A 139595-nucleotide genomic window follows, 5' to 3' on the forward strand; every position below is an offset into this window, starting at 1 on the left:
CAGCCAGGAGATAGCGTAACCCACACCCTTATTGCTCTCAGCCTTTGCTCAGTCTGGGCTCTCCTCTGGTGCCTGGATTAGCCCTAGAGAGTGTTTTCTTTTGCCTCAAAGGCGCTTAGGAAATACATGCATACAGAGTCCCCCTGGGGAAAGCCAGAGCTGCAAGCACTGACCATGATGCAAAACATTCTTGCTAATCAGCCTCAGGTAACTTTTTCCCTATGCAGCTGTGACTCCCTGGGCACCAGCGGGGCTGGACATGAGCCATCCTACACTGGTATGCTGCTGGGACAGTGGAGGTACCTTAGTAATTTGAGCGTGAGTTAGACTCAGTGTGTGTCCAGCTTCACCTTAGCCCAGTGATCCAGAGTTGAAACTCCTTCACCCCCCCATGTCAGTAAACAGATGCACACTCACACTGTTGCATGCACGCACGTGCAAACAGACACAGAGACACACTGACCAGATTGCACGTGCACAGGGCATTGTGATGCTTGTTTAGGACTCTATTACAGCGAGAGCCAAGACAGTGCAACATTCTGGCTTTATTCCTTCCTCCATGTGTATTGTCCTCTCCCATCAAGCACTCCCTGAAAATGGAGTTACCCTCCAGACAAACGTTCGATCAGACTGTAGCGCCCCCAACTGGGAAGTTATCTATCATAACAAGTGCTATTTGCAGTCACTTGTTTTATCACATGCATCGCCAGCTGAACAGACTTCCTGGCTGCTCACTGGGGATACAGAGCCCAGGATTCTTCTGCTTCAAAAGTACAGACCTCTCCCATTTTGAGGTAAAGAATCTCCCTGGGCTGCAATGGTATTACAGTTCATCGCACCTGTAGTCTACAGCACTAGAGGGCAACATGGTCAGACACTGTTGAACAGATGTGACTTTATCCAGTAGGGGGCAGTGTGGCCTGTGTGCACACATGCACGCACACACACACACACACACACGTTCTCTGAGCACAAACAAGCACAATCCAGAGAGTGCTGCGGCTCCCATGCCATGCCTTCCTTTCCAGGGGCAACTGGATAGGAGAAGCTCCTTACAAGGTGGGGAGACCGTGCTCGGCCTGCCCACCCAGTTACGGTGGCGTCTGCAGCAACAACATGTGCTTCACAGGACTCAAATCCAACAAAGTGAGCTGGTTCTGAGGCTCCGCGAGCTCTTCCCGGCGGCTGGAGAAGCGGAGCTGCAGCTGGCGACAGAAGAGCGTGGGAAATGCCGTGTACAATGTTGTGTAAACTAGGAGAATTATTTATAACGGTGACATTCCAGGCTGCTTCCCCTGAACCCCTCAGCTGCATTTAGGAAGCTTTAGTCAGTAACGGCTCTGAAGAGCTGGCAGTGTCTTTCCCTATGGTTATTCTATTCTATCCCGGCTGTAGCCCATTCCCCTAATGCTGTGTAGGGAATGGCTGAGCTGTCACTTTGTCTCTGTGCTACACAGCTCCCGAGGGAGCGCGTGGGGTGGTGTTCCTCTGAGGGCAGTAGGTGCGGGTAGGTTCCCAGGGTAGCAGTGGTAGTGGGATGTCTGTCCTTTTCCCAGCTCTGTGGCGCCCCCTCCCCCCAGCTCACGAGTAAGGCAGATGATTGTTGTAAATAATGCTCAGGCTTTCCTCTGAGCGTCCCCCATCACTGAGGGTCCAGGGAAGAGCTGGGACTCGGGGCTGAGCAAGCAGTGGGGAGGACACTGCGCACCCACGGCCTCCCTTGTCAGTGGCTCCACATTCATTCCCCCCGCCAACAATCAGCCTCTTTGTCAGAACTTTACAATAAAAGTCTTGGGCCCGTCACCAGAAAACGAGCCCTTGCAACACAGAGCAAACCCCCTAGGCTTCGTTGTCCTCTTTGGAGCGAGATGCCATTTATCGTAGCCCAGATGGTGCTGGCAGCCCTGGCAGAGATACAGCTGTTCTTCCATGAGGGGAGGGCTGGGGGGGCCAGGGGCAGAGTATCTCCAGCCACACACATGCGGGGAAGCAAGCCACAAACCTGCAGCTGGGGCATTTCCTTTTGCTAACCCCCACCAGCCCTATTGCCAAAGGTGGCTGTTGCAGCTCCCATGTGGAAATGCTTGCGTAATTTGCTCCACCTTGTGGGGGAAGGAGGGTATTGCAGTGAGGTCAAATCACCCCTGAGTCAAAAGTGAGATTCTTTCCTGAAGTCTCTCATTGGGCTACTACAGCTAGATGGGGGAGAGGATAAGGGGCTGCTTTGCTGGGAAGAGAGCCCAGGAAGTCCACACAGAGTAGGCATAGTTTCTTGCTGGCTGGCATACCCCCCTCTGCCCTGCCCATGAATTTATCTGACCCAATGGCCCAAATGCGTGAAATTGGCCAATTTGCCCATTTGGTTGGGTCAGGGAGGCATAGGCACCAACGCTGTGGGTTCTCCGGGGCTGGAGCACCCACGGGGAAAAAATTAGTGGGTGCTCTGCACCCACTGACATCCAAGCTCCTTTTACCCCTGTCCCACCTCCTCCTCCTCCTCCTCCTCCCCCTCCCCTGAGCACACCATGTCCCCTGCTCCTCCGCCTACCACCCAGCATTTCCTGCCTCGCCGCCACCAAACATCTGTTTGGCAGCGTTAGCATGCTCCGGGAGGGAGGAGGAGGAGCAGAAACGTGGCACACTCGGGGAAGAGGTGGGACTGGGGCGCAGATTTGGGGAAGGAATTGGAATGGAGTGGGGGTGGGAAGGGGCGGAGCCTCATGGAAGGGGTGGAGTGGGGGGCGGGAGCAGGGGGGGGTCAAGCACCCATGGGAAAGAGGGGAAGTCGGCACCTAGGGAGGTATCCTTGGTCTTCAGGTGGGACTCAAGCACAGCAGCAGGGGGTGCTGGGAGGGGCTGCAAGCACTTTGGGGGACAGGATTGGAATTCAAAACGACCTTGACAAATCGGAGCATTGGTCTGAAATCAACAAGATGAAATTTAATAAAGACAAGTGCAAAGTGCTGCAATTAGGAAGGAAACATCAACTGCACAACTACAAACTGAGGGACAACTGGCCAGGTGGCAGCACTGCTGAGAAGGAGCTGGGGGTTACAGTGGATCACATACTGAATATGAGCCAACTCTGTGCTGCTGTAGCTGAAAAGGCAAATACCATTCTGGGGGTGTATTAATAGGCGTGCCGTATGTAAGACCTGGGAGGTAATTGTCCCTCTCTACTCGGCAGTGGTGAGATCTCAGCTGGAGTGCTGTGCCCAGTTCTGAGTGCCGCACTTTAGGAAAGGTACGGACAAATTGGAGAGAGTCCATAGGAGAGCAACGAAAGTGATAAAAAGGTTTAAAAAACCTGACCTTTGAGGAAAGGTTAAAAAAACTGGGTATGTTTAGTCTTGAGGGCGTACTTAGACTGTGTGGGGACTTGATAACAATCTTCAGATATGTTAAGGGCTGTTTTAAAGAGGACAGTGATCAATTGTTCTCTGTGGCTGCTGAAGGTAGGACAAGAAGTAATCTGCAGCAAGGGAGGTTTAGGTTAGGTATTAGGAAAAACTTTCTAACTATTCAGGTTATTTAAGCTCTGGAACAGGCTTCCAAAGGAGGTTGTTGAATCCCCATCCCTGGAGGTTTTTAAGAACAGGGTGGACAAACTCCTATCAGGGATGGTCTAGGTTTACTTGGTCCTGCCTCAGCACAGGAGGCTGGACTTGCTGATTTCTCAAGGTCCCTTCCAGCCCTGCATTTCTGTGATTCTATGGGTGGGGATGAGGTTAGCTGGAATAGCTCCCTTGACCCGGGAGCAAGAATGGGCTCAAACATCTGAGATCTGGACACACGAAGGTGTGCTGTGCAGCATGGAGGACACGGCAGGACAATGATAGGAGGGAATCCAGTGGCACATTGCATGAACTCCCTGGCTTATCCACCTGGCAATGTGAGGGCAAATCCTAGGTCATCGGTGACATGAGTGTGGTGGGTCTCAGCCAGCTCAGATCAAGACCTCTCCTCTGCGAAGACACACCGCTGGTGGTGAGTGACTCTCCTCGAGTTGCTGCACAACTACTTCAGGCCTAAGGAAAAGTGTCTGGGCAGTGGCCACTGAAGGGCAGATAACGCTGATTCCCCCTGCTAAGCAGCAAACAAAGGGCAGTGCCTCTCTTATCTGCACTGACAATGGGAGGGTTCAGCCCAGCATTCAGTCTGGCTTACTCAGGAGGCTGTGGGGAAACCCTCTTATCTCAGCTCTCTGGTGAAAGACAGACAAGCCAGAAAGGAGCAGAGCGTCTGGTTTTCCCCTCTCTCCACTGGACTGGGGAAGCCCAGCAGGAGCATTTTGGGCCACCAGCCCCCACTCCCGTCCCCCTCCCCATGCTGCCATTCTGAAGAAAGGGAAGGGGGACAATAATGCAAAGCAAAGAAGGTAAAAGAACTCGGAGTCGTTGTATAGACCCCGTCCCCCTAAACTGCAGCCCCACATCCTCCATATCACACCCCTAACCCCATATTGTGGGGGCCTGCACATCACACAGCTCAGCCCCAAGCTGCTGGAGATGCTCTATCCCAGCCCAGCCCAGAGGGTCTGGGTAGAACCCTCTCTCCCAATAGATGGAGCCACTTCACATCACCCACCCCTGCCTGCACCGGCCTCCACATGACACACATCCCTGCCCCAAACAGGGCCCATCAGTATCAGACACTCCTGCCCCAAACTCAGAGGCCCCTCTATCCTGCCCCCACCTCAGACACACCATTCCCCAAACTGGCGGTGTCTGCCCGTCTCCCACACCTTGCCCTAGGCTGCTCGGCCCCTTCTGTCATTCCCCTCCCAGTGAGCTGACGCTGGATGTGACTATGCTCAGAAAGTGAACAGCCTGAGTTTCCCCTCTCTGGCCCCTCCTCGTCTTGTGGCCCCCTGCAGAACTCTCCAGGTCATCACCATCGGCCAGCTCAGAGGTGTGGCTACCATAGCCTAGGAGCAGGAAATGAATCCTGTGGTGACTCTTGGTGCCTGGCTCCTGGCACGGGGCGGCTGTGGGGCTGTAGCACACTGGACTGAAGGGGACGCACAGATGAGCAGAAAGATGCTGGCGGTAGGTACAGATCAGAGATCATGCTGTTGATTTCTGCGGGGCAAGCACTTGTTATTCTGGCCTGCCATTTGACCCTTGGAGACTTGGGTGGTTATGGACTCAACCCTTTACTTGCAAGCTGATTGCTTTCTTAACCCAAGCCTGACTTCCCTATCTCCCCATCATCTCACCACTGCCACCAGCATCTACTATGCAGCAGCACCAAGCCTGGGTGTATTTGTGCAGCGAACACAGCCCTGCCAGGGTGATGCATCCATGCAAGATAACTTGGGTGCAGAACACTCAACTGCACCTTCCGAGGTGCAAAGTGAGGCGCTCCTGTGTGGAATGTATCCCAACAAGTCTGCTAGGAACCCACAGATACTGCACACAAGCCAGGTGACACAAGGTGCCCAGCAACTGGACACAAGGTGCCCAGCAACTGGTTACAAGGTGTAGCCCAAGGTCCAGTGTGCTTCAGCAGCAGCAGTGAGAACTACAAACTGCTGCAAGCTGGGTGAACTTCCTGGTCCCTGCAGGAATATACCCACTGCCCGCCCAGCAGAAAGTCTGAGCCTTGAAGCTGGGAGCAGGAGGCAAGGAAAGGGAAGGTGGCTCGTCTGGGGGGAAGGGACGGAGGTGAATACCCACGGGCGCCAACACAGAGCCCATGGAGGAACCCCCAAACTTTTACACAACCCCCAAAGTTGTGTAAAAGCCACAAGGCGGGCTTACCTTATCTTATACCATACCGGGATGGTGATCAGTAGAGAGTGTCCCTCTGTCACACTGAGCGCACAGTCTCTCCTCTCTGGGGTTGAACTGGGATTTTTACCTTCAGTTTCCACCTCTAATTGGTGGTCACTGATTCTGTATTTGGGGAGAGTCTGACTTAGAGTTGTACATTTCCCTGCCCTGAGGTAACCGGCTAATGGGATAGTTCTGTGGTAGATGTGATTTGATTTGCACACACCTGCCTATAAACACAGCCATGTTTAAACACACCCTCATACACAGGACACACATAGGACACACGTCTTGCACCCCCTCCCATAAATGCACTTATGTGCATATGCACATTCACCCCGGCACAAATGCAAACACACATTTACACACACATTGCATATGCACCCCCTGCCCCCACACACACATGCCTAGGGATGTGTCCCTGGGCACACATGCGTGTGGCATGCACCAGTCTCACCCATGTACACAGACACAGAGCCTTTGTTTTCTCTCTTTGTTTGGCAATGGCAATAAAAAGGGCTGTATCTCAGAGGCTGGGTTGGTTCTCCCCTCCCTTCCTCTTTCAGCGCTCCCAGCCAGCAGGGCTCTGCCATCAGCCCACTTTTCCACCACTGCCGGAGAGAGTAATGAGAGAACCCCCTGGCCCTGGACTCAGCCTGGCGTGAGTGGGAGCCCCAAAAGTGAGCAATAAAAGCCATGTTTGAGTTTCTAGCTTGGCTGCAGTTACTATAGCTACAACAGCAGCACCTTGCAGATTGGTTTCCATAAGAGCTTGGTTACTATTTAACATCTCCACCCACATTAGCCCTGATTAAGTGAATCAATAAGATAACAGGAGAGGCAGGTTTCCTCGCCCTCCCTCTCCACAACCCCTCCTGCCTTCACCTCGCTCCTTGTACATATATTTATTATTTTACGCATTCTGTTTTCTGGCCCGTGGTTCCTATAGAATTAGTCGACGAGACATGGTCAATGTAATCACCCAGCTAAGCGCTAAGATGGAGGCTTTGTACGGTGAGTATGTGGGTTATCATCTTCCTTGCTGCGACTCTTGGCTCCAGGCAGTCATTGCTCGTGGGAACAAATGTCAGGGAAGGTAGGAGGCTATGGGCTGGCAGTGTGTGTGGCAGTTACACTTCTGGGGCCCAATCCTTAGGGCCCTGCTCAGGCAAACTCCCACTGACTTGAAGAGGAGTTTTGCCTGAGTGAGGACCCCCAGGATTTGGGCCTTTATGGACAAGGATTTAGGGGGTAGGAGGAAGGTCTCCGAGCCTGGAAACTGGCATGGAGAAGAGAAGCAGGGTTCTTTCTGGAAGTCTCTTCCCTCTGCTTTGCGTGAGGCAGGAGGAATCTGTGTTATTGTCGTGCTCGGAGCAGCGCAGTCCAGCCGGAGGTGTCCCCTCCCTCACAAAACGTCAGCGTGCTCGGAACAGGGCCTGGGTTTCTGTCTGTGAGCCCCATTGATGTGACATGTTCATTGCACCAGTGGGAGAACAAATCAAAATGAAAGCCAGGCCCCGCTGTGCGTTGGGCAGCGCTTGGGTGGCGTGAGGCAGGTCAGTAACAATGCAGGCTTTCGTCACAACAAGGCCTGGTTTCCCCAATAACAGGCAGAGACGGCTGACCATTGAGAGGGGCTGGTTTGTTAGTATTGCCTAGTGAGAGGATTATAGGCTGCGGGCTTAGCCCACAAGGAGAAAATGGCATGAACGAGGCATACACCAGGAGGTGTGTTATTGGTTAGGAACACCTGGGTTCCATAGGAGAAGCCAAGAAGGCCCCATACTGTCCCTGCATGGCCGGGAGGGTGTGAGCCTACTTGTGCACACAAAACAGTTAGGAATGAGCAATTCCACATTATCCCCAGCACCAGGAAACTGTTTTGCTTTGCCAGATGCTAAATGCCAGGAGCTTCACTGTAAATAGAGGATGATGGTCACTTTCCTCCTTTGGATGCTGGTATCATTATTATTATTACTACCCCTTTTTGACCCAAGCGGTGTAGCTAAAATTCAGAGTCCTGTGGATTGTTTCCATTAGGAGAAGAAATTGATGACAGAGTCAGGTATTTCTTTAGTGCAGACCTGTTTATTTACAAAGAATGTACAACATTCTGTTACCCTGAGCACAGCAGGAGCCAAACAACAGAGGACAGTTTCTTTACTCACAGTTCCAAGCCTCAGGTCGAAGCCCGCACTCTGCCCAAAAGCTCTTCTCTCTCTTCGCTGTTTCTCAGGATCCCGCTCCCAGGGCTTCTGTGGCTGATTGGCTGTGGTTTTGGCTTTCAGCTCCTTCTCTCAGCTTCCCTGGTTTTTCTTGCTGCTTCTCTCACACATAGAGACACTCATAGCACTACCAATCAATACCCTGTGTTTGCTAAATTTTCTTTTCTGAGGCAACCCCTTGGGCCACATGGTTCAGCTTTTACTCAAGCCTTGTTTTGGGTGGAAGATTCTATTAGTTCAGCTCTCTACAAAGGAGGTCAATTGCTTTTTGACATTTATCCTGAATAAAAGACAGCTGTTACACCCACCAGCTTCCACGAGGTTTAACATTATTCATTCTGCAGCAGGGCCTAAGGGACCCAGTGTTTCTTTGTCAAAGCTGCCCAGGCCAAGGAAGGTGAAACAACCAGTTTGACTGCCAGTTGAGCCTGCCCATCCAGCCATCCTGCTTATTCCTTGTGGTTGCATGCGTACACAAGGAGCGTGGCACTAATAGCTGGTCTCTGGCCTGGCACTGGCTGGACACTGGCTCTGTCACTCTCCGGTTTGTCCCTGTTCTGTGGAAAAACAGAAGCCTCCAGAACTGTTCAGTCTGACATCTTGTGCCTGCCCTATAGTCACTATTAGGAACAAAGAGCCAGTGCACTCTGGCATGGGGTTGTTTTAAGATGCCCATATGCCAACAAACACCTGGAAGCTATTTATCAGGGTGGGATTTTGTCACACTCTTTTGACCAGCCTGGAACTGGATGCAAAGATGATCACTTAAATAGTCTCCAGATAGGTTTTCTCTAGACATGCACAGACCTCTCTCCAGGACCTTCTTATTGGACCCGGTCCTGAGTCGGTGCAAATCCATGTCACTCCGTTCGCTTCATGGAGCTATGGCAGTTTACGCCAGCTGAGGATCTGGCCTATTGTTACACTGCTGCTAGGATAAGTTAAATACCCTCAGTGAGATTGGTGGAGCAGGAGAACTGAAGACAACTCATAAAGTACGTTTAGGGGGTCTGGTCTGCTTGTCCGACTGTGAGTATCCTGTCCGGGCCTTGGTCTGTGTGGCTGCAGTTTTCAATTGGTAAAAAGCCCAGCTGATTTCACAGAGCCGTAGAAGTCAGAGGACGGAAAGGATCTCTTGGGTAAAAGTGAGCTCTAAATTGGGTGATAAGTTTTGCATGAACAGTATTTTGTTGGTCAGCCATGCTTTTGAATGCCCAGTCCCGCTGCATAGGCAGATAGGGTCGTGGGATGTTCAGTGACCCAGTCTGTTCTGTGAGCAGCTCAAACAAATGCTTGGCACCTCCAGAAACAATGTGCACAAAGGGGCTGATCCTGCAAGGATTCTATCGATCTCAAGAGGGGAAAAGGGCACTGAGCACCCTGCAGGATCAGGCCCGAGCTCATGATGATTCTTGCTGGGCACACAGAACACTCAGTGCCCTCCAAACACCTCCGGAGACATGGCCCCTTCTCCCGAGGAGCTTTCACCCTGGCTCAGACACATGCAGAAGAGCTGGCCCCATACAGGGATGGCACAAGCCAGGGCCTGGGCTGGAATCTCAGAGGGGTTATCATCAAAACGCTTGACATGGCCGGTATGTTTGAGGAGGCAGGAGAGAGAGGTGCCCGGGGAGAAGCAGGGAGTTCCAGGCACAGGGGCAGCATGGGGGAAAGGTGCAAAGATGAGAGCAGCTGAAGGAAGCAAAAGGAATAGTTAGGAGTTGAGGGTGGATGGCACAAAGGAAACAAGGTGATAACGGATCCTTGGTCTGTCTTGTCTCTTTAAACCCTTTGGGCAGGGGCAGGTCTGTTACTATGCGCCCACCTCTAGGTCCTACTGCAACAACAATTCGTAACGTATGGCCATCTCGTTGCCCACCCTCACCCTCCCAGCTAATGCAGGATCATTCTCCTGGTGCATCTGCCAATACAGCTTTATCCAGGCTAGTTTTCAATGATTCAGGCAATTTTCTCCCGCCACCTGCTCCTCATGAATGAATCCCCCCATCTGTTTTATCCAGCAGGGATCAAGCTGTGTGTTTCTAGCTGCAGAACAGGAAGGATTAGAGTGATTCTCTCATGGGGCCCTGGCTAGGAAGCTTGGAGGTGCAAGACACCCCCTTTTTGGGTCTCCCTGCACTCAAAATGTTTATGACACACATTTGACTTGGGGTTCAGAGCTCTCTCCCATCCCGTAATGAGCAGGTCTTTGCCTTCATCCCTGCTTGGCTGATAGTATTGCAAACGGCTGAATGAGCTGTTAAATCACTTATTGATAAAGTCACTGTGTCCCCTTGCATCTGGCTTTAACATGGGCAGCAGTTTGCCAGCCTCAACTTATAGAAGATTTACTGGAAACTTTTAATCAAGCTGAGTCAAATATTGCTGCAGCTAATTTTCTCCTAGAATCCAGCCCCGATCAAAAGCAAATGAGAGGCCGAGAAGAGCTGGCAGGTTGCATGCAGGACACATGTGGGAGGAGAACGCTGCCATATCAGCTAGACTTAGGAAGAATTGCTCCACATCCCACCTGCAGGGTTGGTCTTCCCATCTGTTTCATGGATAAACAAAGGAGATCTCACAACAGACACTCGCTGTTTGAAAGTCTGTCACGGGAAAGACCTGCCAAGTCTAGCTGAGTCCGAGGCTTTTGAAAAAACAACAAAAAAGGAGCCTCCGAGACCACAGCAAGAGGAGCCAATGAATGCTGGCAGAAGAAGGGGAGCCCTCGTACACCGTTAGGTTAAAAAGTTATCCAAATACAAGCAGAGGAAGGTTTGGCTGAGAGCAGGGACCCAGGGAGTGTCTGGCATGAAATGGAGTTTGGGAAAAGGATTCTTTAGACGAAAGCTGGAATCTCAGTCCTGCATGGACACACTTCAAATGGAGCTTCAGGCTAGCCTTTATGATAGATAGATAGATAGATCGATAGCTAGATAGATAATGTTCAAGTGGTGCAAAGTGCACAGGAACTGGCCAGAAATAGCCACTGAAGAATTGCCCCTGGGCAGGGGAACTCCTTCCCACTATAAAGCTGGTGAAGGTGGCATAGGTGCCTCCTGGAACAGCCACCTCTTCTTGTCCCCAGCACTGGGGGTTGGGTGAGGAAATGGGCGTGTTGGAGGGGGTGCAGCAGAACGGAGTGCACAACACTGAGTCTGTGCTGGTGCAACTTGGCCAGTGGCGTAAGTTGTGGCTGTTCCTTATCAGGGTGGCGCAGGATCTGGGAGCCCCAGCCAGCTTTCCGGCAGCCCACCCTCCGTGTTGTCCTAGGGGAGTTTGCATGCAGTGGAGATCTGGAGATCTTTTGGGTGACATTTTCAGGCTGTTGAAAGGTGCCTCACCCACAGCCTTGATCCCGTTTGTCCCCCAAACAGGGGCAGCACCGACAGCAGCCACGTGCACCAATATGCGCCGAATTGCTCCCCACGTCTTGAAGCAACGTCCTGCAGGATGAGAGGTGGGGTCAGCCTCCATGTCAGTCCCTGTGCTCCCTTTCTTTTGTCAATTGCAGTGGAATTGAGGAAAAATCCCACAGCAAAGTGTTCCGATAACATCAAAACATCTGGTTCAATCTTCTCGAAATGGAGCGTTTTGATTTTTCATTTCAAAACCACTTGTCAGACCAAAATTCAGTTTTTTATATAAACCTTTTTTTAAAATGTTTTAAAAGGCCAAAACTGGAGCAAAATGTTTTCGTTTTACGTAAACTAAATGTTTCAATCAACCCCAAATTATTTTTCCCCCCAGAATTTCATTTCGTAGGAGAATTCAAAGGTTTGTTTGTTTGTTTCCTTTCCATTTTGCAATGGCAAAAAATTCGAAATCAGAAAATTTCCCAAAATTCAAAATTTCCCCAAAAAACAAAATGGAAAATCTAGTTTCTGCCCAGCTGTATTTAAAAGACCCCAGTGATGCCTTGGCACCTCTGTTTGGGGGCTGTTTGGTGGGGGGGCTGGCAAGGCATCCCCTGACTTTTCACAGAGTAGGGCACACTAGTTTTCCACATTCCAACTCTTCCATTTTATAGGCCATTCCTCAGAAATGGGTAATGCAGAGTTGGAAGGATTTGTCCAGCAGGGCTGATGAGAGAGGGGAGGGCAGAACAATTGTACCAGGGACCTGAGCTCAATGGGCCCCCCCAGAATATCTGTATTGTCTGTGTAATAAAGAGACATGGCAGGGGATTGGGCCCCAGGGAACATGATGTACCAGGGCCCCATATTTCTCTCGATGGGCCTGTCTGCACCTTCCTAACTGTAACTCAGGGGAAAGGGGTATGTGTTGAAAATACCTCTCCAGCCAGCATGGTGTCATCCTGCTGGTGCTGCTGGAGGTTTGTGGTAACAAGGAGGAATTGGAGGCTGTTGAGAGGGTAAGCAATGGAGAGATAGACTAAGAAGAGCGCTGGCTACCCTTATAGACAACGTATAGGTCAGGGATAGGGCAGAAGGCCCATCATTCTCTGGACAATGAAAAGGAGCCGGGGTCCTTACCGGGGTCCTTACCGGTGCTCCATTGCTAGGAGACGAGGGAGGAGCCAGACTAGTCCAGCCAAGGCCATTTCTTTGCATTTTTCCTCACAGGGCAGTAACTATTATCACAGCATCTCTCTGTCCTGAGAGTCAGCGTGGGCTAGTGGTTAGAGCAGGGATCTGCAACAGAAGTCAGGAGGCCTGGAGTCTGTTACTGATATCGCCACTGCTGAACTTGGCCATATCCATCTGTAATCTGGGTGTAATGCTAAGTGAAAGGCTGGGAGACCCTTATGTGAGAGGTGCTAGAGACTGCTAAGTATTATTAGGTTTGATAGTTGTGTCAAGGGTTTTCTTTTTCTTGTATCACCGGGGAGAGAGGAAGAACAAAGTGCTAATGATGTTGGCAATTACCCCTTTTGCAGTTGCTGGCTCAATAACTGTGCACAAGATTAGGCAAACAATTGCACGTGAATTTGAACACCTACATTTTAAAAAATATGGCTACTCTGATTATGATTGATTGTTGAGTGCATGAGCGACATTATGGTAGTGCCCTGAGGTCATGATGAAGATGTGGACCATCAGGTGCTATACAAATATAGGGGTGGATATGCTTCCTGCCCCAGATTGCTTATGATCCATTTCTTTTTTCATTCCAAAGAGTCAGCTGTCAAACTGGGAATGAGCACCCCAAGGTTTACATCTGTGACTGTCTGGGGCAGGATTTACCTGCCAGAAAACAGCTGAGTAAGGTGTCTTGCTACGTCAAGGAATAAGCAAAGCTACTTAAACACTAAACAAAGGGTAGTCCTTTACTTTAGCTGCCCTGGACATAGCTACCATGCTGTCCCTTGGAGCTCAGAGGCTCTTTATTCATGAAAACATCCACACCGTATAAGGAAATACCTGGGCGATGGAGCTGAGAACATGCAGCGCCTCTGTACAGGGACACAAGGAGAACTCATTAACTGCATTTGTAGGGTGCGTGGAGACCTTGAGATGAAAGGTGGGTTGTGTGCAGTTGACAATAGTGATACTGCCATGTTCTGAGCTAGTTCTACACAACTCCATGCCATTTTTATAAGGGGGTGAGAGAGCAAAGTATCCTGAGTCATAGACTGTGACATTTACCCCTGTGCTGAGGGCCAGCCTGAGGCCTGTGCAGCATTTAAAGTCCCATTTCAGGCCTACTTTGCGGTCTTCTTGTCTACACTTACCAGGGGTTCGACTTGCGGCCATCAATGCAGCAGTGGTCGATTTAGCAAGTCGAGTGAAGACCCACTAAATCAACCGCAAATCACTCTCCCGTCGACTCCGGTACTCCACCAGAAGGAGAAGAGTAAGGGGAGTTGACAGGAGAGCATCTCCCATTGATCTCCCATTGACATCACGTAGTGTTGACCCCGCAGTAAGTAGATCTAAGCTACGTTGACTTAAGTTATGCTACTAACGTAACTCAAATTGCGTCGCTTCGATCAACTTTCCCACGTAGTGTAGACAAAAGAGGATATCACCCTGAATCAGAAGAAATATCTTTTACTCCAGCAATGTCTGTTTTTAAGGGCAGGGCTGCACTACAGGGTTAAGTCGACCTAAGTTACACAACTCCAGCTATGTGAATAATGTCGCTGGAGTTGACGTAGCTTAGGTCGACTTATTGTGGTGTCTACACCATGCTAGGTCGACGGGAGAAACTCTCCCATCAACTTACCCTTGTGCTTCTCATTCCGGTGGAGTACTGGAGTTGACGGGAGAGTGATCTGCGGTCGATTTAGCAGGTCTTCACTAGACCCACTAGAGCAACCCTTGTTAGATTGATCGCCGCAGCATCAATCCACGGTAAGTGTAGACAAGCCCTAAGTCTCAGTGAGTTTCATTTGGAAGCAACAGCACTAAGTGGGTGGACAACGTGGCACGCTGATGGAAGTCCTAGTCAAATAGCTCTTTAAATATAAACTTAATAGCACTCAGCGTCTTCCCGAATGGTGGTCCCTCGGTGCACTTTACAATCTATACACAGAAATGCAGCCCACCTCCGGGACACAAGACAGCATAAGGCACAACAGCAGAGCAGAAATTTGTATTGCAAATATTTTTGCCTCCTAACAATAGCATTTCCCTATCCCCTTGGTGACTGTCTGGCTCCCGCTGATAGGCCTTGCTTGTACTGTAAGGCCCTGTCTACACTAGGGAATTTCTCTGCAAATGCTCCACCACTGGGGACACTGGCTTAGCACCATTCATGTTAGCAATGCTGGGACCTCTAGTGCAGCTGGATCCCCAGTTGCCAGTTTCATGTAACCCTGTTCAGAGCAGGCCTTATCAACATGGTGCTAAATGCTGGCAGTAGCCAGCAGGTCATCTATTTTGGGACTCTCATCATTGCTGGCACTGGTGGGTGGGTGGATGGAACCCATCTATCCTGTTTCCCTCTGCCTTTAAATGATGGGTCTCTAGTCTGCACTCGTATCCAGTACGCAGGAAAGTTCCTTCAGCCTCCATGTGTCCTGGCACTAATGGGGAACAGAATCACACTCTGTAAGCAAAAGTTACCCCTAAGTTATTAGGGAGTTTGGGTAGTTTGGGATATTGGGAATTGGGTACAAAGCTCTCCCCCATAGGTCAGCAATGTCAGCCAAGGCTGACAGTGATTGAAAGTCAGTTCAGTAGCATGTTTGAGATCAGCTGTCACCTGGAGCTCAAGTCCTGCCTCTAGTGGGCATGTGGCTGAAAAAAACCAACAATGCCAGTGACGGCACTTGTGGCCCTATTTGTCACACTAGCTGGCAGCTAGTCTGCTGCAAGGCCAAGGACTGAATGGTCAGGGAGACAAAACTCTCCTCTGGTGGTCCCAGTGGGTCCTGGAAGGGGGCACATTCTCAGGGTGGCACAAAGGAAGCTCACATTGCTGCTGCTTAGCCCTGCTTATTTTGTGGCTAGACAGAGGACTTCAGGCTGCATTACTGGCAGCCCAGCTGTGGTCTCAGGTCTGTAAATAAAGCTCACCAGCTGGACCAGGATGTGCTGCTTCGTGCCCTGCCACATCTCTGCTGTCTTTGTGTTGGTGCCGTGAATACCCCAATAGGCACCTCTCAGTGTATGTCTCTGTCAACTGTTGCCACACTCAGAACTGGGCAAATACTAGGGAAAAAATAGTGAATATTTTTGTTCAGGCTCCTTTTGTGTTTGCTTTCCTCAGATATTCTAGCAAACAAGTTTCCTGGCAGGAATGTCTGTGGAAACAGTGAATGTTGCAGAATATTCATGGAAGGCAAATTTCAGGTTTATGATTGCACCAGAAACTTGATTCGAAACAATACCCTGTCACCTACACATCCAACCAAACCAGCTGAGATTTTGAGTATCAACTCTTCTCGGGAACTGCTTATGCACAAGCTTCAGCTCAAGAATTAGCCATAGAAAGTATTCAGCAAACCACTTCAGTAATAAAGAAATTTTAAAAACCTGTGATCTACTTTTAGATAATTTGCAAAGATTAAGAGAAGTGACTCCATGCAAAATGATTGACTTAGTGCTAGTTGAGAGGTTTCAGAGTAACAGCCGTGTTAGTCTGTATTCGCAAAAAGAAAAGGAGTACTTGTGGCACCTTAGAGACTAACCAATTTATTTGAGCATAAGCTTTCATGAGTTACAGCTCACTTCATCGGCTGCATACTGTGGAAAGTATAGAAGATCTTTTATACACACAAAGCATGAAAAAATGGGTGTTTACCACTACAAAAGGTTTTCTCTCCCCCCACCCCCCATCATGTGCCAGCAATGCCCCTCTGCCATGTACATTGGTCAAACTGGACAGTCTCTACGTAAAAGAATAAATGGACACAAATCAGATGTCAAGAATTATAACATTCATAAACCAGTCGGAGAACACTTCAATCTCTCTGGTCACGCGATTACAGACATGAAAGGTGCGATATTACAACAAAAAAACTTCAAAACCAGACTCCGGCGAGAGACTGTTGAATTGGAATTCATTTGCAAATTGGATACAATTAACTTAGGCTTGAATAGAGACTGGGAGTGGCTAAGTCATTATGCAAAGTAACCTATTTCCCCTTGTTTTTTCCTACCCCCCCCCCCCCCGACGTTCTTGTTAAACCCTGGATTTGTGCTGGAAATGGCCCACCTTGATTATCATACACATTGTAAGGAGAGTGATCACTTTAGACAAGCTGGAGAGTGGGGTGGGGGGAGAGAAAACCTTTTGTAGTGGTAAACACCCATTTTTTCATGCTTTGTGTGTATAAAAGATCTTCTATACTTTCCACAGTATGCATCCGATGAAGTGAGCTGTAGCTCACGAAAGCTTATGCTCAAATAAATTTGTTAGTCTCTAAGGTGCCACAAATACTCCTTTTCTTTTAGTGCTAGTTGCTATGTAAAGGGCCATCTGCGGGGAATGGCCCCAGCAGCTCTGTATCTAAAATCATGAGCCTCTGATGGATTAGTAAACCTCTATGATTGGTGTAGCCATTCGAGGGGTACAAAGAGCCATGCTGTGCTAGGGTGGGTCAGGTTACATCTAGAAGTAGAAAACAATCCCAGAGAGACAGGGAGGAGAGAGGCTCCATTCTGACACACAACGCCCCCACAGCCACAGCAGCCAGACCTCCCAGAAGGACCCACTGTGCTCTTGGGGCAGTTATGAACAGCATCTCCTCCCAACATCACAAAGGGATGGGGATTAGAAATGTCCTTCTCCCCTCCCACCTGAGCATTGTGTAAGTGATGTTTTCCTGTGGCAGCTGTAAATAATGTTACATAGTACCTGCTTCAGGTTAATCCATAAATACATACACAAATGGCACAGGAAGGACTTACACTTTATAGCACTTGGTAATCCAGTGATTTTAACACAGTGTCAACAGCAGTGCAAAGGAGCAGGAGGTGACTCTCTTCTGGTGGGGGGGGGGAAAGGAGGAAAATGACCAAGAGGCCCGTGAGGCCCAAATGTTCAGAATCATGCATGTGTCGGGGCGCACCTGGCATGTCTGTAAAAATACCCTGACGTCTTGAGCAGCTACACTAAAGCCTCACCCCAAAGGCTAGCTACCCAGCCCATCAGTTTGGGTAGTGTCTACACTGAAGAGCTACAGCAGCGCAGCTGTGCCCCTGTAGCGGTTGAAGTGTAGATATACCCTAACTATCAGAGGGTGAGGTTTGCCAAAAGTTGTGGGGGCAAACAACTTAAATAGATTTCAGAGACAGCTGGACAAATCTACAAGTGCGATTCCATGACGAGGTTGCTTGGGATGGGAAAAGGAAAGGAAAGGGCAGGGCTCAGCAGCCCTGGGGCTCACTTCCAGTTTATGTCTTATGTTCCTAAAAGCTCATGCTTCAGCATTTCAGCTGGCTACCTACAAGGGTCAGGAAGGGATTCCCCTCCCCACCCCCCAAGTGTATTCTGGGAAGGATTTTTTTAAAAAAATCTCCTTCCTCTGAAGCATCAAGGACAGAGGTCCTGGAACAATTTTGATAGTAGGGGGGTGCTGAAAGCCATTGAACCAAACTGTAAACCCTGTATACAATGGAAACCACTTTAAGCCAGGGGGTACGACCCTGTATATAATGGAGACCACTTTAAGCCAGGGGGTGTGGCAGCACCCCCAGCTCCCCTAGTTCCAGCACCTCTGATCAGGGATGGCCACAGCTGGAGATGCACCATTGGCCAGGTGGGCCAGGACTCTGAGGTGGCACCAAGCATTTCCTGTCTGCAGTGCTTGGCTGGCTGGTTCGTGCTCACATGCTGAGGGTCTAACTGATCGCTGTATAAGGAAAGGAATTTTCCCCCAGGTCAGATGGGCAGTGACCTTAGGGGTTTTCACCTTCCTCTGCAGTGTGCAGGTGGAGGTCACTTGCCAGGATTATCTGGGTGGATCTTTTCATTTCCCTGCCATTGTGGGGGCCTCGGACACTGGGGCACCGTTCAGCCCCACCTATTCTCTGCCTCTGGCACATAACAGTCGAATTTCCTGAGGGCTGTAATGCTTTGGTCTCATTTCCGTTGTTGGGGTAAGTGTGAGGGTGCTGGGTGTTGGTGCTGGCTTGTAATATTCGGAGACTAGACTAGACGAGACAGATCTGCTGGTCCCTTCTAGCCTTAACTCTCTGACACTGCATGCTTGCAGGTGACAGGTACCTTTCACCTGCCTTCTGCACAGAAAACCTCCTGTGGCTGAAAATGGGCGTGTCACAGATTTTATAGCCTCGAGGCAAGGGGGAGGTGTTGGGAGAGCCATACATTCAGCTTCCTGGGATGGCATTGACACTCTGCTCAGCAGAGCCAGTGTCAACAGAAGGCCTGGAGGAAGAAGGCAAAAACCAAACACACGGGCACTTCTCAGAACAAGAGCTGTAAAACCTGTGCAAACCTGAACAAGTGGCACGACACTGTTTTTATATGTTCAGAATCAATAGTTGGGCCCACTAAGAGTATTTGCTGACACATAAACTACATCCACCACCCGGGGTTTCCCAAGGTTTATGACTCAAGGCCTGGAGTCTTCAGTGGAGTTTGTAGGGCTCAGGTACCTACCTCTACATCTTGCTTTACTGTGGCTCTCAAATCACCAGCTTGCAGCCTCTCCACCATATGCTCTTTAAATCTTTTTTAAAGGGTGTTTGTTCCACTGCAACCTGAGTACACTGATAAGCAGCCTGTGCTGCCCCCCACTCCCACCCCCAGTCATGGGAGGTATGGTCAGAGCATAGCATGTGAAATTGGGTGTGCCAATGCTTGTTACCAACAGCAAGCGTCATGGCCCTGCTTTCCGGCTCGCTGAGTGAGTTCTGCCCCCAGATCAGTAACATCCCTGGGGATGCATCCCAGCCACTCCTGAAATAAATGCCCCAGCCCAGAAAGTGGATTCCATTCAGGTTAACTTCACTTACCCACACTCAGCTAGTGGGGGCAAGGAGTGTTAATACTGGAGATCTGGGTCGGCTGCTGGCAACAGTCACCACTCAGATAGGCTGTGGACACTGAAAAAGCAGCTGCCCAGAGTAAAATCACCCAGCTTGATGCTGGGCCCACAGTGCTGATGGGGAACAGGAGCAAACCCACCAGCGGGGCCCTGGATCTCGGGGTTCTGTGCAGCTGGGTGTGCTGTAAAGAAGAAGCCACCAGAGCAGTAGAAAGGCCACCCCAAGGGGATGATCCAAGTCTGTCCACAGCAGGCAAGAGATTGTGGAGGAGGCCTCAGCTGGAGCTTTCTGTGATGGTTGGGTAGAATCATAGAATATCAGGGTTGGAAGGGACCTCAGGAGGTCATCTAGTCCAACCCCCTGCTCAAAGCAGGACCAATCCCCAATTTTTACCCCAGATCCCTAAGTGGCCCCCTCAAGGATTGAACTCGCAACCCTGGGTTTAGCAGGCCAATGCTGAAACCACTGAGCTATCCCTCCCCCCAGGAACAACAGCGAGCAGCCTGAAAAGATCAGTGGCATAGTGAGAGCAAGGAGGGGAGCGGTGGGTGCTGGCGACAGAGGCAGTGTCAGGGCAGGAGTGGAAGATGAAGCTGGGAGAGGAAGTGACAGCATGAACCCCGGGCACAGATACCCCCCAACACACATCTCCAGATGGTGCCTCAGGCTCCACTCTCATCATTTCTGAGGTCACTGTAAGCTCTCGGTGGAGCCCCATAATTCCCAACTGCCTGCTCTGCGCTGTCTGTGCACCTGGGAGCAGTTCCACTGGCTCGAGATCGGCCTGTGGGTGTGCAGCATTCAAGCCTGTCTGGAGAACTCTCTGTTGATCTAGGTGGCAAAGCACTACATTTCAGTGCAGAACACAAGGGGGAAGGCGCTTTCACAAAGTCAAGTGGAGTTCACATCTGGGCCCCTCCTCCATGCCATACAGGAATCCACCCCACCAGGACAAGGGAGTGTAACAGAGTAGGGCGTGGCATGATGAGTCCCTGAGCCGAGCAGGGCTCCTGCATATCCATGCCCCCTCAGGGTACACAGCACAGAGGATGGGCTCAGAGGCTCAGGTGGGGGTAGGGGGCTGCGGGAGAGAACAGTTCTGGGGACTGACCACAGGGCTGGGCTGAGATTTATCATGGCTCTTTGTTATTTATCCCAAAGTGCTGCTAGACATTGCAGAGCTGGACAAAGCCATGGACCCTGCCTCAAAGAGCTTCTGGTCCAACCAGAGAGACAAGATGAGGGAACACAAAGCAGAGGCAGGAGACAGGGGAGATGGTAGACAAACCCAAGGGTGCTCCAGGACAGCTCTATGCCAGCTGCTTCTCCTCTCCTTTGCGCAGGTCATGATCTGGGGTGAGCAGGGGAGTAAAGCAAGAGTGCATACTGCTCCAGGGATCCTGGGGGACAGACTGGCTCCAAGGGGACTGTTCCAGCTGTTTTAAAGTAGAGAATCTTTACTGCTGCTCTGTCTGGCTCCAAGATCTACCTCTGTTTTCCCCCTCAACTATGCTGAGTATGAGGATGGAGCACATTCCATAGGCACACGAAGGAAATACTTTGTTCAGCCCCAACTCCCCAGGCACCTTAGCCCCTATACCATTCCCCTGATATTGCCTCTCTTTCTGGATCACAAAATCTGTATTTATCACAGAACCTAGGGAGCTCCTTGGGGCAGGGCCTGGCCAGGCCTAGCCCCATGGGGCCCTCCATTAGGAGAGTGACCCCCATGTCTCTTACACATCACCCCCGCCAAAGACCATTGCATTCGCTCTGTGGGAATGAGCGGGGCACTCCTGTGAGGCATTTAAAGACTTGCAAAGGAAGGCCCAGCTTATATTGCTGCAGAAGGCCACAGCAATGGGCTGTCCTCCAGGAACAGTGATGCAAGAGCCATGGGAAGCCAGCACATCTCTGCTCAGCTTTAGGCTGAGTCATGGGGGTGAGGTCGCTCCGGGTCCTCTTCTGGTCCTAATACAGGTGTCAGGAGCAGAGTAGGTCTGTCACTCCCCAGAAGTTGGTGCGACGAGCGTTTCCTTTGACTTCTGTCCCAAGGGGTACAGTTGGCCCCTCCTTGCCCTGTGTTTCTTGTACCTTCCAGATTTCAGAGCCCAACTCAAAATCGATCTGGTTTCACACTGATACTGTGGATTCTGTCTGATCAGGGCACAGAACTGTCAAACAGCCCCAGGTCTGTGAATCTCAGGGATCCTCTCTGGGAAGCTGCTCTTAGTTTGGCGTTTGTGATGAAATCCAGGGGAGCAGGCGAGATTCCTGTGGGGTGGGGACCTAGTGGAGAAGAGAGAGGTTTGGAGCTCCTGAGCCTGCAGACTGAGTTTCAGTGGTTTCTAGTAACAGGGAAGCCTCTTTACCTGGGCTCTGAAATCCCCGTGCACAAGAACGTGACTTCTCAGATTCAGTGACTGACCACTAGGAGGAGATTAGCAGGTTCAGCAAGTGTAGAAGGGAGCATCCCTGGAGACCTCCTGAGAAGAAAACATGGTCTAGGCTTGTCCCGGAGTGGGAGATTTCCAGCAGCCCCAGCCCCAGGATCATGCTGAATACAGGGACATTACAACAGCTTTTGGGTATGAGCATTAAATCCATTGCCCTGAAACACCTTCGCCCGCCCGCCAGGGGTCTGGGTGACTTCACTGAAGAGCTGCCCTGTTGCCTGCCTCTCTTGCATCATCTCTCCTTCCTCCAGGAGTGGGTCAGGATCCCCCCACCACACAAACAGCTTAGGCGGTGAAGTGTCAGATTGCAGCATTTTCTGCCCTGTACTGCTGCGCCAGGCCGCCAGCATGGAAAGGTCATAGCAGCACTGCCGCCAAACAGGAATAGAAAGATCAATAGAGGCCATAGCATCCCAGTTCCTGGGATAAGGCTGGCAATGGCTCTTTCAAGGTCTCGTTCTACTTTGCCAGCCAAAAAATCCCTTTATTTGCTACCAGGCCTGACCATGCCTGTCCCTTTTGCACGCCACACCACAAAGGGCCCCCGGAGCAGGAACAGCCTGAGATCACTCCAGCTGAAAGCTCTTGATTGTGTTGCATGTTGAAGGACCTGGATTTCAGCTCTACCATCACCTCTGATAGATTCACTAGGGAAGGGACTGGCAGTTAAACCAATGCCCGGAACTTGCTGACAAATGTCAACCTGATAAGAGTCCTAGCCCACAATAAATACACCCCGTCAGCCAGCAGCCTGGGTAAATAAAGGAGCCTTATTCTGCGCACCTGGCAGGTTCTGCTGGAACAAAGGGCTAATTCCAGAACAAAAGGCGACCCCCCCTCAAGAGCTCCCTGACACCCCCCCTCCCCAAGATGTTTGGATGCAGGGATTCTTAGCCGAGGTGCCCCTGCTGATTTCACCTGTTACAATAGTGCAGGTAGCCACAGCCACGTATGGCTTTGTAGGTCAATATCAGCGCCTCGTGTGACACTTGGGAGTGAACAAGAGGAAACCCGTTCAGCGAAACATTCCCCATCTGGCTAGCAGCACTGAGCTGCAGCTTGTGTAGCTTTCAGTAATAGCCCCATATAGAGCGCCCTGCCGCGATAACGAGACCAGGACTGTATAGCCCACAGGAGGTCCCAAAGGTGAGCTTATTCCCAGGGGTACATCCAAAGATGGAAAGCTACATATCAAGCGTGCTCTAATGCACTGACAGTAATAGTGCTAGTAACACTGCCCATCTATATAGGGCAGCCCAGTGCATTCGATGATTACATCACTCCCTATCCTTTCGTAATGGGGACTGTGGAACATGTGCCCCTCTGTGCAGCACAGGAGACTCAGGCACAGGCTGTTGTACCAAGGTATTTTATTATGGATGTTTGTACAGAAACATTTTCAAATAAAGGACTTTTGCTTCCCCCTTACCTTGCAGAGACGGACTCCCACCGAGTCGTTTTGCTAAACTCAGCATGTCATGTTTTCAAAAGCAGCCTCTGCATTTGCACACGCAGTTGTGAACCCCCAAAAGCTGCAGCTGTGTGTGTGTGTGCAGATATGTGGATGCCAGATCAGAGGCCAGGGTTAGGACCCTTTGAAAAGGTGGCCCAGAAGGCACAGGGCACCCCTAGGGGCATGGTCGCAAGGTGCAGAGCTCGGGCCACCTTATAATTCATGTTCAAGCATTCGTCAGAACTCTTTAAAAGCCGTAACTCCATTGTGTAAACTCCGGCTTCCAATCAAATCTCATTGTGACCAGCATTAAGAGATTAGCTTATCCCTGCAGCCCTTACTCCAGCTGGCTTCCCGGTTACTTGCGCTGAACATGGCTCCTTGTTCACAGCCCTTGTGGTACTTGCTGGGTAGAAATCCCTGTCTGGGGGTGACACTGCTCTAGCTTCTTCCTGGGGCCCAACGGATCCTCTGGAAAATGAATGGCAGCAGCTATAACTTGCTCCAGGAGATGCCAGGTACTGGTAGTAGGTCTTTAACTTTACAGTCAGCCTAGTGGGGAAAGAATGGTATTTTCATAGCAAGCGTTGTGAAAGTTCATCCAGATGAATTCAGCAGAGCTGTACTAATGACCCTCCCCCACATCTGCTGTCCACATGCCGGACTGCTCTGAAACCCCCACCGGAGAGAACAGGAGAGCACTGAGAAAGCTCCTGGGCAGTGGCTTTGGGAAAACATCCCTCAGGGTCAGTGCATTAAGGGATCCTTCAGGGCTAGGCAGGGGGGGTTCTGCCTGCCTCTGAGGTACCTCGTGTGTAACCACCATGGCACTCGTCTGGTTTAAGAATCTCCCAAACCAACATTTCTCCTCAGCCCCCATCTGCCCCTTATATTTTGCCAGCTGTTTATGGGTGACCAGAATTTCGGCAGCCAGCACTGAATTCTCTGTTACCCTGAAGTCTCTGGGGCAGGGCCTGAATCTAGTGCCACAGTCCTGTTATCCCAGTCACTAGGCTACTGCCTGGAACCTGTACTGAATTGTCTGTCCCCTGGAGGTCCCCCTGCCACTGGCCAGAAGTAGTCTGCATTTCCTACTAGTCTGGAGTACCTGGGACTAATGCATTCTCCCTTATTTACAGTGATTGAAAAATAGGTTTAGGACCCTCAGAGGATTCACCCCCATGTTACTGATCCTATCTCAGGTCTGCAAGGGTATGTCTACACTGCAGCTGGGCGCGAACCTGCCAGCCCACGTAGAAAGACTCATGCTAGCAGGGTTCAAGCTAGCATGCTAAGAATAGCTGTGTGGCTGTAACCACTCTGGCAGTGATTCGGACTAGCCACCTGACCCCCTGGGCTTGAGCTCTGGTCTCTAGCCCAAGTCTCTGCACACACAGCTATTTTTAGCCTGCTATCTCAAACCCCACTAGTGCGAGTCTGTCTGGCCAGGCTTGGCGATTCACTGGCAGCTGCAGTGTAGGCAAAGAAATCCCTGATTACTCTGCGATGCATTTTGCCTTCTTGAGGGTGAACTGTGTAGTGAGATCATGGCCTGAATTTTGGTGACCGTGATGTCTCTGCTCCTCGGGAACGATGGGACTGCTAGAATAGCAATACAAACCACCAGGCACTCTGGTCAGCCAAAAGGGACTTCTTAGGATTCCATTTCTGCATAGCGGAAATCAGGGACTCTGCTTGGACATCACAAGTCCTGCCAAGTGGGTCTCCCATTTCAGATGAACATGTATCATTTCAAGGTGACATACCGTGATGCGTATAGTCACAGCATCTCCTCACATAAGGTGGGGCTTTGTTAGGATAATGTGTTTGAGTAACAAGGGACCTCTTCTCCCCTGGGTGCATGGGAAAACAGCCTCAGACCAACCCGAGGGGCACAGAAGTCGCAGGAACACAGTGTAAACTGGAAGCTGCTCACTCTTCAACCACCCCGAGGCTGCAGAATTCAACCCCAGCTCACTGAGTGGAAAATGTACCTGCGAGCTGGGACTAGCTCCTTGTCACAGTGGGGCTGCTCCATAGCATGCGTCATTGGGCCAGGCCTGGTACTGCAGACTCTCCCTGCCTTACCCCACAAGTTATGGCTGCCTGCTCGGAGCAGGGCAGCCTGGGCTGTAATTTCAGCGTCAGGCTCTGTGCAGTTACAAACACAGAATTTGGCTGCCTGTATGTTCAACAATCAAACATCAAAGGCATATGCTTGGTTGCAGCGCTTGAAAGCAAGGATCTGACCTGGCCCTGGCATTCTGGGTTAGCACTGGGTGCTCCTCCTCTGTCCCAGTCTCACCCCACGCTTGTCCTGAGAGGCAGCAGGCAAGCCTTCTTAACTGGCCTGCTGGCTCCTGATTGGTCAGCATCTCCTCCTGGCCCTTCTAGGCCACGAAACGACTAAGTCTTATTGGTAGCCCAGCCTGAGACAGTGGGTTTGCCTTGAGCAGAGTGTTGTTAGGGTGTGAACATCTCTATCAGGGGGCGCAGAAGGCCTGAAAGACTCCATTACACTCCCTCTATAACACCCATGGGCTGGGATGTTCGCTGAAAGGGAAGAGGACAGGAATGTGTTTGAAACTCACTTTTGAACTGAGACTTGGCAATCCTCCCGGTCGTTTGCTCAGCTCTCCTTACCTACGCACCTCCTCTTGTCACCAGAGCATTCTTCCTGTCTGCCGACGACTCGGAGTCAGGAACTTTGCCGTTCAGGGTCCCGCACTCACTCTGTGCTACACCCTACGCAGAATGCCAGGCCCAGAAGCTGGTGGGCAGAGGAAGGCAAACAACCCACAGGACTACGGGGGAGGGTCAAATAAATGCAGTCAAAGGGGTTACCTCTAGCCCGTCTGGCCCAATATCTAAACAAATACTTTGCCTCAGTCTTTAATAAGACTAAAGAGGATCTTAGGGATAATGGTAGCATGATAAATGGGAATGAGGATATGGAGGTAGACATCACCATATCTGAGGTAGAAGTGAAACTCAAACAGCTTAATAGGACTAAATCGGGGGGCCCAGATAATCTTCATCCAAGAATATTAAAAGAATTGGCACAAGAAATTGCAAGCCCATTAGCAAGAATTTTTAATGAATCTGTAAACTCAGGGGTTGTACCGTATGATTGGAGAATTGCTAACATAGTTCCTATTTTTAAGAAAGGGAAAAAAAGTGATCCAAGTAATTATAGGCCTGTTAGTTTGACATCTGTAGTATGCAAGGTCTTGGAAAAAATTTTGAAGGAGAAGGTAGTTAAGGACATTGAAGTCAATGGTAAATGGGACAAAATACAACATGGTTTTACAAAAGGTAGATCGTGCCAAACCAACCTGATCTCCTTCTTTGAGAGAGTAACAGATTTTTTAGATAAAGGAAACGCAGTGGATCTAATTTACTTAGATTTTAGTAAGGCGTTTGATACTGTGCCACATGGGGAATTATTAGTTAAATTGGATAAGATGGGCATCAATAGGAAAATTGAAAGGTGGATAGGGAATTGGTTAAAGGGGAGACTACAACGGGTCCTACTGAAAGGTGAACTGTCAAGTTGGAGGGAGGTTACCAGTGGAGTTCCTCAAGGATCAGTTTTGGGACCAATCTTATTTAATCTTTTTATTACTGACCTGGGCACAAAAAGTGGGAGTGTGCTAATAAAGTTTGCAGATGATACAAAGCTGGGAGGTATTGCTAATTTAGAGAAGGACAGGGATACCCTACAGGAGGATCTGGATGACCTTGTAAACTGGAGTAATAGGAATAGGATGAAATTTAATAGTGAGAAGTGTAAGGTCATGCATTTAGGAATTAATAACAAGAATTTTAGTTATAAGCTAGGGACGCATCAACTAGAAGTAACGGAGGAGGAAAAGGACCTTGGAGTATTGGTTGATCATAGGATGACTATGAGCTGCCAATGTGATATGGCTGTGAAAAAAGCTAATGTCGTCTTGGGATGCATCAGGAGAGGTATTTCCAGTAGGGATAAGGAGGTTTTAGTACCGTTATATAAGGCACTGGTGAGACCTCACCTGGAATACTGTGTGCAGTTCTGGTCTCCCATATTTAAGAAGGATGAATTCAAACTGGAACAGGTACAGAGAAGGGCTACTAGGATGATCCGAGGAATGGAAAACTTGTCTTATGAAAGGAGACTCAGGGAGCTTGGCTTGTTTAGCCTAACTAAAAGAAGGTTGAGAGGAGATATGATTGCTCTCTATAAATATATCAGAGGGATAAATACCAGAGAGGGAGAGGAATTATTTAAACTCAGTACCAATGTGGACACAAGAACAAATGGATATAAACTGGCCACTAGGAAATTTAGATTAGAAATTAGACGAAGGTTTCTAACCATCAGAGGAGTGAAGTTTTGGAATAGCCTTCCGAGGGAAGTAGTGGGGGCAAAAGATCTATCTTGCTTTAAGATTAAACTCGATAAGTTTATGGAGGAGATGGTATGATGGGATAACATGGTTTTGGTAATTAAATATTCATGGTAAATAGGCCCAATGGCCTGTGATGCGTTTTTAGATGGGATAAGATCCAAGTTACCCGGGAAAGAATTTTCTGTGGTATCTGGCTGATGAATCTTGCCCATATGCTCAGGGTTTAGCTGATCGCCATATTTGGGGTCGGGAAGGAATTTTCCTCCAGGGCAGATTGGAAGGCCCTGGAGGTTTTTCGCCTTCCTCTGTAGCATGGGGCACGGGTCACTTGCTGGAGGATTCTCTGCTCCTTGAGGTCTTCAAACTACAATTTGAGGACTTCAATAGCACAGATATAGGTGTGAGGTCTTTTTTAGGAGTGGTGGGTGAAATTCTGTGGCCTGCATTGTGCAGGAGGTCAGACTAGATGATCATAATGGTCCCTTCTGACCTAAATATCTATGAATCTATGAATCTATACTCTGACATCAGTATGAATTGCTGCTACATTCTCAGGGTCTCTCTGCTCTGCTGAGCCCTGCCAGTACAACCACATGCACTAAAATTCCCTCTAGCTCTGTCCATATGGAGCGGAGACAGACTTTTTAGGAACTGAATAGGGCGCTCCTAGTCTAGGGAATATCAGACTCTCCCGATGCAAACTTCATAGGCTGAAACTGGCCAAATCCCTTCTGAAAGTCAGAGACAAAGTAGATGATGATGGAATTATTTTTTACTAGCCCTTACCCCCTATGCAAGCTTCACAGGGACAGTCCTACAGTCAGGAAGCCTGGTGAGTGCCACATATGCAAATTCCTAGCTAGCCAAGTCTGAACTAACTAGCCTGGGACTCCCTGTGTTTTCTCTCATAGCTCACTAGGGAAAAATTAGATTTCCCCAGACAGTGCTAGGGAAATCCCAGACTGGGGCTCTGCCCTCCTCCTGCCTACAACACTTCCTAGCAACATCCCTGAACTTAATTCTGACATTTTGTAGACCGCAAGGCACATGAATCCAAGACTGACACTATGCCAACGCACATGGTATATGTTCTTAGATTAGGATAGACAGATCGACCTCCACAACACCTGATAAAGATATTGGTTCTGTAGTCACTGCCATTGAGCAATTTGCTGATACCTTTTGTGAGATGGGTTGGTAGTCTGCAGTGCAATTCCTGGTTTGTTGGCCCCCCTCAGGAGAGAGGCCAAGGACTGAATGGGGCATGGAGATTGAACTCCCCACTCTCCATAGAAGCAGACTCTCGTGTTCAGTTTTGCGCCTGTCCTTTGGCTAAAGGGTTCCCGTCTGCAGAGCTAGCAGTTTCTCCCTTTTCATTGGCACTAAAATCCATTTGAATCAAACAAGAGAGAAAGAAATTATGGAGGGATGTGTTTTTGTAAAACGTTCCCATCTTGTTTCTGCTTCTGACACATGCTGTTGCTTCCGAGAAGCAGCCCGGTCCATGCCCTGTCAGCCATCTCTCTAGATAAAGTCATCCTCTGCCAGCATGTTTTGATTAAACCTGCTTTGGGGGCACTTGTACTGGGAGTTATACCCAGTTAATCATTGCATTCTTTATCAGTTGATGATTGATTTAGAAAAGTTCATGACTTCGGTGTTTGAAACATTTAGTTGACTCAATGTATGCAGTTTATGGTCATAATATATTTTAAAGCTTTTATGACAGAAGAGGCCATTAGCCCAGGGTGCTGGGGGAACCAATTGTGATAAATAATAACGTTATTCTGCCTTTGAGTTCCGGGTTCAGCTTAAAGGGGAACTAATGATTTGCAGTGACGTGCGTTATCTTGGAAGTTAGCCAGATGGCGCTACAGCATCCATGTCTGTGTTGTTAATGTGACTGTTTGGATTATAAACCTCTCCTGCTATGGAGTTACTGGTGATTCTTGTGCCCTAACATTACATAGATGACATCTTTCTTCAATGAGAGAATCAGAAATATTAGGGGCAGGAATATGAGGTCATCCAGTGTATTTGCCTGTGTGGATGAGTGCCTGGGGCGTTGCCTATTTTTGACCAACTCCAGAAACCAGGATTATCCCAGAATCTCACTTTTGAGACTTTTTTTTTTAATGTCCAGCTTGATATTTCCTTTTGCTCTAGTTCTGTTGATCTATTCCTCCACCTACACAGTTCTGCTCCCTCCTTGATACTGATACCCTTGAAATATCTCTGAACAGTTCTCAGTTCCCATCAGACCCTTTCTTGCTCTTTTCTGGATCCTTTACAATTTCCCCATCCCTGTTTTTTGTATTGGGATGCCCCAAACTGCACATGAAATCTTCAGGTGTTTTTGGTGTCAACCTAATACAAAGAGGCTTTGAACAGCAAATAGCACAATGTTATTTCTGCTGGGAATGGTTGGAGAAGATGGATGCGGTGTCAAGAGATGAAATATTGTTCAGTATCATGGTGCTAGTGTAACGTAGGCTCGCTCAGTGTGGGGCTCTGTTCCCCTCTAGAGGTGGCTGGGCCACCGCCAGAGTTTGACGAGCCTGCTACCATCTTGGATAATAGAAAGAGCAGTACAGAACGCCGTACACATCTTATCATAGACACAGGCTACCACAGCATATAAAACCTCCCAGTCCTCTCCTCCTTACACTGGCTTCCCACAGAATACCACATCAAGTTTCAGGTCTTGGTGCCTATCTTCAAGGCGCTCCATGGCCTGGGCCCAGTATATCTGAAAGATTGTCTAAAACGGTGGGATGGACACCCATGGTCAACAACTTTGCTCCTCTGGCACAATGGAACTTTCTTCAGAAAGTGGAAAATTCGTCTATGTGGGAGACAGAACTTCTCAGAGCTGGTCCCAGACTGTGGAATGAACTCCCACAGGAACTAATGACCATCCCACACCTCTCTACCTTCCATTCCAAGCGCAAGGCACATTTCTTTGACCTTGCCTTCTCTCACATAAACAAGTAGCAACGTGAAAACAAACACGTGGCAGATGTTACCCACTACTGGGAGGCCTTCAATGGACTAGAGCTGTGTCTTTTAGCTCAGGCAGAGAAGTTCATACTTATGACCCAGAAGTCACAGGTTTGATCCACATTGCCAACAACCACCAGGGCATGGCATTACACTACCAGGATAAATTATAGTACAAGGCAGAAACTGTAGTTTAAGAAAGATGTTTGTGGTTGTGTCCCCATGGAGTCATGTGGTGGAATGTGTCAGATCGATCTGTCCTTCTGAGTGGCCCCACCCCTGCAGTACCTGAGTACCCCACACAGTTTAAATGAAGTCTTACAGATGGGTAACTGAGGCACAGAGAGATGAAGTGACTTTCCCATAGTTACACCGGGAAGCCATGCAGTGCCAGGAATTGAACCTAGCTCTCCTGAATCCCTGTCCAGAACTCCCACCACCACCACCATAAGACCAACCTTACTCTCGCATGAGCAAAAAGGCTCTTCCAGCTCTTCATTCATTACAGCTCCTTATTGGCTCAGACAGAGAGAGGCTAATGTTTAGTTCAACTGGGCGAGCTGCTACTGCGGCCGCTGCCTATGAATCATGGAGGTCTCATTTTTTAGTCTCAGTGTGTGAACATGTAGGATGCATCCAGAGCATTTCTGGGCCCCAGATGAGGGACTCCACTAATTGATTAACTCCATTTGACAGGTCTAGAGTGAACAGCCCAATGCCCAGAAGAAGTCTGCCATGCTATCCTGTGCAGGACATCCATCAGGAAGGCTTTTGTTTCAGGAAGATGCTTTTTGTCCTTTGGGAAATCTCCTATCTAAGCAGTGACTTTATCTCCTCTTTCCTTATCTATGCTAGGACTGAGATTCTCAGCAGGACATAGTGGTCAGTGGATCCCCTACTTTCCTACACAGCCCCAGCTCCTAATCCATTTGGGCTTCGGAGCAGTGTACCATCTCTTATGGTCCCTTGCAATTAGCCCCATTTGTCCATTTCCCAGTCCTAGCAGTGGATGATGCAAATGGTACAAACAGTGAATCAGGGCCCTTTCCAGCAGGCAGGTCGTTCCAAGGAATTGTTTTGCAAAAAAAAAAAAAAAATTGCTTTGTAACCTTTGTTGATTTTGGCAATTCTCCTCCTCTGACAACAGCGATTCTGGGTATCGCTCCACTGGCTGGAATTATCCAGGAGCTTTTTCATGTGTGTATAATGAACATGAAGTAGAAGCAAATGAAACCTAAATGAACTGCAAATGGCCTGCAGGGACTAGTGGCAAGGCGCTCGCTGTGTCTGCTGAGCTGTATGCTGAGCAGGGATCCCTGCATTGCAGAGCTGCAGGGATTCCCTGAGTCAGAATGGGTGGCATTTATCTCCCACAGGCTCCAGACTTGCATCACTTCATTCTGGCCCTTTTGTTCTCCTCGAATTTTCTTTTCCACTAAATGGTCATTTTGAAACTGAAAATCTGCCAAAATGTATACACTGTATTTTGAACATTTCCCTTTGAAACCACCTTTCCCCTCAAGATTGGCTCTTGCTTTGCTCCAGAATAGGCTAATTTTCACTGGAATCAAGTTTGTAATGAACTATTCACAAATCTGTGGTGCATTTGGGGGCAAAAATAGGTCCATTTGCAATATTAAAATAAAACAAGAAATGGAGTCTGCAGTTTTTAGCTAAGCTGGCGGGGCGCTGTATAAAAGTAACTACATGGAACTTTTCAGTTCTCTTCCCAGGTGTGCCAGTGACTCACTGCATGATCTTGACTGAGTCATTTCAGCCCAGATATTCAAAGCGGCACACATGGAATTGTGTGCACCAACACATATAACTGACCATTTGCACATGCAGTTACCATGGCTATAGTGCAGACTCAGTGACTGTGCATACAGATTAGATGTGCAATTGCACTGGCATATCTGTGAGTGCAGTTGTATGCAATTCTGAAAACCTGGGCCTTAGCTCTCTGGGTTAACTGTCTTATTAAAAAATGCAAACCAACCAAACAAACAAAAAAATGGCAGTAACAATAATTACTTCCTGGGGGTGTTTAGAGGCTTTGTCAGCATTAATAAAGCCCTTTGAGATCCTGGGATGAAAGGTGCTGTGTGGGCTAATCTTACCATGGGATATGTTTAAACGGTCTGAGTGTCTAAGTGTTGACAGTTCTCTTTCCCTATCCCTTTTGCATGGCAGCTGTTTATTATCGTTCCTTTAATTAGCTCAGGCTCTCTGAGAATGTCCTTTGCAGCTTCCAGTTCAAATACGTGGATGGAGATTTAGTGGAATCTTTTCCCTACTCCCAAGCATGCCTTATTCCACATGTTCCAAGTGCTTTGGAATACTCGATACCCTAAACCATTCCCAGTGGATCCTTGGCAGCAGAGCACATTTTATGGACAAGTGACTGATTTTTCCTGGGCTTGGACATTTTCAGAGAACTCCTCTTGTCTGCAGTGGTGAACTAGCCTGAGGTTAATTTAAGCACCTTGCAGTGTGTTTAGTTTGTTGTGCTCTGATCAAGCCCCAATTCCTGTTAGCAGGCAACATGTTACAAAATGCGCAAGTAATGGCATATCTGTCACAGTGTGTGGGCCCCCCTGGGGCCCAGCAACCAGTCTGACTTGGCTGCCTTAACGTGCCATATGCCAGCCCCAGGCGATGCAGGCATGGCATCATCATCTCCTGTAAACACCAGCCCCCAGAAACAACTGGCCCAGGTGCCAAGACCAGATCTACAGATAATTCCTAGGAATTTAAATACTAGGTCTACCCTAGGAGTCTGAGTCTGTTGTGCTTCTTACTCGTCACTTTCACCACTTCACAGACTATGTAGCTTTCGGATTATGCCTTAGGGGTCAGTTCATCCCCCTCGCGATGCCATATATATGTCCTAGTGAGAGTTATATGTGCAGATCAAGGGGAAAATAGACCCCTAATTAATTCTGCTGAACCTTACAGCTCCCTGGAGGCTTCTCCCACCTGTCAAGAATATTTCCAGGAAGTGTTACTGGGCCAGAGCTTCAGCTGCTGTATGTCAGCTGATCGACACCAGCTCTTTACCTGATGCTTGTTTCAATTGGCTAGAGAACCATAGCTCTCTGCGCCCCAGACTGACTCCAGTCAAATTCCTCAGAGCTGCTTATTAACACACTGAAAACTCTGCTCTGTAATTGTTTATGGGACAAATTCCGGCAAAAGGCAAATGGGATTTGACAATGTGGCCAAAATATCCCTGTTTACAAAAAGTATGACAAAATACAAGCCCTTGGCTTTATCTTTCCCATTTGGAAACAGCCACAGAGCAAATATACTCAGGGCACAGAAGGGGGGGAAATTGATATTGACTTTAGAAAAACTGTTCTTTAAAAAAATAATCTCTCTAGATGCCCAGATGCAGTGCTGGACCCCAAAGTCTTGCATAAGGGTTTAAAGCCTGCCTGCTAGCTTGCAGGGTTTGTGTGTGAGCAAGTCATGCAGTAAACTATTCTCTGTTAATTTTTTAATGCAAAATAAACAGGCCAAGAAATGATTAGCATGCAAGCAAGTTCAGCCGAATTGGGGAAATGAGAGAGTGAGGAGGCTAGCTGGAGTTATCAGTTAACCACATGAAGTGCCTCTGCTTCCAAGAGCTAATTCTGCCTGTTGCTTTCTGTACCCTTTTAAATTGCCTTTTTTAAAATTAAAGTAATGACCTAAAATGGCTAGTATAAGCACAATGGGAACTCTTGTTTTCTCCTCTCTTTTTCTGTTTATAATGGCTGTGCACAGGAATTGCAGGTGGTAAGGGTCCTACCTGGGTTATTACAGATGATCAGCATCTTCTTCCCCATTCCCAACTTCGAAAGGAAGCTGTTAGATTAAGACGAAAATGTGGAAATCCACTTCGTATGTGCGCGACCGTTCTGGTGAGAGTTTCAGTATGATCCCAGCAGATCCAGCGAGTGAACAGAAGAGACTGCGAGGCAGGGAAAAAGCATAACTAGGTAGTTGCTTGGAATGGAGTTTGGTCAGTGGTCGGAGATCTATATTCTCAGATAGACAGGACTTTGTCCACAAACTGGAATTTGAAATTTCAAAGGGAGAAAAGCAGAAGAGACCTTTCCGGGTGTGGAGATGACTATGCTGATGTCATTTCCCCAGGACTTTTGTTCTTTAGCTTGTAACTCAGGCGGTTTGCGCTTCTCCCTCAGCTTATTTGGTGAATGAGAGACTGAAAGATCAGACAGAGAGAGAGAGAGATGTTTGTTGATGAAACACACGTCCCAGCTGTGAAGCCGGGAATCCAGTACAAAACTTTTCCAAAATTTGGGGTGGGTTCAGACCTAGTATTTTGGGTTTGAACCCAGCTCTGGTTTACATACACTCATGGCAAAGCCACTTTGGTCACAGTGGAGGCCTGGAGAATGTAGGCCGAAATGTTTAGAAATGGCCTCTACATTTGCACCAGCTGTGAATTATTCCTGCGAATTGTAGCAACTGGACATCTAGCTCTAGGCCTGAAGGTGTAATGCAGGATCTTAGATATCCAGTTATTGCCATTTGGGCTTGAAATTTGTTGTGGGTACAACACTGTGCATGAAAAACTAGAGGCTAGGGGGAGGCCCAGCTGAAAAACAGATCTTGAAGGTGAAGCCTGGATGGTTACTGTAAACTTGTATGTGTTTGAGATTCCATGCTCCAGGTACTACTCACTCCAAACCATGTGGCTGCAGCCCTACCTGCTGCTTTGGCAAAAGTTCACCAGGGACCTTAAGAATGTTTATTCTAGGTCTTTCTGATCCAGGGTCTGCTTTAGGGACAACAATGCAACTGACCACTTGAGGACACACTTTTCTGAGGGCTCCCTGGTCCTATTCTGATTTTCATGGCTCACCCATCTCCCTCTCCAGTTGTGGGACTGGGGATGCAAACACTCACTACTCATCATGCCATCTCCCACTCCTTCCAGCAGCCCAGAGCCGTAACTCTTGCCTTAGTCCTTTTCTGATGCCTCTTCAGCTAGCTCTCCTGCAGCAGCGCAAAACTTCACTTTTTCTGGTCTGCTAATCTGACTCTGCATGGAAACCTTGCAAGTGAACAGGGGGCCTTGGGATGGCCATTGGGGTCTGTAGGGAGTGCAGGACAGAGCATCTGTCTTTGGTTCTGGGGGAATCAAAGCTCACCTTTGGAATCCTATTTTCAACAGATTATGGAGCCTCAATGCAGTGCTTCTGAGGCAATACTCCTCACAAAATTATTCTGCCATATCATTTTCTGCTTCCAATGGCTTCTGCTTACTACAGGCCTCAGGCTTCCTGGATGTGAGGAAGGCCATCTCCATGCTGAATGGAAGGAGAGGCCTGAAGAATTGCTTCCCCTGCTTCCTTCGCTGTCACAGATAGCACTTACTGGATAATAAAATGCCTTGAGTGTCTATCAGCTAATACCTTCAATCAGCCAATGGTCTCAAGGACTTTACAAACATTAATTGCTTCAGCCTTTGTCTGTTTTACAGATGATAAATCAAAGCACAGAGGCGAAGTGACTTGCTCAAAGTCACAGAGTAAGCCAGCAGAACGGGAATCCTAATGCCCAGACTGCTGCTCTCACCACTAGGAACACTGCTTCTCATGCCTCCCATCTTGCTGTGGCTTCTGAATCATGACAGATTGTGTTTTAAGAAGTCACTGGGGTTTTCCTTTCTCCCTAAAGAACAACAATGATTTTTCAATCCACTTTCAATAACTCCATTGACAGGACAAGGTATGGAAGTGCTGCCAAAGGTCATGTCCCTAAATATCTGCACATAGAAAGGGGTCCCACTTTAGTCGTAGGGCAGTGGGGGTTATGCGGCCAGGGTCATGTTCTCTGCTGGTATAGCTCCATCGAATTCAATGGGTTGCCACTTCCACTGACTGTGAAGTTAGTTGTGCATCCCTTTCCCTTCTTCCAAATTTATTCTTCCTTGCTATTTAGAAGGGGGTTGTTACATTTATTTGTAATAGAATTAACAATGTAAAATTATCAGTATATGCCTGTTATAGATTTTGGGCTCAGCCACACCACACATATAAGCAGGCCAAGAGACCCAGTTACAGTCAGCAGCGTGGACAGGCACCATCTATGTTGGAATCTTGTCGTGTTCACAGTATAAACTGTAACTGGATCAGCAGAGAGGCATGTTATAACTTCAGTGGCTCTGTGCAGGTAGTACTGACAGACCCTGTGTCTCTCTGAGTGCGTCTCTCTCTGTCTCTATGCACACAGGAGTGGTGGATGATGACATCTTTCCCATGCCTGTTTATTAATTGCCCTGTATCCTGCTCATTTAATGAGGCACGTATTTTATTTGCTGGGAATCCCCTTTCCTCTTAGTGAAATTGCCAAGCCTGTCAGTCTGTATATGGGCCAGGATTAGTCTCATATCAGCCTTGTATGAGGAAAAACACAGGAGAATTTACTGCTCTCTGATAAAACTGAACGATTGCCCCATATGCCGGGTACTCTGGTTCCTGGAATTCTAACAGTTTCCTATTACAGCTGTCTCATGTAGTATGAAGTCCTGGGAAGGCAGGTGGGGAGAAAGATTGGTGGGGTGGTAGGAGGAAGTTTCCCAAACCAACTGGATTCTGTCTGGGGCTCTGCTCGGCGCATGTGGAGCTGCCATCCACCGGGACTCTCATCGCCAGGACAGAACATGGAGAGACCCATCGTCCAGCCCAGATTCCACCCTTAAACCCTCCATAGCTTCTGCCTTCTTTCCTCCAGCTGCTGCTACTTGCTGAAACTGAGCCAAATTCTCCTCTCAGCTGCACTGGTGTCAATGAGCCTGATCTTGGACCCAATGAAGTCGATGAGAATATTTCCTGTGACTTCAAAGGCCATTTTGTCAGCCCCAGTGTGGGTTTACTCCTCTGAAGTCAGTGGATTTGCTCTGGATTGTTACTAGTGAAATCAGAATTTGTCCCTCCCTCTGACTGTACTAAAAGGGAAACATCTGCTAAGTGGGGCAGAAAAATTCAAATCAGCCTAAAAAGGAAGAGAAGATTTGTCCATTAAATAATGTTTTAAGGGGTCCCCTCTCAGGCCACCCATTCGCCGGTCCTGGTCTATGTGCTTAGCCCAGGATGGGTCGGTGTGTCATTCAAAGATGCCATCATGCAGGGACCAATTTACCACTGATTCATCAAGGGAGTCTCTCCTAAACTCTCAATAGAGAAGTTGTCAGTCTCTCAGGGAGAGGGGAATCCTCTCATACTAGACTGGAGCTTGGGTAACTTGACTAATGAGTAGGATGGTCTATTGTTGATGGGAGCAAAATCAAGCATTGCCAGTCGGGTACCCCATCCCTGCTTTGGTGTGACCATCCTCAAGGATGCAGGAAGTGTGTAGTCTCCTTGTCCCAGTCAGTCTTTGACCTCTCTGCTGAGATAAGGGTTTTGTGATATGGGAGTTAGGTATCTTTGAAGATCTGGGCCTTGTACACTAGGAACTGAACTGAAAACACCAGTAATGGTGAATTGCAGTCACCATCAACCTAGAGGTGAAAGGCTCCTATGTCCTGTTGACAGTTCCCAGCCTCCTGTGCCATCTAATTTTCCTCAAGCTCCCCCGTTCCCGTTTCGCATACATCTCTTCGTTTTCTATTCCTAGGATTCTGAACCCTCCCTGCCATATGTCCTCCAGACCTAATGGGAGCGAGCAAGTATTTCAGTCTTATTTAGTCAGCAGCCTAGCTGAACAAAGACTTGTTTTGCTGAACTAAGCAAAATGGGCCATGCTTTTATGATATTTTACTAGACACTATGGCAAATCCTGCACATATTTGACTTAGTGTCTGAACCATTTATCTAATCAAAGGGATCACTCTGGCCAAGCCTGGATTGGGACTGAGGTCCCAGGAATGAGGCTGTTAAGGGGCTGTATTCTACCACCCTCACCTCACACACATTGTTTCAAACAAATGAATTCCTGGCTCAGAATCCTCCTTGCTGAAGGGGAAGTGATATATCAGCCATGTGAGTTCAGAGTGGGGGTCCTTTGTATCTTTAATGATCCTTCTGCAACCACACCAGGGAAAAACACTAGACATCAATCCCAAGAAAGGAATGTGGGGCTTTCCCATACCTCCAGCAACCAAGCTGAAGCAAGGTACCCTATGGAGCATACTGCAGTAGCCTCAGGGTATGGATGGTGTCTGTGCCTTCAGATATAGACTGTCAGTGTCTTGGGGCACAGACTTTGCAAAACAGCATGCGGAGGACATCACCATGATTTTCCATTCATGTGTCGAATGTCACAGCCCAGTGGCATGTACCATTTCGGAATCCGAGGGCCCCGGATTTCAGTGTTGAGCTGTCATAGGGAAGCCATTCCTATCAGTCAAGTCTTTTTGACTCAACGTGGCCCAGCCTGTCCTGTGTGCCTGTGAAGAGTGATTAAAACTAGTTCAGGGCCATTAACTCGCAGTGTGTAGATTAAATCGCCCTGCATTGATTGAGAAATAAACTGGGATGTTTTGATTACACAGAGAGCTGACACTAATCGTTAATTACTGGCCCTTCTATGCAATTTCAGCTGATGCTGTTAAGTGATAAATTGATTTTCACTTGTTGATCTTGTGTTGTTGTGCAATGGAAATTACAGTGGATTGTACAAAACCTTCCCAATGCAAACCACTGCCACACACTGGATAAACTGGCATCCCATAAAACCCCCAGATGAAGCCAGGAGCTCAGAAAAAGAGCACCTCTGTTTTCTGACATTTGTAACATACATTCTTACTGTCCTGTATTATTCGAAGGTCTGATCCAAAGCCCATGGAAGTTAATAGAAAATCTCCCATTGATTTCAATGGGCTTTGGATCAGGACTTAACTCTACCGCATGTGTTGCGTGCTATAGTATATAAGAAAGACACCCTGCAGAATAAAGTTCTGTTGGATTGTAAAATGCCTGGTGGAATTTTTAAAATACAAACACACAGGGCAGATTTTTCAGACTGGCCCTTGAAAATCAATTACAGGAAAATGAGCTGCTCTTCTGGGGTGAGATTTTTCAAAAATGTTAGACACACAAAAAAAATGTCAGTGCAATTTTATGTCTAATCCACCGTGCGCTCAAAATGCACACAGAGTCACACTCGTGCTCACATTTGACATGTACCTTTGCATGCCAGGCTCTTCTGAAAATCTGTCCCTGAAAGTTGTTGGGAATGGCTGTGGAGTGAGAAGTGTTTATAGTGAGCTCTGGCCCTGTAAAACTCAGTTTATAGGGAAGTAAAATGAAAGTCCCCCATTGTTACCATGTGTAAATGGCAATTCCGGTTAAAGTGACCTTCTGTGAAAGGAAAGCGAGAGAGAGAAAAGGGTGTGTGGGACGAGAGAGAGAGAAAGCCGGAGAATATTGAAGGGGAGGGAACAGGGCAAGAACTTCTTTCTCCAGGAAGGGTTTTTCCAAGTTCTTACACTTCAGCTAAAATTAAGACCCATGATAACAATTAAGCATCAAGATCAATAGCCCAACAAATGTACTTCACTCATGGAGAATGCTCCTCTTTCTAAGTGCTGCTACCCCGGCATGTGCCCAGAAGCTGAAATCAGCAAAGTGCATGTAGATTCAATAATAAACAGTCAACAAAATCACTGCTGCCCCACCAAAAAAAAAAAAAACCAACCAGCCAGCTTAGCGTTCACCAGTGGGTGAGATGATTAAAGATTAACCCCCCCGCCTCTTGCCTCCACCCCTCTGGGGAGTATAGGCCTTGAAGCTCAGCAAATCCTTTCAGAGAAATATTTGAAATAAAAGACAACAGATAGGGGACGCAGTGAAGGCAGCGGGAGGCTGAAGGGCCAATAACCTCCAACGAGGGAATTGCTGCAATCTGGCCCGTGTTTGCTGATGATAATGCGTCTCTCCAAAGCCCTGATAGACATGGAGATGGCAGATTATAGCGCAGCTTTGGACCCAGCTTACACCACTCTGGAGTTTGAGAACATGCAGGTGCTGGCCATGGGCAACGGTAAGTCTGCCTCCGGGTTTGCTTTCGCCAGTCAAAGGTGGGATCGGTGGTAGAGCCAGCCAGTGCCTTCGGGAGCACAGGTCATCTGGCAACAGGCATGTAGCTGGTGCAGAGGGCACGGGGGAGCTGAAGCACCAAGTCAGAGGGGGACTTTTCCTGCTCCTGTAAAGAAGTATTTCTGTTTAACTAACACGCCACGTGAACTGACCGAATGACATTAACTCAGATACCAAGGCAATGGGTGTAGTACAAGAACCTGAATAGAACAGAATTTTCCTGCTCAACATCTGGCCCCGGCAGACACAGCAGAGGGACTGCGAGCCCGAGCTGACAGCGACTGTCTCTCACAAGTCCCTAACCCAAAGGAAAGGAGACTGCAGAGTGAAGTGTGTTATTATTCTTTACCTCCCTGCTAGGCAGGGCTTCTGAGTAAGGAGCTTGCCATGGCTTGACAGAGGTACTGTGAAGCCCAAAGTTGGGATAGTGAACCTGGACAGAGAGCAGCCCCTCTAGCAGTGAAGTAGAATGAAAGCCCCAGAAGGTTTCAAAGTGCATCGCACCATACAGATTGTAATACCTCTACACAGAGACAAGCTGCTCATGTGCACAGGTGGTATGACATTTCTCTTTACAACAGCCTGACCGCAGCTAGCTTGAACCCCGTTGCATGGCATAATTGGTATGAATTGAAACATGTGGGCTCTGAGGAGCAGGTTCAGTCCTTTAACTGGAAATAGTATCAGCGTATCTTATAGTGGTGATAAAGGGGCACTTTCACCCGCACACCCTGGAGAGAATCACAGTTCTATCAGGATTTGCAACATTGTCCCACTGATTATATTTTGGGACTTGTGAGGATTTCTTTTTATTAGACACTCAGAGACACAGTCAATGAAAATTCCTCTCTCAGTCCCCCCCAAGTCCTCTCTAAATACTGGGTTAATCGCTAAGCTAAGTATGCTGCAGAAAGCAACTAACTCGCTCTCAGGGCTACCAGAATGACGTCCCGCTCCCTGGTCAGCTCCCTGAACACGAGCCTGCTCTGAAGACACAAACAGCTTTTACTTACCGAATCCTGTCACTGCTCTCGTCTCACTGTGGCTGCAAGAGAGAACTTCTCCTGCCATAAACCATCTATACAGAGTTGGGCTCCCCCTGTATATTGTTCCTCTGCTTAGTACTCCATGGGGTCAGCATCTCCAGAGCATGGGAATCCAGAGGGAGCAGACCTGAGCGGTGGGTATAATCTGCCTGAAGTGGGGCATGAACTGTAACTCCCATTAACTGCATCAAGGCTGTTCAGTGCATCAAGCCCCAGCAGGCAGAGCTCCCCTCTCCAGTGCTGTCTCATGCAGCTTGGCTAAGAATGCTGTCAGAAAATCTGACAGCTAGAGGTGGGAAAGACTTATTAAATCTCCAGGCTCTGCCAAGGGGCTAGTTAGGGGCAGAATGGGTGAGAGAGAGAACATAATGAGTTATGCTATGGGAACTAATTCCACAGCCCTGAAACATCCCTCATCTGCTGTAACTCCTCCAGCCCTTGTTTTGGGTCTTGGTCCCACATTTGCACCTTGGCAGGCTGAGCGATTTGCCTTGGAGAGTTCAGGGGATACAAGGTGGCGGGATGCACAGAGAGGCAGCTGCCTTCACACTCCATCACCTTGAATTGCATGGAACCAGTTGACTTGCAGAGATGCCAGTATTTATTCTTACAGCTGGGCCTAAGCTTTACTACTAAGCTTAGGCCCCCCATGTGGCCCTTGTACCATCTATCTAATGTATTGAACCTTCTCATCTGTGGGGAGTCATCACAACCTCTAAGGCCTAGAAAGCCTGTTGAAGCTTTGTAGGGCCAGAGCAGACACTATCTGTACTGAGTTTGCTTAAATACATTTTAGTGGAAATGGCTGACAAATTCTACAGGGATAGCCCTGATTTTATAAGCTGTAGCAAAGGTGATCACCATGCCACAGACCCTGTGGGGAGAGGAAGAGGGTATCAGCTTCATTTCCTACAACTTTTCTCTTCCAAGAAGTTTGTGTGTTCAGGCCGAGTAGGAAAAATGCCCTAGAAACAGTCTGCTAGTAACCCAGCCAATTCATCTGAACAGCTTCCCTCTTCTTGATACGTGATACTTCGGGGTCTTTGAGCTATAATGGAGAAGATTTTAGTAAAAGTCTACATCAGTGGCTTTCAACCTTTCCAGACTACTGTACCCCTTTCAGGAGTCTGAGTTGGATGTTGTGTACCCCCAAATTTCACCTCATTTAAAAACTACTTGCTTATGAAATCAGACATAAAAATACAAAATACAGCACACTATTACTGAAAAATTGCTGACTTTCTCATTTTTACCATATAATTATTAAATAAATCACCTGGAATATAAATACTGTACTTACATTTCAGTGTATAGTTTATAGAGCAGTATAAATAAGTCATTGTATGAAATTTTAGTTTGCACTGACTTCACTAGTGCTGACTTCACTAGCCTGCTGTAAAACTAGGCAAATATCTAGATGAGTTGATGTACTCTTGGCAGACCTCTGTGGACCCCCAGGAGTACCTGTACCCCTGGTTGAGAACCACTGGTCTACATCTTTAGAAAGGATGGGGACATGAGGGTTAACTCCACATTCTGACAAAATTCCCACTCAGGCAACCACAACTGGGTCTCTGTGAAGTGCTGCTGTGTACTGTTAAACAGACATTATGTTCTATTCCAGAGGTGGCTGCATTTCAATGGTGGATGCAGTTCATACCTCCTTTTATAGTTTTGATGCTTCTAGTTTTGGAAAATGCTTTGGGATTGGTCAGGATAAAAATTGCTACATAAGTGTTAGATTACTTTCAGTTTGATTAGTTCCCTGGCTTTAAAAGGGAATTAGCTTTTTCATCTTGTTTTTCCTAACTTCGGACTAATTCCCATTAAACAGGCATTGTTGGGACAGCCAGGGATAGAGGACAGTCATTTAAGTTTCTGACACTATACAAATAATAATAGTTTGAAAATTATCCATTAGCAAATAATTCTGTTTCCGTTTCCAGCCAATAAGAATAGGAGACCGGTAGACTGTAAGCTTTTTGGGGTAGAGACTGTCTTTTTGTTATGTTTCAGAGTAGCAGCTGTGTTAGTCTGTATTCGCAAAAAGAAAAGGAGAACTTGTGGCACCTTAGAGACTAACAAATTTATTTGAGCATAAGCTTTCGTGAGCTACAGCTCACTTCATCGGATGCATTCAGTGGAAAATACAGTGGGGAGATTTATGTACATAGAGAACATGAAACAATGGGTGTTACCATACACACTGTAACCAGAGTGATCACTTAAGGTGAGCTATTACTAGCAGGAGAGCGGGTGGGGGGGCTTTTTTAAAGTGACAATCAAGGTGGGCCATTTCTAGCAGTTGACAAGAATGTCTGAGGCACAGTGTGTGTGTGCGGGGGGGTAAACATGGGGAGATAGTTTTACTTTGTGTAATGACCCATCCACTCCCGGTCTCTATTCAAGCCTAAGTTAATTGCATCCAGTTTGCAAATTAATTCCAATTCAGCAGTCTCTCGTTGGAGTCTGTTTTTGAAGTTTTTTTTTTTGAAGAATTGCCACTTTTAGGTCTGTAATCCAGTGACCAGAGAGATTGAAGTGTTCTCCAACTTCAAAAACAGACTCCAACCAGAGACTGCTGAATTGGAATTAATTTGCAAACTGGATACAATTAACTTAGGTTTGAATAGAGACTGGGAGTGGATGGGTCATTACACAAAGTAAAACTATTCCACCCCCCAACCCCCCCACCCGTTCCTCAGACTTTCTTGTCAACTGCTGGAAATGGCCCACCTTGATTATCACTACAAAAGGTTGTGTCCCCCCCCCCGCCCTCGCTCTCCTGCTGGTAATAGCTCACCTTAAGTGATCACTCTGGTTACAGTGTGTATGGTAACACCCATTGTTTCATGTTCTCTATGTACATAAATCTCCGCACTGTATTTTCCACTGAATGCATCCGATGAAGTGAGCTGTAGCTCACGAAAGCTTATGCTCAAATAAATTTTAGTCTCTAAGGTGCCACAAGTCCTCCTTTTCTTTTTGTTATGTGTGGGTACAGGCCCAGCACAAAGGGGCCCTGATCCCTGATTGGGGTCTTTGGGGATTACTGTCATTCATGTAATAAATAATGAGGTGATTGTGTGCAGCACTTTCTGATGTTTTTCTTCTCTGTTGCCATGTCTTTGTTTTATGTCATATGTGTTTGGAGGAAATTGACATATACTAATTTTTCTGACATGATTTTCTCTCTGACTGTCTGAGACCCTGTGAACTGTCACACCAAGAGGAGGCATGTTTATAGGGCGCAGCCTTGCTGCAAAGCATCATATAGGCTACTAGCCGAAAGCTAACGAGACGGGACTCACTCGCTCAGGGGGAAAGTGCCAGATGGGGCAGCACAACTGTGAAAGCGACCCCTAAAATCCAGAGTACCAATGAGAGGGAACAAACCTCAGAAGGGTAGAATGCATGGGGACAGGTAGATATGAGCTCAGAGAAGGAGCAAGTTCATGGATGATATCGAAAATCCAGAGGGTGATCTGGAATTAGAATCAGAGATGGAAGCCTGTAAAGGGGACAAAGGTTGCAGGGAAGGACAAGAAGGGAGTGTAAAAAATAACCCTCCTTAGCCCACCACAGGAGAGATCATACCAGCTCCAAATTTAACATGGCAGTGCAGGCTGATACTACAGCCCCCCGCATATACCTTGGGGGCAGGGGACATTGCATGCTCCGTATGATCACCTTTCCCTACTAGAGATGAGGGAGGCTGCAATTTATTATGTTCCGTGTAAATTCAGTATGGTCCTCCCATTCCTGGCAAGATGCAAAGACAGCCTGCTGGACTGGACAACATTTCAGCCTCAGCTGCTGCTGCTGCAGGGGATGGATCGAGCAGACCCAAAGCCTAGGGCTTGTCTGCATGGGAGATTTGCCCAATTATCAGTATAATTATTAGTGATATAACTAAACCACTCTGGTTATACCAGTATAACTCCCCCATTCAAACACTTTTATTCTGAAATAGACTTCCGCTGAGTTTGAGTGACATAAGGCAAACCAGAAAAAGGCCCTCTGGTAGCAGAATAAAGGTGGCCATCTGGGAAGTAGAACTCCAGTGCTTTAAATTCACACCCCAGCTTATACCAGTATATAACTTCCCCACACAGACAAGCCCTTACTCAGAGGTAAGCAAGGAGATGTTTTGCTGGGAGTTTTGGTACCATATATCTCTATGCAGTGGGGCAGGGGAACAGTTTCCTCGGCTGTAGCAGTCCAGTTCTCTAGCCTCCCAGGAGCCTGGTTAAACAAACAGGCAAACAAAAGAAACTTCCCACAAGCAGGGCTTTAGACAAAGGGCTCACGAGGCTCCTTCAGCCTGGCCTCTAAATGAACTCTGCAGCAACAAAGCCTTGCCAGCAGTATTGTCGTACCCTTCTCTCCGCCCCAGGGTTTTGGCTCCTGCTGCCAGCCCCAGCCCTTCCGTGCACAGCCCTCTTATCATGTACTGGTGAAAGGCCTAATTTGCCCAGCCTTGCTTCCCCATGGATCTCTGCACTAAGGCAGCTGTGGCCTGTCCTGAGAGAGTCTTAACCCTCTTCCTGCCAGAGCCTGTGGGAGGTCTATACATCCCTTCACAACAGGAAAGGAAATCATGGGTAGACCTCGATGGTGGGTAGAATAATGGATTTCTTCCTCTCAGAGCAGACAGATTCTTTGTGGGGATTAGGGCAGAGAGTCATTCACAGTGTAAGCCCAAGGAAGCCAGTGGAGTTACCCCAAGGATGGGTTTGACCCCCCCAAGTCCCATGAGATCCAGTGTCTGCAGTGTGCAAGGCAGAGGTTCATTCAAACCTTTTTTAGGATTCCAGTTCAATTTTAGTTTACGCTCCCTGAGTTTTTGCTTTGAGTTTCACACCTGGGTAGGGAACAGAGACTGCATCACCATGGATGGTTGATGATGGCCTTCTAGAGCCGCGATAGAAATTCCAGCAGTCTCCATTAGTATCCTTCGGGTAGCTTTCTAGGGTTTTCTCATGGTCTCTCCTAATTCCTACTGGCCTCTATCAGTGTCAGCTGCAGGACAGTGATGGTACCAGCAGAAATCAGAAGACCAGCAGACTCATTTCTCTGTTTCTATGGCCATCCGGAATCAGTAAATAATTTTAATCTGGAATTTCCATTGGGAAAGGCGAAGGTGTCTGTGCAGCACGGCTGTACTGCCCCCAACCCCACCCCCAGCTCTGTCCTGCGGCGTGACTGTATGGACCACAGACAAGAGATGCAGTCACGCAGACAGCTGCATAGCAGGGATGGGGCGGGGATGGGGGCAGTACGGCCACATGGGAGGAGCTGTCAGCGCTGGCTTCTGGGAGCGGTGGCCCCACATTCTGCACCTTTCGCTGCTGAGGTTCCCGGGAGAGCCCTGCAGTTCCATGGATACCGATTTATATCCGCAGATAACAGATCTGATGATTATCCACGCAGGGCTCTAGTTGTGGAATCTCCTTCACTGGAAGTTTTTGTGAACAGGTTAGTCAGGGCTGGTCTAGAGAATACTGAGTCCTGCCTCAATGCAAGGGACTGGACTAGATGACCTATCAAGGTCCCTTCCAGTCCGACATTTCTATGATATCATCTCCCCCGGGGGCTTTGCATAAACATTGACTGGGAAGGATGGGAGCCAATCAAACCTTAAGGCTGATGGCATCGAATGCTGCTAACTCTGTAACTATGACTGACGCTTTCATGTGCCATGTACACATGGACACAGTGCTCCAGTTCATGTCTTATCAGTGCTGAACAGAGTGGAAGAATTACTTCTTTTGTCTTGCTTACAACACTCTTGCTAATACATCCTAGAATGATGTTTGATTTTTTTGCAACAGTGTTACATTGTTGACACATATTTAGTATCCATTATAATGTATGGATCTGGGGCATTATAATGTTGACACATATAGTGTCCATTATAATGCCCCAGATCCTTTTCTGCAATACCTTTTCCTACGCAGTCGTTTCCTATTTTGTATGTGTGCAATTGATTGTTCCTTCCTAAGTGGAGTACTTTGCATTTGTCCTTATCGTATTTCATTCTGTTTATTTCAGACAATTTCCCCAATTTGTCAAGATCATTTTGAATTTTAATCCTGTCCTCCAAAGCACTTGCAAACCCTCCCAGCTTGGTATCATCTGCAAACTTTTTAAGTGTACTCTCTATATTACCATCCAAACCATTTAGGATGATATTGAATAGAACCAGATCCAGGACAGTTCCCAGCAGAACCCCACTCAATATGCCGTTCCAGCTTGTCTATGAACCAGTGATAGATACTCTGAGTACGGTTTTCCAACCAGTTAAGCACTGACTTTATAGTAGGTTTGTCTAGGTTATATCTTCCTAGTTTGTTTATGAGAAGGTCAAGTAAGATAGTATCGAAAGTCGAGATATATCACATCTACTGCTTCCCCCCTGTGCACAGGGCTTGTTACCCTGTCAAAGAAGGATATCAGGTTGGTTTGACAAACCCATGTTGACTGTTACTTATCACCTTATTATCTTCTAGGTGCTTACAAATTGATTGTTTGATTATTTGCTCCGTTATCTTTCTGGGTACAGAAGCTAAGGTGACTGGTCTGTAATTCCCTGGGTTGTCCTTATTCCCAGATGGTGGCTTGGAGTGTAATGTTCTCAGAGACTCGAGGATGCCCAGATCTATGTCTCCCAAGTTCTACGGTCTCACCCCTCTCTTTCTGGGCTGGATTGCACAACCCTTGCTCAGATGGGGGGAGCACTGACTCACACAAGTCAATGGGGCTCATCATGTGGGAAAGGGCTCCCTCACCTCAGTAAGGACAGCCCAATCTGTATCTGACTGTGCTAGGGATCGTCATGAAAATGAACTGTCTGTGGCCTATCCTGACAACCCAGGTGTGGTGCCTGTTGACAGGAAGAAGCATTTAGAGCAGTGGGCTCAGGCTGCATTTGAGGGAGTTTGTCCACACTTTCCACCAAGATGGCTGATGCCCTCAGAGACCTTTTGGATTAATTGCTGCTCCTGGATTGCCGGTTGGAAACAGTGACCCATAAGGTATTTTTCCATCAGCAGTTGGCCAAAAGACTGTCATGCAAACCTCACAATAACTATCCCTGTGTTGGTCACCACACTCCTCTAATACATTCTACTTAGGGCTAGTCTGGGCTCTTTGAAGGCTACAACTAGTGCAGAATGCAGCTGCTTCCCTATTAAATTGGGTGGCCTACACTGAGCACGTGACACCTATGCTCCAAGCACTGCCCTGACTAGCTGTCTGCTTCCAGGGGCATTCAAGGCGTTGTGCTCAGCACCGCAAAACAGAAACTGAAATGTGAAAATCCCCAATGAATAACAGCTCTGTGCAGTGCTAGCTGTGAGCCGTGCTGCCACAAAGTTTGAGGCTGTGTCTGGATTCCAGACTGTTCGGATGCTAATCACCCGGTGTGTGTAGAGTGACTCTCACCAGAGGGTCTCGATACACTTTGCAAACATGAAGTATTTACTATCCCCCTTAAACTGAGCCATTGGGTGGCCTGATTTTAAGGGGTACTGAGCACCCAACCCCCTAACTGAAGTCCACGGGAGCTGTAAGTGTCCTGCTCCTCAGAAACTCAGGCTACTTATTTGGGTGCCTAACTTTAGGAATCCAAGCTGGAACATTTTGACACCGGGGCCAGATTTTCCAAGGCGCCAAGCACCCCCAGCTAGGTACATCCATAGCAAGATATTGAAGTACATGCATGTGTGTGCGTGCATAGGTACTGGAACTAGGGGTGCTGCTGCATCCCCTGGCTGGAAGAGGTTTCCATCATATACAGGGTTTACAGTTTGGTTCAATGGCTCTCAGCACCCACACGATACAAATTGTTCCAGCATCCCTGCGTGTGTGTACGTGCATGCAACAGGGTCCCCCTGGTTACCTCCTGCCTCCTTGGGTAAAGAGCGGCTTCTCTGACTCTTCATTGTCTCCTCTTTGTTCTTCCCGATGTAGACACGTCTCCATCAGATGCGACAAACCTCAACGCCGCCAATAGCATTGGGGTGAGCGCGCTGTGCTCCATCTGCGGGGACCGTGCCACGGGGAAGCACTATGGGGCCTCCAGCTGTGATGGCTGCAAAGGCTTCTTCAGGAGGAGCGTCAGGAAGAACCACATGTACTCTTGCAGGTATGAACTGAGGGCACCAGGGCATCGTGCTGTGCGAGGCTCCAGCTGCAGCAGGGCGTGTGCCATAGACAAGAGGGGGAACGAGTCTACCAGGAACTGCACTGAGAATCCCCCAGAATTTGGGGTCACTATTCCCTGTTGTCTCCCTTTACCCCAAATCTCACAGTACTGGCCTGTCCCTCCAGCTGAGGAGGGCTGGACACATCTCCCAGCAGAGCTCCTCACCAGCCTCAAACCAGGGGTCACTTGAGAATAATAGGGAATGACGGCAAAGCAAGATAGGATGGTTCCTACTGCCGGGGGCTGAGCACCTTGCCTCCACCAAACTCCTAGTCTGAGGGGCAGGCGTGGTGCTGAACTCCCATCCCTCCGTGCGGGGCAGTGCAACAGGCCATTGGGATATTACTCCTGCATCGATCCCAGCAGTCTGGTCTGGGGTAAAATTTCTAAAAGTACTGAAATAATTTTAGAAGCCTAAAGCCTATTTTCAAAAGTGACTTAGGCACTTGGGGAGTCCAGATTTTTAAAGGGACATCAGCTGAGCAGAGCTACGCTTAAACTCTCGGCAGCCCTCTTCCTGGTGGAATTTTCAGCCTGGAGTGAGGTAGCTCCATGCCGCCTAGGCTCCCTATGGAGTGCGTGGGGATAGTTGAGCAGCTAAGAAAGCAGAAGTTGGCCTGCTGAGCAGGGAGCTGCCTAACCAAGCCAGAAATGAAATGCTGGAGAGAGGAGTAGGACTTAGGGGCCTAAGTGGCTGAGCTGGTGCACCTGGCTGATGGGCCAGAGATAAACACCTCCTTCCGCCTGGGAATCCCAGCTGTGAACCCTCTCCTGGAGTTATGCACCTAAGCCTAGATAGCCCATGGCCTAGCAGCCAGAACCACCTCGCTCTGGCTCCTGTTCACGTTCAATACCTCACTCACTCTCGCCCAGCGTATATCTGTGACCCTGGCTGTCTCGTGAGCAGGTGCTGAGCTTCCCTCACCATCTGCAGCCAGCCCTCCTGCTTTAGGGGGTAGCAGACATCAGGTCTTAGGCATGCTCAGAGCATGTCTATGGGATGGGGCACCGAGTTTGAGAATCCTGCTTTGGGGCCTCTGGGGTTTCCGTTTGAGCTGGGGCTCTGAGCAGCTTGTTAGCGGTGGGGCAGCAGCAGCACTAGGCTACCTTGAAAATGCCGACAGGGAGAAACATAGACACCATGGGGGTTTAGGCACCACCTGACCGGCAGCTTTGAAAATGTCAGCGGTGCCCCCATGGCGACTGGAAGCACCTAAATCCTTTTACAAATCTGGCCGTTGGGTGCCTAAGTTTCACTGAAAGACAGTGAGGCCTCAAAGTCCCTTTTGAAAATGGTACCCTAGACCGCGGGGAAGCTGGCTGGGGAATGTGCATGGCGGTGTGAATGCAGTACCTGAGGACCAGAGAGGAACCCCAGATGTGTGACAGAGATGTAATCTGAAGTGTAGCTTGGAGCCTAGGGCTAAGCTTTTCAAAACTGGGTGCCTAATGTTAGACTCCTGCATCCATACTTAGACGCCTGAATAAGTGGCCTGATTTTCCAAAGGGATGAGCATCCAGCAGCTGTGACTGACTCCAGTGGTCACAGTGACTCTCTCAGTAATTTGGAAAACAAGGCCACTTATTTGGGTGCCTAAACATGGACTTAGAAGGCTACTGCTAGGCACCTATCCTGGAAAATATTGGCTATGGGCTTTAATAGACACAACGAAACCTGCACTCTCAAAAGCTAAACAATTGACATGGCGGGGGCCCTTTGTCCCTACACGCCATATTCACAGGTTTAGTAACCTGACGTGATCAGCCAGCTGAAAACTATATAGCGAGCATGAGACGTGACAATAAAATCTGTACTGCAAACGGCTGTTGACATTGTGCTACACACTAGAGCCATAAACAAGGGAGTGTCATGGATTTGGATATAGCAGTGGGGAAGGAAGAAGTTGCTTTGGTTCTGATCAGTAAATTTTGGGGGTTATACTGGGAGATGATGTCAAGTATCAGGGGGTAGCCGTGTTAGTCTTTAAGGTGCCACTGGACTCGTTGTTTTTGTGGATACAGACTAACAGATTTCTTTGGGCATAAGCTTTTGTGGGTAAAACACCACTTCTTCAGATGCATGGAGTGAAAATTACAGATGCAGGCATTATATATTGACACACAAAGAGAAGGGATTTACCTCACAAGTGGAGAACCAGTGCTGACAGGGCCAATTCGATCAGGGTGGATGTAGTCCACTCCCAATAATTGATGAGGAGGTGTCAATTCCAGGAGAGGCAAAGCTGCTTCAGTATATAATGCCTGCATCTGTAATTTTCACTCCAGGCATCTGAAGAAGTGGATTTTTACCCACAAAAGCTTATGCCCAAATAAGTCTGTTAGTCTTTAAGGTGCCACCGGACTCCTTGTTGTTTTACTGGGAGATGGGTCTGTTCAGGCTTTAGTGCAGTGTTGTGTGGTGACAAAGAGCGGGAACCTGGGGGTCAGGATGCCTGGATTCTAAGCCCAGCTCTGGGAGGGACTGTGGTGTAGTGCAGTGATTCTCAACATATTCCATACCAGAGCACCCATCCACCAGGATCTCTCTCCTATCTAGCTGTGTTCTGCTGGGGACCTCCCACTCATTTAGCAGTACAGGGGGGCAGGTTGGTTCTGACTCACCTGTGTGTGACCCTGCTGGAGGCTGTGACCCCCATCTTGATCAACCTTTGTCTAGTGGTTAGAGCAAAGGGCTAGAAGTCAGGACTCCTGGCTCGTATTCCCACCTCTGCCATTACCTTGCTCTGCAACCTTAGGCAGGTTTCTTGGCTCCCACAGAAATGAATGGGAGTTGTGTGACCGAATTCCTGAATTTCCCTGCACTGCCTTACCTGCGATAATTCTTCCTCCATTCCTGGGGGAACTGTAGGTTAATTGAGAGCCTCACAGTAAAGCAGCCCTGGAAAGGCCAAGTGTTCTTTCCTCAGGATCGGGGACTCTGCTCTGGTTTTGTATCTCAGACCACAAGGATCTCTCCTTAGGCTCTAGGCTGTTGCTGCTGCTCATCCCCCTTTCTCCTCCCCAGGTTTAACAGGCAGTGTGTTGTAGATAAGGACAAAAGAAACCAGTGTCGATACTGCAGGCTAAAGAAGTGCTTTCGAGCAGGGATGAAGAAAGAAGGTAGGTCACCGCATGCTCTGTCTGTTCTAATGCCAGCCACTGGTTGGGTTGACACCAATTACACAGCTGGTTTGGTTGCCTCTACCCTGCCAACCAGACACTTACATACACCTCCATACAACTTCACACAAATACATACCAGCCCAATTATGTACACTTCCAGAGATACGCCAAGATGCTACAGACTCCCACCTGCGCACCAACATCTACTTACACTCACAGACATACAAAATATTTACAGGCACTCCCTCCCCCTGACACACACACATACCTTGCACTTGCACACCCAGTGTAGCTGTATATACATGTATAGGACCAATATCGCTGAACCATTTAAAGCTTCATAATGTTGGCAAAAGCGCCAAGCTTCAGAGCCCCAGTTAGTTTGGATACCAAGAAGATCGTCACATAATTAAGACCCTCAGTGCATGAAGCACATCAGGTCTGTTCAGTGTGAAATGAGGTGTCTCTCACTTTATATTAATTATTTTTGAGGAGGTTGGGGTTGGCTGCAAGTTCTCTCCCCCTGGAGTATCTGATCATTCTGGAGTCCGGTGATTAGTCACTGGGAATTGAGTAGCCACCAGTGTGTCCCACAGGGCCCAGCAGACTTTTGGCCTTTCCTCATTTGGCCTGTGCCCTAAACTAGAGGATAGGTTACCTAGTTGATTTCCAACTACTTAAGACCTTCTCTGCAATGGAGAATTGTTTCAGTAGAACACTACAGAGCCTATACCAGCATAACCACCTAGTGTAGACACAGTGTACACCAACAGAAGGAGTTTTGTTGCTTGGGGGTGTGGTTTTTTCACACCCCTGACTGACAGTTATGCCAATATAAGTTTTAAGTTTAAACCAAACCTAAGGTGTGACTTGAAGTGAGCTGTAGCTCACGAAAGCTTATGCTCAAATAAATTGGCTAGTCTCTAAGGTGCCACAAGTACTCCTTTTCTTTTTGCGAATACAGACTAACACGGCTGTTACTCTGAAACCTGAAATAAATCAATATAGTTATACTACTCTAAATCCCTGTGTGGACACTCTTATTCCAGTGTAAAGGGGTCGTCTTTGGTTTCGCTTATGTCACTTGGGAAGCTAAACCGAAAAAGGGTACGTCTGTAGTGGAATAAAAGTATCCACAAAGGGAGTTATACTTGTGTAGCTGTATAATCAGTAAAACTTTCCCGTGTAGACAAGACCTCAGTAGTGTTTTGTATCTGCTTCTTTCTGGGATGAGTCACTAGGGCTTGCTCTGTGGCATGGAACTTTTCTGCTGATGAGGGAACATTTTTGTGTTTCAAAACACTGGCCAACAATTTGTATGTCATGGCAAAGTTAGAAAATTCTTGATCCTCCTTCCCTGTATAAGGATTGGTGCAAAGGGCTATTTTCAATAAAGAGCATTTTTGAATGAATTGCCTGCTATATTTTTTTATCCTGAGGAAGTGCTCGTGGCTTTTATATAAGGAACAAATAACCAGGGACATTTTACACACACAAAGAAATGCCTTTTCACAAGTTTACCAAAAAGCAAAACTTTATTCATTTTTGCTCAAAATTTTCATTAGTATCCAGAGAATTATCCACAGTGTGGGGCATTCTGAGGGACCCAGCAAAAGGCCCATGTACCACTTAACTCGCACTTAATCCCAAGTGGTGCATAGACCTCATGCTGGCCTTCTGCACAGAGATCAGTGTTGCCCTATACACAAGCAATGGGAAAATGTCCACTTCAAAATGGTGCATTTCCACCTTCAAGAAAGACCCTCGTGGAAAGTGCCTATCATTCACCGTCAGTAAAATGTGTGAATGGTCATCAAAATATCCACTGTCAGGTGTGGCTACTCACCACGGCCTTAATTCGCTCCACACACTCCCTGCACAGCTATCTTTGGGACCTCTGCAGTGTTTCCTGCATCTGTAACACAGACACGATGGGCCGGTCAGTGGCGTAACATCAGAGATGAATTTGGTTCTGCAAATGCACAACTTAAAACCCAGAGTTCTCCTGATTCCAGCTTGTGTCCTCTCTGCCCTCAGCCCGTAGAATAAAGTGACCTTCCAGGATAACAGACTCTTCAAGCTCCTGCAGCCAAAACATGGGCCCTTTGAAAACACCCTAACCCTGCCTTCCATGAGGAACACTTCCTCAGCACTAATAGGGACTAGGCATTGCTAAGAGCTTGCCTTAAGTTTGTCTGAAGGACAGAGGAATCCTCTCTTTTCAGAGCCTACTCATCTTGTGCTCAAAGCTCTGCTTGTGTCTGTTAATATTCAATAGAAGTTACATTAGGTCCATGACCAGCTAATACTGAGCAAACATTTAGAAAACATCTTGGTGTGACTGAACCCAGGGCCCGGCTGCTGATAATGAGCAGCGTAACCTTGAGAGCTCCTATTTACAGCTGCTGACTGCAGGGCTTTTATTTCAGCCGAGCCTAGTTATTGCTTTTTATCAGGCTGAATTATACATTCGGAAAATATAAATCCAGGGAGCCACAAGCATTGTGCAGAGATTTTCATGATACAGTAGATCGATAGCCTCTTCCAGCATATTGCTCGGATGACTGTATCTCTTCCAGCGTAGTTTGCCTACCATGGGTCACAATCGGCACAAGTGCCTTTCAACAGATACTGGAATTAACCCCTTCAGCATTATTGCTCCAACAGCAGCCTGCCGACACCCCTTAGACTCACAGCCTAAGCCCTTCAGAGGAACAAACCAACCGGGGAGGGGGGGGAATATAGGACAGAGAAACATTCCTGTCACTGTGACTCTCTTTAGTCTCAGATATTCTGTGTCATACCTAACCGAGAGCTTAGATACACTGCTCAGCTGCACAGTAACTATTTGCAGTAACACTGTCATTGTTTCCTTTATCATTCACGCATACAGGTGGTTCCCCACAGCACTATTGTACATCTCTATGCTGCATCAAGGCAAAGCCGTACTGGCCACATTTTTCAGGGCTTCCAAAATTATGTCCACAAAATCTATTTGCACCAGCTTTTGTGTGTACAGAGTGAATAGCTGTGTGTATGACAGCCTGTTGTCACAAGTCACTGGGAGCGGGGGCTGTGAGTGTTAACGAGGTACATGGACATTTTTCATGCATGGCTTAAGAGGTTCCTTTAAAAAACTGGCACTGTAGCATGGGGCCAAGTGAAGACACCCATTTCTGCACTGGGGAGCAGGTCCACTACCCACTGAGGTCATGGGGGGGCTTTCCATTGACCTCAATGAGCACTGGTTCAAGCAAGCCCTTGCACTCTGATATAGCTCAATACCAAGATGTTTTAGGCACCAAGGAGAGCCCAAATGTTGAATTTTGCACTACATTTTGGTCACCAATGTGTGAAAATCAGGCTCCCTGTGTTTAAAACTTGATTCAGCCTCATACTGACCTGCCTCCCACACTGAATAGCTGTGAAACCTTGGCTAAAGAAAGCTGAGGATTTAATTTGTAAAGATAACACCAACAGAGTGTGAGGGCGTTTGGTAAACACATTCCTGACTGAGCTTTGGCTGAGCAAAAATACTTCCTTGCAGCTGTACAAAACGAACGTGATCGAATCAGCACCCGGCGATCCAGTTATGAAGACAGCAGCTTGCCTTCCATCAACGTCTTACTGCAGGCAGAAGTCCTTGCACAACAGGTACCCCTTACTTCCTGTTAGCCTACTGCTAAAGCATCAGTGCCAAACGTTCAGCAGCGCCAAGTGAATAACCCATCACTCTTTCTAGGGTTACCACCGGGGGCGGGGTGGGAGGTTGTTACTTAACTGCAGACTGAACACCATTGTTCTCAGATGTGGTTGTTATTTGAAACCATTCGCGGTATAATGGTTGGTCTGAAGCTGATTTGTGAACAGGCTGCTGCAACTACTTGACATTTCAGCAATTTTGACCGGACACAAAAGGCCACATCTTCAGCTGATGTGAGCTGGTGTAGCGTCACTGAAGTCAATGGAACCATGCTGACTTACTCTCAATCAGATTAATAGGCAGCAGATTTAAAATAAATAGAAGGAAACACTTCACACAAGGCACCGTCAACCTGTGGAACTCGTTGCCAGGGGATGTTGTGCAAGCCAAAAATATAACTGAGTTCAAAAAACAATTAGAGAAGTTCATGGAAGATAGCTCCATCAGTGGCTATTAGTCAAGATTGTCAGGGACGCAACCCCATGCTCAACTGTCCATACCTCCAACTGCGAGAAGCTAGGACTGGACAAAAGGGGAAGGATCATTCAAAACTGCCCTATTCTGTTCATGCCCTCTGAAGTATCTGGCCACTGTCAGACACAGACTACTGGGTTAGATGGTCTGACCCAGTATGGCCATTCGTATATTCTTACACCATCTGGCCTGTAGATCATATGGTATGTTTCTATTCCCTGTTTAGACAAGAATAAATCTTGGAATCAGGCTTCCGGTGCAAATAGTTGTGATTTATGAATTCAAGGTTTGCTTTATGCAAATATTTTTGCCAATGTTTGCTTAAAATTCTCTGCTTCTGTAAACATTCCTGCCAGGACACTCATTTGCTAGAATATTCACAGAAAGGGGCCCAGGAAGAGGAAGCAAATTTGTTTAAGAATTTGAATGAATAGCCACAGGCTTAAAAAAATTGACTTTGTCTGGGAAGAACTGAGCCCCAGAATTCCAAGAAAGGCAAACACTAGGGATGTTCTTATCAGGCCTCCAGGTCAGAAAGCATTTCAAACAATCTCCTCGCCATCAGACAACCTGAATCTAAAGCACTGGCAATATCCAGCTGTGCAGCCTTCAATCCAGTGACATAATGCAAAAAAGTCATTCAAACCATGACCACTACAATGCAAGAAAGGTCATCTTGCAAGACCATGCATCACCCAGCCCATCTCAGACCTGTTTGCCTTAAGCACACTTCCTGCCCTCTCTGCTCTGCCAATGATGCCAACCTCAATCCATCCAGGGTCTTTATCTCCTTTGATAGGCATCACCACGTCTTGTGCCATGTTGCTGCTTCTACTTGAAATGATCTTCCCAAATCTCCAAGCCAAACCACCTCCCTCACCTCATTCAAATCTCTCCTAGGAAGGGCCGGAGGGAGGATAGGTAAGAAAGGAGAAAGAGGGAAGTTAACAGAAGCATTGAGGCATTTCCAAGCACAGCAGGGTGACAATTTTTGTCCAAAGCTTTTTTTGCTGATAAATGCAGATTTGGGGTATTGAAATATTTCATACATTTGTGTCAAATTTGCCATATGGTTTCAGTCAAACCAACAAACAAAACCAATCCTGCCAAAAAAAAAAAAATCTGAAAAAATTGAAATTTTATTTCAATTTTTAAAATTTGAAATGACTTTTTGTTTTGAAATGTATTTCAATTTCATTTAAAACACATATAAAAACTTTGTAAAAGCTTTAAAATGAACAAAATGTTTAATTTGACCTGAAACTATTTTTTTCCTTACTTTTTGGGTTACCACAAATTTTGAAAACTTTTTGTTTCAGGACAGTTTGAAACAGTGTTTTGTTTTGCTTTTCGGAACGGCCAGCGAACCGGAAAAATCACATTAATTTACACAGCTCCATGTCCAAGCTCTAGGGCTTGATCCTGAGAAGTGCTGAGCATTCCTGTCTTCAAAGGGAGTTGAGGGCATTCAGGATCCCAAAGGAGTGCTCAGTAGCCTACAGGATCGAGGCCTAGTGGGTAACCATGTGATCTTTTTAATTGTCCCCCTTGTCCTTCCTTTCCCCTTCCACCACCTCCTGTCTGGTGCTACTCTCAGCGGTGCATTGGGTAGAATGTCTGGCCAAGATTTTCTAAAGCCACTAGTGATTTGGGGTGTCTCTGTCTCAGCTTCCGGGTGCCCAACAGGAGACGATTTTCAGAGTCGGGTTCCCAATTGATTTTTCTCAGCATAAAACCAACGCTCTCCAAATCATGAGTCATTTCTGAAAATCTTGGCCCACGTCTTAGCTCATTCTGCGAGGCTCCTAGCACATTTATGGGCCCTGTAAAGATAACATCACACTGTGCTGCAAGGTGAGATAAGGGTCCTCTTGCCACGAGGCTTGCAAGGGAAGAGCATTTTACAATGAGACTGGATGTTCTGAAGCAGCATGATCCTCTGTTGAGTCAGGTCTGCCGATAAAGCCAGCAGCCCTGAAGAAACTCATCGAGGCTGTTCCATTCCAGCAGAGCACACGCAGACTCATTAAACACTGGGGACCCTAGCATGCTAATCGGTAACTTATATATGCCTGGCTAATTAGAACAAGATACTGCTGAGGAGCCGCTTTCTCTGGGATCTCAGGTCACTCACCCAGAGGTCTGTGTTTATTTGCTAAGCCTTCCCAGCTCCCTGATTAGGGTAATACTTGGTGAGATTTTTACAATCTTATTTATTCAATAACAGCTCTAGAGCTGGAGAGGTTCCAAGAAATGCAACCTGGGGAAAATGCTGGTGCCTTTCAAACCAGTGAGGCCGTGAAAGAGGGAACCAGGTCTGAGGTGAAAGTGCTGGAATGCACAGGACAGGAAGCGCTGATGCTGTCCGGGATTCCAGAGGGCAGAAGGAAGAGAGTGGTGGGTCTGGTTAATCACTCACAAAGTCATAAGGGAAAACTGGTGATTAAAGCCAGATTTTGAAACAAGCTGAGTATGCAACTGTGCATGCAACATGTGCACGCACTTGCGCATCTGATTGGCATGGAAGTTTGCTGCACCTTTGCATGCAAATAGGGTCCCTGCACATGAAGAAGTGCCAGATCAGACATTTGCAAGTGAAATGGCACCATCTGCCTTTGCATTAACAGTAATTCTGCATGCAAATTGGACACACAGTGTATTTTCGTGGGCATATTTGCACATGTACAGTTTGGCAAAATGTTTCTGACTTTAAACTGGGGCTTCAGCATTTCAAATGGGGATTTTAAATTTAAATGTTGTGATCTCACTTAAGCCAGCTCTACCGCTGGGTAACTGACCTCAGTGGAGAGACTCCTGATTTATTTCAGCATGAGTAAGAGGAGAATCAGGTGCTATGTTCAATACATTAATGAAAAAACCTCGGCAAAGGCAGTGATGGCTCTGTTTGGTTGGGAGCAGGGTATGGCTGGCATGGCAGGTAGGGTAGTTCTCTGAACCCTCGCTGGTGAGGAGAAGTTTTTTCTCTAGCACCAGCACTAGCCTTGATGAGCTTCTGCTGAAGGGAAACTGGGTTTATATCAGTGACCGTGCCAGAGAAAGAAGGAATGACAGCTTCGTGTATAGGCCACATTGGGCTCTGGTGTAAATCCATCAAAACCTGACTTACTCAATGGGAGGAAGAACTCTTGACACTGGACGTGTTTCTCACATGCTTTACAGACCACTCAAGTCTGGTCAGGGACATTTTGACATTTTGATAATGGGGGTATCTGGGCTTTGCCTCTGTTTGTCATTCCCTTCCTCCTGCGATAAAGAAAGAAAGCGAATCTCGATCCAACTCCTAAGTTTCAGGGGGGCATATATACTGATCCAGGCTCCCCGTTCAGGCCTATCTTAGAGATAGATCAGTTGCTAGTACAGAGCATCATTCCTGACGTCTCAGCTATACATAAGAGGAAAAAGCTCCTGACTCCATTGATATCTGCCTGCCTTTTGATCTGTTCTTTGATTAATCTCTGTAGAGCCACAAACCTACATGGAGTATCAGAGAAGGCAGAAAAGATGCTGCCCCCACCTTTCATGGGTCTTCCCAGCTTCTGGGACTTTCATATCTCTGGCTCTTGCAGCTCTGAAATATGAAGATCCTACATGGGTCCCTTCTCATCCTTGCAGATATCATCCCCAATTTCTGTGATCAACGGAGACATCCGAGGGAAGAAGATTGCGAACATAACAGATGTGTGTGAATCCATGAAGCAGCAGTTGCTGGTGCTGGTGGAGTGGGCCAAGTACATCCCGGCCTTCTGTGAGCTTCCCTTAGATGATCAGGTTAGTGCTGCCATTTGACTTCCCCTGGCTCTTTCCAGTGGAAATTAATCTGTGGCCAAGAGGAATGGCCCGATCTGCAAAGAAGTTGTACATTGTTTATGCAATTATCATGACTACACAAGCAGCTCAGATAACTGCACGCATACAATACTAGCACTGGCCATTTGCATGTGCAGTTAAGCAGACTGTTTGCACAATGGCTGTAACAATGTGCTCAGCTAGACAAATAATCATGCACACATTTTGCAAACAAAATTTTGCATGGGCAGATGGTTGGTGAATCATTGGTTAATGCTACTGCAGCACTTTGAAAACCTAAAGCACTATACAAATGTTCAGGATAATTAGACTGATTAGGTACTGTATATTGGCCTAACTTTTGAAGGCCTTTCTGTTGCCTAAGATTAAAAAAATCTATCTTTAATTCATTCACCGGGCCTGTGGTTTCATGGTGTCAGTGGTAACTGTTATTGATAGTGATTTATAAATTATAATAAAAATGCGTCTAAGCTCCCAAACCAACAGCAGCATCTCTGCAGACTGAAAAAGTTGCAAATATATTTGTATTTAAAGCAAGATATTAAAGTAGCTTACTTACCAAGACCAGGATAGAGGGCTCTGCATTCCCTTTGTAAGAACTGAACCATAAGATCTAAGGGTATGTCTACCCTGCCGGAAGAGTATGATTTCAGACATACCCTCGCTAGCTTTAATCTAGCTAGCTCAGGTCCGTGGCAGCCCGGGCTTCAGCACAGGCCGGCCACTCAAGTAAGAACGCAGGGTTCCAAGAAGGCTTGCATACTGCTATTGGTCCCCCCACTAGCTAGATTGAAGCTATCTTTGGCATGTCTACACAAGCTGCAATCATACTTTAGACATGCCCTAAAGCAGCCACAGTGGCACAAGGAAATGCTCAGTGTTAAGGGCTACATTTCAAAGTTGCGTGCAACTGCTGAAGTGGTGAAAATGCACAAATACCTATGTATAGGTACTCTTCCTCAAAATTCACACACATGAAAGTGGGGGTATGCAGGGAAAACTAGTGAGAGTCCATTTCTGAGGAGGGCTCACAGTGCCTGTGATGGGGCAGGAGGATGTTTCCAAGTTAATTGTTTTTTGTTCACAAACTTAAAAAGGGTCATTTTCATTCAGGATCAGGGACCAGTCCAATGACCTCCGGATCGGGAGGTAGTTTTTACCGAATAAGAAGATTAGGATATTTAGAAAGTGAGAGTGCCCAGCTAGTCAAGAAAATCCACAGTCATCTCACAATGCAGATCACTGGGAAGTCTGCATATTTTACAGCCTTTAGGAATGCTCCCATCTCTGTCCATTTGGGTGCTAGCTTTGAATTATTTACAGTTAAACAGCATGCTAAATTCCTAAAGCAAATACACTGAGAAATCACAAAAAAAAAATGGTGTCCAACGGCAAATTATATTTACCTAGCAAACAGGCTGCAGCATATAGAGGACTAGATGCAGCTATTGTTCTATGAAGTCTTTCACTGCCACTTGGAATGGATGTTGTAAAACCCAGTTAATGCTTTGTAGGATCTACAGCAGTTTGCACATGGACTGTCCTCACCAAGTGTTTTTGGCTCAGTCACGGGAATTTTTTAGAGTAACAGCCGTGTTAGTCTGTATTCGCAAAAAGAAAAGGAGTACTTGTGGCACCTTAGAGACTAACCAATTTATTTGAGCGTAAGCTTTCGTGAGCTACAGCTCACTTCAGAGGATGAAGTGAGCTGTTGCTCACGAAAGCTCATGCTCAAATAAATTGGTTAGTCTCTAAGGTGCCACAAGTACTCCTTTTCTTTTTGGGAATTTTTTAGAAAGGAAATAACCAAGGAGCAGATTGCCTGCCACACTGAAGAGAGGTTTTTCACATGCCCCCTGCCCCAGTGTGACTCCTGGTCTGAGTAATTGCTCGTCAGTGTGAGTAAGGGGCTCACAGTCTGGCCCAATATGTCAGGGAAGAATCCAGGAGGAAAACATTAGATTTTTTTTTCTGAAATGCACATTAAAAAACAAACCCATAATTAGACCCACATTTTCAAAGGAAGATGAACCACATGACAGTGTGGGAGCCACAACTAGAAAAACATGGCAGCAAAAATGTGTGTGAGTCCCTGAGCCGGCTGCATGGGAGACAATAGAGAAGTTTTCCATCAGAAAATGCAGTTTTGTGGAAAACAAAATGTATTGTGAAAACGTCAGTTTCAGTGAAACTTGCCGCAGAAAGATGTCAAAACAAATGAATGTTGAAACACTTTGTTCTGATAAGATAAAATACTTCATTTCAGCTTTCTCATTTTTGATTCATTTTGTTTAGACTTTTATATTCAATTAAAATATTTATCTTAATATTACATTGGTATATGTTATATATAATATTTTAATCAAATATAAAGTCACAATGAATCAACAATATCAAAACAAAACATTTCAACATTAACAACATAATTCAAAGTTATTGAAACAAAATGTTTCGATAGTTGTGAATCATTTTCATTTCACAGGAAATTGTGAAACTTCAGCTTTTCGTTCTGATTCAGAACTATTTATTTTTTAAGTTCAGAATTCCCTGAGGAATGACAGGTTCCAGTTTTGACCAGCTCCAGTACACACAGATAGCTGTAGTTACACAACAAACTGGGCGACTGCACACATCTGGCCATCTGCACATGCACTTCACATTGTGTTGCACAAATGGGGATTTCACAACACCTTGAAGCATTCACCCTTTTTGAAGAAGTCCCTGTTCTATTTATTTGCATAATACCTTTGTCCCCTCAAGTGTCAGCATCTTTTCTAATCAGAGCTTTGTTCTAGCCCATTTGCATTCTCTTGACACTTATGGTAGAGTGAGGTTTTCCCTGGCTTCATCTGGTACTGAAAGATAACACCCTGGAAAACTGATATGTTCCTGCTCCGTTGCTTCATTCTCCTTTTCTCCCTCTGTTTGTTAAACACATAGAACATAGGCTGGACCATCCTCATTAGGACACACTTTTCCAAGTCTCTCCATTAATGTTTAATAGTTGTTTTCTTCGGCCAACATCCCTGGCTGGCTATTAAGAAGCAGCTTGGCCACATTGTCCAATAGTTAACCTTTATTTCTACCAAAGCTTTGAAATTGTTAACAGAAGTGGGGCGAAAGATCCGGGACATTCTCAGGAACCACTCAGGGGTGTAACATGAAGAACGTCAATTATTAACATCAGGGCAGAAAAACATCTCTGTGCCTTCATTGGTCTAAACGGTCCATTGCCACTGGGGGAGCAAATGACCAGAAGATGACCCCACCCACTGGTGGGACATAGCACATGGCATGGTGACCCCACCCGCTGGTGGGATGTAGTGCGTGACACGGTGACCGCCCTCTTGGTGGGATGTAAGGCATGAGATGGTGACCCCACTGCTGGTGGGATGTAGCGTGTGAGATTGTGACCCCTCTCAGTGGTGGGACAAACGGGGGACATGGAAATGATCCTACTCAGTGTCATGATGTAGAATGTGAAATGGAGACCGCCCTCTCCCCTGGCATGAATGCATTATGCAGGAGTGACCCCTGCTCCCCCAGCTCTCTGGCATGGCATGTATCATGCAGGAGTCACTCTGCCTCTCTGGTGTGAGTGTCCAATTCTTTTCCAGTCAATGTGATATTATTGGTGTGACAGGTTCTGTGAGAAAAAGACAGACATCTCAGGTGTCTGTCAGAGGCAGGAAGCCCCCCACCAGGCTGTGTCACAGACTCTTTGGGGTTTGATCCCTGCTTTTCACGACTATCCGTTCCTGAGCCAGTGGCTGGCTGCTCTGTGGGATGATGCCATCTCTCTCTTTTCTCCCAGGGTCAGTCACAGTTTCTCCTAATCACTTCTTGCCCTTCCTTATACTTGGGACACTGGAGCAGGAAATGTGTGTGTCTCTCTCAGTCTCTGCTGCCATTCTGGGTGCACAGTTGCTTCTCAGACTGGGCTTTGTGCCTCCCGATTTCCACCTCTTGTGTGTGATCAGCAGTTGTGAGAGTCGGCCTTAGTGCTGCACAGTGAGGTGGGTGAGAATTCTGTGCAGGGATCTGGACCAGTCCAGCTTGCTGCTCGCTTTGATTTGTTCTTCCCAGTGGCTCGTAATTGGGTGTTTCAGGTGCTGGGCTAGTATCTTGAGCATCTTTTGGTTTAGATTGTTGGCTCCCTGGCCAAGGGGTTGGAGGTGCTGCACCTGAGGAGCAGTGAGATGGAGGAGTACATTGTGTTTGAACCCTCACATATAACAGGAGTGAGGACCCCACTCCTCTGTCCTGATGTGCGCAATGCAGGAGTGGGCACTTCCTCTACATTCTACTTATGTGGAATCAAAGCACTTGCCCCCCTTTTCCCAGTCACCCGGATAATACATCTCTGTCCTTGCAGGTGGCACTGCTGAGGGCACATGCAGGAGAACACCTGCTCCTGGGAGCTGCTAAGAGGTCCATGGTGTTCAAAGACATCTTGCTATTAGGTAAACCACTTCTCCTCTATGCCAGGATGCTGCTGCTTCCTCTAGTAAAGCAGATACACTCACACAGGAGCATCCTATTTGTGGATTGGAAGGGGATGGGCATTTTGTTTTGTCCTGTGTCATTTTTGCTGAATGGCGCGTTGGGTCAGAATTCTCATGTATCCAGGGAACCCAGCATTGCCCTGGGGTTTGGTTGGTGTGTCAGATCTAAGGGCTCGGTTCACATTTCCACCATAAAGCTCCATTACAGTGCTCCAGCAGGGTAGAGGAGTCTACAGGTCATTGACCCCCCCCCATTAAGATCCCATCACGCTGCCAGAGAGGTGAAAAGAGGCCTTAGCGTAAGTGAGAAGCAAAGCCTCCATCTTCATTCAGCTTTTCCTTGTTGCAATGATCTTCCTTTGCCCAGTAATAGAGTGAGAAGAGGCTGCTTGAATAACATAGGTCAGCATTTATGGCCAGCACATCCCTTCTGCTACAGGAGAGGAAGGCAGTGGATGTATATAGAGTCAGGCCCATTTGCTGCTCGGGGATGAGTGGAAGAGGAAACTTCACTTGTCCCAGGTAGGTTTACTCCTGTTCTGAGATAGAAAAAAGCCCAGTTGCTAAAGCCCAGGCCTGTTGTGCTCATTAGGAAACCACTAGCATGTTGCAGCATCCTGTCCCAAAGTAATGATACCTGTCCCATGCATGGCCTACCCATGGGGAGCAGCTTTGTGATGTCCTTGAAGTCTACAAACGATCCTGCGTGCTTGTTGATTCAGGAGGCCAGAGTCATGTGTCTCCACTTACACTCATACCCACATACCACACTTAATTCCAGTCTTGGTCATGTGAGGTGAGGAGTGAATGTGTGAACCCCTGGTCAGCATTGTAAGTCTTGGTGGATGTAGTAAAGTCTGAGGCGCTCAGGTGCCTCTTTGTTCCTGGTTTGATCATGAGCAGCTGGTGATATAGTTCTATTGTGTTCCTAAAGGAAATGACCACATAATCCCCCGGGACTGCCCTGAGCTGGTGGAGGTGATCCGTGTGGCCGTCCGAATCCTCGATGAGCTGGTCCTGCCATTCCAGGAGCTGCAGATTGATGGCAATGAATATGCCTGCTTGAAAGCCATCATCTTTTTTGACCCAGGTAGGCCCAAACCTTCAACAATTAATCACCGGAAAAGATCTCTTCTTTCAAAACCCAGAGTAGCAACCACACAAGAGTTTCGCCCTGCTCTCACATTAGCCAGTGCCCCAGCAATTTGGTACAGTGTTGGTGGGATGGACCTGGTTTTCTCAAGGTGGTTTCCTCAGTGATTTCAGAGCCCCTACAGATCCCCAAATCCCTTCTGGGACCCTGTGTTTCCTTGCAGGGTGCTGGCATTTGGATACAGTGAGATAGTGCTGGGCCTATTATGACAGAGGAATTTGACCCCCTGAATACAGTTAAAAAGGCAGCGGCCCTGGCGGGCAAGACAATGGGATTGTTACTAGCAGAGCTTGGAGCTCTGGGAAGGTGCTGGTTCCACAGTGTTCCTGTGGGGTCAATGGCCAGACTACATCCCTAGCTTCCTTCATTTGTAGACTTTTACTATACAGGGCTTCTTGGTGCAAAATGCAACATATACTGGTGAAGCTAATTCCTGGCTGATGGCGGAGTTGGCGCCTATGCAGCCCGTGTGCTTTGTGTTTGAGACCCCTGGTCTAGATAATACTTAGTCCTGCCATGAATACAGAGGACTGGACTAGATGACCTCTGGAGGTTCCTTCCAGGCCTATGATTCTATGATTCTCCAGGATGGTATTGTCACTTTGTGCTGCTCAGGTGGCACAAAGAGACTAGATCCAGGCCTTAAATAGTCAGCAGAGAATTCCCCTTGTGGAAGGGACCTCTCTTCTCATCTAAACCTGGAGAATGGGGCTCCTATGCCAGCTCACCCCCTCCTCATTCATGGCAGGGGCCTGCCAGGTAAGGAAGGGGACATGTCATGGCAGGCCTGGAGGTGACAGAGTAGAGTTGTGCTACACTGAACCTCTGTTGGTGATACGTGCATTAGGGACCTTACACTGGTGGTGTTAGTTAGCACAGTCCTTAGGCAGCGCCTATGGATGCTGGGGCAAGGTTGGTGCAGAACAACGGAGGCATAACTGGCTTATGGATGGCTCCCGTCTCTGTGGCAAGCCAAGTTTGGATGCAGGGGAGAACTCAGCCCTAGAAAAAGAACCACGAATGTCTATAAAACCAGATTGCAGGGAGCCAGAAAGACAACCCAGGCCAGGCTGAGCCCACGACTAGTGGCACTGGAGAGGGGCTCTCCCTTGGGGAAACAGCCCTCCATTTTTTGTTCCATGGTTTGTTTCAGATGCCAAAGGGCTGAGCGACCCCACCAAGATCAAGCGGATGCGGTACCAGGTGCAGGTCAGCCTGGAGGATTACATCAACGACCGGCAGTATGACTCGCGGGGCCGCTTTGGCGAGCTACTGCTCCTGCTGCCCACCCTGCAGAGCATCACCTGGCAGATGATTGAGCAGATTCAGTTTGTCAAACTCTTTGGCATGGCCAAGATTGACAACCTGCTGCAGGAGATGCTGCTAGGGGGTGAGTATCTGTGCTCAGCCTCTGTAACCCTAATCCTCAGCACAACCTCATCACCCTCTCGTCACTGGGAGGGAAAGAGCTGGGATCAGAATGGGGAGTGTCCTTGATTCCCAGTCCTGTGCTCAGACCTCCTGATGCAGGGAGCTGAGCACATCAACCCAAGGAGATCATCTACCTTCATTCAGAAGCTGCAGCTTGTGAGAGATGTAATTAATTCCCTCCCCCTGCAGCTTGCATTGTGTTTCGTGTACCATGTGCTGGGTAGTAACAGGAGAGCACTGTGCTCTTATTACACAAAACTGGCTGTTTCTGCTGTAGGCGCCGATTCCGTGGGTACTCCAGGGCTGGAGAATCCACGGGAAAAAAGTAGTGGGTGCTCAGCACCCCCCGGCGGCCCCACTGACCAGCTCTTCTCCCTCGCCCCAGTGCCTCCCGCCCACCGGTGATCAGCTGTTTAGCGGCGTGCAGGAGGAGCGGGGGGCAGGAAGAGGCAGAGCAAGGGTGGGGCATGCTCAGGGGAGGGGGCAGAATAGGGTGGGAAGAGGCGGGGTGGGGTGGAGCCTTGGGGGAAAGGGTGGAGTGGGGGCGGGGCCTGGGGCGGAGCAGGGATCAAGCATCCCCGGGGAAACCAGGAAGTTGTCGCCTCTGGTTTATGCAACTATTTACAGAGCTTCAGGTTAGTATTCCTAGCCATGAGCACACAGACTGACTTCCTTGTGCCTCCTCCAAACCCTTTCCTCCTGCAACCTGTGCTCCTCCCAGGTTCCATGCAGGTTGCTACATGGTGCAAAGGTGCTGCTTCCCAACAGAAGCAGCTGCTGTAGGGATGACAAGCTGCCCCTCTGTCCTTACATCACCCCCATGCACATTGAGAGGATGCATCTCCCAAAAGACAGAGTCAGCTACTTACCCATGTCCTGTTTCCCCCTAAGAGAGTCATGGGAGCAATATGTGCACTAAAGGGCAATGGAAAGGTTTGGTAAAGCATGGCCCAGCTTTACCACTAGCTGCTGAAAGCTCAGATAACCTCCTGTGATGTATGCAGTGGAGCAGCAGTTTGCCCCTTTGCTGCTCCTGCACTTAGCTCTTCCCCTGAAGCCCAAGAGGAGAGGAGAGTGACACTGCAGCCGGTGTTGCTGTGGCAGAGGTGTGGTCTCGGTGGAAGACAGGGAGGGAGCGTGTCCTGATCATTTGCACAATAGTGCACCTGGAACTCCTGGCCTGGCTGTGAACATTTGGCCCTCCCGGGCTATACTCTTTTGGACTGTCGAGTGCTTTCCCCTTCCGTCCTGCTCATGATGACTTACACTGAAATGGTTCTAGGCTCGTCAAGTGAAACATCTCATGCTCACCACCCTCTGCACCCGCATCTGATCCAGGAGAATCTGGGGACGAACGTCATAGTAGCGAACACGATGCCCGCTCAGATGCACAATGGGCAGATGTGTAAGTATCCCTAGCAGGACTGACAGCTGCCAAAACAGACCTTGTTTGTTTGGAATAAAGCTAAATGAAATTAGTAAGAAGTGTAAGAATCAGGCTGGCATTCCAGTGACATCCCTGAGCCTCAAGGGCCACCCCAGCATATTCTATACTGCAAAGCCACAGTGATGCAAGATGGGTATTATGGTGCTAGAAACTCCTCTGCAGAAAGACACACAGGGGGGCGGGGACGTTAGAGGAGATTAGATTGAATGCTTGATTCAACTGAACACTCCCTAGCAGATTGTAGTTTTTACAGTAGCTCTAATTTGGGGACAAATGCTCCAATCCAATGCATGACTCCTGAGTGCTGATTAGATCAGGCCCTGAAAGACTAGCGTGGTATGTCTGGGGGAAAACCAGTAAAACTTCTGTTAATGTTTTCCCTGTCTTGGCCTCCCCATTGTTTTTCTGTCCAAAGAACCCAGCATGAGGGGGTTGAACACTAGGGTATCACGCTTGGCCACAGCACAAAGCTAGATCTCGGAGATGACATTCAAACGCAACCTACCAGTCGGGTTGCCAGCTGTCGAATGGCACAAACCCAAACATCCTTGCCCTGCCCTATTCCCCACCCCTTCCCCAAGGCCCCACCCCTGCCCTGCCCCTTCTCCGAGGCCCCGCCCCCACTCACTCCATCCCCCATCCCTCCCTCACCATCACTCACTTTCACTGGGGTGGGGCAGGGGGTTGAGATGCGGGAGGGGGTGCAGCCTCTGGGCTGGGAGGGTGGGGCCAAGGGGTTAAGAGTGTAGGAGGTGGCTACAGGCTGAGCCTCAGGCAGGGGGTTGGGGTGCAGGAGGGGGTGCGGGCTCTGGGAGGGAGTTTGGGTGCGGGAGGGGACTCTGGACTGAGCCTGGGGCAGGGGGTTGGGGTGCAGGGGCTCTGGAAGAGAGTTTGGGTGCAGGAGGGGGTGTGGGCTCTGGGAGGGCGCTTGGGTGCAGGAGAGGGTGAGGGGTCGGGCTCTAGGAGGCAGTTTGGGTGCGGGCTGGGGCAGAGGGTTGGGGTGCAGGAGGTGGTCAGGGGCTCGGCGCTTACCTCGGGCGACTCCCGAAAGCGACTGGCACATCCTTCCAACAGCGGCTTCTAGGTGGGGGGTGGGCAGGGGGTCCCCGCACGCTGCCCCTGCCCACAGGCACCGCCCCCACAGCTCCCATTGGCCGCAGTTCCCAGCCAATGGGAGCTGTGGAATCACTGCTCAGGGCGGGGGCAGCGTGCGGAGCCCCACCTGCCTCCCCCAGGAGCCACAGGGACAGTGTCAACCACTTCCAGGAGTGGCACAGGGCCAGGGCCACAGTAGGCAGGGAACCTGCCTTAGCCCCACTGCCGCGCTGGACCTTTAACAGCTAAAATCTCCCGGTTTGGCTGCAGTAGACTCCAGGAGATAGAGCGTTATTCCGGGAGACTCCCAGTGAAACCAGGAGGGTTAGCAACCCTACCTACCAGATGAATCTTCAGTACAGAATAAAAGGCAGGCACAGAACCCCTGATCCTGTGCTTCTTGCGGCTGTCTGCACTGGAGACTGTGGTGCAGCCTAAACAGCAGCATGTGTATAGCCCACTGGAAACCATGTTTTCATTTAAGAGCAGTTGGCCTCTCTTTTGCATCTGTAACCCTTGTGCCAGGACTAGAAGGATCCAACCATACCCAGATCCTTAGCCCTCCCCCAAACTCTGGGGTATATGGAATTGGGATCCAGATCTGAATGTTGCATCTTGAATCCTCATAGCACGGTAGCATCTGCTCCTTCTGCCTTTGTAACATAGTGTTTCTTTCTGCAGCCACTCCGGAAACACCTCAGCCTTCCCCCCCTGCAGGCTCAGGATCTGAGCAATACAAACTACTCCCTGGGGCCATCGCTACTGTAGCAAAACAGCCAGCCTCAATCCCACAACCCACCATCACAAAACAAGAAGTCATCTAGCATCTCCCAGAAGGAAACCAGCCTGTTTTAGAAAGACTGTATAGAGGAAAACAGACTGACTGTCCCAGTGAAGACGGACGCTATCGGTGGATTCACAGGCACAAACGCATCGGCTTGTTTATTGGAATAAAACCAAAGGCTGTCTTTGTGCAGCTAGGGAGAGCACATGCCATGGTCCAGCTGAGAGTTACATATCTGGGAGTTAAACATAGTGAAATCATTAGTCCTAATATGAAGGGCCAGAACCGAAACTCATGCCGGCTGGTGACTCTTTTGAGATTTGCATTGACTGGCTGTGAGGTTGCGCCTGGCCATTTCTTTACTGCCTCGGAGTGGGTTCAAAGCAAACCAGACACTACTAAAAAGAAAGGACTTGTCCAATACAGACGTTGCATTTGAAGGAAGGGCGGAGATGTCTGCTGCTGTCTTTAACGCTTCTCAGAATAGTCCCAAGTTTCAACCGATGTTAAATTCTCTGGAAAGCATCATTCCGGGGGTGGGGGTATCATAACCCCTTGTGATAATATTTAGCCAAAGTCTGGTCCACATGGTGAGTGAGTTGGGCTGGGAAATCACTGGTGCTTCTGGATTCCCTGCCATTTCAGACTTTCCGTATGTTGGGGTGCTGCTGGGGTTCCTTATCCCAGCACCATTATTCCCTCCCCATGGCAGAAACTGAAGGAGGCAAAGACAGCAAATTCTTCTACTACGCTACCACGGCATCTTTGCTAATTGCAATGGAATGATGGTGGAGTTGTGGGATTCAGCTAATGGGCTTGGGAAGTACAGAGATGGAGGGAGGGGCGGGACGATATTTGCTCAGCACCCTGAAATACTGCACAGATCTCACTAGGATGATTGCTGGGATCCTGTGCATGTCTGTGCCTCCTAGTGGTACTCACACAGGTTAACTATAAGCAAAAGCTTATCTGCATCCTGTTCATGGGAGATTATTGTGGGAGGAGGCATGAAGGGGAGTGGGGAGGATTCAGAGGTAGACAGATGAGAGATGGACCCAAGACACAAAGGTTAGACCAGAACCTCATGTTCCTCAAGGCTTAGGAGTAGCTGGACCCAGCGGCTTGGTCCAGGCCCATCTTTAATCCCAAATGATGAATTAGAGCCATGGCTGGTGCCATGTGGACTTCTCCTACAGAACAGTACAACTGGTTGATCACAGATTTATAGGGTTTTATATCATGACAGAGATTAGTCGTGACAGTCCAAAAGATACAGACTGTCAAAGCATGAAGACGATTAGAAAACCAGGGAACCTCAAACTCTGCTGTGAAGTTCTCAAGGGGTCAGGGAGAGACGTTTTATTATGTCCTATCTAGCCCATGGCCTGTACCCTCGCCATAGAAGCTCCTGGGTTTTACTTTGCTTGTGTTTTTTTTTTTTGCTCACTGAAGCCTATTGGTGCTATTCCCTGCAGCTCCCCCCACCACAGGGAAAGAAGGCCATGAAGCTAGCGATTTTTCTCTCCCTAAGAACTGAAATCACCTCCTGGGGAAATACTAGCTTTTCCTTATCACACACTGTATTTCTGCGAGGTCTTGGCCTTGTGGGAACATCAAGAAGTGGTAGAGTCACAACTGCCAGAAGCTCTTGGGACAAATCCCCAGCTAGTGTAAATGAAAGCTCCTCTGATTTACGCCTGCTGCGGATATGGCCCCTGGATTTCAAATGCAAAAACCAACACCCCGCCCCTGTTTGCGGGTATCAAAGTATTGTATTGTCTGTCAGACCCAATAGCATTTTGCTGAGTAATTTATTGCAATGATGAATCTAATCATTTTCTATACATTATTTTGTAAATCACATTGATTATTTATGATCAGGAAATTAAATGCAAACAACTTAATAACAAGACCATCTTTTTCCAACTGTATGTAGAGATAGTGTGTGGGGAATATGTCTCAGTGCACATTTCATTCGCATCAGACATCCCCAGTACAGTACACTAATTTTTTGCTGGTTACTGCCTTCCAATGGAAATAGAGGAATATTTCTTCACTAGAGTTTGTATTAATAAGAAAAGAAATAAATGCAAAAATATTTTCTAACTTTTCCTGGACAGATGGATTTTTTTCTTCTTCTGGGAGCATAGTTCTAAACCCCCAGGCCCTAGTTAACTCTGGCAAAAGGGAGCGTGCATACCTTTGTTTTCCCAATTACACCAGGGCTGAATTTGACCCATAAACCAAATGGGTCTTCAACAATGTTGCCAACTCTCATTTTATCACAAGTCTCTCAATATTTGGTATTTTTCTTAAAGCCCCAGGTGCTGGAAGCATACGATTGCATGAGAATTTCATTTGAAAAAGTAACTTTCTAGACATCGTGGTTGTAGAGAAAAGCTTGAACACATGTAAGTTAAAAATTACGCAGTGAAGGCTCAGAAACCAGAGAGTACAGGAAAAGAAGCCTAAATTTATTTCTCTTAAATCCCAGGATTTTTTAAAGGAAATCACATGATTCTTGGGGGGGTTGACTCATGATTTTTGACTGTTTTGAGGAGGCAATGCTGCTTTAGTTCTACACCCCACGCCCACTAGTTCCAGGGGGGTGTAAATGAAGGCAGAATTGGGCCTACAATGCCCAAAAGGACGACAAAGTGAATTAATCTGCCACATGTTTAGAAAACATGACCTATGAAGGAAGATTGAAAAAATTGGATTTGTTTAGTCTGGAGAAGAGAAGACTGAGAGGGGACATGATCACAGTTTTCAAGTACATAAAAGGCTGTTACAAGGATGGGGGAGAAAAACTGTTCTTCTTAACCACTGAGGATAGGACAAGAAGCAATGGACTTAAATTGCAGCAAGGGAGGTTTAGGCTGGACATAAGGAAAAACTTCCTAACTGTCAGGGTGGTTGAGCACTGCAATAAACTGCCTAGGGAGGTTGTGGAATCTCCACCATTGGAGGTTGGACAAACACCTGTCAGGGATGGTCTAGATAATACTTAGTCCTGTCATTCATGCAGGGGACTGGACTAGATGACCTCTCGAGGTCCCTTCCAATCCTACGATTCTATGATTCTATGGTTGTGAAGGTGAAGAAATACACTGACAATTAGGGAAGGCAGTTAATGACCTGCCCTTCTGATCAGATGAGTTTAATCTAAGCTATAGTGTGCACCGTAAGACATACATCCCAACATTTCCGATGGCGAAAGTAGGATGAGTCCTGCTCCCAGTTCGTGGGGTTGGGGGGATCAGATGCTGCCCTTTGGAGGTGGGGGAAGTTGTAGAGTGAGCCCCCTCTGCACTCACCCTGCAACAGCAGCTCCTGCAGCTCCAGTCCCATGGAGCAGGCTGGGCTCAGCTCCCTGGTTCGAGCATTGTGACTTGGGCCCAGACTCATGGGGTTGCAGCAATGCTCAGGTTGGCCTGGCCCCTCTGATGGGGTGTGACTGGGCCAAATTTGAGTGAGTGACACTGCAACCGCATGCCCCAAGTCGCAACATCAGAGGGGCTGAGCCAAACCTGCGTGGTACTGCAACCCCATGCTCCTGGGGCCAGCTCACAATGCCTGACGTGGGGAGCTGAGCCCAACCAGCCCCACAGAACAGGAGCCACTCAACCAGACCAGGCGGTTTGGGGGAGCAAAGTGGAGCAGTCCTTTGAAACCCAGGGCTAGGGTTGCCATCTGTCTAATTGCACAAACCCAAACACCCTTGCCCTGCCCCAAGGCCCTGCCCCTTCTCTGAGGCCGTGCCCCCACTCACTCCATCCCCCTCCCTCCGTTGCTCACTCTCCCCCACCCTCACTCACTTTCACCAGTCTGGGGCAGGGATTTGGAGTGGAGATGGGGGTGCGGGCTCTGTGAGGGAGTTTGGCTACAGGAGGGGGCTCAGGGCTAGGACAGGGGGTTAGGGTGCAGAAGGCAACGCCCCCACAGTTCCCAGCCAATGGGAGCTGCAGTGTCGGCGCTCAGGGTGGAGGTAGCGCACAGAGGTGGCCGTTCCTGCCTGCACCTAGGAGCCGCAGGGACATGCTGCCGCTTCCAGGAGCTGTGAGGAGCCAGGGCAGGTAGGGAGCCTGCCTTAGGCCCGCTGCACTGCCCTCTTCAACCAGACTTTTGGCCTATTAAAATCTCCCAGATTGCTTTCAATAGCAACCAGGAGATTGAGGCCAAATCCAGGAGGTCTGACAAGCCCCTGTTGGGAGGTTTGGCAAGATAATAGAGGTTGAGAGATTGAGGCCTAGATTTCTGTAATAACTGAGACTTTGCCAAAGGAAAGACAATCATGCATTGGTGAGGGGTGACTGAGGCTTTCAGTTGTAGGCTTCCTCAGATAGTCACCACAAGCCATTCCCAACAAAGGGCTGCTCAATGGCCTATGTGAAATGAGGTAGGGGGTTCTCAGTCTATTTCCCAATGGGGACAGGCACTCACCTCACCTCTGGAGCTGCTTCTGTTGTAAGGCCACCTGGAAACCTGACTCTGTTTTAGGTGGAAAGTTGACAGCAGGAATTCAAATTCAGAGCTAGCTTCCCCATACTTTAGGGTTGTTCATGTCACATAGAATCATCTTCAAAGCTTTTCTTTAGCTGGAAAATAGACAGTCCTGGAACCTGAACTCCACTGTTCAGTTACAGAACAGGTTCAGCAAAGGAAGTAGCAGGGCAAGTTCCCATCTCCCAGTCAGGCACCTGTGCGGTTAGCCTGCTTTGGTCCAAGCAAATGGGGTCAGCTTCTTGCCTCTAATAATGTGCAGCTAAGCCCAGGCCTCGCTCAATCTGGCCCAGCAAATGTGTAATGGTGCCGTTGTTTTACCTTGGTATGTGTTCAGTAAACCCATAGACAACATCAAATCTGTGAAGCAATAAATTCTCCTGGACTGCTGCCCACAAATTGCTCCACTGAGGTTACCCTTTGCCTAGTTAATCTATTTTAAATCAGCGTAGTCCCTACCTTGCTACCTTCAGTTTGTGCTGGAAAAAACCACAACCTCTCTCAGAAACAACTCTGGCCTCAAGTCAACTCCACTGTTACAACACTCCCTCCTCTTTCACCCCTGACAAGACACAACCAGGGAAGCTTCAGGCTGTCCCAGGCCCAGCAGAACAATGTTTTACCCTTTCTAAGGCTCTTGCCACTAAATGGCTCCCATGGCCATGGTTCATTTTGTTCTCTCTAAGATCATTTTCTTACACTATCTCTGACCAGGAGTGTGCTTTGTTCCCCTTTACTGGCCCTTGGATTTTAAGCATTTTCTGGACAGTAGCAGCATTATCTCCAGCAGTGAGGGTTTACCCTGACAGCCAAGCCACGTTGTGAGAAAGTGGGATTTTTAGTTGTGCTGTAAAATGGGATCTCATTCATTCCTTATGTCAGCCGGCTCTGAAATAGCTAATGGGCCTCGGAACTTTTCCCTTTTCCAAATGCTTTCATCTCTCAGTGGAACATAGGAATGGTAACTTGAGTTTTACAGCCCATAGATCACACCTGACAAAAGTAACTATTGCTGCTATTAAACCCTCAAGTACACACACAGCACTGGTAGCCATAAAAGCAGGAGCCTGCAGGGACAACGTGGCACTGCTGAGACAGGCATTTCCTTGTGCCAGGCTGTACAGTCCCTTCAAGGCTGATGGCAAGAATTGCAGCTCGATTTCGAGCTCCTCTGTTCTGCATCACGAAGACCCTTTCCATTCAAAGAGATGGCACTTGTGGCCGGAGGCTAGTGCGCGGACATTCCAAATCCGCCTCCCAGTTCCTAATGATAAACTGCCTGCAAAGGTGGGACCCTGTCAGTAGTAAACACAGTGAGAGAGCTGCAAATCACCAATAAAACACCACTACTCTGTCAGCCTTGGCAGGTACAGAATAAACAGACGAGCACCGTGCTGTCAGGCTTCACATTCACTTCCTTTAACTCAGCAAGGCCAGCTCCTCAGCTGGGGTAAAGCACTACAGGCCCATTGAAGTCACTTTACACCAACTGGGGATCTGGCTCTGAAAGAAGCCTCTTCTGAGCTTCCCTTGGAAATGAAGGCAAGTTGGGAACTGAACTTCCAGGGTTTGCCTGCCCACTCTGTTACTCTTTAGCTCAAGCTGCAGCAGCTCCTGCTTTTCCTTCTGGAGCTCCTGGGTTCACTCCCTGGGGTGTTGTCTAAAATGGCTGCCATCACAGATGCACGATCTGAGGCTGTGCCCTAAGGGTACTGCTGCAAGTTGGCAGCAGAGTCAGGACACCACGCCCTGCTCTAAACCATTAGATAATGTTCTCTCTCTGGAGAGTGTCAAGACATAAATAGGGGCATTTGAGCCTAGGATGACCAGAGAGCAAGTGTGAAAAATCAGGGCATGGGGCTGAGGGTAATAGGTGCCTATATAAGAAAAAGCCCCAAATATCAGGACTGTCCCTATAAAATTGGGACAACTGGTCATCCTATTTGAGCCCCTCAGTTCCATACTGTTCTCATCACTCCACAAAAATCACCCTCAGCTGTCACTTAGGAATTACCCCTGGAGTCAGATGTATGTGAGTCTGATACTCTTAGTCCCTTGGGGTTGTAGTCCACTGCACTCCCAGAGGCTCCAGGCCTGGAGGAGGGCCGGGCACCTGGTTACAGGTTTGCATTCGAGTGTGATTATTTCCTGTATGAAATGCAGCTCTTTGCCCCAAAGCTCTCAGTACTGCGGAGCCCACAGGCAGAGCATTCCGCAATCCTGAGGCCTTGTGAGAGGGGAGATCTTCATTCCAGTGTTGGCTTCTCTCTTGGCGCTGAGAAACACGGACCGTTTGCCGAGCAGAGGCAACAGGCCGGGATATTAATTAGCTGAGATGACAAAGAGCCCAGCAAGTTTCTCGCAGGGCTCTGCTGCTTCTTTCCTTTCCAGTGAAATTTGGGCTGGTGAAAGCTGCCAGATTGACAGCCTCAAGCCTCTCTTTTTCAAACCAGCGGCTACTGTATGGGCATCAGCAGGGCAAGCTTCCCCCTACTCTGCCCCTCTTACTGGAACGCTCTCCTCTAAGAGTCAAAACAGAACAAACTCTGTTTCTATAATATCCTGGGCCTCTTTGCTGAGGCTGCCATCAAGGTACTGGCAAGAGGCACAGATTCCTGAACAGCCTAGTCACTGCCCCCAAGATGACTAATCTTCCAAAGGATCCACAGAACCGTGCAGCTAGCTTTGCTTTCATTCCAGGGTGCTGGAGTGTTGGGAAAGACTAAGTCTTAAAGAAGAGTAAATTAGACTACCGGAATCCTGTAATATTTAATGTGTTTTGGATTCTCCCACCCCCACTCCACTTACAATCTATTCTCAACCTAATTCTTGCAAAATGCTGGCATTGTTGCAGACCTAGACGCTGGGGGAAAAGGAGGGATGATGATTCTTTTCATGTAATACACTACCCTTTGCATACGTTTGCAGGGCTGCGTTGCATTGTGCAGTTGTGTATCACGTTTGCTTACGTTGTATTTGTGTATGCTTACATACTTGACTGTGTACTTGTTTACAGTTTCCTGTTTGCATGTTGGCACGAGTGGGTGTGTTTGGGCAGGTTTGTGTATGTGTGCATACAATTGCCTCCTTGTGTAAGTTAGCAGATTTGTGTGTTTGTGTGTGTTTGCGTAGGTTTGTATATTTGTATGTGTTGGTATATTTGTTGCCATTGTGCTGTAAATGAATGGCTGTTGGTGTTGAATTTGCACTGTACTGTGTGTAGTTGCTGACTGTAACCGTTTGCATGTTTACACGTTCATGAACTGAACTACGTATTTGCATAGGTTTATATGTTTGTGAGCAGAATGTTTACATGCCTTCTCAGAGTTAAAGTTGTCATCTTTATGTAAGCGGGGGAATGGTCCCACTATTGTGGGGAACTTTCCTGGCTTCTGCACTACCCCAGTGAGGTGGGCTAGCGAAAGGATCTGTGTCCTCGCTCCCACTTCCTTTATCCAAAGGCCTCCCTGCCCTTGAGGACTCCCCTTCCACTCTCCTGTCTGGCAGAGTGCTCGTAACCCCAACAAGGCTGGGCCCAGGATTCCTGGGGGGCTCAACCCCCAATCTTGCTGCAGTCACCAAGGACAGGGGCTAGGGTGTCCCTGCTCCGGGGTACTCTCTCTGCACTAGGCACTTCCCTGATCCATTGATCATTTCATACAATTTAAAGCAAATGCAAGTTATTTAATCAACAATTAATTAAAAAAATAATAAGGAAAAATGGGAAAGGTTAAAGGAAAACACATCACCCCGCCCTGTGGCAGGGAACATCACAAACAGTTCTCCGGAACGTCAGTCTGCTCCTTGTAGGTCCCAGGCCTCCTTCTCAGGCCCTGGCTGAGCTGCAGGGGTGCTGCGGGTTGGACACTTGCTCTGGTGGTGGCCACACGCCTTCGGGCTTTGGGTGGTGGGACCCTTCCTCCCAGCATCAGCCCCCCATCGGGTTAAGATCCCCCTCCCAGGCTGGCCTACAAGGACCCTTGGCTGAGGGTGTCTTTCCGCGCTGGACCCTTTGCCCAGGGTCCCCCCTTGGCTGGCCCCCATTGCTCACCACACCTGGCTCCAGCCCCAGCCCCAACCCCAGCTCCGCTCTGCCTCAGCACTGCTGCTGCTGCTCTGCCTCCAGCCCCCTGGGCTGCTTCTCTGGCCCCTCTGGCTCTGTGGCTGCAGCCCTGCTCCCAGCATAGGATCTGCTCTCTCTGGGCTGCTTTTCCGGCCCTGCTGGCTGGCACGGCTCTGCTCCCCAGCTCAGCTCGCGCCCCTGCTTTCTCCTTAGCTCAGCCCCACTCTGTCTGACCCAGGCAATTCCAGCTCACAAGGAGGACTGGACCCACTCTGGCCTCCTGACTCCCTGATTAGCCTGCCCGCCCTGTCAATCAGGCTGATCTGGAGCATTGGCCTCTCCCCATTGTTCCTGGGGTCTATCAGTCTCAGTGTCCTGATTTCCCATCGACCCTTCCCAGTTGTTTTGGTACTGGGAGCTAGCCAACCAAAACACCCCCACTGAGTCTTAGTAAGGGGACAACAGTCCCCTTACATTTATAAAAGTATCCTACAGGCCAAAACTATATATGGGGTCATGGATGTAAGGACTAGGGGGAAAAGATGACTAAGTTCCCTCTGTGCTTCCTGTATTCTGGGGCAGTGCATGGGTCTTCCTTGCCCTCACTGATTTATGCTCCGCTTTCCAGGGCCCCCTATGAACCCTGGTAAGTAGAGAACAGATGCAGTGGGATGCACTGCAGCCATGCCCTTATCCATCCCCTATGCCATGGGCTCTGAGCAGAGCCAGGTTTACACCAAGAGGAGGCCCTCTGCGCTGTGGGAATGATCAGGATCTGTTTCTACCTACTTTAAGGACTCTTTACATTGCCAAAGTGGTGTAAATGTGGCCAGGAATACCTGAGAATCAGGCCCATGTTGCGCACAGGGGTTTCCTACCCAAACTACATTCTGGGCTCTGCTTCTTGCGACCTGGCTTTGCAGGTTGACAGGCAAAGCCAAGAATTTCAGGATGGGCAACTCCCTACTCAAATACTGAGCAAATTCATGGTGCTTGTATCATTTGTAGGCCCCCAAGGCTCAGCCTACATACCCTGGGAACCTTTGCCAGGCTCTCATGTGCTAGGCACTGCACATAGGTTATCTTTATTACCGGACTGTTATGTTTGCTCAGTTTAGTGATTAAACATCAGTTTAAAGCTTTCTCCTCTAGCTCTGCTGTTTGAAGTTGTGATCTATTTTTGGCTTCATACAAATCACCCATCCCACCAGGACTGTAAAATGTTTATTGCTAATGGTGGCAAACTTAAAGAAGCCAAGATAACTTTCCCAGGCTGGGCATTCAGATTGCTTGGATAAGTCAATTTGTGAAGCTCATTACATGAACCCATTAAATATAAACCAGCCCCAACAGCCATTCAGTTACAACACAATGACAACAAATATCCTAGGGCTGGGGAGAAGCCAGGGGCTGCAGAACTGAGAAAAGCATGAACTGTAAGGTACAGTCATAGCAGAGGACCATGAGATGGGTCAGATACACAAGCAGACACAATGTGTGGCCTCCGGAGTCATAAAATGCAGCCCTGAGCACTCTCTCTCACACACCCCCAGAAGCACAAGGGGGGGACAAAGCCCTTTAGCAACAGGATTTATTTGCTTGGGAGCTAGGAGAGCAGGCAGTTCTCGTCTGTCTGCACAGGGAGACAATCCTGATTGGGCACACTTATATTCAAGAGAAACAATCATGCAAATTCTATATGCAAATTAGTCACAGTCCTTAAGCTCCAGGCAAGTTGCAAAAGGTGTTTCTCAGATGGTATCATGAAGCTTGGGTAGCCCTGTCTCACATGACTCTGGGTGAGCTTCACTTGGGGGCTGTGTGGCTTATGCCACTGTCTGTCTGGGCACAGGGCACCTGGCAGTGGATATTCTGCAAGGAGAAAGTGGCCACAGAATGCAGTAGCTACCTCTCTCTCCTTAGGGACCTGCAGGGGGCAGCGTAGTTGGAAAAGTGGGTGTCCATCCCTTCAGCAGCTTCTTCAGATGGGGCTCCCCTGGAGACCTCAGTGGGGGAGAGGGCGAGGGTAGAAAGCTGCCCTTTCTTGGCACAAACCCAGAGGGAGGATGGGAATAGGAACAATTAGAATGAAGTTTGCATCTCCCAGCTGGCATGAATCTAGTCCTCTGAGTCTAGGCTCATCTGTGCCTCGTAGGTTTAGAAATCAGTCTGGAAAGCTCAGGAAAACAGATCTCTTTGGGAGATTTCTGCTACTTACTATTTAAATTCAAACTGGAAATAGCATGGGAGCAGAAATTTTGGCATCCTGGGGCTTCCTAGCACAATGGGGCTTCGACCTGCTTAAGATCTCTCTCGGTGCTACTGCAACATAAAGAATAAATAACAACGAGAAACCAGGCAGTGCTGAGGTGCAGGGCAATTAATATTTTGAAATTTCCCAAACATTTTCCTACATCATGAAACATTTGGGGGAGCGGTGTATGAAATGCAGAGACCATCCGAGCTGGCCCTTTCTCAGTGTTGCCACCTCTCACAGTATTATCCTGTCTCGTGACATTTCATCTGTTTCTGTGTGAGTCACGCCACTTTCATTTCAAAGAAAAAATAAAATGTCACAGTCTAGGCCTCGCTGTTGCAGAGAAATGCTTGGAAAGGTGACCCGAATGCTTCTACAAGGCTCAGAAAGCAACGAAATGTTGGGTTCTTCTTCTTCCTCTTTTTTAAATTTCATGATTTTAAAGCCAATTTCATGATTGTGCAGGCCTCGCCTCATGATTGTTGAATGCCTGGGACTAGCAAAACTGCTTTTCAAACCCTAATTTGCAAATATACTGCCTCACTATCCACAATCTGTGACGGCAAACAGTGAGCAGTCACTGCTAGCCCCAAGGTTAGATGTTTTGACACAGACACAGAAGAATAAAATTAAGTGCTACCGGTATGTATCCAAATTAGGGGGGGAAATTCTGAGCTGAACTGGAGAACAGCATTCAGATCCAGGTGAGCCTTAGCCTGGGGTTTGGGAATCCCGAGAAAGGCAAAACCAGGGCTAGAATTTGGGTTCTTATGCAACAGCCCCCAAATCTCATGAGCTGCTCTTGTCAGCTGTCTGCCATCTTGGTGTAAATCTCATGCAGCCCTTGTGGTATTTCAGCCCTCGAGGCTGTCCTTGACAGCTTTCAGCCCTATCTGAACTAGAGGTGGAGAGTACACTCTCTTTCCAGGCTGAGAGGCGACCTAGAACCAGTCACAAGAGTGTGTTCAGATCAAGGGATTTGAAACACTCCTCCCACGGCATTCAAAATGTTTTGGATTCAAGGAACCAGCTTTGGTCCATCTCTTTAAAACAAATTATTTTTGCCAGCTGCATTAAACAAGCCTAATCCACAAACTATTTGGGAGGAAATATCCATATCCATTTATTTATTTGATATTTTAGGGCCTGTTATGCTTGGTATAAAAAGAGGCCCATTCACTGAAACAACCCAGAACAGACAGTGCAGACAATCTCTGTTAGCACCCCAGTGCCTCATAAGAAAATCTGGGAGGTCAGCGAATTGAGTCTTCCCTTTCTTGCTTTACAGTAATGTCTTGCAATTGCATTAACTCTGCACGTCTCCAAATGGCAGCACATCCCTCCATTCTGTTGCTGAAATGTGTGTGTCCCTGTGCTGGGATTCCTAGAATTGTATTTTATTTGTTTGTAAGATTTCCTAGTATGACAGCTGTTAAAGTAGTTGTTATTTTCATAGGTAGCAACCTACAAAGGTATCCTGTGCATTCTGTCTGCAATAATAACGTGGTTTCAATGTGATGTGATTTTCCAGAAGCCAATCTCAGCTTAAATTAGACTTTCAGCAAATTTCAGCAAATGGCTCCTGGCCCCAAATATTTGGTTTTACATAAAGGATGTTGCAGAGGCTGCAGATCTTTTTTCACAAACCAAATCATCTTGAAACTGTTCATTGGAACGAGCACTTCCATGGGCTTTGATCCAGGATAGCATCTCTATTCAGGAAAGCATTTAAGCCCGGAAACTGTGCTTTCCTGAGTGGGGTCTATAAGGGTAGAACGGAAAAGTATCCAGAGATCCAGATGACTTGTAATGAGATTTACTGTAGATCCCTCAAATGGATCCAATGTCTTAGACGATGTGATCCCCCACTTTGTGTGCCCAGCCTCACCAGCTGTGCACCTACCTTTTTTCATGATCAGACCTTAACTTTTCACCTTCCTCTGTAGCATGGGGTGCAGGTCACTTGCTAGGAGCATCTCAGTATCTTTTACCAAATCAATTCCCTGCCATTTGCAGGTGCCTCTGCCATTGGTGCACGTTGGTCCCTCCTATTCTCTGCCAGTGGTACACAACAGTTTAGTCTCAAGAAGGCTGTAATATATTGGAATCAACAGTGGGGTAAGTAGGTGGTAATTAGCAGACCGTGATGTGCAGGAGGTCAGAGTAGATGATCTGGTGGCTCCTTCTGACCTTGAACTCTATGACTCTAACTACAGATTCTATTATTTTAAAGGTTTCAGAGTAGCAGCCATGTTAGTCTGTATTCGCAAAAAGAAAAGGAGTACTTGTGGCACCTTAGAGACTAACCAATTTATTTGAGCATCAGCTTTCGTGAGCTACAGCTCACTTCATCGGATGCATAAAGTGGAAAATACAGTGAGGAGATTTATATACACACAGACCATGAAAAAATGGGTGGTTATCATACGCATTGTAAGGAGAGTGATCACTTAAGATGAGCTATTACCAGCAGGAGAGTGGGGTGGGGGGAGAGAAAATCTTTTGAAGTGATAATCAAGGTGGGCCATTTCCAGCACATTTCCAGGAGTTAACAAGAACGTCTGAGGAAGGGGGGGGGGGGGGAATAAACAAGGGGAAATAGTTTTACTTTGTATAATGACTCAACCACTCCCAGTCTCTATTCAAGTCTAAGTTAATTGTATCTTATTCCTTATTTATTGTATGATAAACACCCATTTTTTCATGGTCTGTGTGTATATAAATCTCCTCACTGTATTTTCCACTTTATGCATCCGATGAAGTGAGCTGTAGCTCACGAAAGCTGATGCTCAAATAAATTGGTTAGTCTCTAAGGAGCCACAAGTCCTCCTTTTCTTTTTATTATTTTAAAGTTGCTTTTCAAAAGAATCGTCAGCAAGAACAGTGCTGGTGAAAGCTGCTGGCTTGACAGCGCTGGAGACTGAAATCCAGAGCAGCTACAGCAGAGGTAGTAGCAGTGCAAGCTTCCCGCACACGTGCCATGTCCTGAATTCAGATCTCTGCCTTCCAGCTGATAAGTAGGGCCAGATCCTCAGCTTCCATAAATCAGCATAGCTCCATGGTAGCCTCCCTGCATTCCTTAAGGTGTCACCACTCCCTGCTGGGAAGACACCGAATCCTGAACTCAGGGCTTGGCCGAGGAGAGGAGAAGGAGCTGACATTCAAATTCTTCTTCTTTTAAAAGCATTTTCAGTAATGTTTTCAGCACCATGGATTCTTTGTTGCTGGCTTGCAATATTTTTTTTTAATCGGTTATTATTGCTGGAGTACAGCATGTGGTCACAGAGCTGTGCAAAAAGTGAAGAGCTTGAATGTGTTTACAAAAGCCTCTGAGGTCCTTTTTAAAAGCTGACTTTGTTCCTAACCTGTGCTTTCTGAAAGGGGGCAAGGGACAATTTTCTTTCAATCTGAGAGAAAGTCTTAATAATTACATCGACTGTACAAGTGTAAAAAAAAAAAAAAAACCACCAACAGCAAAAGGCAGTTCAGGCCTATTTAGGGGGGTTGCTATCAGATCAGATCCTGGATCTTTGCTGTTTTTGATTAACCTTGTGGGCGGTCAATGAGTCTGAACTGCAGTGTGCTGCTGTCATGCTTTGGAAGGATTTGGAATCCTGTCTGGTTTCCAGGGCAGTGTCATAGCAGTGCAAGGACACCTTGTGTCACCCCAGACTGGGTCGGGCCTCTGACTCAGGAGGTTAGCAAAACAATATGTGACTGGAAAAACACCGTCATGTACATTTCTCCCCGGAAACATCAGGAGAACAGGCACAGAGGATCCCCACCCCCAGAACACCAGCATCCCATATTCTGCTAACTGGTCCCAATGTTGTTCATACATGTGGCTAAGGGACTGCAGTGAAGCCTTCCAGAACTCACAATCCACCCTCTTTGCCACACCACCTCCCAGACCCAACACTTGGGAAATGATCATAATCCAATTCCAAAGAGATTTAGGGGGGCATAACTTAGAGCCAGGGTGCTGCACAGGAAGAGTGCCAAAAGTGCACAAGGATTATAATGGGGGTAACTGTGTGGTTAAAAGTATATAAAAATGGATCCAAATACCAAAAAAGCCAAACTTGACTCCAGGCTTAACATTGGCCCCAGTTTTTCCGGTGAGCAATTTTGGGTGTATTTAGCTGAGTGGGAAGCTACCACTTCTGGATGCCATTAATCACATAAAATCCTCAGTACAAAATTGGAGGCTGGCTTGAGCCTCTTTAAACCTTCTGTCTTCCTGTGCAGATGCAAGCCAAGCCAAGCCATGCACCCAAGAGAAGAAGGAGGGGAAAGGTGAACATAACAGCATTCTTGCTTTCAGGAGCACCCCACCCCCATTAAGAAACAGCAGTGAGCAGTATAGTTCTTTTATGGTGTAGTCAGTTTAGCAAGCTCTGCTTGTCCCCTCCGCTTCACCCTGGAATTGACATGCTTGTAGACTGAAGTGCTCTATTATTTAGCCCAAGAACAAACACAGCATGGGCAGCAGCAGTGCAAACACCCCCACAGCTGAGCCGCCAATATACATAAAACCCTGGCCTGGAGGAACTGAGATAGGAGCTCAGTCTCCATGACCCATCCTTGTCCTCTAGGCTGAGAGTGCCATCAAGATTGCTAATCATGGTGGGGAGGACTTTCAGTTCCTACATTAGAGTCAGACCTTAATGGCCTATAGATTAGTGTTTCCATACCCACTAAGCCAGCTAGTCCTCCACAAGCCAGACATATCTTTCTTATTTCCACAAGTCAGCCGGCTGGTGACTATTTTTGCTCTTGGATAAACAAGGGATATTAGTTTTATAGGCCAATGGAGTGTTCTGAAATCTAGGCTGACTACTCAGGCCAATTGCACTCACTGAGGTAAGAAATGTCTGAGAGGTTTGCTTCCCCCCATGCAGTAAGTGCCAGATATATGGAGAAATGTGTCTTGGGAAAATTTCCCAATTCCCATTAAAGCTAAGTTTTAATCGGCTGTTAATATGATTGACATAAGGGCAGGGCTTTGGAGCTGTGCTCCGGCTCCGCTCCAGCTCCAGGCAAAAACCTGCAGCTCCACTGCTCTGGAGCTGCTCCTCAGGCTCCACTCCAAAGCCCTGCATAAGGGACTGATCCAGCTCTCACTGAAGAGGAGTCTTTCCATTGACAGGAGTTGATTTAGGCCCTAACAACCAAAGATCCTTATATCAGGGAGACCTTGAGAGTTTGCAAATAAGGATGCATGATAGGGAAAGGCTGCAAAGAGCCAATGTAGCAGCTGGAGGGGAGGGAAATACGATGGAAATCCACACAAAATTAGAACTGTGTGAATAACCAATTTTTTGGTTCACTGGCAATTTTAAAAAATTGGTTTGTGTTGACCCGGAAAAAAATGGTTTGGAATCTTGGGTGAATTGAATATTGACAAAAAATTGTTTTGGGTCCAATGATATATTTTGTTTCAGTTTTGACCATTTTAAAGGGGTTTTGATGTTATTAAAATAAATTAAAGGACATTTCAAAAAGAAAAGTTATTTTGAACCAAAAAATATCAAAAGACTTTGTTTTGAAAATGTTAGAATGAAAGATTTCGACTTTTTCTGAAATCTTTTAGCTTTTGCAGGGGAGGGAGGGGACAAACATTTTGGCAAAATTGACATCAATTTTCAAAAAGCCACAGAAGCTACATCCTTCTCCAAAGACGTTTCAGCTGAAAATTGTTGCTCAGCTCTACACACAACACAAACCCTTCAGAAAAGTCCACAGCACAAAGACCCTTGGCAAACAGAGAGACTGTCAGTCTGGAGAAACAGACTCTCTGCTTAGTGAACTATTGGATTAGCTGCTCTGACCACACAGGCTTTGGAGCTTCTCTTTGCTGGTAAACTTCTGGGGGACTTGAAAGTTGCAGCCAGCCTACCATGTGTGCATCATTTTGCAGGCATGTGATTTGCAGGGCAGTGTGTCATTGGGCTGCCAACTCTCCAGGATTGCCCTGGAGTCCCCAGGATTAAAGATTAATTTTTAATTAAAGATTCTATTGTGTGATGAAACCTCCAGGAATACGTTCAACCAAAATTGGCAACCCTAGTGTGTCATTCAATGGAATAATAAACAGTATTTTGGAATGATAAAATCTTGAACTGAAATAAAATTAAATTGAACCAGAGAAACTGATTCTAAGGGAAACTAACCCTTTCCTCCGTAGAAGGCTTCCTGCTACAGTATTTGTCAAACAGCCTTTGACTCCCTCTGCTGGCTGCAGGTGTGTAATGCCCTGAAGGAGTACAGCAAAGCCCAGCAGAAATGACCCTAATTTATTTATGTGCCAGCTATCTTGATTGGCAGTAGCAGGGACATCCCTGGTATTTTAGATAAGTATTCAATGCTTTTGTGCTTTGTCCCTTTGGAGACTTCTCCTTGTCCCCTGTATTGCAATGCAACAGAAAGGCATGTCTCCTCCCCCAAGCTCCTATCTGTAGCTTTCGAACTCTGGCAGGTCTGGAGACTGAACATATGTTACTTATTATTATTTATTATTTGTGTTCCTGTAGCACCTCAGAGCCCCAATCATGGACCAGGACCCAACTGTTCTAGGTGCTGGACAAACGCAAAACAAAAAACAGTCCCTGCCCCAAAGAGGTCACAGTCTAGGTAACAAGGAATGTTCAGACACTAAGATGAACCATGAGCAAGAAGAAATCAGATGATCTTAAAGGTGACAGCTCCTGATTGATCCAAAATAATCCTCAGGAATAAACTAACCCACCCAAATGCCCCACCTCATGTCATGGCACTGTTGGGGGCTCCGAGGTGTAGGACTCTTGCTGAAAAATACTGTAGCCTCTTTATATAAGGAAAGGACACAGGCTCTCTTCCCTCAGGGAAAAAACCTGCATTTCCTCCCTCCAAATAAAAGATCATAAAATCATATTTACAGGTTAAACCCTAAACGAGTCTGTATTATAAGGAAGTAGCTGACTGTTGCTTATTAAGCACCTGTGCTTGTTTCATTGTAACTGGAGCCTGTGTTCCGTTTTAGCCACTATCTGTGACCCACATGGTGTCAGTCATAATCCCTGAAGTGTCTGTAATTCTCTGGATGAGTCACTCCTCGATGGGCGACCACACCTAAATGCTGCAGAAATTGCCAATGGTGGCTCAGTAGAGGGTGCTCTTCTCTTTGAGCCTACACCTCCTGTGTGAGCGAGGGGTGCGATTCCCAGCTTGTGTTGGTATACTTGGGCTAGCTCTCGCTGAGCTAGTGCGCTAAAGGTAGCGTCCTGGCTGCAGCAGCACCGGCGGCAAGCCGTCCAGAGGACGTACCCCCGGGGCCCAGGCGGGTTTGTACTCAAGGCAGCTAGCTAGTGCCGCCACTCGCTGCTGCCTGTGCTACCATGGCTACGTTTCTATTGTTAGCCCGCGAGCTCATGAGAGCTAGCCCAGGTGTGTCAGTGCAAGATGGGACTCGCAGCCCGAGCTCCAAGTCTAGACATAGCCTGAGTCAGGGCAGAAACAACACCCCTAGCAGGGTAATAAGAAGCACTGTGCTACTGGAGGTACCACGTTTTGAGGTGAGCCGTGAAAACGACATTCCTGAATACATAAGGTCATGAAAGACCCCAGGCTATTGTCCGGTAAAACTAAAGGTTGGTCAATCCAGAGGCCTGGCCAAATTCTAGCTCAGATGATCACAGTCTGCTGACCTATATTCCCCCTGAAACTTCACGCAGGTCCAAGTCTTCTGTCCTAACAATGAACCTAGAACCACAGTTCCTCACTCCCTCTCTTGAACTGCTGTGTAGCTGTGCTGCATGTTGTTAAACAGCTACCATGCTCCACCTCACAGGTAGCTACGTTACAGTAGTGGATTAAATGATCTCTACAAATGGGCTGTCCCTTTCCCACCTCAGTGGAGGATTAGTTAAGCACCTGAAGTTCCTCACATGAAGACAGTCAATAGAAAAGGACAAGCTAACTAAGACTCTTGGATTCTACATCTTGCCAGCAAAGGCTAGATAGGCTTCCCTAGAGCATGCAGTAATCCCTAGAGGAATAATTTTGTTGCTCTGGGGCATCCTTTGCCTTTGACTGGATGATTGAGGTGCAGCTCCCAGCTTCAGTGCACTTTAAGGTTAGTTCTTTTATGAGAGAGCCAGTGTCTCTCAGGCCCTGCAGTGGAGCTGTGACCCCAGTTTCCTAGTTTGGCACTCCAGATGCCTGTTGATATTTTTTCATCTGAGTTCATGACCCAAAGATGTGACATGGCCTGGCCTATTTAGATACCCATGCTTGCTCTAGAAGGTGTCAGATCCGAGTCACACTAGTTCTATAAGGCACACCCCTCCTAAAACATGATCTGACTAAAACAAAGTATTCCCTCCACCCCAGGTCATAATGTGACCAGCCCCTTTAAGGGTCAGCAGGCTCCAGTGCACCTGCGACTGATTACCTGCGGGCCCACTGGGCTTACGGTAAGGCACCTGTGCTTTATAAAGTGGGGAGTAGAAACTGTTCAGGCTGCAGCTGATGGTGGTTTCTCTCTCAGGTGATTAGCTTGTTCTAACTCAGAGACTTTAAGTTTGGGAGCTCTGGTCAGGGTCCTGAGTGAGGACCTTATGAACTGATTATTGTAATTGCTCCTTTCCTGAAACTCCATTAAAGGGCACATGCTATTCTGTGAGTATGTGTGGCTCACTTCTCCTTGCCCAGATCTGTTAAAGCTGAACTTTCATCCAATAGAGAGAAATTAAGGTAGGTCACACCTGCTGTGCCATGCTAAGCCACAGGGGGGCATGTGAGGACAGCCTATGCTCTTACACCCCACTTTTGGTATCTGATACTCTACAAGTCCCTGAAGATCAATTCCAGATCAGTTTCTAGCTAAAAATATGATGTGTGTAGCAACTTTAATGCGCAGCTGGAGGAAACACCTTTGAGGAATATAACTACAAAATAGGGTAAGAAACATTCATCCCTAGGACAATGGGATTTAATATTTCAAATTCCCTTAAGTGGCTGCTGAATCAGAGATACTAGAGATTAGACAGACCTATTAGTTTTCCTGGATATCACCCAGAGAAGGGTTGTAATTTATTATATATTTACTAGTGTTTTGGCCAATGAGTTTTAAAAACCCCAAGCATGAGGGCTTCCACTGCTTTCCTTAGAGACTATCCCATACCCTGATACCTCTCCATCTAGATTTTCCTGATACTGAGCTAACATTTTTGTAATGCCATCCTATTTCTCCCAGTGGAGCCCCCACTTTCATATACACCCACTAATCATTCCTTTCCCTTCTTAGGGTTCACACCCTTCAGATGCTGCCAGACTCTCAAGCACCCTGATCAATTTTGTTGCTCTTCACCCAACTCACTCCAATTTGTGTCAATACCCTTCTGGAACTAAGGTTCCCAAAACTGAACAAAATATTCCAGGCACAGCCACATCTGACCCATATAGAGAGCGATAATAATCTCTCTGCTCCAGGACACCTTAGAAGTGTAGCCTCAAAATTCCACAGGCCTTTTCTGTGGCCATTTCACACTGCAAATGCATTTAATTTGTTGTCAGCTGTGTCCACTAAATGGTTGTAAACTTCAGGAACTTTGTCTTCATACTTGCTTGCAAAGTGAACAGCACCAAGAGGGTGCTATATGCATAATAAATCAAATAAAATAAAACAATGCCTCTCTCAACTAGGTCTCTTTCAGCATTTCTGCTTCTTAGGTTTCTCCCTGTCACTGAGCTGCCTACATTATTTTTTCTTGGCTCTTTCAGGTGTGTGTTTCCTGAATCTACTTGTTTAAGTGTGATTTGCTTTAATGCAAAAGTTATTGCCCCTAACTCAATGTAAATTTATTCTGAATCTCATTATGATAGATAAAGATGAATTAAATACTGGACTGGAAGTTGGTGGTTGCCTAGGGACTAGTGATCATGACCTGACTACATTCAATATTGGAAAACAACAGGACAGTCATAACTAGTAATATCTTCAAAAGGGCTAATTTCCCAAATCTGAGGAAAACTGTGAGCAAAATTGATTGGGAAGACAAATTTAGACAGAAAAATGTGAATAAAAATTGAGAATTCTTTAAGAATAGTTTATTATATGGCTAAAAAGCCATCATTCTACTAGCAAAAAAACAGAACAGCTTTGACTAAAAGCCCATCCTGGTTCAGCAGCGAAATGAAGGCAGCAAGTAAAAATAAATAAATATTTAATATACCTATAACAAATTAATAAGGACTAGATAGCAATCTGCATATATTAGAATTTATTAAGTGCAGAAAATTGATGAGGGAAGCTAAAGACACCTGAAAAAAACCCATAGCTGCCAGGGATAAGGTTAAGAAGTTTTTTCAAATATACTAGGAACAAAAGAAATTCTAGCAATGATATAGGTTAGATGAATATGGTAAAATTATTAATAATGATACAGAAAAGGTAGAAGTGTTCAATAAATAGTTCTTTTCTCTATATGGAAAAAGTAGAATGAAGTACGCATATTGTAGGAGAATGACAAAGTGCTGTCCATTCCACTAATAACTGAAAAGGATGTTAGACATCTGCATCGAGTGATGAACATTTTTAAATCAGCAGTGCAAGATAACTTGCACCCAAGAGTCCTAAAAGAGTTGATTGAGGAGATCTCTGGTCCACTGATGTTAATTTTTAATAAACCTTGGAATACTAGGAAAATTCCAGAGGGGTGCTAATATTGGGCAATAGTCAAAGAAGGACAAGTGGGATGATGCAGGTACCTATGTGCCAGTTTGACTGACATCAATGTAGGCAAACTAATGACAAGCTGATATGGAATTCAACTGATAAAGAATTAAAGGATAGGAATATAATTAATGCCAGTCAACATGGTATTATAGAAAATAGGTCTTGTCAATAAATCCAATTTCATTCTTTGATAAGATTATAAATTTGTTTGATAAGGGTAACCATGTAGATATAATGTCCTTAGACTTTTACATGGTGTTTGACTCAGTACCACACAACTTTTTGATTTAAAAAAGGCACTATGCAATATCCATAAAGCACACACTATATGTATTGCAAACTAGCTAACAAGCAAAAAGAAAAGGAGTACTTTTCTAACACATTTATTTGAACACAAGCTTTGATGAGCTACAGCTCACTTCATCAGATGTATTGGACGTAGCTCACGAAAGCTTATGCTCAAATAAATGTTAGTCTCTAAGGTGCCACAAGTACCCCTTTTCTTTTTGCGAATACAGACTAACACGGCTGCTACTCGAAACCTAGCTAACAAGCAGATCTCAAAAAATAGTTGTCAATAGCGAAATAATCATTGACTATGGATGCTCTGACACGGATGGGTTTGTTGTACCAAGAAGCAGGGCCCCGCTGGGACCAGTGATCCTGCAGGCAGCCCCAGTGCTGGGCTGGGGACTGTGGTCTCTGCAGGGGGTTGCACTGTGATATGCAGACCCTGCTCTGCTGGCAGGACCTGGAGCTGCTTCCCCAGCCCCAGGAGGGTGAAGGTACCAAGGTGTGGAGTGCACAAGAACACACACACCTGGAAGGTACCACAACGTGTGGGGGGGGGACACATCCTCACCCCCCCCCGAAGGTACCATAACATGTGGGGTGGGGAGACATGGCACATCTTGACCCCCTCCCCATTCAGGTATAACAGTGGGGGCAGCCTCACACCCCAGAAAGCATAGCAATGTGTATGGGGGTGGGGGGGACAGCCTCACCCCCCTGGAAGGTACCACAACGCGTTGAGGGGTAACGGCCCATCCGGCCACCCCGCACCCCCAGAAGGCCCTACAACACGTGGGGGAGCAGATCCTCCCCCCCCCGGAAGGTACCACAACGGCGGGGGGGGACACCCTGACCCCCCACGGAAGGTACCGGGGGAATTAATGCGCCCCCTCCCCCACGCCGGAGCCCTGGCGTTCAGCGCGTGAGCTCTGCCGCCGCCTTTGCGTCACTTCCGGCGGGCTGTGGGCGCTGTGGTTCCGGGGTCACGGTGTCTGATCCCCCGGAACGGTTCCTCCTGCTCGGAGCCGGCGCTCCGGTAATTTGCCTGGGGAAGGCCCGGGCGATGGGGCGTGGCGGGCCGGCGTGAGGAGAGAGACAGTGGGGGAGGGGTGGCCTCTCTTGCCGTGGGACCGAGCGCGTGGAGGGGCCGGGGGCGCCCCCCCCCGGATTGGGGGGCTCGGTGCTGTCGCGGGGGGGGGAGGGTCTATGACATTGATACAGGGCCTGGGAGGCTGCCAGTCTTGCCCCTGGCGCAGTGGCCGGGACCTGGCCCCTGTGCCCGACTGAGCAGGGTCCCCTGCCTGGGGGCAGGTGTTTAGGGAAATCGGCCCCCTCCCAGTCGCGCATGGGCGCCAGCTGTGGTGCCTAAAGGGCTGACAGCCCCGGCTGCGAACAGATGGGGGTGATGCTTAGCCCTTGCTGCTGGTATCCAGACTACTACCTAGCCTCCCTGGGGTGTGACGAGAGGAGACACGTCCCAGGAAACAACCCAAACGCCCATCCTGCTCCCTCGCACCGAGGCCCTAGGTTCTGCTGCAGAAGATGAAAGGATCAGTTTATGCCGTTGCATCAGGGAGTTGATCCTGTCCGATGTTTATACAGATGATCCCTACTCAGTACTCTAGGGGAAGGCACAGCCTTCCCGTCGCCCAGCACCTCTTTCAGAAGGGCTCTGTGCAGGTGAATGGGAATCACAGTAGCCACAAATTTAATCCTATTTTTTCCTAGTGCCAGTCCCAAGTCAAGCTCCAAGAAATAACTCAAATATAGTATTTCATCCTTTATTCTCTTCCCCTCTCCCTTGTCCACTCACCAGATGTCCCTAACCCCTGTTTGCCAGAAGCTGGGAATGAGCAACAGGGAATGGATCGCTTGATGATGACCTGTTCTGTTCATTCCCTCTGGGGCACCTGTCATTGGCCACTGTTGGAAGACAGGATACTGGGCTAGATGGACCTTTGGTCTGACCCAGTATGGCCGTTCTTGTGTTTAGGCAATAAAGGACTCTGCAACATAATTCATATTTCCAGTTTGAAGGTATCTGCTGTTTAATCTGCTATATATTTGAGGAACTGTTGCAATAAGAATTTGTTTCTGTATCCACTACACTTCTCCAGTCTGTGCACTGCAGTACTTTCCAGTATAATTAAGACAGGTACTTCTGGAATGCTACACATCTGACTATAAAGTATCTAATTGCCAAAATGATATAAATGTCATAAATGCTCATTGGCAGTTACACACCACTTTGTAGGGGATCTCAATGAAAACTTCCTGCTGCAAGCCGATAGTCAGAAGAGTTTCTTAGGGTAGTGATTGTGACTTGACCAATGCCTTATGCAGAGACTTAGAAAACTTCAGTCAGCTGTATTGATACAGATCTGTTGGTGTAAGAGACCCTAAAAATCCCAATCAGGACAATTTATATCCAAATAAAAACTGAAAGTAAATGAAATGCTAATACAAACTTATTTCTCTTTGATCTATTGTTCGCAGTTTATTGGTGGCACAGCTCCATAGCTCTGTCATCATCAACTGACTTATGTGCAAAAGCTTCTTCTAATATTATTTTATACCGTTTTGGGGCATAAAACAATGACATGGTCTAGTAATCTGATTCTAGGACAGGGACACAGGAACTCCTGAACGCTAATTCTGGCTCTAATACCAATTCCCATTGTGCCTGTGATTGAGCCACTTAGCCTCTCTGTGCCATAATTTTCCCACCTGTGTATTGGGGGATAATACATATCATGTAAATACTAAGCATTATGACTGATAGTATGGGGATTATTTGTTGTGTGCGTTGTTTTGGACAGACTTCCTGCTAACTAATGTCAGGAGACAGTGGTTGTACCCGAACAAGCCCATCCGTGGGGTCTCCATCGGATAATGAGTTCCTGCCAGATCGGCCAAGGTATGTGTGCTCACTGTCTCCTGAACTTATTGCCAAGGCTCGTGAAGAGCTGCAGGAGAAACCTGAATGGAGGCTTCGTGATGTGCAAGCCCTCCGAGACATGGTGTGTAAGGATTACCCTACTCTGAGCACGTGTCTGGACGATGCTTTCTTGCTAAGGTTCCTTAGAGCCAGGAAATTTGATTATGACCGAGCGCTACAGCTTCTGGTGAACTATCACAGCTGCAGAAGGAGCTGGCCTGAGGTCTTCAATAACTTGAAACCATCTGCAATTAAGGCTGTCCTAGCATCTGGCTTTGTCACTGTGCTGCCTCACTTGGACACTGAGGGACGCCACGTTGTCTGCATTCGTCCAGGTATTGTAATGCCTGAATTCCCCGGTTGGAACAAGATTCTTTGTGTCTTTGAGGTATCTCTGACTGTGCCAAAGTCTGTTTCTTGCTCCCTTGCAGACACTGGTGACTCTTGCAGATTACATGGTATTGCTTCCTTTTGAAATCTGAAAAGTTACTTGTGAAAGGATTAATGTCTGTTGTTTGCCCAATTTAGATCACTTTTTTCCTATTTTAGCAATAGCTGCAGTTGACTAAAACCAAAAATACAAAGTGGGTTAATGTGGTTGCCTGATGATTTGAGAAAAATATGAATGTGCAATCAGCCTGAGATAGCAATAAGTCTGCTGTCTTCTAGATGCACATTTATAATAAGCCTCTTTGACAACAAGCTGGGGGTTCAAGGTGGGGCAAAGAGCCTCTGACATCCCAAATCTGCTTTCAGTGCTGCCAGGTTTGCTGTAAACTGTTTTCATACTTTGCTTTCCCGTCTACCTGCTTTCTTTCTGAGATAAAATGATTTCTCTTCTAGTAATCTGTGCTGGGGAAAGTAGGGGGTTCGTAAGATCACAGTCTTTGCTCCTTGAAGTAAGTATGGCATCTTGCTTGAGAAATGTTACTGTGAACTAGGAGTGTGGGTGTTAAAGAATAACTTTGGAGTTCTGGGAAATAGATCATCATTTTTTGGCATATATATATAGTCATTTTATATTTACTTTCCAAATAACCATACGTTTTGTAACCTTAGACAGATGGACACCAAGTAATTATCCAATTACTGAGAACATTCGTGCCATATACTTAACATTAGAAAAACTCATTCAGTCTGAAGAGACCCAAGTGAATGGAATTGTAATCCTTGCAGACTACAATGGAGTCAGTTTATCTAAGGCATCTCATTTTGGTCCTTTTGTAGCCAAAAAAGTGATTGGAATTCTTCAGGTAAGACCTGCCTTGTGCACTGTAAACTACTGCTTCTATGTCTAGAGTTCTGCTAATGCTAACAAAAATATTCATATGTTGGCTTTTACCTGAATGCTTTTAAAAATGCGTTTCTGCCTTCTGCCAGCTCTTAACTGGTTGATGCTGGCTGCTAATGGGTCTGACTTTATACTCCGAGCCTCCCAAGTCTGCTGCTACTTTGGGAACTTGAAGTTTGAGGAGTTGAGCCCGCTTGCCATCTGGTAGGGGGAGGATACATGAAGTAAGACTAGGAAGAAGAGACCCCCTTGCTGATCTTTGAGTGTTGATAATATGCTCTGCTGTACAAATGGTCTTTGCTAAAGGAGCTTCCAATCTAGATGGGACATAGAACCATTCACACACTGAGCCTTGGGTGATTGCGCAGATTTCAAGTGGTGCTGCAGGAATTTTGCAGAGTTGACTTTTGAAAGTCTTCCCTGAAAGTTGTGTTTTGAGGAAAGATTTCTAAGAGGAAAGAGGTTGAGAAGAGAGAGGCTGCTCCAAGCCTAGGGGGGCAGCATAGAAGGAAGTGCAAAGCAGACATAGGTTACTTAGTCTGAGTGGCAGGAGAGGAACATAATTTTAGTTGTAGCATTTTCTGTAGTCTAGAGCAGGGGCGGACAAACTTTTTGGCCTGAGGGCCACATCGGGTTTCCGAAATTGTATGGAGGGCCAGTTAGGACCCCTGCCCCATCCAACCACTCCTTCTCCCTGACGGCCCCTGGAACCCCTGCCGCCTCATCCAACCCCTCCCTCCTTCCTGACTGCCCCCCTCCCAGGACCCCTGCCCCCATTCAACCGCCCTGTTCCCTGCTCTCTGACCGCCCCAACCCCTATCCATACCCCGCCACCTGATCCCCGCTCCGAACTCCCCTGCCCTCTATCCAACACACACACACACACCCTTACCACGCTGCCTGGAGCACTGGTGGCTGGCAGTGTTACAGCCGCACGGCTCAGAGCACTAGGACAGGCAGCCATGCTGCCCGGCTGGAGCCATCCATGCCACCGTGCAGCACAGAGCACCAGGTCAGGCTGCGGCTCTGCAGCTGCGGTGCCTAGCAAGATCTCACAGCCCCGCCGCCTAGAGCATTGCGCCGGCAGCCTGGCGAGCTGAGGCTGCAGGGGTGGGGGCTAGCCTCCCAGGCCAGGCAGGACGGTCCCGCAGGCCGGATGTGGCCCATGGGCCGTAGTTTGCCCACCTCTGGTCTAGAGGGGAGCATGGTAATGTAACTGTGGGCAAGCTCCTCTTGAATGACTTTCTTCTTCCCGTGAGCTTTAGTCTAGTCTGAGCTGTGCATGCTTTTTTGCTGGATCCCTGCAGGGAGAATGGGGAGAGTTCCGTGGAGACAAGAATAGACACTTAATTGCACACTGGCTAATACTTCTCACCGTTCTTACAGAAGTTCCACAATCTGAACATGATTGTTTTGCAAAGTTCTGTCTGAATCCACAATTAACTTACACAAGTAAAATGGGTGATAAATTTCAATTGATAAATACAGATATAATAAAATAATTACACAGAAGTTTGGGTGAGGGACTAATACTTATTTAACTTGCCATTGAAGACCCCAGTTGAAATATGGTGTAAGTCACATGTGAGATGAGTGTACTAGTTCTTATTTTAAAGCAGATGCTATTTGGCACACTTGAAAGCCTGTGGTGAGAGGAGACGACCCCAGGGCTAGAATAATCGGAGTTTTTGCTAGCTAGATTTGGGGTAACTTGGCTGACGCATGCAAAGAAGCTTGCCCAGATTCTGACCACACTACCTTGCTTTTGCAAGAGTTATCAATCTCTCGCTGCCAAGAGCCCCCAGCTTCATTAAACATTTTACAGAGGGAAAACATTTGTGCAGTGCAGTGTCCACTCTTTAGTCCAAGCAATGAATGCGTTCTCTGTACGGCCAGAGTTGGTTATTGGAAGAGGGAAGCGTCAGTAACTCAATGATGAGACCATAATCCTTAAAAACACCTTTTTCCTTTAGTGATTCTTCCTACTGAAAGCCTCCCAGTGAAAGCACCATGACTAACCTTATTTTTTAATTGCAATTTATACTGCAGAGCCCTGTGTTCCACTGGCAGCTGAGACAGCCTTCTAACCTCCCTCTGCTCCATGTGCTGATGTGGTGTCCACCAGTGTAGGGCCCCTTTATCTTTTGCAGTCAATTTGACCAACTGTTCAGATTTCCAGTTGAATAGTAGCAATAGGTTTTCTCCTTCTGTGCAAATACATGAAAGTTTTCCCAAATAACATGGGCTCTGACCTTTAATCATTTAAAATGCTTTGTTTAAAACATGGGCTTCTTTCTGGCCAGTCAGTGCTTTTGATTCCCCAGTAGTACAGGGAATCTGACCCTCAGAATCCAGGGTCATTCATTTTGCGTAATTTTTATATAGGAGCTGCTCCTGCCTTAATTAAAAACATATTTTTTCAAAAGAAGACTGGGGCAAAAGTAGAGACGTAGTAAATGAAATGTACTATTGGTGGTACATCTCCTGATCCAAGAGTGCTGTCAGGCTCTATGTGAGTGCCAGACACTCTGGTTTTTGTCCGATTCTTGCACCCATATACTTTACTTCACTGCATCAATTTACATTTGAACTGCAAATAGAATCTTGGGAGCAGTTGGGTTGTGTGGGCAGTCAGTGTCAGGAAGGTTAAATAGAAAAAGCTGTCCAGTGTTTCTAAACCGCTGTAAAAATCTCCTCCTTCCCCAGGATGGTTTTCCCATTCGAATCAAAGCTGTCAATATTATAAATGAGCCTCGCATATTCAAAGGAATTTTTGCCATCATCAAGCCTTTTCTGAAGGAAAAGATAGCAAACCGGGTAAGTGATTGTGCCTTTTAATATTGGACTTAATGACAGGCTCTTTGCTGGACATGAAATGTAATGAATATTGAAACAGATAAAAGTTGGAAATGGCAGTGTCCTTTACTCAATCTGCCTGTGACTATATCATCCTTTGCTTCCTGGCTTTTGTCTGGCTCTGTCATAACTGTATCACTTTGAACATGCCGAGGGTTAGGGAGACTGGTCAGTAGGATTTCTCAGAAGAATGACAGAAGTGATTGGCTTTCTTTGATAAATACAACTTGACATTTTACCTGGTTAAATGCACATTTTTAGGACCTATATTATGTAATCAGTATAGTAACTTTCTTCTGGAGTTGGGATTATTGAGCCAACAGCATCCTATGCATTAATGTTATGTTTGTTGGAGGAAATCTTCTGAGTTGTCCTTTCTCTCACTCCTCTTTATTCTTTCCCTTCCTTTCTCAAAGGTCCTGTGTTGTTGTAACTTTCTCATCAGCTAAACAGGTTGGATGCAGTTCCCCCTGCAGTTCGTTGATTCTTCTCTTTCACATGCAGAAGAGGATGCCTCTCTCCACAAGGCTGAGTGCTGCCTTCTCTGCACTCCCAGTCCTTGTGAATGAGTTTAGACTCAAACTGAACTGGAAACATAGTTATTGTGATTAAGATTTACTAGCTGGATCGCCTATAAGGCGAGACTTTCAAACAGGTATCGAACTGGCTTCTGCTCTTGCATGCACAATGTTGTGCACTGTCCTTTGCAAAAAGAAAATGATGTTGCTTGCAATTGTGCATGCAGAGCCAGTTGAAATATGCCCCCTTAGAATTATTTAAAGAGCAAAATAGACTCTCCCTACTTGTCATGTGCTGGTCTCGCTGGAGTTTTAAAATGCTTAATTACAAGCTGAAAAGGTTTCTGATACTTTAATAAAATATATTTTGGGATTTTCTTCCTTAGTTTTTTCTTCATGGCTCTGATTTGAATTCTCTTCATCAAAACCTTCCACAAAGGATCCTTCCTGAAGAATATGGTGGCACGTCAGGGAAGCTGGATGTCGCTGCCTGGAATGAGTTGCTGCTCGCCTCGGAAGAGGATTTTTTGCATGACTTCTCTCAGCTGGTTCTTCCAGGTGACAGCTCACCATCTGAAGCTGTAATGAGTGGGGATGCTGAGGAGAAGCAGAGTGAAGAGCCTCTGCGAGGCATGAAACCTCAACTCTACTACTGTTATTAACAAGTCAGTTAAAGGAAGTTTTTCCTTGCACAGTCAGTCTAGATGCCCTGTCCTGTTCTGAAAGGAGTAAGAACACAGTGGGGTTATGAACTCTTCCTTACCCCAAACCTCCAGTTTGTGAGTAGAGGCATTTTACGCTGTGGAACCAAAGCAAGTTAAAGTGGGTGAGATGGGGGGGCAAGGCAGAGTTCTCTTTGGAATCTAGGCAGGTCACACAATTCCCAAGCCACCTCAAGTGTTAAGGATTGTTAATCTCAGTGTGAAAGATGCAGTCTAGCAAATTCCTCTTAATAGTAGTGAGAGAAAAAATATCTCATTAGAGTGAATCTCATAAGTGTCTCTCTCAGGGTAAAAGGCAGAAAAGACTTGCTAGTTTGGCAATCATCAGAAAATAGCATCATCACTGCACCCTGCAAAGTGAAGCTCTGTCAGTGGAGATTGTCAGAAATGTCCAAGTCACAGTCCTGGACCTAATTACCTGGTCCTGTCTGTGTACTAGCATGTTCCAGGAGTATCAGAATGTGTACTGGAGCTTCTCCCTGATATTTTGCACACTCTGTGTGTGTAGAATTCCTAACAGATTTGCCCTTTGGATTTGAAAGGAGAAAGTTACCGTAATTTTGTAAACATTGTGACTAGTTATTTCAAAGCATAGTGTAATCAGACACAAATTCCACTTCCAGAAAATCGAGCCTTTCAGATCATGTATTGCGTAGCTTTTTTCCAATAAGATGCAACTTTGAATATTTACAACAATATAGACAACCTGAGAAGAAGTGAGGTCATTCACTCAGATATAATCAGTTGCTCTTTCCTTCAGCTCTTTCCTGCCTTACTTTTCAACTTCCCTAAGTAACTTAAATAGAATCTATGTGGAAAGATTTTGTAGCAGGTAGCATCTATAGAAGGCAATATTAAGTAAGAGAAAGCACGGTAGTTCTTGAGCTACATTACTTTGGATAGAATTTTTGAATCTGAGTCTTCGTAAACCAAATGCAGACAGATATTTTTAAAGAATGTTCAGATTTGTTGTATTGCCGTTGTTCTCTGTTCATGTTTGTCCTGATTTAAGTAACACTGTTGCTATTTGTCATCCCCTTGTCTTTGGATGGCAGCTTCTTTTGTAAAGTGTAGACTTTGGTCAGTTCTGTAGGGCTTAAGCTTAGGTTATGTGTTCCAGTACTTTAGATCCTTAGTTCTAATGTCAAATGAGGTTAACACGTTCTGCATCTGTGTAGGCTATTCCCCAAGTTCATTCTGTGTCATGGTATTGAATTTTAAATGAACTCTGAGCACATTATCTTTGCACGTCATGCACTATATAAATAGTGCAAAGGTGAAACCTCATTACAGCCAGGAAAGCACACCGCGTTATTTAAAAGGGTTTGTCAGTGGACAAGAACACTGATTATAACCAAACACCTCATCTTTATAGCACTTTTTAAATGGCTGGAATTTCTTTGGGGGGATAGGGAAGGTAAATCTTTTTACTGAGTGCCGAGTGGGAAACAGGGACCGGTTATCTTACTGTAAATATGAAAGGTATGGTCTCAAGGAGTTGGACCATCCTTTTCTCTGAGTGCCAAACTGTGCTTGTTTGAATGTCTCTTCCTAGATTACACCATAGCATAACTTTGTTGCCAAAAAGAGTTTGGGAAGGAATAGATTAGGGAAATCACAGCTCCCTGACTTGGTAAAATGCTAGCTCTTTTATTCAAGCAATAGACGCGTGGGATTGGGTTTTGAAAGGACTAAAAAGTATAAAGTTTTTTCCAATTAGCAGTTCATAGCTCCAATGGGGACAAGAAGTTCATATCCTGTCACTTGAACAGAAAGACTTTAACAGAACACTTTTACTGTTGTGTAGGATGCTGGCAAGAGTCTATTGAGAGAATATAGCCTTCTTCTTTCCTTCCCCTTTTTAGGTATGAAAGATAATAGGAGCCTGCCTCTAACATCAATGCATGACAGCCCCTGCCCCTTTCTATACTAGTCTTAATTTTCATGGGGGAAAGCATTTCAGGTGAGAAATATCATTCCCGTCATTAACAATCAGTCAGCCCCCAACTTTTGTGCAGACCTGGCAGAAATGCAGGGCTGACTAGTGTCCCTTCATTTGAGCAAAACTTTCCTCTCAGATCTACTGTGCAGTGCTTAACCTTCACGTTGCTTGCCGTTATTGTGGAGATAAATCCAGCTCTTCTTCCACCTAGCAAAATAAGCAGAATGTGGCATTGCTTAAAACCATAATTGTCAACCTAAGCTATCTAACTAAATTAACTGCCAAAAATGTGTTGGGGTGTCTTGGATGGTTTGAGTGAATACTATTAATTTCCCTCTGTCCACCATGAAAAATTAAAAAAAAAAAACCACTCCAGGATGCAGCATTTGTCTTTGAAGTGGGTGCATGGCAGGCTTTATTCTTCCTCTTTCATGGTTGGGTGGTTTCCCCTCTAAGACTACATCTACACTGCATGCCCCTTTTGGTGGCATGTAGCATACACACACTGCATTTCTCCCTAGCACTAGTATAAAAAGCAGCACAGATGATAAAGTACTCCTTAGGTGAGTAGAGGAAAGACATGCCTAAAGCTGGTGCATATGTATCCTACTTGCCCACATAGTGCCTCCCTACTCACTATTTTTAGCAGCATAGTGTCCTGCTGCTAGAGTCTTTCCCCAAAGCAGTGAAAGGTTCTGGCACTGAGGAGCCACCAGAGCCTCTCCTGCCCCAGAGCCTTTCCTTGGCATGTGTAGCTACATACCAGTGTGGATGCTGCCTCTGCCCTGCATGCCACCAGGGTGCAGTGTAGACATAGCCTAAGAGGAGCTGCTCTCAACTAGTGAAGAGGGAAAGCTCCATGTTAGAAAACTTAACTTCCTCCTTAAAAAGGATTTGTAGGGGGGAAAGTCTCCAGCAACCAGGGCAAGACCTGATTTTTTCAATGCTTTTTCACTCTGGCATGCCTTAAACTATAGCAACCAAACTAGATTTCATTTGTAGCCTCAAACCAAGGTCTTCTTTAGAAGACAAATTGACAGTTTGTAGTACTTTATCCTTAAACAAAATAGTTTTGGTCATCTTACTTGTAGATGGAGACTTAAGTTTTCCTCTCAGAACTTTTGTTTTGGAGTTGTTAGACTCTTTGGAATCTAGCTTTTAAATTCATGATAGCTCTGTCATCAGTAATACAGCATATGTAAACAAAGCCAGTACATTATCCATTACTATCAGCTGTAACTTTTCCTAATTCCCTCATGGGGGCAGATGCTTTGCTTGTCTTCCCAGAGAAAGTGTGGACTCTCACAAAAGGAACTAAGCTTAACATCTACATGCTGTTAATATTGGTACCCAAAGCACTATTTAAAAAAAAAAATTGTAGAAAAGTTGAGCTGTCAAGCCCTTTAATGACAGGCAGCCCTTGTGTCTCAGAGGTTGATGGAATTATGAAGCTAAATAGGTAGTGTAGTTGACAACAGGCCCACACTTCTAGTGACTTCTTATCTTTAAAGTAGAAGGGAAGGAAGAGCAATGGAGTTAACTCAAATCCCTTTCAGTATTAGAATTATCTGGCTGTTTCAACTAAACTTTTCTAAAAATCAGTTCCATGTGAAGCTAGCTGAGTGAGAACAATGTTAGAAGTAACAATTCTGGCTAGGCATTAACTGAGAGAAAGATACTCAAACTGCCTTGGGCAACCTTGACTGTCTCATGGGAAGTAGGACAAAGGTTAATTGCATACTGTAAATAAAATACTTGAATTTATATGAGGGCAAATAGGTGTTATATATTCAGAGGTCTTTTTCAGGGAATGAGGGTGTTTTGGCACAAGTTTAGTAATATACCTGATTGTTCAAATGATTTTGCTTTTTTGTTTAAGTGGACCTAAAGGTGTTAGGTTTAATATACATCTGTTATTTTGATAAAATGTTTATTTTTATATTGCATTTTATAAAATGGAGTGGTCAATGTATGTACTTTTATTATGCATGACTGGGTATTAAACAATTCTGTCATAACAATCTAGTTCATTTTAAGTGTACATGTACAATAATCTTTTTCAAAGTTAGGTTAGATGTCATGGAATCACTCCTAAAGATGCAACTTTAAACTTATTTCCCCTCTTGCATTTGTATTTAAGTTGTACTAAACTGAGCATGAGCTGCTTCACTCCTACTCAGGCAAACTGAACTCTTGATTCATTAAATATAGAGACATGAGGCCAATGCTTCCAGCAAGATGGTTGAAGTTAACACTTTTTGTTTTTGTTCAATCTACTTGAATGTTAAAGTTGGCTTAGTTAGCTCAACTGAAATGCCATTTGGCCATTTTAAACAAACAGTCTGAGAATCTTCATTAGGTGAAAGTAAGATGTGACCTGAGTCTGCTGAGATGCAGGAAGACATGTCTATTCCAACTAATTAACTAAACATAGATTTATCTCCTATTACGGGTACTTTAACTAACAGTAGATGGCATTTGGTAACTGGTAAAAACTCAAGTAGGCTAGTGTGCTGTACACTATGAAGTCAGCATCCAGGATAGAATATGAAATGAACATCTGTTGCCTAGTATCTACAACTACAATAAATAAAAAGGGAGTCCTAATATCTATAAATAAGGTTATCTGACTGCTAATTGTACTTTAGGGGTGGCTGTAGGATAGAAGATAGTGGGTAGGCTTTGCCTCTTGTCTAGCTTTTCCATCTTTCCACTCTCCTTCCTTACCAGCATACAGTTGTGTATTGTGTCCTTTGTTATAAACACACTTATTGGCCAAATTACAACTCCTTAGCATGTCCACTTCCTGCTATGGCTGAGAAACTTAAACATGGTCTTAGGCATGAATTGTCAGCAACATTTTACTAAAAAGAAAAAGGAGTACTTGTGGAACCTTAGAGACTAAAATTTGAGCATAAGCCTTCAGTGCCTTGCATAATGACAGGTTTCAGAGTAGCAGCCATGTTAGTCTGTATTCGCAAATACAGACTAACATGGCTGCTACTCCGAAACCTGTCATTTTACTGCATCCTAGTGCACATACAAAGCTAAAAATTGAAGACATAAGCTTGGATACCTACCTCCTTCTAGTAAAATAACTAGTGTTAGTGGTCTAATTGTAATAGTCCTCAGTCAAAAGATAAGTCCACTTTGCTATGTGTTTTGTAAGTGTGCTCATCACAGACTCACCATCCAACATATGATTCAGCATCAGAGGACTGGAATGAAGGTGTAATCACCATGTTTAATCAGAGCATAGATTAAGTCATATGACACCACTTGAGCCACATAAAACTTTCCTTTAAGTCATGTGGTAGGCTAATACAGCTGCTGAAGTTAATTCAAAATATCATGGGATATTATGAACTTGCTGCACCAGTCCCTGCACCTACCTGGAACAGAGAGAGTTTGAAAGATGCTTTGAACAGTTAATCTACATTTTAATCAAATGCATTTATAGTGCAAATATTGACAATGTGTATTAACTCAGACAAGCACAAATTGAGAATTAATAAAAAAAATTTCCAGCATAATTTTAGATTCGAAACAGAAGTATCTGAGTTTAGAGTTAAATCAAAGTTAAAATATTTGGCAAATATACTAAATCAAAGAATAGTTTCCATAAAACCTAAAGGTTTTATTATATGTATTATTCTGGGAACAGGAATTACAGTCAACAGCTACACATCTTCAAGATATTGGTCTTGGAGGGAATGTATAAGTTTCTGCCCACAAACAGGAAGGTGCTCTTTTAGACAACCTTTTGCAATGGAATGTAGAAACTTACGCAGCATGGCTTACACTTCCACATACTGACCATTTAGTGCATTATGCTAAAAACGCAGCTTCTTCTTTTATATTACTTTGTGTTTAATTGTTCTCTTCAATATTGTGTTGGAACTAATGGATACTACAGGTGTTTTTCTTCTGTGCTGTACTACAGTTGTGGTGATAGATTTCAAAAATGCACAAACAGCTAACCTCACATATAGGTCAAAATAAAATAGTATCAAAATTAATGTAGTTGAGATACGGCATCAAGCATTACACAATCCAGCAGTTTCTATCCACCTGCATGGAACATGAAAAGATGCATTTGCCTTAGTTTCAAGAAATAACTGAAGCAATACATGACGTTTTGGCTTTCAGCAGAGGAACTTCAGGCATTTTCATAATCTCAGACAAGCACAATCATTTAAGTGAAGTCCCGACTGGTAATGACAAGAGGAGCCACTAGGGTCCAGACATAGAGAAGGAGGCAGACCCAGCTTGAGGAGATCTTCACCCACACAGCTGGCCACTTGCTTGTCATGGTTTTGAAGTCTGCATCAGGGCTGTAACAATGGGAAAGAGTTGTTAACGACAAGCCTCCACTTGCCACCGTCTTTGCACTTTTACTGAACTGAAGGTGCAGCATGTTTGGAACATTCCACCATCATTTCCAAAAAGGCTCCTTGTCTTATAAGTGAAGACCCTACACTGCAAAATCCCTCCTTTCAGAACTTTAGAGGTGTCCTGCCACCTGCCAGTCTAAGTACATCCCAGCCTATGTATGTTTATGCATCACCATTCTTACAATTGACCCCACAGCCAGTTATGAACCAACTTCAGTTCTTTATTACAGGCAGCTGTTCCTCCATATACTCTTTCCTTGTTTAAGACAGCACTCACAGCAGCACTAAATGAGAAAATGCAAGACCACCCCATGTAGTAGGTCAGCCAATCACAAGAAAAAGGCAGTAAGTAGGTGGTGGGAGTACAGCCTCAAGATGGATCGTCTCAATAGCTCTGGGGCAACCCTCAGCACATAAGTGGCTTCCATGTCTGTAGCTGCTAACATTCCTTCTCCCGTTTGTCTTCTCAATCTCAAGCTGGGCAAAACCAAACTTTTCAAAGGACAGAGTCCCTGACTAACTCATTATGCCAACAGGAGGAAAGATACACAACCACAGGAATCTGAAGAAAAATCTACTCAGTCTGGTATCTTTTGCCCTTGCAAATTTGGACAATCCTTTATGCAGGCTGCCCCGTCCCTTTCTGTCAATGCCCCAATTAAAAAAAGCTAATCACCACAACTTTGATGCAACTATCATGAAGGAAAGATCTGAAACCACAGATATCCCAGATTTAGGAGTAGCCTTCAGACTTCCAGTCCCTAAGCTACCAGTGAACTCACTGGATATCAAGGGGAATGGGGCATAAGAATTCTTCTCCCAGCAGGAATTAAAGCTGCACAGATAGTCAGATCAGCCACCCAGAGTTGAGGTAGCAGGTGCACCTTTCACCTACCTTCGTAAATATATTTTATGTTTAAAAAGTTAAACCCATTTTGTTTCTACCTGTACCAGTTAGTGAGTGTCATCATGATGTAGAGAGAGGCAAGGAGCAACATGAAGTGAAAGAAAGCGTAGCTGTACTGAACTGCCCCTTTCTCATTGTCCATGACCCGACGAACTTCTCCATCTTCCACAGATCCACCATCCATTCCCACAGGGTCATCCAGCATGGCACTGTCACTCCCAGACAAAGTCAGCTTGTTCACCTGGCTATTACTGGAAGAGCGGATGCTGCAAAGTGACCCAAAAAACAAAAGTTAAAAATCCACCCTAGAGAACACAGGGGTGGGTTTCACTAGTGACTATAACTAGTCAAATCTTTTACATCCCCCAAAATGTGTTGCGATTGACTGACATTTTTCCAAAAGGGTAAACAAGGAACGCTCCTTAGGAGATCCATTTCCATTCATGTTACATATCGGAGACCCAAATCTCTGGAATAGGAACATCTCTCTCTCCAGAGCCACCTGACGCTGCTCTGGATATCACTGCAGGTGGCAGCATCACACCAGCAAGTTGACTCCTAGCCTCTGCTAGAGCTGGAAACTCAAGACTAAATGATTCCAGTTGCTATCAGTGGAAGCAGTGTGCTACTTCTGAACTTCCAGTCCAAGCAAACACCTTACCCCAATGTGTTTATTGTGATTGGAGGTCAGTTCAGAAACAACTCTCCTACTATTTAACTCTGACTTAAGTAACATCCCCCTCCCCACTTCATGCTATTATGGCCTATTTTAGCTTAAGACTTCAACTAATTAAGAACAGGGCTGGTGAAGCCTCTACCGTCCTCACAGTTTTACTAGTCTTCCATATTTTTATTTGCCCACATCAAGCTAGACAGAGCCTTGTGTGCAAGGCAGGTAGATTTCATTCATAAACGCACACAGTTTTCACAGAAGGAAGGCAAGTGCTGTTTCTGCTTTGAGTGACTCAGATCTTACCTAGAATACAGGAGACAAAGAACAAAGATACCAAGTCCAACAATACTCTGTGCATCCCACCACTGCAAGGACTTTGGTGGAGCCTGAGTAGCAGGTATGACAGTTGCATTAGCTGGAGTTATTGTGGGTGCAGTTATCTGTGTGATGATGTTCAACAAACTTGGGTTGCAGCTTCTATCTGAAAGAGGTTTACAAAAAAAAAAGTTTAGTAAAACTCATCCCTGTCATCTTCTGTCAGCCAGGTTTGTAGTCTAGAGTTCCTGCTGGACTTCCAATTGCTCTTGGATTCCCTAGTAGCATCAGTGGCAAGAAGTCTTCCCACATTCACTTGACTAGATTAGTGTACTCCAATCAAGCCCTTTCTTAGATCTTTGCACAGATACCATCCTTCCCACATGCCCATCCCCACACTGCTTGATTCTCAAAATATTTAGTTCTGTGTTTCACTAGGAAGGATTTCACAGAATGCAACAGATAAGCCTGGACTAGAGAATTAACTTCAGTCCAGACCTTATCAACCAGGTCTTTGGGACCTCCAGAATAGATTGCTGCAATATGCACCACACAAAAGAAAGCCACTGAGAAGCTGAATAGGACCACCTGACTATGTAGCAATTCTGTACCTGAGTAAGCACATGTTGTAGGGATTCTCAAATGCATCATTTGATCAGCAATCCCAGCACAATGGCTTCTGATAACAGTAAGCTCCACTGACATGTTTTTGTTTTAAAAATGGAATACCTTTCTACCAAGGCAGATAGATGCTTACCAGGCTCATTAGACATAGCTGACCAAGTGAGATACATTGTGTAGAGACTAATAACAGAGGACTGGAGGAGGCCAGAGTGCGGTTGATGTTCCTGTTTAAAGACAAAATGCTCTCCAGAGTCAAAAATGGCATTTCAGATACAGCTGCATTTAATCCTAATTGCTGCAGATTTGCCTAACATCTAGTACAGGGATCGGCAACCTTTGGCATGTGGGCCACCAGGGAAATCCGCTGGCGGGCCAGGCCAGGCCAGTTTACCTGCAAGGTTCAGCTGATCACAGCTCCCACTGGCCGAAGTTCGCCGTGCCAGGCCAACGGCAGCTGTGGGAAGCCAGACACAAACGTTCATCCCTCTTGACCCAAATACATGCACTGCGCACACCATCTTTGATCAGAAGCTCTTGCTTGACTTAACCGTGACAAGACTGACTGTAGCAGGTTTGCAAAATACAAGTCTAGCATATAACTTCTGAACAACATCTAGTAATCCTCTGTGGCATATTAGCAGAGGTGGTGACTCAAAAGAGATGGGGGGGGCGCGCTGGAGAGAGAGAGGGGAGGAGCAGCTTTAGAACCCAAGACCTATCTTTAACAGATATGCCCAGTATTCTTCAAAGGGTGTTTAACCAGGTGAAGCACGTGTATTCTACCTGATGCAGAACTATTTTGTGTTTAACAGACATCTAAACAGGTCAAAGTATCTCCCTGTTACAGTCACCCAAAATACAACCATCCAAAGTCAACCCTCAATTTACCCGTGTGGAAACCGCATTAAATAAGAAGGGTTGCAGAGTTATCATAAAGGGCAACTTGGTTTCTTACAACAGCAACACAAACAATCAGAGCAAAGGAAGACTAATCTGTCATCATTTATTGTTTGTTAACTAGGCCAGGGGTTCTTAGAAATTTTCATAGCGCACCATATCTCATGAAAGTTTTCAGAAGCATCTTAATGACTTAAGAACCTAAATCCAATTGATGTCATTTAGGTATGCTGAAAGTTTTACCCAGCAACTCTTGGATGCCTCCCCTCTGATCCATGATAGCTGTAGTATCTCTGAGGCAACCACAGCAACTGCTTTCACTAAGTGCACCAAGAAATAATTTGGTGCATTGTATTTCAGATGTGTCTAATACAATGACAGCTAGAAATCAGCATCATCATGTGACATGCCAGCTTTCTGCAGATGGTCAGTAAAATGTTCTAAATGTCCACAGTTCAGGAACTATTGCATTAGGTTCAGTTTTCTGCTTATTTCTAGTTATCCCACACAATCATTAGCATGCTCTCATCCTGTGACAATTTTTTCTGAATGTGTATTATACATTTGTTGTTTTTATACTTCAAAGGAGATTTAAAGATATTGCTATCTGTGTACAAAAGGATTTAAGCAAAAATAGAAAATGTAGTACCTGAACTTTTGGAAGGATAGAAATGATGGAAACAACAATGCACAAGATCATATTAAAGCTGATGAAGAACTTGTTCTCGGTACAACCATCAGGTTTAGTGTAGAATACATAGAAGAGCACAACAGAAATTATTGACAAGATGTAGGTCAAGCTCGTACAAGAAAATAAAGCTGAAAAAGAAATACAAGTTAACTCAACACAGGGTGGAAACAAATACTTCTGCGGGCTCCCCATTGGAACACTTACCAGCCCTGAATTTTAGAGGCAAGATTTTCTCTCTACCCCACACAGACTGGGTGCCTTTATAGTGCCCTTCTTTCAAGTTATTTATAATCTAAGGAGCCACAGAGGTTAGTGTTCTCAGCTAAAAAAGAGTTAAGTTAAATTGCTAATTGTTATGGTTTTGTTGCTGGAGCCATTTAAAAAAAAAAAAAAAATCACATCAACAGCCGACAAGCATGAGGTGCAAGCCACATTATCACCATTATACAGACAGGGTGACTAAAAAGAGCTGAGCGGACTTGCTTGAGAACATTAAGGGAGTCAATGGCTGTAGCCCTGTATTCAGACCATACCTCTCTATGTAGCTGGGCACAACATTTAAATTTTATTTCTTATGACCATCAAACTGGACAGTGACTGACAGGTCTACTTCTCATTTTAATTAATGTGACTAGAACCAGCGTGTACATAGAGCTATAGTGGAGCAACGCTGCAGCTTCTACCTCCTCAGATACCTATGGAGCTTCAGCTGTAGGATGCAGATCAGAGTACAGCATGTACACAGTGGCAGGGCTGTAAGAGGCTACACCTTGTTTTTGTACTTACACTATGTACACATTGTTTGTTTCTTCTAGTTAGGTTTTGCACTCTCCGATTTAGATACCTACCCACATACCAACACCTAGAATTTCCTTCCTCCATTCGTTCAACCCAGGACTCATTCCAGGAGTGAGCAAAGTCCACAAGCAGCACCAGCTGGATGAGGATAAAGCAAAAGGCTCCAAGAATGCCAATAATAAACCATGCTAGAAAAGACATTAAAGGGATTTAAGTTAGAGTTATTTCTCATCATTTGTATTTTACTAGGTAGAAAAACTAGCCTCAGATTAACCTATAAACTGGCTTATCAGCTTTTAAGAGGAATAGTGAAAATATAGCCTGGAAATTCAGTCCCCTAATACTCTATGGCATCGATCCTGCAAATACTTACACATTACTTGCATGCTCTAGAGCATGCAAGTAGTTTCACTTACTTCAATATGACTCAAATTAAGCACGTGCTAAGTATTTGCAAGATTGGGCCCAAAGTGTTTTCAGAGAGAAGAATTCAAGATTTAACGTAAGACACTATTTTCATGTACGTAAGTGACCATCGAAGTTTATGAAAGGTGATTTAACTCCCCAACAATCCTACAAAATGGATGCAAACAGTACAGTAATAGGTAAACACTTCCTTAGCATAGCTGACTGAAGAGAACAGAACTTCTTAAAGGTCTTTGCAGAAGATCCCTAAAATGCCTTGGCAAACAAAGTCTTTCCCGACATCTGCTAATATGAACAGTGACAGAAGAGAAACTAAGATTTTGTCAGTCATACGAACACTTAAAATAATTAAGGTATTTAACTATAAATACGGAGCTTGGCCCTGTTTATCTGAAACACTGCAGCTATGCCCCAGGACATGTCCTGCTTACGTCGTTACTTCCCTAATTACCAGAACATTCCAGGGAAATAGGGTTGCACTGTATGTATTCTACAATAACCATAACTTGGAATGCACCAACTATAACCTCTGGTAATATGTGAAAAAGTTTGTATTTTCAAAAGCAATTCAATGACTATATATTAACTTTACCTCTTGTGAAAGGCCCTTCAGGAATGTAAAAGGCTCCAACCATGATACCAACTATGGCAGCTATTTTGAAGAACCAAAACCTTTTTAAAATAAAAAGACAAACATGTTTGACAGTGTTGGTCCTCTATCTGTACAACGAACCCCGTTTTAAGTGAACAAAATATGGCTGATTAACAGGCATGATTGTCTAATAATGACAGAACAGAATTGTATACAGTCTATTTGGGGATGCTCTGAGATGGTCTTTTCACATAGGAGACTGCCAAATAAGAGTAGTCTTTTGAAACCTGCACATGCTCAGACAAGGTACTTATACACCCAAATGGGTTCTTGGTGATGAAATAATACCTATAACATTTCACAACTGAATAGTGTTGAAACACTGTTCAGTGCTTTAGCCTAGAGAGAGAATGTTAAATAAGACATTTAACAAAGGCTGTTATTTTAAAAGGTTTCTTTTAATTAAAGTATCCTAAAAATATATTTGTCAAGAGTCTCCCTTTCCACTCCATCTTTATCTCCCTTTTTTAAAAAGAAGATGGCAGTTTTAAATGAACTCCAAACTCCAGAGAATGATAAGTGTTTGGGAAAATGACAGAAGAGGTGAGTTATCTGATTTCAAGGCATAATGTTTCAACGTCTGATTATCAGTACTTTAGAAATGCAGTGGAAGTAGGAGGCTTCCTAGGGATCTTGGTTACCCACACACTTTCAGAAGCAGTGCTCTCTAGCAATCAGCAAAGGAACTAAAGGACTCAGTCCAGGCTGTTCATCCACATACATCTAAGGAATCTGTCACTATCTGGGAAAGAAATTGGTAAGAGACAGACTAAACAAGTTAACAGGCAAGTCAATACCATGCCTACATACCCATTGTGCACTGCGGCTCTCGGATCGTTACTTGTTTTCACTTGTATCATAAGAAGAGAGAAAATGAAGAAGAACACTGCCATGGCAAAGCTGATTCGATAGACTGCCCTGTATCCAACCAGCACATCACAGTTGACAAAGCCATTCATGTGTGGTAGCCTGGTATGCAGCCCCTCATCACAAAATCCAGGCACCTGGATAAAAAGAGACTTGTAACTTGCCGTTCTAAGACCGCAGTCACAAACATGTGGAATACACAAATAACACAAGGGTCTCAGCTAGCTTCCCTCTGGTAGCCGTTGTGAGAAAAGGCTTTGCATCTGGTCCACAGGCAGAGATCAGATTTGTTCCTAGTGTCACCTTTTCCTTCCCATATCACTGCATAACCAAGACAGAGAGAGTAACTAATTTACCCAAAAGGAAAGTATCAGGGTGTAAGGCTTAGAGCAAGGATGTGAATTTGGTATCCTCATTCTCTAGGCTTGAGATGTCCAAGTGTCACAAAAGTGAAATCAATATTTCAAACTAGGAGCCAAACAGAAAACCATTCCATATATATACTGTGGCAAGTTTCCATTATATTCCTTTGCCCACTCCCGCCTGGCAGCCTCAGTGGCACCTCACTTCTGAACAGACAACTGACTTTTTGGCAGAACTCAGGCCACACTGGTCAGTTAATATTTCTGTAACCCTGGGTCTTGGAATCCTCTTCTCCAACCACCACCCTAACAGGATCCTATCTCCAGTTGGGACCGGTGTTCTTCCTATTCAAGGATTTAAATCAACACAGCAGGCGCATCTGAATTAGTGGTGTAACATAAATCTCTTCCCCAGCAATGTAAAACCTGAATGAACTGCTCTACAGAGAGAATTTGCAGGACAGTGACAGGCACTCTAAGCAGTGCTGTGCTGAAGACAATGTGAATTTAAAAGAAAAAACATAATTTACTTAGTTTACATTTCAATTATGCACATGGGCGACACTCTAGCAATCCAAAGATTTACAACACAGTTTATTTTTCTTCTATTCTGAAAATTTCCCCCCTTTCAACATCTCCAATTTATTTGGGCACGTGTGTGTGAGGTAGTCCACGGCGAATAATAAGAACTTGGGGCTACTAGCATAGGTCATGGCTTTGTTACAAAAAGATCACAAATGTCTTATATATATACACACCTTTTTCAGCTGCTCTTCCATTCCCGGTGCTAGCATGATACAGGCAACAAGCGTACTGAGAAGAAGGAGGAAGGCATAGATAAGACGTGTCACTGTGGAATTCTTGCTGTTTGGACAACATCGGCACAGCAAACATGAGGCACCACTGCACAGACATGGAATCTAGAGAACCAACATGGGAACAGTAAGGGTATTTCTCTATACAGACCTCACTTTCAAAAGGGCTAAACATTATCATTAACCACAGTCCCTTACTCAGCCAAATACAGCTTCCCTGCAAATTAACAGCCCCAGTCACTCACTTCCTGCAGAAGTTATCACAAAAATTAGAGACCAAAGTGATCAATTTAGACATCAAAATTCACCCTGATGGCATTTTTCCCCACAATAAATTCTTTATTGCTCTATCGTCTTAATTTAAAAAGTGTCTCAAGTGATGGCACTCCCTTTTACACATGTGATTATATTTTTAGTTTTATAACAGTACTCCAAGGCATAAAATTATGCACATACAATACAGTTTAGTTTTCAAATCAGAAGATTAAAGGAATCTGGTATGGTCATGTTAAGGACTCGAACCCCAGACAGCATAGTTCGTTGTCTGACCGCAGAGAGACAGGCAACACCAGCAAGGTCCAAACACAAGCTCTTTATTGAGGAGTGCACACAACAACAGAGAGCGGCCCGTCTCCAAGAGGAACCAACTGCCTCTTAGGTAAAACTAGTAGGTTTTTATAGACAGTTCCAGAGTAGCAGCTGTGTTAGTCTGTATTCGCAAAAAGAAAAGGAGTACTTGTGGCACCTTAGAGACTAACTAATTTATTTGAGCATAAGCTTTCGTGAGCTACAGTTGCATCCGATGAAGTGAGCTGTAGCTCACGAAAGCTTATGCTCAAATAAATTGGTTAGTCTCTATGCAAAAAGAAAAGGAGTACTTGTGGCACCTTAGACAGTTCTGTGCAACACAGATTATTCATTAAGCAGCCCACCCGCCCCCCTTAGTTAAAGTTCTCTTTCTCTATTATGCATGCATACCTATACCCCTCTTGTATATAGCTTTTAGCAAGTCATAACACCTCACCAAACTTTATCAGTACGGTTGTCAAACAGGAGACGAGGAGTTAAGAACAGACATAGAACAGAAACATGGAGTGGAGACAGTGCGTCTCCTTATCTAAACAAGCCGTTCTCAGAACATCTGGTACAAAAACGCAGGTCTCCCCTTATCTCACTCCCGACAACTTAAACAAGTATTCTTTCATTCTACTTATCTCGTTCAGGGACTTTCCCAGCAACCTTTATTGGCCTGACTTTGGTTCGGTTGGCATAACTGCTTCATGTTTAATTATTCTCACTTAAGAGTCACAAGCCCTGTAATTACATTAGAACAAGTAGTTCTGCACTTCTCAGCATGAACATGCAAGACTTATTTTGCTTTTTACTTAATACAAATGGCTACCAGGCTGTAGGGACCCACTAATAGGAAGGAAAAAACACAGGGGGCAGATTTCACAAGCAACACCACTCCCCTTTTTAGAAAAAAAAATGTCTATAATTCATAATGTGCATAAAGTTATAGTGGGGCAGCAATGAATGATTTGCTGTTGTCAGAAATTCTATTCCTCATGAATTGTGCACGCTCAAATTCGAAGTTCTTGATTACAGAGAAGCTTTAGGAGATGTTATTTATGAAAGGTTGAATGTGTTCATTTCTTTCTACTGCTATCAGCATTTATCAATTATGGAAACAAGTATTTAAAACAAGTTTCTCAATTTCTTATTTAGAAAGTGATTTCAAGAGCATCAAGCTTAGAAAAAAACCCAGCCTAATTGGTTCCAGTGTTTTATGGCAGTACACAGAACATACAGTACTAACAGTTTTACAACTATTTAGCTACATCTTAAAAGTGTTTCAAAGGTCATTGTCAGTAATTTACACCCACAAACATAAAAAAATGAATTAAATAATTTATAGGAAAACAGTTCGTTTAAACTTAGACATACCATTGCAGTATTTGCAAAGAGAACTAGAAAGTGAAAGTAGCAAATACATTTTCATTGTTTTAAAGTTAATGAAATACAAGTAGTAACAACAAAAGACAACATAAGTGGTGTCACTAGACGTTTAAGATTCTTTGTTATAACAGACTAAGTAACCAACATTTTTTTAAAGCTTCACCCCCCCCCCCCCCCGGTTTGTGGACTTTGCCCTACAATAACCCAATGAGCCTGTGCTATGTTCTCAGAGCAATTTGTGTGTTGTTGATGACGCAATGATTACTTCCTGTGTTACGCCTTCCGAAGTTACAAACACGAGGAGGGACTTCCCACAAATAAACAAAGAGAATGTCTATAGTATTCAAAATGAGGCAGGAAACCCCTGAGCTACAGCAAGAAATCCCCTGGGTCCCTCGGGACATTTACCAAGTACCACTTATCAATGTCAACCCTTCCCCCCACCGCCTGCCTATCCAGCTCGAGCCTAGCAGCTCCTGGGGGCTGGGCCTGCCTCTCGCTATGTGACCGTACAGCGCCGTGCACAAGATCTCTAAACTCGGCCACTGCCTGAAGGCGCCCCCCGAACAGCCGCGATACAGGGCTCAGCGCCAGACACAGCAGAGCCCCGCTGGCAGCCAGCGACACTAGGACCCAGAGCTCGGGGCGGCCGGGAGGGGGGGTGTCTCCGGGCCTGGAGACGAGCGTTAACGGCAGTAACAACACCCACCCCCGGGCGACCAGGCCTCACAGCCCCCCCCGTGGTGGGGCGGAGGGAGGAGCAGCATTGCCTCTGCGCGGATCACACGGGGCTCCCGCGACGGGCGGAATACGCACCCCCACCGTCAGCGCCCTTCCGGGGAGGCCACCCCGCCACTCACCCAGCTGGCCAGCGAACAGACCCCCAGCACGGCCCCCATGGTAACGCAGCGGCTGCTTCCAGCTCCCTGGCCGCTTCCGATTTCTTCTTCTTCCTCCCCTGCAGCGACGCCACTTGCGTCATCACGATTCACCCGCCCCGCAGCCTAGCGCTCATTGGTCACGTCCCGAAGTTTGCACGCATGGAACGATCTGTTAGGAGAGGGGAGGGGAGGAGGCAGATCAGCCAATGAGAAGACAGAAAGCCCCTGGGAGGGCGGGTTGAGGTGGCAGCCTCCAAAGCGGTGATCGGTGACGTTTTGCGCAGCGAGGCAGTCATTGGCTGAAGAGACCAAGTGGGTGGTACCCGTGTTCGAGACAGCCTATGGGGGTAAAAAGAAAAGGAGGACTTGTGGCACCTTAGAGACTAACCAATTTATTAGAGCATAAGCTTTCGTGAGCTACAGCTCACTTCCTCAGATGCATATCGTGGAAACTGCAGCAGGCTTTATATATACACAGAGAATATGAAACAATACCTATTCCCACCCCACTGTCCTGCTGGTAATAGCTTATCTAAAGTGATTTCCAGCACAAATCCAGGTTTTCTCACCCTCCACCCCCCCACACAAATTCACTCTCCTGCTGGTGATAGCCCATCCAAAGTGACAACTCTTTACACAATGTGCATGACAATCAAGCTGGGCTATTTCCTGCATAAATCCAGGTTCTCACATCCCCCCCACCCCCATACACACACAAACTCACTCTCCTGCTGGTAATAGCTCATCCAAACTGACCACTCTTCAAGTTAAAATCCAAGTTAAACCAGAACATCTGGGGGGGGGGGGTAGGAAAAAACAAGAGGAAACAGGCTACCTTGCATAATGACTTAGCCACTCCAAGTCTCTATTTAAGCCTAAATTAATAGTATCCAATTTGCAAATGAATTCCAATTCAGCAGTTTCTCGCTGGAGTCTGGATTTGAAGTTTTTTTGTTTTAAGATAGCGACCTTCATGTCTGTGATCGCGTGACCAGAGAGATTGAAGTGTTCTCCGACTGGTTTATGAATGTTACAATTCTTGACATCTGATTTGTGTCCATTTATTCTTTTACGTAGAGACTGTCCAGTTTGACCAATGTACATGGCAGAGGGGCATTGCTGGCACATGATGGCATATATCACATTGGTGGATGTGCAGGTGAACGAGCCTCTGATAGTGTGGCTGATGTTATTAGGCCCTGTGATGGTGTCCCCTGAATAGATATGTGGGCACAGTTGGCAACGGGCTTTGTTGCAAGGATAAGTTCCTGGGTTAGTGGTTCTGTTGTGTGGTATGTGGTTGTTGGTGAGTATTTGCTTCAGGTTGCGGGGCTGTCTGTAGGCAAGGACTGGCCTGTCTCCCAAGATTTGTGAGAGTGTTGGGTCATCCTTTAGGATAGGTTGTAGATCCTTAATAATGCGTTGGAGGGGTTTTAGTTGGGGGCTGAAGGTGACGGCTAGTGGCGTTCTGTTATTTTCTTTGTTAGGCCTGTCCTGTAGTAGGTAACTTCTGGGAACTCTTCTGGCTCTATCAATCTGTTTCTTTACTTCTGCAGGTGGGTATTGTAGTTGTAAGAAAGCTTGACAGAGATCTTGTAGGTGTTTGTCTCTGTCTGAGGGGTTGGAGCAAATGCGGTTGTATCGCAGAGCTTGGCTGTAGACGATGGATCGTGTGGTGTGGTCAGGGTGAAAGCTGGAGGCATGCAGGTAGGAATAGCGGTCAGTAGGTTTCCGGTATAGGGTGGTGTTTATGTGACCATTGTTTATTAGCACTGTAGTGTCCAGGAAGTGGATCTCTTGTGTGGACTGGACCAGGCTGAGGTTGGTGGTGGGATGGAAATTGTTGAAATCATGGTGGAATTCCTCAAGGGCTTCTTTTCCATGGGTCCAGATGATGAAGATGTCATCAATATAGCGCAAGTAGAGTAGGGGCTTTAGGGGACGAGAGCTGAGGAAGCGTTGTTCTAAATCAGCCATAAAAATGTTGGCATACTGTGGGGCCATGCGGGTACCCATAGCAGTGCCGCTGATCTGAAGGTATACATTGTCCCCAAATGTGAAGTAGTTATGGGTAAGGACAAAGTCACAAAGTTCAGCCACCAGGTTAGCCGTGACATTATCGGGGATAGTGTTCTTGACGGCTTGTAGTCCATCTTTGTGTGGAATGTTGGTGTAGAGGGCTTCTACATCCATAGTGGCCAGGATGGTGTTATCAGGAAGATCACCGATGGATTGTAGTTTCCTCAGGAAGTCAGTGGTGTCTCGAAGGTAGCTGGGAGTGCTGGTAGCGTAGGGCCTGAGGAGGGAGTCTACATAGCCAGACAATCCTGCTGTCAGGGTGCCAATGCCTGAGATGATGGGGCGCCCAGGATTTCCAGGTTTATGGATCTTGGGTAGTAGATAGAATATCCCAGGTCGGGGTTCCAGGGGTGTGTCTGTGCGGATTTGATCTTGTGCTTTTTCAGGAAGTTTCTTGAGCAAATGCTGTAGTTGCTTTTGGTAACTCTCAGTGGGATCAGAGGGTAATGGCTTGTAGAAACTCGTGTTGGAGAGCTGCCGAGCAGCCTCTTGTTCATATTCCGACCTATTCATGACGACAACAGCACCTCCTTTGTCAGCCTTTTTGATTATGATGTCAGAGTTGTTTCTGAGGCTGTGGATGGCATTGCGTTCCGCATGGCTGAGGTTATGGGGCAAGTGATGCTGCTTTTCCACAATTTCAGCCCGTGCACGTCGGCGGAAGCACTCTATGTAGAAGTCCAGTCTGCTGTTTCGACCTTCAGGAGGAGTCCACCTAGAATCCCTCTTTCTGTAGTGTTGGTAGGGAGACCTCTGTGGATTAGTATGCTGTTCAGAGGTATTTTCGACGTCTCCGACTCAAGGAATATTTCCAAAATACCTCTGAACAGCATACTAATCCACAGAGGTCTCCCTACCAACACTACAGAAAGAGGGATTCTAGGTGGACTCCTCCTGAAGGTCGAAACAGCAGACTGGACTTCTACATAGAGTGCTTCCGCCGACGTGCACGGGCTGAAATTGTGGAAAAGCAGCATCACTTGCCCCATAACCTCAGCCATGCGGAACGCAATGCCATCCACAGCCTCAGAAACAACTCTGACATCATAATCAAAAAGGCTGACAAAGGAGGTGCTGTTGTCGTCATGAATAGGTCGGAATATGAACAAGAGGCTGCTCGGCAGCTCTCCAACACGAGTTTCTACAAGCCATTACCCTCTGATCCCACTGAGAGTTACCAAAAGCAACTACAGCATTTGCTCAAGAAACTTCCTGAAAAAGCACAAGATCAAATCCGCACAGACACACCCCTGGAACCCCGACCTGGGATATTCTATCTACTACCCAAGATCCATAAACCTGGAAATCCTGGGCGCCCCATCATCTCAGGCATTGGCACCCTGACAGCAGGATTGTCTGGCTATGTAGACTCCCTCCTCAGGCCCTACGCTACCAGCACTCCCAGCTACCTTCGAGACACCACTGACTTCCTGAGGAAACTACAATCCATCGGTGATCTTCCTGATAACACCATCCTGGCCACTATGGATGTAGAAGCCCTCTACACCAACATTCCACACAAAGATGGACTACAAGCCGTCAAGAACACTATCCCCGATAATGTCACGGCTAACCTGGTGGCTGAACTTTGTGACTTTGTCCTTACCCATAACTACTTCACATTTGGGGACAATGTATACCTTCAGATCAGCGGCACTGCTATGGGTACCCGCATGGCCCCACAGTATGCCAACATTTTTATGGCTGATTTAGAACAACGCTTCCTCAGCTCTCGTCCCCTAAAGCCCCTACTCTACTTGCGCTATATTGATGACATCTTCATCATCTGGACCCATGGAAAAGAAGCCCTTGAGGAATTCCACCATGATTTCAACAATTTCCATCCCACCACCAACCTCAGCCTGGTCCAGTCCACACAAGAGATCCACTTCCTGGACACTACAGTGCTAATAAACAATGGTCACATAAACACCACCCTATACCGGAAACCTACTGACCGCTATTCCTACCTGCATGCCTCCAGCTTTCACCCTGACCACACCACACGATCCATCGTCTACAGCCAAGCTCTGCGATACAACCGCATTTGCTCCAACCCCTCAGACAGAGACAAACACCTACAAGATCTCTGTCAAGCTTTCTTACAACTACAATACCCACCTGCAGAAGTAAAGAAACAGATTGATAGAGCCAGAAGAGTTCCCAGAAGTTACCTACTACAGGACAGGCCTAACAAAGAAAATAACAGAACGCCACTAGCCGTCACCTTCAGCCCCCAACTAAAACCCCTCCAACGCATTATTAAGGATCTACAACCTATCCTAAAGGATGACCCAACACTCTCACAAATCTTGGGAGACAGGCCAGTCCTTGCCTACAGACAGCCCCGCAACCTGAAGCAAATACTCACCAACAACCACATACCACACAACAGAACCACTAACCCAGGAACTTATCCTTGCAACAAAGCCCGTTGCCAACTGTGCCCACATATCTATTCAGGGGACACCATCACAGGGCCTAATAACATCAGCCACACTATCAGAGGCTCGTTCACCTGCACATCCACCAATGTGATATATGCCATCATGTGCCAGCAATGCCCCTCTGCCATGTACATTGGTCAAACTGGACAGTCTCTACGTAAAAGAATAAATGGACACAAATCAGATGTCAAGAATTGTAACATTCATAAACCAGTCGGAGAACACTTCAATCTCTCTGGTCACGCGATCACAGACATGAAGGTCGCTATCTTAAAACAAAAAAACTTCAAATCCAGACTCCAGCGAGAAACTGCTGAATTGGAATTCATTTGCAAATTGGATACTATTAATTTAGGCTTAAATAGAGACTTGGAGTGGCTAAGTCATTATGCAAGGTAGCCTGTTTCCTCTTGTTTTTTCCTACCCCCCCCCCCCAGATGTTCTGGTTTAACTTGGATTTTAACTTGAAGAGTGGTCAGTTTGGATGAGCTATTACCAGCAGGAGAGTGAGTTTGTGTGTGTATGGGGGTGGGGGGGATGTGAGAACCTGGATTTATGCAGGAAATAGCCCAGCTTGATTGTCATGCACATTGTGTAAAGAGTTGTCACTTTGGATGGGCTATCACCAGCAGGAGAGTGAATTTGTGTGGGGGGGTGGAGGGTGAGAAAACCTGGATTTGTGCTGGAAATCACTTTAGATAAGCTATTACCAGCAGGACAGTGGGGTGGGAATAGGTATTGTTTCATATTCTCTGTGTATATATAAAGCCTGCTGCAGTTTCCACGATATGCATCTGAGGAAGTGAGCTGTAGCTCACGAAAGCTTATGCTCTAATAAATTGGTTAGTCTCTAAGGTGCCACAAGTCCTCCTTTTCTTTTTGCGAATACAGACTAACACGGCTGCTACTCTGAAACCTATGGGGGTACTTAGTCAGCTGGGTGGAAGGTGACAGGAAAGGCCCGAGGCCGTTCAAGGTCTCCTATATCTTCCACCCCGTGGGCGGGGCCATTGGCGGCTCCTCTCCCCTCCCAACTGCCATGGCAACCGCCAACCGCCTCCCGGGGCACCAGGCCTCAGCCTCCCTCAAGGCAAGCCGGCCAGCCCCACCACAAGGCGACTGTACCCAACCCCAGCAGCCGCGGCGAGTATCTGGAGAGAGACCAGAGACAAGCCCGATAAGGTCATTTTCTTAAACGGCAGAAGTGGGGCCACAGCAGCATCTTTTGCTGGCCCCAGACTCTTTGAACATTCGCTCTCCCAGTGTATTGTGATAATAATGCAAATCTCTACTGGCAAATTCATAAAAAAAAACCCATCCAGGCCTGTCGAATACCTGCCAGGTGGTAACCCTAAGAGGGGAGTCATGCCAGCGTGATGTCACAGCACCACGACGGCACAGGGGCACGGTCCCACCATGATGTCAACGTGCCGGCACCAGGTGTTGCCGTGAGCCATGATGTCCCCTCCTTGCATCCTGTTTTGTCGACGTGTCGCAAGTGGACATAATGTCATGTTCTGCCAGAGGGAGGTGGGGCCCCAGTGGGCAAGCTCATGAAGGGTTGGACTAGATGATCTCTTGAGGTCCCTTCCAACCCTGATATTCTATGAAAGCTTATGCTCAAATAAATTGGTTAGTCTCTAAGGTGTCCTGTGAGGGGGTGCTGCCTGGGACTTAATGTGCATGGCTGGAAATACCCATAAATCAAAACCAAATAATAAACACCGGTCTGTGCAACCAGATGAACCACGTCTGGCGTCATGTTGTGGCCACTGTTTTTCTTGCCTGTTCTGATGGGGAGAGAGAAGAAAACGACCCCATAAAAACCCAGGTAGCCTTCTAAAATACGTGTCTGTCTGTTCACACTCTGTTTTACCATGGTAATAATGTAAAATGATTTTTGAATATGGTTGTAACATATTTTAGTCCCATCAGCATAGGTAAAACCAAACTCTGTTATAACACAGTTGGGATTACATCACATCACCCAACAGGGCATGTGATCATGTAGATAGGCCATTGTTGGATTGTCTTTCATTGTAAAAGTTCCCCCAGAACTTTACAAACAACATACATTCATCACTGAAACAGAGTCATCGCTGGACAGAATCTGGTAAATCTGAACTGGAAAATCAAAGATTGTGGAACTTTTCTAAACTTCACCCACTTGAGCTGCCAAAATTAGATGCAGCTATCAGATTGTGAAGATGTTCAAATATGATCATGCATACTGTCTGGTCTTTGGTGGACTCCTTGGACTTGGCTTCTTCATGAGGGGTGGGGGGAGTAAATGACGATGCTTTCTCACACCCACCCACTCACGGCACTGAAATGAGCTGTTACTGAGCAGATTGTATGATGATTCTCTCTCCTTTCAAACATGCTTTGATGAGCAATGAAAATTAACAATGTTGACCTTTATTATAGTATCACTACTGGCATTTGAGTTAACCGCCATTAGAGTGGGGCAGTTCACATGTCTGGGAGCTATTGTTTCCGGCTTTCTTCAAACTCAAGACATTGATGCATCAGTTACACTTTTACAGTCACAAAGGAAAGGGCAAAATCAATTTCAAAGCTCCCTTCCCTTATTCCCATAAATACTCTCTATACTCCACCTAACTGGATAGGGGAATGAAAAACAAATACTGACTCTACCTCTGTTTGTTGTACCTCTGTCTCTTCTCATATGAGTAAAACAATGAAAAAGTCAATACCTCTGATTAACTTGGGGATGAACTGCGTGCTATCTTTAAATTTAAACACGGTAAGGAAAAAATGCACGCATGTGCTTCTGTGAGCTCTCTTCCCCTTCAGCAGCAAGCTTCTCCATGCTTGCCTAGCAGGACTGGCTAGACTCCTGCTGGGTTTCAGATAGGTCCTGGCTCTGCATGGTTGGTGTCCCCTGCTGTATCTCCCCTCTCCTCCTCCTTTCTATTCACAGCAGGGGTCACTGTCTCAGGCTCCACCTCCACAGGGGTCTGCAGTGTGCTGGTGGGATCTCTGCCAAATATGGCCTGCAGCTTGTAAAAGCGGCAGGTCTGCAGGGCAGCACCAGATCCACTGTTGCCTTCTCCAGATATGTGGTATCCCTGGCAAAGTTCCTTTGCATTCACTTGGAACTGCTGCTCATCTCTGCTGTATCCCTTTTCCTGCATCCCCTGTGCAATCTTCTCATAGATGTCCAAGTTTTTTATGACTGTTTCACAGCTGTGCTTGCACCAACTTTTCTCCCCACAGGCCCAGGAGATCCAACACTTCCCGTCTACTGTGGGCAGGAACGCATTTACTACCTTGTGTGTGTGGAGCCAGAATGGTTGTTTGGGCTGTTACACGCAACAAGGATCAGTTGCTAGGTGTGCTTACCAAGGTGGGCAATCAGGAAAGGCATTTCAAAAACACACAAGGCTTTTAAAGGTGGAGGGAAGGGGAGGCAGGAGCAGAGGTTTCTGGCCTCTGAGACTCCTGGACACTGGAGTTTAAAATTGTGACCAGACCATTGTTGGACAGCTGTTGGAAAACTGTTAGGGTTGACAGAGGTCATGCAGAGTCCACAATTGCACTGTAGGATCTTAAGTAAAGTAGGTTGACCATAGCTCTATGCCCTTCAAGGGAGGTGGTTTTACTGTGTTACCATAATGGGTTCTTACATTGGCTGGAGACAAAACTCAGTGTAGTCACATGCACAAATAGGTTGATGCAAGGTGACGGATATCAACTTAACTTTGTAGTGTAGACCAGGCATCAGTTCACATTTCCAAGGTTGACTTCACAGCTGAAACAGCAAGAGACTTACTCCTTTAAAATGAAAGCTGAGACTGGAAAATAAGAAGCAAACTTAAGAGAGGTGCTGATCTGCTATAACACAGTGTTCCAGCCCAGTTCATACCCTGTCTCTAGTATATTGCATCTGGTTAACAACACACAGCAAAAATACAGAATTTAGCAAAGACAGCAAAGGAGAAGCCCATGTCTGGCTACCTAGATTCCCATATCAAAGTCATCCCGTAGTATGTGAGCAAATGAAACTGAAAGGGAATGGAGGAGGGGGCTGTAGTGAGGCAGACTAATTAATATCATTGGTAAATTAGCTAGGGCACCAGAGTTTATATGCCAATTTTGAGGAAAGGAAACTTGGAATTTTTAATGGATACAAATGGTCAGAGCCTTGGTTGTACTTCTCATCTAAAAACTGGCTACAAGATAACCAGACGTGCAATAAAGAAGCCATTTTCAGCATGCAACTTTAATACTTAGACCTTCTAAACAACTTTATAATTTAAAGGCATAGTGTAACACAAAGCAGGGGGAAATCAACAAAGCAAGCTGAAAACCTATGCATTTTGACCACGCATGTAACCAGAGCACACTCAACACATTAGATTGGGCTTTGCATCCTGAGTAGGGTGACCAGACAGCAAGTGTGAAAAATCAGGACTGGGTTGGGGGTAACAGGAACCTATATAAGGAAAAGACCAAAAATCGGGACTGTCCCTATAAAATCGGGACATCTGGTCACCCTAATTCTGAGACCCATCATCTCTGGGCCCTTCCTCCAGCTGAATATGGGAAATTGCATGCTGGGACCTGTCATCTCCATGGGCCACACTGTGTAATCAGGTCATCTGTGAAAATTAAATGCGCTTCCTGAGACATGACTCTCCTAGTAAGTCACTAATATGGTCTCTGGCAGGAAATACCGAGACTTTACCCTATTAGAAGCCTAACTTTCTTCTCCTTTTCACATGCACCAAAAAAATCTCTAGGCAGGAAAGTTCACAGCTGAATCTCAGCTGCTTCTTTGTGTGTGCAACATCAGGAATTCTGCATTCTCTTCCCAGTGTATCACTCGCTTACTGTGTGAGCAAGTAAGTCACTAAGCAGTTAGATACCATTGTGATGGATGCTATAAAAAAGTTTTTGCTATAACTGGGGGGATAAAGATGTCTTCACAGGCCATGTGAGGCTTAATTAATGTTTGCAGAGTGCTTTAGGCTGCTCACTCAGATGGCATGTGCTCAGGAAAGGCAAAGGATCATTATTAACATAGAAAGCTTTTCCCTTCAACTTTATGCATCACAAGTGATTTCCAAATGCTTGTTCTATTTCTGAGCATGCATCTGGTTCTGCATAACATCATTTCAAACCACACGTGTCTAACAAGAGATAAGGATGAAGTCGTCCTAGTGCTATCAACTGTGGGAAAAGAAGCAGAATATGCCATGAGGTTATCCTAATCATTTACAAAAATAAACTGCTGTGGTATGTGAATTGGTTGGGCCAGACTGAGCAAATGGTGCATCCCATATGTATCTATGTGTTAGTTGAATGAAGGGGCAAGAATTAAGTCCTTGAAATGTAATCTTGCTTGGGCAGTTTCTAAAGCAAAGTGTAGCATATCTGGCCAAGCCTTTTTGGAGACAATTCACTGCAGTTCTTTGTGCAACACTACTGGCAAGAAGCTATCAGGATTGTGGATTAGTGCTGTCCATATTAATCGCAAGGGTCTCCTTACATGATAGTGAAGATGTGGAACTTTCCTCTGTGTTCAGTGTAGTAGATGATGATTCATTCTGCTTGTTTCTGTTTTTTCACAAGTGACAGATAGATCCTTAATAGAATTGAAGAATTTAGAATGTTTTACTTTTTAACCAGATTATTTAACATATTGGAATTTCAGAACAGGAAGGTCTGGATTGTTGACAATTCAAGCTTATAATTTTACAATTACAGGTAACATATGTGTTCCTTTGATCACTGTTGCTCTAACCTGTGTACATGGCTGGGCAGTGACCTGTCTTGTGGATCGTATGTGTTTTAGAAACACTAAGATGCTGTAGTTTGCTCTTTTATAAACCCAATTAATCACTTTTCTGCCTGCTAATAATAATCACTGGACTTCTCTTTTGTAAAATGTTTAGTCTTCCCCATTATTAATGATTGCCACTTCAGTTGGATCTACTGGGCACAATTAATAGTGGAGTTTTCATTTAGGAGAATTGTTTTCCCAGGAGTGTAGTTCAGTTCCTGTAGGTATTTTCTTTTAGGCTGAACTGTATTCAGTTATCCAATCCTTACAACCTGCTTTGAAAACATCACTTGAAGTCATTCATCCCTAAGGAACATTAATAATTAAGTATTGGGCCAAGTTCTGCCTTCAGTTACTCATACATGGCTGTCACTACTGTTGACTTCAGCTATTCTTTAATTGGACACTCAAATAGTTTCCACAAAATCTAGATGTTTTGTCAAGGCTGGGAAACTCTCCAAATACAAACACCCTAACTGCTACAGAGTTCCCAAATTAGTTTCACTGGAACATGCTCTACTGGCATCCAGTAAATACGGTATTCTTTCACTGTTAATGTCTGGGTGTTAACATATATGGTTTATCCATAATTCCCCAGTGAAGCACCAGTCTTTTCAGTCTTCCCTGCTTACTGTCTTTTTCTAGTACCTCAAGAAAGCAGTGTTTGGTGGGGAGTGGAAATCTACAAGGTCCATATTCTTACGTGCTTGCATTGGTCCCACAATGACAAGATCTTTCTTTTCTTTTTATTTCTCCTTGTCTGAAGCACTTGCTCACTATTTAATAATTTCCATATTTTCTTACTGTATGTACCATTACTGCATTGTTAGCATCCTTGCCCTTCTGAGACTCTCCACTCTTCTGTCATGTCATGTGGATAAATGAGTCATTCTATTTGTGATCTGCTGAGCTGATTGGCAGCTAGTCAGGGTAGTATTTTGCGCTCTGTGGCTGTTACTAATGCTGCTAAAAGTTTTTTAATATATTTTTTCTCTGTCTAAATCTTTAACAGGTTGAGTCACTGTTTCATTCCCATCCCCTAAATGAGTGTGCACACAAGAGTCACTGTTATTTTGATAAAGGGGTTATAATCTCTGTCTTTCTAGTTTTGTTTGACCAGTTGGTTCTTTCAGAATTTGTTAATTTAGGGTCTCATCTAAACCCCTAGAAATGGGAACCTTTCCACCGACTTCCATGGACTTTGGATCAGGCCCATTGTTTCCTGAAGGTGATTGGTAAAACAGTTGGAGAGACATATTAGTATCTATCTAACATTCAGGAATTCTATTATTGAGCTATTTCTTCTCATTGTTTACAGATGCAATAGTAAAATGCAAACATATTGAAGAGTACCAAAAATAAAAGAAAAAAGAAACTTTTGAAAAAACTTTAAAGACAGACATGCTAGTATGAATATTGTACAGAACTGCAGTGACATCTGTGAATCAACCTCCACAGGGACCAGCAAAACTAGGTTGCCAAGCAGAGGCAGGTCTTTAATTAAAATGTGAACATTTCACTGGAAATCAAAAAGATCTTAAACTCTGACTTTTGGGTCCAGCTGAGCTGCACTGGGTATAGGACCTGAGAAGGAAGGGCCAGCATGTCTCTCCCAACCCCTAGGGCTGCTGGTGCCTGTTAGAGCCTCAAGGCTGTTCTGACTTGCACTGGTAGTAACAGCCCACAAGGACTGTTATTTTAGCCTGGGGTTATTGGAACCCAGGGCACACCAGCCAGCCCTCTTCACATCCCAGCACATTCCCAATGCATACCAATGCCAGAGGTACTATTTCAGAGTAACAGCCGTGTTAGTCTGTCTTTGGAAAAAGAAAAGGAGTACTTGTGGCACCTTAGAGACTAACCAATTTATTTGAGCATGAGCTTTCGTGAGCTACAGCTCACTTCATCGGATGCATAGAGGTACTATGCTATTAGAAAGTAGCATAAAGCCAGCTCTCCCGCCTGGTGGTACTAATTAGAGCTGCTTTATGATCCCTTTGTGCTGCCAGAGCATTGTAAAGCATCTATGTGAGGACTGACCGCCCTTAATTTAAAGTGACCACTTCAGATATGGGGTTGCCAATGGAATTTGGGGTCTTTAGTTTGTGCTTCTTTGTGTTCTGATATCCCTTTAGAATTAAAACAGACCAGGTAAGCTTTCAAACGGAGCAGTGTACACCCCCACCCATGAACATAACTCCAGTCACTATTTCAAATGTTTTTCATCTTTTTTTCTGGACCTCTATTTTGGTTCAAATGAGGTTTTGCTGCCTCTCAGCCAATGCCCTCCCATTGGAGCCTGCACTGAAGTCATGCTGTTAAATCTATAACATCAATTATTCCTACAGCAATAGGAGAGGCAGCATGACCCTAGTGGAGTAATGTCGGGACTGGGAGACAGGAACTCCCAAGTTAATCCTGCTTCTGTCAGTGACCTGCTGTGTGGCCCTGGGTCAGTCCCTTAACCAGTTAACTGCTCTCTCATTTATAAAATGGAATAATAAAATTAATGCAGCCCAAAGGGGTGTTGGTAACCTTAATTAACTCCTCTTTGCATACAGTTTGGAAGATATAGATTACTATGCAAGTGTTTACTCTTGTATTTATTAATTGATTCTGCTGTTATATACTCACAGTTATGAATGACTTTGCTCCAGGATTTGGAAGAAGTAGCAGCAAGTCGGGGGGGGGGGGATCATAGGTCTTTATGTAAAACATAAAAATACCTCAGCTGGTATCAACTGGTAAAGCTATGAGAGCGCTGCTGATTTACACTAGCTGGGGCCCTGGCTCAGATATCTTCAGTGATAGCATATATAACAATACAGAAAAATACAGAGCATGGCCATTTCTCTTTGTTCTTGACGTCCTCTCTCTTTCTTTCCATTGTGCTCTAGTCACAGACTTCCGCTTTTCAAGAGGATGCTCTGAAGGCAGTGAAGGAGTTAATACTTCTCATAAGTTGTGTTAATCATGTAAATCCTCCTGGCCTCATCACTGACATTTTAGATGCTAGATTTTTGTCGCACTGCCAGGAAGTGTTTAACATGTTACAGTTGCTCATGTTGTTTTTGCAGTGGTTTAAAAAAGGAGGGGAAAACAGTCGCCTTGTGTTTCCAGTTAGGAGACTGAATACATTCCTAAAGGAAAAACACATGATCACACAGATGCCTGAGATAAATCCCTGCCCACATTTTATATTTAAGTTGAATTATTATTGTGCCCAAATCTGATAGCTAGAACTGTTGCCTGGCTTGACTTTTCCAAACATGTTTCTCCTTCTGTTCAGAAACTTTAAGGGAAGAAAGCGAAAAATGAATTCCTTCAACTTCTTAAAAAGATTTACTTTTTTGACCACATTACCAACACAAACATTTCTCCCTGCAGTTTGTTTGTTTATTCAAAGCTGGCTGGACACCCAGGCTGTAGGTTCCAGAAATATTTTCAAGATAATAAAAGTGGGCAGCAACCTCCAAAGAGGTTTCAAAAAGATTCACATCTGTATTTAAACTCAAAAATGCCATTTATCAGGGTTTGTAGAAGTTTGAGATTATCCAAGGCTCAGTTGATCCTGGTGCACAGTAATTATTAAAGGTGCTATGGTCAAGATCTTAATAAATGGGTGCCAAAATTAGGCTCCTAAATTCATATTCAGGCATCTAAGTAACTATATGTGCTGAGGAGCTGGCACCTTCTACTGACTTAAATAGTCAATCACTATATCTACCTCCCTCAATTATGCTAGCAGAGGCACAAATACAAAATACAAAACAAAAGAAAACAACCCCTCTCTCCCACAAACCACCAAACCAAACCATATATATATATATATTCAAATTAGCTGGTCTAGCTTTAAACTTCTAGGAGTGTTTTACAACCAGTCTTGCAAAGTGTCCTTGTAATTGTATTGTGTGCAACCCACTAATTAACATAACCACAGTATTCTTGGTATACACATACATTTCAGAGTCTTTGACAGAGAACAGGATTGCAATGTTTACAGTTTTCCTTTCTATTTACTGGGAGGTTTGACCCCAAGTGAAGAGGGTTTGGTCTTTGGGACATTCTTCTTCGTGTGATGAGGATTTAGGAAACTGCTTTTCTGTTTCTCATTTCAAAACTACAGTTGGATTCTTTTTAGCACAGAAAACTCACACACAGTATTGAGATGAGGCACTTAAGGATACAGGATGCTTCATAAATTACTATTAATAATTTGGTCTTTCTCTTCCAAGTCTTGTCGCTCAGGGTGTGTCACTGCATTCCAGCATGTGTGAGTGTTTTTTCCATCCTAGACTTTTTTTTTTTTTTTAGTGCCCCTGGGAGTCTAATAACAAGATATCCAGCTCCAGGCCTCATCATCACCTTCAGTGGCATCACTGCTCGGGAGATGCTGAATCAACTGTTCTCCCCTGGGTAATGTTGGGCAAGTTAAACGCAGATGTTTAGTGCTCAGGAAATCAGTACAGACTTTATGCAGAAACTGACCACAGTTTGCAATGTCTCAGGAGTGGGAAAGTGGGGGTGTTGTTACAGGCAGCTATAAAGAATAGCTGCTGCAGATCATGCCTGAGACCACTGGGCCAGTCCAGGAAATTCATATGTTAAGACTTAAAGAATGACTTTTTTGCAGTCACATTTTTGCAGAGTTGAAAGAGCTCACTGAACACAAAAGCAACACACTCTGCCAGATTTTACCTTCATTAACATTTCAGTATCTGAAGTTAAGTATTTTTTCACTCGTATAAATAGCTCTATTATCAGTTTTCTGTTCTTGTGAAATACAGTCACACTTTGTTTTTCAGATTTCAGGGAAGAGTTTACATTTTTAATTAAAAGTGACCAAAATTTGCCCCTGATCTAACTATATTTGCTACTGCTTTTAGGTCACTTCCCTGGGCTTTGGATCAGGCTGTAGTGGATGAACAATTTGGCACCATAAATGCTTCTAGTGGGTATTCCTCTCCAAAGATGACGCTATTTCTTACAAACACACTTTTCTGGGTTCTCTCATTTCTTGTGTAATTGTATGTATCACATACCATTGGAAGTCAGAATAGGGCCTGATGGTACATGCATGGATTTCAGAAGTTTCCCGTTGTGCCACTAATGAAGAACTGGTTTATAGGCTGAGAAATACTAACACTTTGCAAAAATACAGGATCCTTGGCTAGATGCAATGGTATCAAATAGACACTTCCTCTCGTTGTACACCCATGTACTCACAACGTTTTTAAAATCAAAATCTTGTTGGATTTAGCAGGGATCTCTAGGATTCTCAACTCAACTAAAAAAAAAATGGTGACCAAAATATGAAACCTCCTTGTCACAAATGGTAGCTGGCCATGTAATCTGTGCTCAGTTACCTGTCAGCAGGTGGTGAAATTTGGTTGCCATTTTGTGCAAGGCACCTGACACTTTTAACATGAAGCTGAACAGGGGAAGATTATTGACTCAGGGTATACCCTGAAGCATGAGGATTAAAGTTCTGTGACTCAATGACATTTTAGGAAACATGAGTTGGATGCTAAGGCCTGATTCCGATCTTGCATCAGTATACATCAGGAATATTGCCTTTAAAGTCTGCGGCGTTACATTGTTGTGAAACCTGTCTAACGGGGAGCAGAAATCAGGACCTAAATCTCTACAGGGTTTCTTCAGATCCGCAGTGAAACTCATTATTTTAGCCATTAATAGGGAGGGGGGAGGGATCACAGCCTGTAGCCTTTAGCACCCGCTACACAGAGAGTGAAGGACCTCATTTACTTCTGTTTTATTAGTGCTTCATTCCACTCTCCAAATGCGAGAAGCTCAAGTGACAATCTATCCTGCTACCTACTTTCCTGTAACTAGCTCAGCTGGCTTTTAGGAAGGAAAGGGAAAATCAGAGTATAGCACCTGAAAGTCTCTCTGTTGTAAACAACTCAGAGCAACTCACTTACCAGATCTTCCCTGATACTACATTATGCAGGCTCTCATTTTCTGCTCCTGGTGTGTGCTAGGCCCCGGCTGGTAAACAGAAGCCTCCAATAGCTAATCCAACCTAACATTTCATAAATGCACCATATATTTTTTCCCCATTCTGAATTATGCTGAGAGCTACCCATAGCAGATGCTGATACTCATGTCTGTGTCACTCAAACAAGACAGCTTTTGAAAGTAGGATTTTTTTGATGAATAGGTAGCTGGGTGCATGACCTTTGTGGGTTTACACTGAAGAAACCTCTGGATCCCTTTGGACAAACAAACAAACAAGCAGGATTTATGCTTGTTCTCTCTGCTTTGCGCTGTTAAATGGTTGCTGCATTTCATCCCACAGGGTAAAGTGATTCCTATATCATAGATAGTATGTAAGTCAGTTTGTAACGTGCTTTGGGATCCGTCTGATGAAAGGTGCCATATAGATGTATATCAGGATTCAAATTAATCCAAGATTAAAGGCTAAGAATAAAATTAATGCTAGTCACCGTGGGCTTATGGAAAATAAGTCGTTTCAAATAAACCTGACTTCATTCTTTGATGAGATTACAAGTTTGGTTGATAAAAGTCACTGAATAGATGTGATATACTTAGCTTTTCATATGGCATTTGACTTTGTACTGAATGACATTCTGATTTAAAAAATAGCACTATACACTATCAATACAGCACACATTAAATGGATTTAGAATTGGGTAACTGACAGATTTGAAGAAGTAGTTGTCAGTAGGGAATCATCATTGAATGCGGGTTTTCTAGGAGGGTTCCATGGGGGTCAGTACTAGGCCTGATGCTATTCAATATTTTAATCATGATCTGGAAGAGTCACTGCTGATAAAATTTCTGGATGACAAAAAGATTGGTGGAGTGGTAAATAATGATGAGGACAGGGCAGTCATACAAAGCGATCCGGATCACCTGGTAAACTAGGCCCATTCAAAAAAATGTGTTATAATGCAGCCAAATGCAAAGGTCTCCATCTAGGAACAAGGAATGCAGGCCATACCTACAGAATGGGGAACTGTATCCCAGAAAGCGGTGACTACAAAAGGATTTAGGGGTCATTGTGGAGAAGCAACTTAACATGAGCTCCCAGTGCAATGCTAGGGCAGGAAGGACGAATGTGATGCTTGGATGTATAAACAGGGGAGTAGTAAGTACAGCAGGGGGTGATTTTACCTCTGTACAAGAGCATTGGTGAGACCAATACTGGGAAACCGAATCTAGTTCTGGTGTCTGCATTTTAAAAAGGATATTGAAAAACTGGAGGAAAAAACACCCCAAAAATGATTCAAGGGCTGGAGAAAATGTTGTATAGTGAGAGACTTAAAGAGCACAATCTGTTTAGCTTACCCAAAAGAAGACTGAGATGTTGGATGATAACAGTGTATAAGTACCATCATGGGGAGAAAATAGGGCACTAAAGTCCTCTTTCGTCTAGCAGAGAAAGAAAGGCATAATAAGACCCAGTAACTGGAAGCTGAAGCCAGACAAAGCCAAATTGGAAATAAGGAACAATTTTTTAACAGTGAGGGTGACTAACCTCTGTAACAAAATCCTATCTTTTGAAGACTTCAGATCAAGAGTGGATGCCTTTCTGGGTGTGACAAGTTACTGGGCTCAATACAGGGGTAACTGCGTGAAATGTAATGGCCTATGTTACACAGGAGGACAGGCTAGATGATCTAATGCAGTGGTTCTCAACCAGGGGTTTGGGGCCCCCCGAGGGGCTGCGAGCAGGTTTTGGGGGGGCGCCAAGCAGGGCCAGCATTAGACTCGCTGGGGCCCAGGGCAGAAAGCTGAAGCTCCACCACGCAGGGCTGAAGCCCAGGTCCCTGAGCCCTGCCACTTGGGGCTGCAGCCAAAGCCTGAGCAACTTAGCTTCACGGCGGGGCCCTGTGGTGTGGGGCCCCGAGCAACTGCCCTGCTTGCTACCCCCTAACGCCGGCCCTGGGCTTTATAGGCATAAAATCAGTGGTTGTGGCACAGGTGGGCCATGGAGCTTTTATAGCATGTTGGGGGGGCCTCAGAAAGAAAATGGTTGAGAACCCCTGATCTAATGGATCCTTCTGCCCTTAAACTGTATGAATCATCATCATCAAGTGGTAGCATAGCTCACTATTAGATCTAAATCTGAGATCTGCTCACATATGCTGCCTCTCTCTACATACATAAAGAAAAGGAGTACTTGTGGCACCTTAGAGACTAACAAATTTATTTGAGCATAAGCTTTCATGAACTACAGCTCACTTCATCGGGTGCATTCGAAAAGAAAAGCCTTTTTTATTTCTTAGAAAAATGCATATTCTCTGGAAAGAGGTTGCGATCAGACTCAAGCAACTAAATAGCTGGGACAAACATTTAAAGAAGTGTTTGGTTAAACAGCAGAGGAGACAAGATGCCCTGGGACCAGTGGCAGGGCCGGGGAACAGTATAACCTTGTGGAGTGAAATTGTCCAGAAGCAGTGCACCACCACTCACTTTGCAACAAACACTTTCGTGTCTCCATGCAGATTACTGGCACTATAAATAGTTTCTGCTCAAAGTAAACATTTTTGAGAGTACTCTGCCCTGCTGGCATGAGATCCTCAGGCTGAGCAGCTCAGCAGCAGCTTCCCAAGTCTCTCTCTCTCTCTCTCTGTGCATGGCCACACATTCCCAGTGACACAAAACTGCTAATGCCTCTACCCTCACAAACGGCCATCAGACCCCAACCATTAATACAGACAATCCCGATGTGGCTTGTTAGTGGGTTAGGCTCTTTACAGATTCCTCAATTTCTGTATATTTCACAGCCTGGGGCTGAATATATCTGATTTTATAACGGCTTTGAAATTGGCCTGGGAGCTCCGGGATGATTTGTATGGGGACATGTTGATGCTCCTTCATTATCTTAGGATACTGAGAAACAGGGTCCACTCTTTTAGATTTGGGGTAGAGAGAAAGAGGGTAATTTGTCACTAAAACTGCTTTCAGCCAATAGTCTTTTTCTCATCTCAACACTGCCAGCTTTCAATGTTTTATTGGAAGGTTGCAGACTTCCCCACTTTCTTTAATGATCCCAGCAGCTTGTTGAAATGAGCTCTGCATTTTATAACCTAGTTTGTTTAAGAGTGTGTGTGTGTGTGTGTGTGTGTGTGTGTGTGGCGGTAGGAAGTCTGGCAAAAATCAGAGCTTGCCACATTTTTTCCAGGCCTATATTGTGCAACTCCGTATTTCTTTGCCATGTTGGCCTCATGAAGTAACATTAATGGAGCCCTTACATACAGCTCAATGCTTGGGAAATGTAGTAGAAAACATAATTTATGCAAGAAACATAGATAATCCCATGTTCATTGCAAGCCTGCTGTAAAAATGTCGGAGTTACGTTCTGTGGAGAACTAGATTCAGATGGCACTTAAGTCAGGTCAGAAACAGGTCAGGTCTTTCAGAAAGGAGAGTCTATTTCCTTGATGCGCAGGAATTCCTAACAGTCCTTTCTGCTGTTTGTTTTCCTTACTGGAACATTTAGTGGGTGCACAGTTAAGCAGCACACAGCTGCTATGGCGATTGCGTCTCAGTGTTATCAGCTTTGAGGATGGGTTCACGCAGCCCCCTGAGAATGCCACTGTCCCAGTTCCCTTTGATCACATGCTAAAGACCAACAATCGGCCCCAGGACACCTCGGGGCTCCTCACTGTCACACGCTTTGTTATCCTTTGCTGCACCAGAGTCCAGTGAAGTCCATGGCTTCAAAATCACAGTCCCAGCTGCAAAGCATGAGAGTTCAGCTAATTCCTTGCAGGGCGGCTCTGAAGACTGTTCCCTGCCGCATAATACGTGAGTCTCAAGAAAAAAAATTGCACTTCCTTGCAGGCCAGCTCTGGTGGCTCCATAGGAAACACCAGACATCAGCAGCATGATACAGCAAAACTAACATTCCTCTTGTCCAAAATGGTCATGTCACTTCCCACCTGGCCTGGGCCACACAGATCAAGAAGGCAAGAAACAGAAAAACAAACTTTAGAAAGACGCAGTTGTGAACTGGTGTAAAAGTGACATGCAATGGGCCTTAAGGCTAGCTGTATCTTTTGCTGAACCAGTTTGCCCAACTTTGTATTAATCTAGTCTATCAATTTCTTCCTGTCTCTCTAGACATATTGATACATGTTCATCATTTTGGCCTGGAAGGTTTTTTTATTTTTTAACCTACTACTTCAGAAAGTCTGTGAACCAGAAAGTCTCTGCCCCAAAGATCTTACACTCAAATCCAATAGAACAGTGGTTTTCAACCTGTGGTCCCTGAATCCCTGGGGGTCCGCAGACTATGTCTAAGGGGTCCACAAAAGGTTGCCATTACCATAAAAC

The 139595-nt window shown here is 46.1% G+C and overlaps 4 protein-coding genes and 1 long non-coding RNA gene across 11 annotated transcripts in view; 3 read left to right on the forward strand and 2 right to left on the reverse strand.

The window, feature by feature from the left end:
• Positions 1-1826, forward strand: part of R3HDML (R3H domain containing like) — a 13326-nt gene extending 11500 nt beyond the window's left edge. For both annotated transcript variants that reach the window (XM_084646342.1, XM_084646343.1), the window contains exon 6: positions 1029-1826. In XM_084646342.1, the coding sequence (XP_084502468.1) occupies positions 1029-1161 (133 nt within the window). In that variant the 3' untranslated portion in view covers positions 1162-1826. The remainder of the gene's footprint in view (positions 1-1028) is intronic.
• A 4886-nt stretch (positions 1827-6712) lies between these two features.
• Positions 6713-73681, forward strand: HNF4A (hepatocyte nuclear factor 4 alpha). 2 transcript variants are annotated; one of them, XM_084646470.1, is made up of 10 exons: positions 6713-6788; positions 49798-49972; positions 53058-53152; positions 56703-56809; positions 60966-61121; positions 65536-65623; positions 66600-66755; positions 67972-68208; positions 69532-69654; positions 71473-73681. In XM_084646470.1, the coding sequence occupies exons 1-10, from the start codon at positions 6740-6742 to the stop codon at positions 71613-71615; spliced, it is 1329 nt and encodes a 442-aa protein (XP_084502596.1). In that variant the 5' UTR covers positions 6713-6739; the 3' UTR covers positions 71616-73681. The 2 variants fall into 2 exon arrangements, with proteins under 2 accessions (XP_084502596.1, XP_084502595.1); XM_084646469.1 differs by lacking the exon at positions 6713-6788 and adding an exon at positions 40505-40721.
• LOC311530098 lies at positions 23232-41805 on the reverse strand. Its single transcript, XR_014713929.1, has 3 exons — positions 41791-41805; positions 34516-34932; positions 23232-23883 (listed from the first exon to the last, which is right to left on the reverse strand). It is a non-coding gene; the product is annotated as an uncharacterized lncRNA (long non-coding RNA).
• Positions 73682-94368: 20687 nt separating the features above from the next.
• TTPAL (alpha tocopherol transfer protein like) lies at positions 94369-106745 on the forward strand. Of its 4 annotated transcripts, XM_084646165.1 has the most exons (6): positions 94369-94442; positions 96226-96323; positions 96483-96679; positions 97404-97597; positions 100342-100452; positions 101396-106745. In XM_084646165.1, the coding sequence occupies exons 2-6, from the start codon at positions 96241-96243 to the stop codon at positions 101669-101671; spliced, it is 861 nt and encodes a 286-aa protein (XP_084502291.1). In that variant the 5' UTR covers positions 94369-94442; positions 96226-96240; the 3' UTR covers positions 101672-106745. The 4 variants fall into 4 exon arrangements, with proteins under 4 accessions (XP_084502291.1, XP_084502288.1, XP_084502290.1 ...); XM_084646162.1 differs by having other exon boundaries at positions 96226-96679; XM_084646164.1 differs by lacking the exon at positions 94369-94442 and adding an exon at positions 94635-95086 and having other exon boundaries at positions 96226-96679.
• A 147-nt stretch (positions 106746-106892) lies between these two features.
• SERINC3 (serine incorporator 3) lies at positions 106893-119068 on the reverse strand. 2 transcript variants are annotated; one of them, XM_084646160.1, is made up of 10 exons: positions 118914-119068; positions 116038-116199; positions 114861-115054; positions 113991-114070; positions 113023-113160; positions 112133-112302; positions 110720-110810; positions 109951-110128; positions 109013-109240; positions 106893-108007 (listed from the first exon to the last, which is right to left on the reverse strand). In XM_084646160.1, the coding sequence occupies exons 1-10, from the start codon at positions 118950-118952 to the stop codon at positions 107869-107871; spliced, it is 1419 nt and encodes a 472-aa protein (XP_084502286.1). In that variant the 5' UTR covers positions 118953-119068; the 3' UTR covers positions 106893-107868. The 2 variants fall into 2 exon arrangements, with proteins under 2 accessions (XP_084502286.1, XP_084502287.1); XM_084646161.1 differs by lacking the exon at positions 118914-119068 and adding an exon at positions 118870-118889.
• Between the last annotated feature and the right edge of the window lie 20527 nt (positions 119069-139595).

The sequence above is a fragment of the Lepidochelys olivacea genome (assembly GCF_965140295.1).
Source record: "Lepidochelys olivacea isolate rLepOli2 genome assembly, chromosome: 13".
NCBI classification, from domain to species: Eukaryota; Metazoa; Chordata; order Testudines; family Cheloniidae; genus Lepidochelys; species Lepidochelys olivacea.

What these genes read in the sequence shown, in the direction of transcription:
- HNF4A (XM_084646469.1), top strand. Translation starts at nt 40,601, where the DNA reads ATGATAATGCGTCTCTCCAAAGCCCTGATAGACATGGAGATGGCAGAT. An exon ending in GGTGCTGGCCATGGGCAACG is followed by an intron (nt 40,722 to 49,797) that starts GTAAGTCTGCCT and finishes TTCCCGATGTAG; the next exon opens with ACACGTCTCCATCAGATGCG. An exon ending in AGCTTCCCTTAGATGATCAG is followed by an intron (nt 61,122 to 65,535) that starts GTTAGTGCTGCC and finishes CTGTCCTTGCAG; the next exon opens with GTGGCACTGCTGAGGGCACA.
- TTPAL (XM_084646162.1), top strand. Translation starts at nt 96,241, where the DNA reads ATGTCAGGAGACAGTGGTTGTACCCGAACAAGCCCATCCGTGGGGTCT. An exon ending in CGTTGTCTGCATTCGTCCAG is followed by an intron (nt 96,680 to 97,403) that starts GTATTGTAATGC and finishes TTGTAACCTTAG; the next exon opens with ACAGATGGACACCAAGTAAT. An exon ending in AGGAAAAGATAGCAAACCGG is followed by an intron (nt 100,453 to 101,395) that starts GTAAGTGATTGT and finishes TTTCTTCCTTAG; the next exon opens with TTTTTTCTTCATGGCTCTGA.
- SERINC3 (XM_084646160.1), bottom strand. Translation starts at nt 118,952, where the DNA reads ATGGGGGCCGTGCTGGGGGTCTGTTCGCTGGCCAGCTGG. An exon ending in AGAGCCGCAGTGCACAATGG is followed by an intron (nt 114,071 to 114,860) that starts GTATGTAGGCAT and finishes TATTTTAAAAAG; the next exon opens with GTTTTGGTTCTTCAAAATAG. An exon ending in TGAAGGGCCTTTCACAAGAG is followed by an intron (nt 113,161 to 113,990) that starts GTAAAGTTAATA and finishes TGTCTTTTCTAG; the next exon opens with CATGGTTTATTATTGGCATT.